This window comes from Paroedura picta, chromosome 9 (genome assembly GCF_049243985.1).
Source record: "Paroedura picta isolate Pp20150507F chromosome 9, Ppicta_v3.0, whole genome shotgun sequence".
Lineage (NCBI taxonomy): Eukaryota > Metazoa > Chordata > Lepidosauria > Squamata > Gekkonidae > Paroedura > Paroedura picta.
In genome coordinates, this window is record NC_135377.1 from 71,453,809 (window position 1) to 71,597,987 (window position 144,179).

General features: G+C 45.8%; 2 protein-coding genes and 2 long non-coding RNA genes across 6 annotated transcripts; 1 reads left to right on the forward strand and 3 right to left on the reverse strand.

Moving 5' to 3' along the window:
• Positions 1 to 16,478: 16,478 nt before the first annotated feature.
• LOC143845168 (leukocyte elastase inhibitor-like) lies at positions 16,479 to 37,608 on the reverse strand. The gene is made up of 6 exons (XM_077353316.1): positions 37,438 to 37,608; positions 32,716 to 32,853; positions 32,037 to 32,154; positions 23,313 to 23,455; positions 20,339 to 20,491; positions 16,479 to 16,883 (listed from the first exon to the last, which is right to left on the reverse strand). The coding sequence occupies exons 1-6, from the start codon at positions 37,606 to 37,608 to the stop codon at positions 16,479 to 16,481; spliced, it is 1,128 nt and encodes a 375-aa protein (XP_077209431.1).
• Positions 26,359 to 26,925, forward strand: LOC143845169 (uncharacterized). The gene is made up of 3 exons (XR_013234299.1): positions 26,359 to 26,447; positions 26,567 to 26,686; positions 26,818 to 26,925. It is a non-coding gene; the product is annotated as an uncharacterized LOC143845169 (long non-coding RNA).
• A 1,671-nt stretch (positions 37,609 to 39,279) lies between the features above and the next one.
• LOC143845166 (leukocyte elastase inhibitor-like) lies at positions 39,280 to 62,705 on the reverse strand. 3 transcript variants are annotated; one of them, XM_077353313.1, is made up of 8 exons: positions 62,073 to 62,705; positions 61,361 to 61,430; positions 60,829 to 61,005; positions 57,123 to 57,260; positions 55,102 to 55,219; positions 44,949 to 45,091; positions 42,642 to 42,809; positions 39,280 to 40,586 (listed from the first exon to the last, which is right to left on the reverse strand). In XM_077353313.1, the coding sequence occupies exons 3-8, from the start codon at positions 60,994 to 60,996 to the stop codon at positions 40,182 to 40,184; spliced, it is 1,140 nt and encodes a 379-aa protein (XP_077209428.1). In that variant the 5' UTR covers positions 60,997 to 61,005; positions 61,361 to 61,430; positions 62,073 to 62,705; the 3' UTR covers positions 39,280 to 40,181. The 3 variants fall into 3 exon arrangements, with proteins under 3 accessions (XP_077209428.1, XP_077209429.1, XP_077209430.1); XM_077353314.1 differs by having other exon boundaries at positions 61,361 to 61,598; XM_077353315.1 differs by lacking the exon at positions 61,361 to 61,430.
• A 2,162-nt stretch (positions 62,706 to 64,867) lies between these two features.
• Positions 64,868 to 105,032, reverse strand: LOC143845170 (uncharacterized). The gene is made up of 3 exons (XR_013234300.1): positions 104,772 to 105,032; positions 67,280 to 67,429; positions 64,868 to 65,380 (listed from the first exon to the last, which is right to left on the reverse strand). It is a non-coding gene; the product is annotated as an uncharacterized LOC143845170 (long non-coding RNA).
• Between the last annotated feature and the right edge of the window lie 39,147 nt (positions 105,033 to 144,179).

Here is a 144,179-nt window from a genome sequence, read left to right on the forward strand (position 1 = left end):
TGTGGTTATTATTTCTACAACGGCTCTTTTTTTTTAAAAAAAAAATTTCAACACCCCTCTACAAGTTATTTTTGGAGCTATAGCTGATTCTGGAAGGACATATCTTTCTATCCCCCCTTATCCCCCCCCCTCTTTCTTCCTATGCTTTTTTTGTTGTTTTGTTCTGTTATCTGCAGGATCTAAAGAGAGAGTCAGCCCCACCAACCAGGTTGGAAGAAATCAATGATCTAGGCCCATTATATTGGCATAAAAAATAAGTATTGCACAGATAATAGATTAACAGAGTGTGTGAATGTTCAGGCTGTCATTCTGTTAGAGTATTGGTTCAATGATTATTGTAAGGTTATAAAGCAAGCACCTAAAATTGAAGAAGTAATAGCAACATATATTAATCTATAACTCTGTATTTAAAACTCTAATTACTGTACTGGCATTGTGAAAGCGGTCATAAAGTCAAACTATAGTGTTGGTTTTGAGCAAAACAAAAAAAAAAATTTTTTTTTGATGACAGACAGATTAAGACCTCGCCCAAAGCAAATCAGATCCCCTAAATCAGAAGTCACTATAACCAATTTTTGGAAGAGGAAAAAGGAGATGGCTGAAGCAAGAAAGGAGGCAGAAGCAGGGAAAAAAAAGAAACAGATCGGGGGAACAGAAGCAGAAGAGAAGGAAAGTAATATTGAAAACCTAACCAATGCACAGATGTATCGCCTATTATGTAAGGCTAATTCAGAGATCCCCCTTCAAGGATCGCTGCCTTGTTGTGGCAAGGGGGCTTGCGTAGTTCAGTGAAGCTATGAGCTATACCGTGCAGGGTCACCCAAGACGGACAGGTCATAGCTGAGAGCTCTGACAAAAGGTGATCCACTGGAGAAGGAAATGGCAAACCACTCCAGTATCTTTGCCATGAAAACTCTATGGACGGTTCCAATAGGCATAACGATATGACGCCGGAAGATGAGCCCCTCAGGTCGGAAGGTGTCCAATATGCTACTGGGGATGAGCAGACGGCTAGTACGAGTAGCGCCAGAATGAATGAAGCGACTGGGCCAAAGCCGAAAGGACGCTCAGTTGTGGAAGTAACTGGTGGCGAAAAGACAGTCCGATGCTGTAAAGATTTTTATTCCATAGGAACCTGGAACGTGAGATCCATGAATCAAGGCAAGCTGGACGTGGTCAAACAAGAAATGACAAGACTGAACATCGACATTTTAGGAATCAGTGAACTAAAATGGACAGGAATGGGTGAATTTAATTCAGATGACCATCAGGTATACTACTGTGGACAAGAATCTCGCAGAAGAAATGGAGTAGCCTTCATAATCAATAAGAGAGTAGGAAAAGCAGTCTTGGGATACAATCCCCAAAATGACAGAATGATCTCAGTTCGAATCCAAGGCAAACCATTCAACATCACAGTGATCCAGGTCTATGCCCCAACCACTGCTGCTGAAGAGGATGAAGTTGATCAGTTCTATGAAGCCCTACAACACCTTCTAGAAGCAACGCCAAAAAATGATGTGCTTATCATCATGGGGGATTGGAATGCTAAAGTAGGAAGCCAAAAGATAACCGGGATAACAGGCAAGTTTGGCCTTGGAGTACAAAATGAAGAAGGGCACAGGCTGGTAGAATTTTGTCAAGAGAATACAATGGTCATAGCAAACACTCTTTTCCAACAACCCAAGAGACGACTCTACACATGGACATCACCAGACGGTCAACACAGAAATCAGATTGACTATGTGCTCTGCAGCCAAAGATGGAAAAGTTCTATCCAGTCAATAAAAACAAGACCAGGAGCTGATTGTGGTTCAGATCATGAGCTTCTTGTTGCAAAATTTAGGCTTAAATTGAAGAAAGTAGGGAAAAGCACTAGGCCACTCAGGTATGAACTAAATCATATCCCCGACGAATACACAGTAGAGGTGACAAATAGATTTAAGGAATTAGATCTGATAGACAGAGTGCCTGAAGAACTATGGATGGAGGTTCGCAACATTGTACAAGAGGTAGCAACTAAAACAATCCCAAAGAAAAAGAAATGCAAGAAATCAAAATGGCTGTCTGAGGAAGCTTTACAAATAGCTAAGGAGAGAAGGGAAGTGAAAGGCAAGAGAGAAAGAGAAAGATACACCCAATTGAATGCAGAGTTCCAGAGAAAAGCTAGAAGAGATAAGAATGCCTTTTTAAATGAACAGTGCAAACAAATAGAAGAAAACAATAGAATGGGGAGGACCAGAGATCTTTTCAAGAAAATTGGAGATATGAAGAGAACGTTTCATGCAAAGTTGGGTATGATAAGGGACCAAAATGGTAGGGACCTCACAGAAGCAGAAGAGATTAAACAAAGGTGGCAAAATTATACAGAACAACTATACAAGAGCGAGCTTAACATCCCTGATGACCACACTGGGATAGTTACTGACCTGGAGCCAGACATCCTGGAATGTGAAGTCAAATGGGCCTTAGGAAGTCTGAGCAACAATAAAGCTAGTGGTGGTGACAGCATTCCAGTTGAACTATTCAAAATCTTAAAGGACGATGCAGTAAAAGTGCTACACTCAATATGCCAGCAAATTTGGAAAACTCAACAATGGCCACAGGATTGGAAAAGGTCAGTTTACATTCCAATCCCAAAGAAGGGCAATGCCAAAGAATGTTCAAACTACCGCACCATTGCACTAATTTCTCATGCTAGCAAAGTTATGCTCAAAATCCTACAAGCTAGGCTCCAGCAATATGTGGACCGAGAACTTCCAGAAGTACAGGCAGGATTTCGAAGAGGCAGAGGAACTAGAGATCAAATTGCCAACATACGCTGGATCATGGAGAAAGCTAGGGAGTACCAGAAGAACGTCTACTTCTGCTTCATTGACTATGCTAAAGCCTTTGATTGTGTGGAGCACAACAAATTGTGGCAAGTTCTTAAAGAGATGGGAATACCAGAGCATCTTATTTGTCTCTTGAGAAATTTATATGCAGGTCAAGAAGCAACAGTGAGAACTGAACATGGAATCACTGACTGGTTCAAAATTGAGAAAGGAGTTCGGCAAGGCTGTATACTGTCGCCTTGCCTATTTAACTTGTATGCAGAGCACATCATGAGAAATGCGGGATTAGAGGAGTCACAAATTGGGATCAAGATTGCAGGGAGAAATATCAACAACCTCAGATATGCAGATGATACCACTCTAATGGCAGAAAGTGAAGAGGAACTAAAGAGCCTGTTGATGTGGGTGAAGGAGGAGAGTGCAAAGGTTGGTTTGAAACTCAACATCAAGAAAACAAAGATCATGGCATCCGGCCCTCTCAATTCCTGGCAAATAGATGGGGAAGAAATGGAGATAGTGACAGATTTTATTTTCCTGGGCTCCAAGATCACTACAGATGGGGACTGCAGCAAAGAAATTAAAAGACGCTTGCTCCTGGGGAGGAAAGCTATGGCAAATCTAGACAGCATCCTAAAAAGCAGAGACATCACCCTGCCAACAAAAGTGCGTTTAGTCAAGGCTATGGTCTTCCCAGTTGCAATGTATGGCTGCGAAAGTTGGACCATAAGGAAGGCCGAGCGTCAAAGAATTGAGGCTTTTGAACTCTGGTGCTGGAGAAGACTCTTGCGAGTCCCTTGGACTGCAAGGCGAACAAACCGGTCAGTCCTAGAGGAGATCAACCCTGACTGCTCTTTAGAAGGCCAGATCCTGAAGACGAAACTCAAATACTTTGGCCACCTCATGAGAAGGAAGGACTCCCTGGAGAAGAGCCTAATGCTGGGAGCGATCGAGGGCAAAAGAAGAAGGGGACGACAGAGAATGAGGTGGCTGGATGGAGTCACTGAAGCAGTAGGTGCAAACTTAAATGGACTCCGGGGAATGGTAGAGGACAGGAAGACCTGGAGGATCATTGTCCATGGGGTCGCGATGGGTCGGACACAACTTCGCACATAACAACAACAACAAAATTCAGAGATACTAGAAGCAGTTAAAAAGGTTGATAAGGAGGTGCAAGACATTAAGAAAGAACTTTCAGACAGAATTGATGGTCTGGAGAAAGTAGTTGGCAAAAACATAAATCAGCTGGCAACACACCAAACGAGAATCCAACGTGTGGAAGATAATCAGCAGGAGCGGGAAAAAGTGGCAGAAGACAAGTTTGAAGTCCTGGAAGTAGAATCTAAAGCCAGGAACGTAAAAATTAAAGGCGTATCGGAAGAATTTGGGAAAACAGACCTGAGGAAGGAAATTACCGAAAGCTTGAAGAGTACCTGGAGGAGGAAGAAATCCGGATTGACAAAGTATATAGAGTATACTCAAAGGCTGCCGTATGCAAGAAACAACCAAGAGATATTCTTGTAAGTTTTGATAGCAAAGTAGTAAGAAATAACTTGTTCCAAAAGCATCGGGAGACGCCACTGAAATTGGCAGGCCAAGAAATACAAATCTTTCAAGATCTGCCAGAAGACACACTACGGAAAAGAGCACAATTTCATTTTTTGAGACAGATCCTAATTGCCAAAGAGATAAGATACTTTTGGAGAATCCCATTCGCCCTGGAAGTGATATTACCATCGGGAAGAAAAACTATCCGAACGCTCCAACAGGCTCAAGAGCTTGCTGACAACTTATCTCAAGGCACTTCAGGGGCAGGATCACCTAGGACCTCCCCAACAAGAGCGGAAACTACGCGTCGATTAGTTCAACTCTGCGACGATAGATCATCCTACCTAACACAAGCAACGGGAACACAAGCCACCCCTTCTCAAGCAGAACAAGGAGCAACTGCCCCAACACGGAAAAATGGAGAAGCTAAAGGTGCTATCCTTAAATGCTAATGGCTTGAATTCACCGGCCAAACGCACCAAATTTTTCAATCAACTGAAAAAATTGAGAGCAGATATTTACTGTATACAGGAAACACATGTGAGAAAAAAAAATCTAAATATATTGTCAACAAGAAAACTAGGAAGAGAATTTGCAGCCTCTGCCACAGTGAAAAAAAGAGGGGTGATTACTTACATTGCGAACCCCAACATTAAGGTTGAGCAGAAAATCCAAGATAATGACGGCCAATTTTTGACACTTGAAATACAACTACCAGATGGTCAGAAATATACATTGACAAACATATATGCTCCCAACAATGCGAAGGACAAGTTTTTTGAAGAATTCTTTCAGAAGCACACAGAAACTATTATTGAACAGTGGATCATAATCGGAGACTTTAATGCAGTAATGAACCCATCGCTGGACAAATCACATAACCGACAGGGAGCACATTTTCCGAAATCGGCCAAATGCAATATCCATCTCAATTCATTAATAGATCTCTGGAGAGAACTCCACCCCAAAAGCAAACAGTATACCTTCTATTCTTCTCGACACTCCTCATACTCCAGAATAGACCAATGCTGGTGCTCAAAATCGTTATTACCAAAAGTGACAAATATGGAAATTCTCCCCAACACCTTTGCAGATCACAACCCAATATGGGCAGAATTTTCCTTCTGCAGAGCTGGTATGCGAAGATGGAGAATGAATGAATACATCCTAGAAGACAAAGAGAATTTGAATCTGTGCGAAGCTGACTTAAAAGAATTTTTCAAACTTAACTGCACAAAAGAGATTCCATTATCTACGGTCTGGGATGCGAGTAAAGCGTATATAAGAGGAAGATTGATAAGCCTGAACACCGCCAAAAGGAAAAAGAAAGAAAAAGAGCTGAACGAAATTGTCTGGTCAATCAGACAATTAGAAATCCAGCACCAAGCCCATCTGTCTAAGAAGACAGCCAAACAAATAACGCTCTTAAGACTAAAAAGAGATGCATTGGAAACCGAAGATATGAGGAAAAAACTGGATTGGATAAAACAAAAGAATTTTGAACATGCTGACAAACCTGGAAGATGGCTGGCATATAAATTAAAAAGAAATCATAACATCCAGCCTTAAATATGGAGACAACCACTTCCGTACAGATCAGGAAATACAACAATGTCTCTCAAACTTTTTCCAAAATTTATACCAAACAGACGAAGAAACTGTACCTGACAGCATGGAATATCTTGGAGGTACCCCATCCTTAACCTTCACAGACGAGCAACGAAAGATATTAAATCAGAGATTCTTAGCTCAGGAATTGGCCGAAGCGGTAACAGCTATGAAATTAAATAAGGCCCCAGGCCCAGATGGCCTCTCCGCAACTTATTATAAGAAATTAAATCATACATTACTACCAGTCCTGACACAGATGGTGAATGAGGTAGTGGACAATTCTGGAAAATCACTCCCCAAATCGTGGCAGCAAGCGTCGATAACACTCATACATAAAGAAGGTATGGACTCACTATCGCCAAATGCTTATAGACCAATATCACTACTTAATGTGGATTATAAAATTTTTGCAAAGGCTTTAGCAGAAAGACTGAAGAAATGCCTTAATGAAATCATCCATCCAGATCAAACAGGATTCATGCCCAAAAGGTACATGAAAAACAACATCAGATTTGTCCTTAATGCAATGGAGGTGGTCCGCACTAAAGGAATCCAAGCGGCTTTTGTGTTTTTGGACGCTGAAAAAGCTTTCGACAAGGTGCAATGGAAGTTCCTATTGGCCACGCTTACCCAACTAAAATGTGGGGACAATTTTTGGAACCTAATCAAGCATGTATACTCAAAGCAAGAGGCAAGAATCTTGGTTAATGGAATGTTAACTAAAGACCCTATTCAAATTGGGAAGGGAACTAGACAAGGATGTCCGCTATCCCCTCTACTATTTAACCTGGTATTGGAGTCACTAGCTCGTAAAATTCGAGCAAACGCAAAGCTCTCGGGACTTACGATTGCGGGAGAAGAATTTAAACTTAAAAGCTATGCTGATGATGTTGTTTGTGTATTAACTAATCCAAGCACCACTTTAGAATTGTTGTTTGAAGAGATAAACACTTTTGGGAAACACTCTGGATACAAGATAAATCTCTCTAAAACCAAGGTTATGCTATTTGGCATGTCAGACTTGAGTATAGAGATAACCAAAAGGGCACTAAGGTGTGAGATCAACCCTAAAAAGGTCAAATATCTAGGAGTCCAAATTGGAAATCGCTCTGATGCCTTGCTTGCTAACAACTACGGGGAGCTCTGGTCACAAATCCAACAGGACATTAAGAAGTGGAACAGCTTGAACCTGTCATGGTCAGCAAGAATGGCCACAGTAAAAATGTCAATATTACCAAAATTTAACTTCCTCTTTCAAACTCTGCCAATAGATATTAATGACTCTGTGGTAAATAAATGGCAGTCTGAAATAAATAAGTTCATTTGGAACTATAAGAGGCCAAGAATTGCCTTTAGAATTCTACAAGATGACAAGAAGAGAGGGGGACAGGGCGTCCCAAATCTAAAATTATACCTACATGCGGCAACACTGACAGCAGTGGCAGACTGGATAATTGATCCAATGACAAGAGATTTGGTGTTCGAAAAGGTAGATAGTAAGCAAAGCTTCCATGAAATGCTCTGGCCCTCTTTGAAAACAAAAGGAAACGAAAAACCTAAGGTCAACTTTTGGACAAGATCCCTTCTAAAGATCTGGAATAAATACAAAACAAGACTTTGGTCCTCATCATATTTATTGAAATCGCCAATAGAGGCGTATTTTTCCAGACAGCAGCAAAGAAGAATAACATGCCCAATGTACAAGGACTTGTTAACGAGAACAGGTGAGCTCAAGAGTCTGCAAGAATTAAACAAAGAAGGATATGAGCTACGATGGATGGAGTATAACCAACTGAAAGCCAGACTAAAAACAGACTTTGAGATTCGAGTGGACAAAAACTCACCTCTTAGTGATTTTGAAAACATGTTATTGCTCAAAAACCACACCTACAGGGCCAGATCTATAAACTTCTTTTGAAATACGAGACTGAGTCAGAACAAGTAAAGAATTGTATGATTAAATGGATGCAAAACCTGGGCTCCATAATTGGTATGGAGGAATGGGAACGAGTTTGGATCAAAATTCCTAAACAAACCAACAGCCAAATTTTAAGGGAAAACTGGTACAAGATGTTTTATAGATGGTATATTACTCCAAAGGTCATTGCAAAAATCTCAGATAGGTTTGATAATAAATGTTGGAAATGTCATAAAGCAGTAGGTTCTTTTTATCACATGTGGTGGAATTGTGAGAAAGCAAAAAAGTATTGGGTTAAAATACATATGGTGTTACAGGAAATATTTAAAATGCGATACCCAATGAAGCCTGAATCTATGCTGCTAAGCTTCCACCCAAGTGCTTTACCTACTTCTAGAATCCTCTTCTTCCATGCAACTACGGCGGCACGGTTGGTGTGGGCGAAGCACTGGAAGGCGACTGAGACTCCAACTATTTCTACATGGCTTGATAAATTAGCGGACTTAGCAAAAATGGCAAGACTCACCAACATGGTTAAGAAGAGATCTCCGGAAGAATATGATGAACAGTGGAGTGATTATTTGGACTTTCTTAAGAAAGACAGCAGTAACTGTTAGATTAGGACCAATATGTAATGGGAACTGACTATATATCTCTTGAGATAATATCAGACTACATCAAGTATGATATACGTGTATTGACAACACTTATCAGCTGGTCGCTTCTTTGTTTTTTGTTTTTCTGTAAATGATTTTTATAAGAACAAATAACAATAAAAACTGAATAAATTAAAAAAACAAAAAAAAAAAAACAAAAAACAAATCCCAGATCCAGGCCACTAAAAACCACACGGGTATCAACCAGAACACCAAGGGTTGGGGTGACAGCCAGATGACACAGCGTCTTGTTGAAGCAATTCTTAGCTCTTTCAGAGGGTCCTACTAGATTCAAATGAAGCTAAACTTAAAACCTGACTATCATGAATACATCCAACATCAAGTTTGGAGTCCATTTTTTACTTGCCGCCTGGGAGGACAGTTGATGAAAATGGGTTATCAACCTACCTCAGCTGAGAAACCCCAGAAGTGGTGCCACCATGCAGAATATGCTTGGGAAACATAGATGTGGACACGCCCACAGAGGACCTCTCCCCTTCCCACCCCCTCCAGCACAATGACTGGTCATTTGGGGAGGGGGAAGAGGTTGACATAAACATATATGGTTATATCATCCATGAAATGTTTATCAAATGTTAGAACCTGACCCAGAACTAAACTGGAGCCATTGCAGCTCCTGGAGGGCAGGTTGATTATGGGCCCTCCACGGAGTCCTCGTAAGGACCTGAGGAGCCACATCCTGCTCCAGCTGTAATTTCCAGAGCAGCATCAGGGGAAGACCCACGTACAGCCATCCAGCCTGGAGGTGACTGTCATGCGGATCACTGGGGACAGGTGCTCCAGGGCCCCATAGGGTGCTAGTAGCCTTGCTTGGTGTAGGTGGGAAATTGCCTGCTGTGCTACTCTAGTGAGCTGAGTCTCCATCGTAATGGAGGAGCTGAGGATCATCCCCAAATTCCTGACAGCAGGTGCAACTATCATCTGCACCCCGTCCAGGGTGGCTAGTCACGCTTCCTTCCAAGGGACCTCCCTCTCCGTGGGATTCAGTTCCAGACAACTCTGATGGAGCCATTCCGTCACGGCTCCTGAAGCTCAAGGGTTCACGTGGGGTATTCAGCCGGTCACTCATGGACAGATGGTTGTCATCTGTGCCCCATGGCCAGGTCAGAAGCTGGACTCGAATGGATCTGGGGTTGAAGTTTCTTCTAGGTTTGCTTTCAGTTGATCAGCAGCTGCCCTTTCAACCCAGACACAAGGAGGACTCACTCTGTTAGCTATATTGCCATTTTGATGCAAGAATACGCAAGGCCCTCCCTCTGAAGCCATGTCCCGAACTTCAGTACTATGAATACCTTCTGGCACGTAGACCATTTCTGTATAACATCTAAGCCTTTTGAGGGAGGAGCGGCTCCCTTATTATTATTATTATTTCAATTTATTTTCCACCACTCCCAAATGGCTTGTGGCAGGTTACAGTGTCTTAAAACCTCATTAAAATGCCCATTAAAAGACTTAAAACCATCACAACATGACGGTGCAATAATAACATCCCCTTCCTACCCCCCTCCCTAAAAGGTGGGGGTGGAGGAGAAGGAGGTCAACGCTGTACAAGAAGAAGCCCGGAGGAGAGCAGTCGATGTACCACAGCAGCCCCAGCCTCAACCATAGACCGGGCAGAAGAGCTCCATCTTGCAGGCCCTGCGGAATGTTGAAAGGTCCCGCAGGGCCCGCAGCTCTCCCGGGAGCTCGTTCCACCAGGTGGGGGCCAGGACCGAAAAGGCCCTGGCCCTGGTTGAGGCTAGGCATGCTTCCCTAGGGCCGGGAATGACCAGAAGATTCTCACTCGCAGAGCGCAGAGCCCTGCAGGGGGGCATAGGGTGTTAGGTGGTCCCTCAGGCAGGTCCGTGTAAAGCCTTAATGGTTAGAACCAAAACCTTGAACTGGATCCGGACGGCAATTGGTAACCAGTGCAGCCGCCTCAGCACAGGCTGGATGTGGGCCCTCCAAGGTGTGCCGGTGAGGACCCTGGCAGCTGCATTTTGCACTAGCTGGAGTTTACAGATTAAGGACAAGGGTAGGCCTGCGTAGAGTGAGTTACAGAAATCTAATCTGGAGGTGGATCACAGCGGCCAGGTGTTCGGGGGACAGGTAGGGTGCGAGTAGCCGGGCTTTGCGAAGATGGAAAAACGCCTGGCCTGCCGGTAGAGATAATGTTCCCCTTCAAGTGGGCTTCCCTGAACTTTTGGTAGAGATCAAGAGGAAAATGTGCATTCACACTTGCCAGGGGCTCCATGTTGCCAACCTGCAAGTGGGAAACAAAGGAGAATTTGCTGGAAGAGCTGTCCTGGGACTCTGGGGAAGGGCCACCTGTGCTGCTGGGAAGGCAGGAACCTGCTCTGACAATAGACCAAGAGTCCCTGTGCTAAAGACAGAGCCCTGCCTAATCAATCCAGGAACACTCAGCAAAATATCTATGACAAAAATATTACATTGAAATTTCTTTTAAAATGGATCATTCCTAAGCATCTAGATATGGTCTACACAGAATTCGATTCACATTTTGATTTTGGGCACATTACATATTCCCTCTGCAACAAGCATGATTAATTTGTGATGACTCTACCTTTCCCCTGCAATATCCTGGAGTGGATATAAGCCTTGATATTTCAAAAACCAAATTAACTCCGCCTCTGCCTCCAAAGCTGTAGCAAATCAGTCTTCCTTGATTGGCCAGGGCGTCAGCTCAAAGTCTTCCCGGTTCCTGGTTGCAAGGCTTGTCTTTAAATGACGACGCTCCAGAAGCCCTAACTTCTCTCAGCAGAGTTTTGCCTTTTGGTTCCCCGTCCCCCCTGCTCTGTTGTCTCCACCACCACCCCCCATTCAAGAAAAGAAAGAGGCGGCTGCTGCGTTTGTCTCCCCTCCATTCTGAGCTTCCAAAATCCAGTGCAGAATACTTTCTGTTTCAATGGGGGGGGGGGGATAAAGGAAGACTCAAGTTCAAATCAATCTGAATTCAGTAGGATCCACAATGGAATAAACAAAGTAAGCACAGAATCCACCCTGTTCTATTGCAACCCTCCTGGTCTACTGCAGGAATTTGCTTTATGCAGAATGAGGCCAGTCTGCAGATGAAGCCAGTGCCGGAGGAAGATTGGATGGGGCTCCCCTTAGGAAGACATGATGTCATGCTGATGTGGCTAGCTGTCGTACTCTCTCACCATCCTAGTTGGTATATGGAAGGCTTATATCTATTTTCCCGCCAAGTTGAACTGTATTTTTCTGGAAAGTTGTTGGGATTTTAAGTGGGGTTTTAATTGTGTTTTATTGTATTTGGATTGTCATGGAACACACCACGAGCCAGCATGCCGCGAGTGGTGGGTAACAAATTGAATAAATGAAATCAAAATCAAGATGCACACCAAAGATTTCAGGCGCCTGCACAGGATTTTTAAGGAAGTTTACTTTTCATTCCAGAACCTTCGTGCAAGTTCATCATTCGTTGTCTTTCACTTTTCCTTGAATTTTCAAACTCTTTTTCTCTCTCATATCATTGTCAATAGGTTGATTCAATATGTAGTTTTTTGTTTTTTCTTTTATTTAATCTTTTTTGAGGGGCTAAATTCCTCCCAAATCCCCTTTGGACACACCCTTGCTACATTTGCATCCACTGACCACACCCAGGAATGGAACAGGACCCCATTTGCGGCAAGGACCCCCCACCCCACCCTCGGGCATACACTTTGCAGTTCTATCCTAGTTCTCCCCCCTCCCCTGGTCAAAGGCAAGGATGGCCCTGATGTGACCATTCACTCCCCTTGATGCGGTCGTCCAGGTGTGCCCCACGCCCAGGACAGCAAAGTAGGGAGACCCTTCCGTGGGATTTCCAGGGGTGCCACAGAATGTATCAACAGAGAGTTTATATAAGACTAGAAATAAAGCCCATTTTATATCTAAATAAAATGGTTGCTAGGCCCCCATCCCCGGGGAAGCCTTCGCAGGGGGAAGGCTTCCCGGGGGGGGACGGCGCAGGTAGTGGTGGGTGACCTGGGGTGTCCTGGCACCATCCCAGGACATTCTCTTGTCCCTGGGAGCAGCCTCGTCGCAGGGAGGCTGGTTCCAGAGGCAGGAGAAGGGCTGCGGCCGGGCACCCACCCACCCTGAAGGCTTCTGAAGCCTTCTCTGCGCCCCGGGAGCAGGCTCACCGCGGCTACTCTTGGAGCCCTGTCTACTCTTGGAGCCCTGCTAAAGTGAGCTCGTTCTCCAGCTACAATTAGGGACAGAGAGAACCAGAAAATCACTACACCAGTGGGTAAAAAGCCCTGTGCAGACTACACCCGGGACCCCCTGAGTAAGAGAGCTGTATATAATCCAGCCATACACATTCAGCAACCTTTTTAGGACAATCTTCAATTTGTAAAGGATTTTTAGTCACCAGACACATCTGGTGCACTTCGTTTCGTCAGACTTCTGCTTCTTCACTGGATTCAAGAAATCAAATAAAAATAAAAACAAAGTCTGAATGGTGCCCAAAGAAAGAATCTCGTAACTTAAGTGTCCTAGAAGAATTCTTCATATTTTTTCAGATACTCCTGGTTCATTTTAGACATGGCACACAAAGAAAGAGATTAGACAGTCCTAACCTCCATGTTATCTTTGTATTAAGGCATAACTCTTTTCATCTTTAGACTCAAGTTAAAAGAATATAGGAAATCCTATTCTATGTAGATAAAAGAGAGTAATTATATGAATCCACTTAAATATATTATTCCCAAAGCAAGCAGGTCGCAATCAGGGAGTCCCTTGGAAGAAGAAGCAGCTCACAGTCCATTCAGACTTCCATATTTAGAGGTCTTCCAAACTTCTTTTCAGCAGCAGCCAGCTGTCCCTCTTGGCAAGGCTCATGATTAGGTTACAAAGTTCAAACACCTTACAGAGGCCTCTGTACACCTGTACCTTCTCATCCGTAAACCACACTATGGGAGCGGAAAGAATAAAGGAATAAGGGCATTGTGGGAGGAGAAAGGGGCGGGGCAAGTCTGGTATAAAACGTCAAAGGGGCCAATTGTCAGTCCGAGTGTCAGTTCAGGGCCAAATGTCAGTCCAGGACGCGGGTCCCGATTGGCCCCTTGGCCTGTCCCAGACATCACCGGGCCAACAGGGTGAGCGGGCCGAGCAGGTGAGGCTTTGGGGCAGGGAAAGGTGCTATGAAGTATTTGTAAAAATATGAAGAATTCTTCCAGGAGACTTAAGTTATGAGGTTCTTTCTTTGGGCACCATTCAGACCTTGTTTTTATTTTTATTTGGTTTCTTGAATCCAGTGAAGAAGCAGAAGTCTGGCAAAATGAAGTGTACCAGACCTCCATGTGCACTCCAGGGTGACATTTAAGATATTTATGTGTCCTTTACAAATTGAAGATTGAAGGTCCCAGGTATAGTGTGCACAGGGCTTTTTACCTACTGCTAGCTCGAATAAATCCCTGCCGTCCACACAGGATTCGATTCACATTTTGATTTTGGGCACATTACATATTCCCTCTGCAACAAGCATGATTAATTTGTAATGACTCTACCTTTCCCCTGCAATATCCTGGAGTGGATATAAGCCTCGATATTTCAAAAACCAAATTAACTCATGGTTAACTGATTGTGACCTGCTTGCTTTGGGAATAATATTTTTAAGTGGATTCATGTAATTACTCTCTTTTATCTACATAGAATAGGATTTCCTATATTCTTTTAACTTGAGTCTAAAGATGAAAACAGTTATGCCTTAAGAAAAAGATAATATGGAGGTAACGACTGATTAATCTCTTTCTTTGTGTGCCATGTCTAAAATGAACCAGGAGTAGTTTTGCCATGTACCTTTTCCCAGGAACTTAATGATACAGGAAAATTAAATAGACCCCTAAAGCTTCTCCAATGCCTGCTTGTACCTGAATCAGACCAGACCAGAGTCATTGAGACAAATGGAAAAGCTTTATTGTATTAATTGATTGTGAAAATCAAAGTCCTGTTGATATCAAAGAAAGAAGTAATGTTGCCCTATTCAAAGATGGTAGCCTCCCACCTTCCTAGCACTCAATGGTGAAATGTGTCCTAAGATGCTTCTACCCTTCCATAGGTATTTTTTTTAGGCATAAATGGTTACATTATTCATTCTTGTCTTTCAAAATGACTCTGAAGAGCTTTCTATACTTCATGTTTCTCTACTTTAAGGAATATCATAGCAGCTACCAATCATCTTTCCCTTCCTCTTCCCACAACAGCCATCTTATGAGGTATGTGGGGCTTAGAGAGCTCTGAGAGAAATGTGACTGGCTCAAGGTCACCCAGCAGGCTTCATGTTGACGAGTCGTGAATCAAACCCAGTTCTCCGGATTAAAGGCTGCTGGCTCCTTGAAGAGTCTAGCAGCACCAGTTTTCAGGTTTAACGGTACTGAATTATAGGATCAAAAATAGCTGATCCTGATAAATACTCAGGCCCATTCCGCACAAGTTAAATGTAGAATCATAGAATCATAGAATCATAGAATTGGAAGGGTCCATACAGGCCATCTAGTCCAACCCCCTGCTCAATGCAGGATCAGCCATAACCATCCTAAAACATCCAAGAAAAGTGTGTATCCAGCCTTTGCTTGAAGACTGCCAGTGAGGGGGAGTTCACCACCTCCTTAGGCAGCCTATTCCACTGCTGAGTGTGGCAAATTGAGCAGGAGTGTGGCAAATTGTAAATGCTACTAATTTGCAGTTACGCACGATGTCGCACACAATCTGCCACACTCCTGAAACCGATCAGCAAAAAGTGATTCGTTGTAGCGCTTAAAGGGAAATCCAGAAAAGTGGATTCACCCTCCGAAAAGTGCTACACTCTTGCAAACAATCTGCAACAGTAGCAAAAAAGACCTGTGCGTTAACATTGTTGCAGTTCCAGCCAAGAACTTCCGGCGAAGCGATCACCATTTTTTTTTCTCGGAGCAAGCAGAAAGCAACGAACTGGCGAGGCTTCATTCAGCCAGCGAGGCTTCTCCGGCTACAGTCCCTCTACAGAGCTGCTTTAAAGCTCCCCTCAAGTCACCAAGCACAACACAGCCCCTTTTGCAATTTCCCTTTATTTTCGGCCAAAAATCGCGCACGTGCACGGGGAGGGGGGGTTTCCACTTGGGGGAGCGTGGTAACGATGAATCGGCAGCTCACACGCCAGCTGCCAGCTGCCAGCTAGATGGGTCTCTACGTTAGGAGAAATCAAGGAATCAAGGCATATTCGTTGCAACTTGTGTTTTTCTTTTTTTTAAAAAACTGTGTTTAAAGGGGAAGGGGCTTTTCGGGAGCATGATAATGGCCGCCCATTGGCTGTTCGTTTGATTGACAGCCATGGGCGGGAAAAAGCACAGAAAAAATTGCTTCCTTTCTAGCGATTTTTGCGAGAATGGAAACCTGTGGGAAACGATTGAAACGCTACTGGATTCCACTACAAATGCAGGTATGCATAGGGCCGAATAGCACTTTTAAAAATAGCATTTCCGCTTTCAGGAACCAATTGGCAACATTGGTCCTTGTGCAGAATGGGCCTCACAATAAGCTTTAGGGAAAGACCACTAATGGAACAACTGCTCCAAAAATTGTTCGTGTCCACCTTTGGGGCAACATCCCTTCATTTCAAGCAATGAATGCCTCACTCCATATTCCAGGAAGCATTCAGTGCAGAAGTGGTGGGACACAGTGTTAAAACATCCATGCAGAATCAGCAAAACAAGCACAAGGGAAGCCAAGCGGCATTGAAATGAAGCCAAGGCAGGCTTCCTTCCACCTAGGCCACCGAAAGCAGTAGGAATTAAACTTGGCCTAGCTGCACAGGATTGTACAGCGAGTAAAAGATCTTCATTCTCTCTCAAGCAGGGTAAGGATAACTAATTGGGGAGTTCTCCCCTATGGTTCTGCCTTTTGTTTCACGTTTCATGGAGAAGCAACACTTCCGAGGATAAGTATATTATCTGAATCTATGTTACGGAGCAAAATCATAAAGGGACGGTTAATATTGAAAATTATTTCCCTACACAGACTGGAAAACATTGGTATTCTAGCAGTTGCTGCTGTAGCTTCTGTATCTCTTTCGTTCACTTCTATAAATGATGTGTGAACAATTTTGGACAAGTGGAGCTCAGGATATATCGACATCCCTGACAAGTCGGCCTTGGAGCTGTCAAAGACATCCAGCAGTCCTAACCCTGATAAATATGACTTCAGATCGAAGGTCTCTCCGAGCTTAAATTTCGGAATGTACACACGAACATCACTGACGGACATCTTTCTTGGGTCTGTCCACTCTTGGACCTCTTCTCCGGTGAGCCTCTTCTCCATCTACAATTAGAGACAGACACAGAGAGTACCAGGAAATCATTCCTAATTATTGTCACGAGACAAACATTTAGCAAAAAGGATAAAGCCTAATGTGCCTCTGAAAAGAGCTTATGGAGGAGAGCTTATGGGGCTCTACTGGGGTTGCCATAAGACAGGATAGCTTAGTGAAAAGGGGCCTTGAGAAGCAGAATTCGGAGAGTCCTCTCTGAGAACTCCAGAAGCCATCAGAGTACACTGCATATCTAAGAAACCTCCTGTCCCAATATATCCCCAGACCAACTCTAAGATCTCCAGATGTGAATGTGCTGGTGGTCCCTGCCCTCTCAAAGTGCAACTGGCCTCATCCAGGTCCTTTTTGGCCCTGGGCCCAGCCTGGTAAAATTCCCCGCCCACAGAGAAATATGCCCTGACAGAGCTATCAAAGTTCAGCAGGACCTGCATGCCAGAGCTCTTCTGAGGAAGCATTTGGATGAGAGTAGGTCGCAGTGACCAATCCTTCCCCACAAGAATACCCATACCACCCAGCTATATTGAGGCAGAGCATGGGGACTGAATTTTAATTATTTATTATTTATTATATTGTTTTTATTCTGATTTTAACTTTGTTGGAAACATGTTATACACCACCCTCAGCAAGGATACAGAGAGGGGAAGTGAATGAATGAATGGGATGAATGAATGGAATGGAATGGAATACTGGGCCAGATGAAGCAATGTTCCGAACCAGTGAACACTCCCCTTATTCCTGCCTACATTTCTGAATTAAAAACAAAATACTGTATTGACTGCTTCTCTGTTGCTGTATTTGTCCATGTCTCTGATATATCACTATTTAGGATGCCGAATATTTTATACTAGGGGCAAAGCCTGTTGTATCCCGGAATACGTGTGCTAGTGCTTGGGAAGAGGAAGGGGAGGAACTGTCCAGTCTGTAAGGGCACGGGGTTGAATGTGTGTGTTGTGTGGGAGGTTGTGGTGGCATGGTGACAAATGAGGGCACAGGTGTGGAGAGATGGGTGTCAAGAACCTGTGGTTTGGAATGTTAGTTGAGTGTGGGAGAGGACTGACATTTGGGAATTGTGGCATAGTGGTTACAGATGAGCTTTCCAGAGCCATGTCTTCAGATATGTGAAGGGAAAATCAGACTGGAGACTCTTCTTAGGGGGTGATTACATGGCAACCAATTCCTCCCCGTTCTACGTTCAATGTCATTTCCCTTCTTGTGTGAATAGGCCACAGACACCGAAATGTCCCCCTGCTCTAATACACATGGGGTAGTCACAGTACACAGGTATCCACCCTGCTCCTTCTGTCTCCATTTTTTACCGTTGATAGAACCTACATGGTTCTTTCATGGTTGCTACTTAGAAGAGCTGTATTTTCGTACTCTGCTGTTTACTATCCAAAGGAGTCTCACAGTGGTTCACAATTACCTTTCCCCTTCATCTCCCTACAATAGACAACCTGTGAGGGATGTGGGGCTGTGAGAGGTCTGAGAGAACTGGTCCCCAGTCACTCAACAGGCCTCAGGTGTCTTAAAGCAGTTTCCAATCGCCTTCTTTTCCTCTCCCTATAGCAGACTCCCCATGAGGGAGGTGGAGTAGAGAGACTCACTTGGAAGATGGCAAACCTAAGAGGGGGCCACTCTGTGCATAGCAGTCTTGACCTTAATCAGGTTTATGTACACCTAGGTTGTGTGGAATTCCAGAACATGAACCTACACCAATCTGGCATCCGTACCTCCTCTCTGCCATGTTTTCTTGACCTGAAATAGGTCAGGGAGTGCTAGGTGGCTGAGGGGGCATTACACAGTTATGAGGCCCCACTTCCAGACTTCAAAGAATATGTTCAGACCAGGGACCGCCAACCTCCAGGTGGGGCCTGAAGATCTCCTGGAATTGTGGCTCATCTCCAGACTATAAAAATCAGCTTCCCAGGCAAAAATGGCTGCTTTGGAGGGGTGACTGTGTAGCATTGTATCCCATTGAGGTTTAGGGATGCCAGCCTCCTTCACTGGAAGTATAGCTCATCTCCAGACAGTTAGGCTGAAGGGAAAACTCTCTCCCCTTGCATGCATCCCTTCAAAAGTAATGCACATAGCCACAGACACCCCTTGGCTAGTACAGTCTGTTTCTTGGCTGGTGACATCTGCCCTTCTGAAGCACGAGGCCTACTGCTGGCAACTGAAGTCCCTGTCATTGCCTAATAAAAGTGGATCACCTAGTTTCCCCCAAAATGTCACTGTCTACTTTCCTGTATAGCTAACTCCACTTGAAATTCTGGGCCACTTATGTCTTTGATTTCATGGGATCTTCCTGGCAAATACTGTTTTTATTTACCAGGCCAAGCTTGAAAAAAGGCACTTTAGTTCCCATGTTTCTCCAGACATTTACTTGTTCACTATTTACACTTTCAGACTGTAAATATTCTTTATTTAGATCTTCCTGCACTTTCCAGACTCACAGGACTGATGCTGGTATGTCTGTCTGGGCCCCAAAATACAAATATTTGCTGGTAAGATCTGGCCAAAGCCAACAGGCCAGGAGGATCACACCTGCACCACTCCACCCCAAACACAGTCTGCAAGCCTCTACCATTGTCTCTAGATTGCTGTTCATCTCTAGATTATAATGACCAGCTCTGCAGAAAAAAATGGCTAATTTGGAGGATGGATTCTGAGGCATGGTATGATTTTGAAGTCCCACCTCCAAACCTCCAAGAATATTTCCAACCCAGTAGTAGCCAATTTCCAGGTGGGGCCTGGAGAGTTCATGGAATTACAGCTCATTTGCAGATTATGAAGATCAGAGAAAAAGAAATACACATGACTTGGCTGTTTCTGCCATCCAGCAGCAAGGCTGGTCGGAGCAATACTTTGAGAAGGGGGTTTTCTGTGGCCTCCCTTTCAGAACCTCAAAAGGAAAGCACAAGTATGCCCACAGACTCCTCTGAGTTGCTCTTTAAAACACCTCCCCCCCCCTCAGTCAAGGGCTGTCAGAGGTTCCTTCACAGAAGGCCTGAAGGGAAGCGGGGGGGGGGGGGGAGGAAGTGCACTCACCGACCAACCACCAGCTGTGTCAGTGACCTGAGTCAAAGTGCGGGAAGTTGTTGGATATGACAGTTAAGATGGTCCTGGAGCGAAAAGGGCTGTCTAAGGGTCTGTTTTCCCCACCACCCTGGCAGTACCACTAGCCTCTCCTGACAGCGGCCAAGGGCACCCTGGTGACAATTGCCCCCCACCATCTGGGCAGCCCATGTGCATCTGTCTCTGTCAGTGGCCAGGGGCAAACTGGCTGCCATGTTGCTAGACTGCCCTTGGATGAGCTGGGGGGGGCAAGGCCTGTCCAGACTGCAGGCCGATCGGGACGTGTGCCCAATCTCCGCCCACCTACCCCTTACACTTTTATTTATACAGTGCAAGCTGTTACAGATTTTTTGGGGGGTGGGGAGATCACCTCTTCCAGGCCAATGTCATCAGGCAGCAGGACAGTCATACTAAGTCTTTTCCCCTTGTACGGCAGTTCCAGGACACTCAATTTGCGTTCAGGTATGTACCGAAAGGGAAGCTTCTTGGACATGTGCATCATCTTCACGGTCTTCTTTTCTTTCTGGATGGGGGAATGAAAAAAATGGGTCAGGGAGATTGTAAGTGTACCATTGATGAGTGGACATAGACAGGAACAATTTTGCTCAAAATATGTTAAAACAAGTTATGCTTTGTAGCTTCCAATGGCCATTAACTCCTCCTCTAGCTACTAAAGTTACAGAGCTACTGAAGTTACAGAAGGTTCCTCCAGCCTAAGACGAGACAAAACCCAAGAATACTCAGGGTTCCTGTACAGCCCCCTAGTGGGCCACCTCCAAACCTCAGGGAGCAGTCATAATTTGGGAGACAAATGGACATATCTGGAATTTTAACCACTTCCGCCTTCCCACTTGCAGTGGCCTTTGGTCAGCAACCAAAGTTTTATACTTCTCCCACCACTCTGAGGATAAAATCCCAGATTCATGCTTAAAAAAAATCCCCACCCATTTGGGAAACCCTTCTAGGGCTGTTCACAAAACCCTGCTTGAGAAAGCTGGGGATAAAAGTTAAGTAACACTGATTTAGAGCTTATAGGCATAATTGATAGCATATGTGAAGCTGCATTTGTTATCTTAGTAGTAAAAGCAATTTTGATTTAACCTTTTCACTTTATTCTCTTGCATGCATTCTGTGTGGATTATCAGAAATCGAGGGCAGCATAACATTTTTCACCTACCTAAATATTGGTTTGTCGATTAATAATGTAAAAAGAATAAGGTTTTCACAGTTTCAAGCTAAATACAATAGAAAATAGTATGTCGGGATCTAAATAAACTTATAACTATTAATACAAAAACAATTTGGGTTATGGATTTATAGCCTGAAGTATCAAAAAATGGAACTCTTGCTGTTTAACAGGATAGACGTTTCGGCTGCCAGCCTGCATCGGCATGAATACATTCATTGGCTCCATCAAAATTCATTCAGCTTTGGGTCAAAAAGCATTTAAACTGAACTCTGACTCCAAAGAACCTAATGCAGGAATAATCAGTGTTATATTTAGATGGTTTTAACATTTTTATAGCCATATACAGTATTATGTTTTGCATTTTGGTTAAAAATATAAGCAGATTGAAAATGGCAGGCGGGGTCCTTATTTGGTGAGCAACATAAAATACCAAAATCGTGGCCTCAGTCTAGCCCAAGAGATCTGTGTATAAAAGGAGGCTTCCATTCACAAATATCTTTTTCTATTTATTCATTTGACTCTCTAGGCTGCCCTCTCTACTGAAGTGGACTCAGGGTGGTGAACAACATGTAGAAAAACAATACTCTTGAAATCACAATTCAGCATTATTAAATCATTTCTAAAGCACAAAGTACACCCAGAGATGTAATCCCCAAACCCAGGGTGGGCGTGTGTGTACAGGAGGGAGGCCAGTATGATGTTGTTAGTGGTGGTTTTACTTGCCTCAACCACAGGCCTGGTTGAAGAGCTCTGTTTTGCAGGCCCTGCAAAATTTAAGGGTTTTCTGCACACTTAAAAAATAGTGAAATACTTACCTTTCATTGTCGTTATACTCTGCCCCCTCCATATGACATCACCAACATGTAGCATCTGAGCAGTAAACAGCCAGCGACATCTTCCATTTTAAAGCGCTAGTTGATGACTCCTCCAAAGTGGATTCACCAACATTAGTAGTGCTATTAACCAGAGAGCAACAAGAAGGCCACCAACAAAAAAAATGTATGGAGGTGAAGAAGCACTATCTCGACCAACAAAGCCCCATCCTTGCACACACATCCCTTTCCCTGCTCTGGGGACAGGAGTTGTTGTTTTTTTTATTTTATTTTAAGAACAGCGTGGAGCAACAAATAGGCGTTCAATAGTGCAGGCAAAGGCAAAATAAAATTTCCCCCAAAGTTGTAGTTCAAAGCATGCTTCTTTCAGCTTCCCCCTATCAGTAATGATATTTATTTTTAAAAGAAGCAAGACTCGTGATTCCATAAGCAGTGGCAATAAGGATGCACCATACATCTATGATTAGATGCATAGGTGTTTCAATGGAGAGCTATTGATTTTTAAAAAATTAGCGGGCATCACAGGCCTTTTAAAGCATGGAGAAAGGGTATTTGCTAACTGGCATGATTGACAGGCAGAAGAGAGTCACATATAAAATGTGTTGCTCTCTTTTGCCATTTCCAGCAGCTGTTGTGGAGGGAGAGAAGCATGAAATAGCAGCAGAGAAGAGTGAGACAGCAAAAAAGGTGAGGAGAGGCCAGGAGGCATGATTATATGTAGCGCTACTCCACTCAGCTGGTGTAATGCTATTTTTAACCATGTTTGGAGATGCCCTTATTGAGCTCTGACAGGGCCCTGGTGTTTTCTGGGAGCTCATTCCACCAGGCACCAGCCAAGGCCAAGGAAGGTCTGTTGAAGGTTGACCAGATTTGTTTGTGGCCAGGGACTACTAGCCTGTTTGTACCTGCTGAGCGCAAGGCACTCCCGGGGACTAGGCCCAGACTGCGTATGGCCTTAAAAATTAGATTTCCACACTGTCAAGACAGGGGAGGAGCACTTCTTTGTCCGGCCTCTTCCTCCCCAGCCACCAGAACTCCACCTTTGAAGGGTTCAGTTTCAGGGGGCCTTGCCTGAGCCATTTTGTCAGTCTCTAGACCCTGAGTCAACGACACGGGGGGAGGGGGGGAACGACTCAGCTGGCCATTCATTGACAGAAAGTGGTGCCATCTGCATACTGATGTGCTGTGGGTAGAACAGGATGGGGACTTATGTGGTTTAGGATTCCCAACAAAATTCACAAAATCTCCAGTTATCAGCACCTTAAAACACATCTTGTACAGACGGGTGAAAGAGGGAAGGTGGAACTAAGCACTGTGGTTACCTTATTGAGTTGGAACGGCATCTCCTCGGTCATCCCCACTTCAAATGGCTCTTCCCAGCTGCCATTGAAGTAGATAGCATTCACCAGAATTAGTCTGGTCATCTCGCTGACTGTGCCTTCAGGTAACAAGTCAAGGATTTTACCTGGAATGAAACGGCAGAAGAAATAATAGACTAAGGGCCATTTCGCACAGAGCTCAAAGTTGCTATTTGGTTGCTGTTAGCGAAATCGCTACTTCAACTAGCGAAATGTAATGTGCCCGTAACGCACAGCTGCGGTTTTTGCGGAATTTAGCACTTTCACTTCTCGTCACTTTCGTAACCCACAGGCTTCCGGTTCTCCGTCCTTTCGCTACAAAGGAGGTCCCTTTTTAGCGCTTCTGGCCTCCCGTGCCCGTCAATCAAACTGCAGGCACACCTTTGACCTCGACCCTAAAGCCGGACTTGTCGGGGTTCCCTTTTTTTTTAAAAAACCCAGGAAACCCCGTAGCAACGCGTTATCGTCCAATCATTGGCGCCCTAGGAACGTGTTTTCTACTGTTTTCTATGATCCAGAGGTTGATGCATTGATATGTTTGATTGGTTAATCCCCGCCCACAGTACACGCCCACAGGTTACCTGCTCATATGCACCTGGGCAGACACGCGGTCGGCCTCACTCTTTGTTTGCGTAGCCTACTGCCCGCAGCACAGGTTAACGTTGCAATGGAGAGGATTATTTTTCAATTGTTGTCTCAGATGCTTGCAGTGGTCCAGCGTATCCACACCACCGTGCGGCATAGGAGGGCTGCTATTGAGGACTACCGAGAACGTATTGCCAGAGCGATGACCAGCAGTACAAGACGTTCTCTACGGGCAACCATGGCAGCAAAGAGGCACTGGCAAGCTCTGGCAGAGGTCCGGTTCCCCCCCCGGTTCTGGGTGGACGAAAGATCCTCTGACTGATGGGAAAATTTTGTGTGGGCTCGCTGGGATGATGACCACTGGATTGCCAACTTTAGAATGTCTAGGGGAACATTTTTTGAACTCGTGGAGGCTCTACGTGGACGCATGGAGAGGCAAGTCACTGGCATGCGGCGCCCCGTGCCAGTGGAAAAAAGGGTGGCAGCCACATTGTGGTACTTGGCCACCCCTCAGTACTTCCGGACAGTAGCCCAGCAATTCGGACTCGGAGTCACAACGGTTGGCGATATCCTTAAGGAGTTCTGCTTCGCCATGGAGGCGGAATTGTTCAGCAAAGTCGTGTGCCTCGGAGACCGGCTTGGAGCGGTGAGTGTCATTCTATCCCCTTTGCCCTTTAAATTTTTTTTCTTGTTTGACAGGTCAGCAACGAAGACGCGATGCACCCCACGCTGACATGCCATGGCTTATATTCTTATCTTTCCCTTATTCCAGAGTATGGACGGGTTTGCCAGGCTTGGATTCCCGCATTGTTTTGCGGCCGTCGATGGAAGCCACATCCCTATCCGTGCCCCCGGGGGAAGCATAAAGGAGTACGGGAACAGGAAGGACTTTTGTTCTGTTCTCCTGCAAGGAACTGTGGACTTCTCCGGACGGTTTATCGATGCCGAGGTGGGGTGGAGTGGCAGGAGGCATGATGCCCTTGTTTTCAGGGAATCTAACCTCAGGAAAGCCATGGACGAAGGGGTCTTTGTTCCAGGAAACCCCACCGCCACCATTGAGGGCGTGCGTGTGCTGGCATTGGTGCTCGGGGACGGAGCCTACCCATTACGCCGCTGGCTCATGACTCCCTATAAGCGGCCAAGGACAGACGTGCAGAGCCACTACAACCTCACTCACTCCCGGGCAAGGAATGTAGTGGAGCGTGCCTTTGGACGTTTGAAGTCCTGGTTCCGATGCTTGATGTCACGACTCCATGTGCATATAGACAATGTGACTCCGCTGATCATCGCGTGTGTCATTTTGCACAACATCTGCGAGGACAAGGGACATAACATCCCCTTCCCTGTGGATGAACCTGATCCTGTAGTCCTTGAGGACACACAAGACATCCCTGAAGCAAGGAAAAAAAGGATCTATGCGGAGGGGTGCAAGGTTCGGGACGCTATAGCCACCCACATCTACAGAAACAGGAAGCGTGTTTGATTGTTTTTTCTACTCTGGTGTTGAATAAAGTTTTCTGTTCTTTGTTTAACCTTGTCTTGTGCGGTTTGTCTACTTAGCCACCAAAAAAACGGGGATTCTCTGGTCCAAAAGGACTTTGACAGCCCTAAATGCTAACTCCCCGCTGACATTGACAAACACAATACGGAAGCGCTGAACGGGGAAAGTTTGGGGAGGCGGGTAGCCAGGAAGTATTGGCGACCCCTGTCAAACCGGAGGATCAATCCACTTATGTTCCAAGGAATAATTTTATTGGTGGGCAGCTTTGATACATTTAAAATAGGGGTGGTCGATCGGAGCAACGCATGTTCGTTCCCTAACCGTCATTCCGAAGATGCCGAAGCCACGGAAGGGCTCCTTCTGGCAGCGCGCCGAGGCTGAGGCACTTCTGGAGCTTGTTCTCCAATCAAAAAGTGTTGGCCGCCTTATGGCCAGCACCCACTGCCACACCAAGGGTGCTTACCTGGTGTTGGCATCAAAGCTGAGGGAGAGGGGCTACGTCCGGACCTGGGAGCAGGTCCGGACAAAATTTAAGAGGGTGAAGCTGGACTTCCTCAACAGTCTAGAACAGTGGCGGGGGGGTCCCGCAGCCAAGTGGGAGAACGGTCTTCCACGACCAGATGGTCAAGATATGGGAGAAGGCTGGGAAGCCCCCCCTGGAAATGAGGAGGCATATGGGTGAGTGCTGCCCTCGTTGTGTTTTACCCTTAAACATGCATGGAATGACTAGCTGCCTCTTTCCCCTACTGTCCCCAATGAAATTTGAGAAAGTATTAAGATGCTGTCAACCCCCTCTGACTTAGCCCGCCAGTACTGTAGAACCACTTTGGTTACGCGCTTTGAGTATGATTGTGGTGTGGCCATCAGCTGTGTTTCATCTCTGGTTTGTTTGCTCTTACTTATGATTTGTCTTTTTCTTTGCCCAGCTACACAATCACCATCCAAGCTGGCAAAAGCACCTGAGCGTGAGGAAGGGGAGGAAGAGGGACCTTCCACCTCAGGACAGGCTGCAGGTGAGAGTTTTATGTCTTTGAGGGAGACCCATGTGTGTGTACCCCCATGGAGCCATATGGGAGCCTGCTGTGATGCTTCCATTTGAAGTGTGATTAAATTCTTTATTTGATTTCTATAGCAGAAACTATGGAGGCAAGGCTGCGTGCCATGGAGGCCAGGGTGACTTCCTTAGAGGCTGAAGTGGCAGACCTAAAAGGGGAGATGGAGCGGCAAAGGCAGCAGAGGGAGGCGGAAGAACGTAGGTTATGTTCCCCACTGCCCAACTCTTCTCACACTGTGGCTAAGGCCACTAAAAAGTGTATCCATGTAAACTCCAGGTTGGAAAATATGTTTGGCACTAATGTGTACTTTTTCTCCCTCCCCATACAGTTAAGAAGAAGGAGGACGAAGACCTCTTCCGCCGCAAAGTCAGGGGGACCATGGGACGGTTGTGCAGGAGAGTGAGGGAGATGGAAGGGGCTGGGGAGGGGAGCAGTGGGACCTGAGTTTTGTTTTCTGTTTGTGTTTTGGGGTGGGGGGTGTTGGGGGGGTTCCTAGTTACATTGCCCATTTTTCTATCCCTGTTAAACTGTTTATTAAAATAAAATGTTGTTGCAAATTTCCTGAAAAAGACTCCAGTGTGACTCCTTACACTCGCACACCTTTCACCCCAAACTCCTAAAACACCTTTAACCTTTAAAACACCCTCCAACCTCCAACCCACACAACGGTACCAGAATAGGCACAATCACTAGAGAGGGTACACAGAGACAGAGTCAAAAATATAAACTTTATTTAACAGACAACAGCAAACACAAATAACGTTAAATAGACAAACTGGCCCAAACTAGGAGGGGGAGAACTTGTCCGCGGGTTTAACTATTCTCTTCCCGAGAACAGTCCTCCTTCTCGTTTGGGTCGAGGCATTCTGAGACGGGGTGGGTGGGGTGGGTGCTGGAGGTGGTGGGGTAGGTGTGGGTGGGGGGGGGGACGTGCACGGTAATCTGAGGAGGGTTGGCCGTCTCCATAACCGCGACCGCCCTCTCCATCAGCCTCCTTATCAGTCTCACCTCCTCCACGCTTTCGCGTAGGGATTGGTTCGACTCCCTAAGGATTGCACGAAATTTTTTTCCCTCCTGGGCCACGAGGGAGAGCATCGCCTGGTCTGCGGCAGCGGCACGCCTGGAGAAAGAGGATCCTTTCTCCCACACTAGTTAAGACGGAGACGCGCCGCAGCCTGCCGCGTTCCCTCGCCAGCCTCTCCTCTGCTTGGAGAGCACCTCTAGGTGGTGAGCCGGCTGGCTCATTGTCTTCTGAAAGGACCTCTGTTGGCAAAAAATGAGAAACAGAACTGTTAGTACCATCGAGACAGTCAAAACCCACCCTGGTGCACATGGTGGCCTTTCTTGGTTACATATTGTTAAACCAAGACTCAAAACTATGCCAGGGGAGCACATAGTTATTGTTTGTTTGCCCATGGTGGCCTTTCTTGGTTACATATTGTTAAACCAAGACTCAAAACTATGCCAGGGGAGCACATAATTATTGTTTGTTTGCCCATGGTGGCCTTTCTTGGTTACATATTGTTAAACCAAGACTCAAAACTATGCCAGGGGAGCACATGGTTATTGTTTGTTTGCCCATGGTGGCCTTTCTTGGTTACATATTGTTAAACCAAGACTCTAAACAATGCCCGGGGAGCACATGGTTAGTGTTTTTTTGCCCATGGTGGCCTTTCTTGGTTACATATAGTTAAACCAAGACTCAGAACAATGCCAGGGGAGCACAAAAATGAAAAGGAAGCACACGGTTAGTGGCTTGCGACATTGTCCTGCAGCCATGGCTCGAAAGGAACAGTTCATGCACGCTCACCATCTTGTATCTGTATCCGCCTGCGCAGGGCAGGAGGTCCAGCCACCCCACGCTCCTCCTCCTCCTGCGTCCCGGGTATGAAATCTGAAAAAAGGAAAAAAAGAACATGATTTAGGACCAAAGTGTGGCAAAGCAAGCTTCAAACCCTAAAGCAGCAACGTTGAGGGACTCTCTTCTGTCTCTTAGCAGTGCTGCTGCCCTGCACAAACAGAAAAGCACAAAGCAGTTAACCCCCCCCCCCTTATTGCAACTGATACTTACCAACATTTGTTGACGCCCCAGAATCACTGTCCTCTGCCACCGCTGCTGGGGACTCGAGGACCACCGTCCCAGGCATCTGTGTCTCTGTGGACAAGAGCAGAAAACAGTGAAAAAGGAGCAAGCATACAACCTGAACCACACAGCAAGCTCCCAAAGTAGTGGCTAAAGCACTGCAGAAGGCCTATGGCTGAGGCCTGCAGCAAAACTTTTTGGGTTGTTGGTTAAACAGTACCGTTTTAAAAAGCCACCATAGCAAGCAATCCACAAACAGGCTGGCATATTATGCTTTGCAACGAACACAAGGCATACAATAGTGAAAAAGGAGCAAGCATACAACCTGAACCACACAGCAAGCTCCCAAAGTAGTGGCTAAAGCACTGCAGAAGGCCTATGGCTGAGGCATGCTGCAAAACTGTTTGGGTTGTTGGTTAAACAGTACCGTTTTAAAAAGCCACCATAGCAAGCAATCCACAAACATCCTAGCATATTATGCGTTGCAACGAACACACGAGAAAAAGATTCCCAAACGTCAGAACACACATTTGCTCAAAATGAAATATAAAATTAAACTAAAATTACTTACCGGAGGCAAGGGGCGTTTGCTGAGGAACCTCCTCTGGCTCCCCAGGAGCGATGGCCATTAGGTCCAGCGTGACCATGTCCGCGGCTCGTTGCTGGACGGGGGGTGGAGGCCGAAAGGTGGACGAGGTGCCCTCGCCGGGATCCTCCTCAGCGGGTGGTTCCTCGACCGGGGCAGCCGGCTTCTGAACCACCTTAAGGCTCCTCCCGACGCGCTTCGGCCTGCCGGCTCCTTCCCCGTCGCCGTACAGCGGACGCTGCTCCTCAAAGTAGGGGCAGGTCACCTTCTCGTTGCCGGAACCCTTATTATGGTTCACGGCATGCATATACTCCGCCCGCATTGTTTTAGTTTTTGACCGGCATTCAAGGCCGGTCCTGTTGTGGCCCAGGGCACGCATCTTGATGGCCACTTGTTCAAAGACCTCCCGATTCCTGTGCGAGGACTGGAAGGCGTCCTGGATTTTCTCTTCCGAGAAAATCGCGATCAGGTCCCTGATCTCCGCGTCCCTCCATGTTGGGCCACGGCCGGTTGCAGGGACGGATGACGCTTGCGAAGAAGATTCCATGGTGCCTTCGCGAGTAGCTGAGCAAAATGGAGGTGCTAGGTGCAGGGTGCAACGGATCATATACCTTCCCGCACACAAAGACAAAGGGACTAGCCGGCTCCTGATTGGTGGAGGGCAGTAGGGGACACGCACATTGGCCACATGAGGTCACATGTCACATTCAAAACTCCTCGCGCGGGAACAGGATCTGCTCCTAATGGCCAGATTAGCGCCCTTGTTGTTTGACTTCTCGCATGCGCTGATTCGTCCACACGCGAGAAGAGCAGTTTGAACATGCAGCGGGAGCCATTTTACTGAAATGTCCGCCATTACAAAAACGCATGCCGGTCTAAAACCGAGAGCAAGTGCGGCGGTACGCGACAGTTCCCCAATAATATTCACCAACCAAAGCATAAATCAATGACATTTTACTGGCGAACGTTCGTTGGCACGCTCAGCGGAAAGTTTTTTAAAATGAACGGCGGACAGCGACTCCGCTTGCCGAAGGTCTAGCCGCCGATGGAAGGGGTTGTCCGCACCCAAGCACAACCACGTACCCGGAACCACACAAAGACCCACTACACATAAACCGCCCCTCATGGTATCACCTCGAATCATATCTATAGAACCCCACTAATCTAAACAGGAGACTGCGAGCGGCGAACGTTCGTTGGCACGCTCAGCGGAAAGTTTTTTAAAATGAACGGCGGACGGCGACTCCGCTTGCCGGAGGTCTAGCCGCCGATGGAAGGGGTTGTCCGCACCCAAGCACAATCACGTACCCGGAACCACACAAAGACCCACTACACACAAACCGCCCCTCATGGTATCACCTCGAATCATATCTATTGAACCCCACTAATCTAAACAGGAGACTGCGAGCGGCGAACGTTCGTTGGCACGCTCAGAGGAAAGTTTTTTAAAATGCTCCCTGTACGTTGACTCCGCTAGTACTGGCCGAAGGTAGACGGGGTTTTAAGCTTTGGGCAAATGTTTGGAACGTGACGGTGTGTGCCACTGTGCTTTTGAAATACTCTTGTGGTGTCTGGGCAGAATTTCCGAAAGTGATCGTGCTAGAAAGCCAGTCGCTGTCTCGTTGCCTCGTAGATCCCCGCTCGCTCGGAGAAAAAAAATGGCGGACAGTTCGCCGGAAGTTTGGAGGAAAGGCTCGGGAGGAGGGACTTTGAAGAACCCGCAACAATGGTAACGCACAAGTCTTTGGCGCTATTGTCGCAGATTGGTTGCAGGAGTGTAGCGCTTTCCGGAGGGTGAATCCACTTTTCTGGATTCCCCTGAAAGCGCTACAACGAAGCGCTTTTTGCGGGTCGGTTGCAGGACTGTTGCAGATTGTCTACGACGTCGTGGGTTATGGCAAATTAGTAGCGTTTCCAATTGGCAACCATCCTGCTACTTTGAAGCCGTGCGAAATGGCCCTAATTTTCTGCCCAACACTTAAGGCATCTGGAACATTGATTTGTTTGGCCATTCATAATCCATGTTTCCTGCAAAGGAGGCCCAAGGCAGCTTACAAGGAAACCAGTGACAAAACAGGTAAAATGAAAATCCGTGCATAAGAGTTGAGTGTGGGCTGGTGGCTTAATGCAAGGCAGAACTGGCTATTGTCACTGTGTTCAGCCCAACTTGCTGCCATATGCAAGATCTACAGTGGGCATTATAGGTCAGAATCCAGTTTCCTACAGGGGACGCTGGAGGGACACAGAAATACCATTGATCCAATAAGTTTTCAAATTATCTCCTCCAGTGCTCTGATTGGCTGAACAGGACACTTCCTACTTGAGCACACTCCCCCCGCTTGCCTTCAGAACTAACGTTGGACAGTAGAAGAATGACTACAGACAACAGCTAGCTAGTCAGTTAGGTACGTAGTTATTTGTCTTGCTGCTGCTAACTCCCAGTTTGTCACTAGGAAACCTCATCCCTCCCCTAAGAACTGCTCCGCAATCTTTTATAACAATTATCTAAGCAAGAGGCCCACAAACATTCATGCAGTCTGCTCTCTCTGTCCCAAAGCAAACAGCCTGCCTGAAGCATGGCAAAGGGCCAACAACTGCGAGCCTAGCCATGTGACGAATCCTGTGAAAGACACAACTATCACTTAAATCTAGGGGGAAAGGGAAGAATTACGCCATGTCCATGGGAAGGGGAACTTGATTTTAATCTAATGGCTCTGCCATAGCAAGTAATTGTCATGGGAGAGGTTGGGTTCTGCCTCTCCCTAAGAATGATGAAGGACAGCAAACAGAATGGCACATGATGCTAACCAGGAACAGACTCACCTGAGATCCCTCAGAAAGACAAGAGGTTAGGACAGAAAGTCTTTGACCGTCTCACCTCCAGTTTGCTCTTCAACCCACTGGTTAATCTGCTTGCGGGCTTCAGATGCAGCATTTTGAAAATCCACGGTAGATAACTCAGCGCCATATAGTTTCTCAAGGTTCGTCAAAAAGTCCTGGAGAAATCATGTAGGATTTCTTTCTATATATTGTATTAGTCACCCTCACACCTAGGAACTACTGACTGAATTAATCACGTATCTGGATGGCAGCAGGAATTGCATTTCTTTGAAATAATCCTCATTGACCAAAATAACTCTCATCGCAGGGAACTTCTCATCGGGGATAATAAGCACTGAAAAATCAGCAGAAACTCTATCACTATTTCACAGCATGTGACACCCCCACCCCCCAAGACCCTCCATAAAGGACAATTTCTCTCCCCTCACTAAGATCTCTGTGACTGCAAACCTTTTGGCATCATCTGATTGGCAACTGGCACCAAAATCCCAACTTCCTAAAAGACCCTGGGTCCTTAACACCAAAACCCCAACATCCTCCAAAGCATTCTTAACTATCTGCATTGCCTGTTTACTTTTCTTTCCTCGAACAGCAGAGCTTGATTTGGGATCAGACAACTTTCAATCCCAGATTCTCACTGCAAAGAACTATCCCAGAATGCTGCTTGTGGGCCAGTCAAAACGCAAAGTGCTTTTAAGCCCTCAGCATCAACTTACCTGCAGAAAGGTGCAGCTCTTCTCCCCATAAAGCCGATTAGCAACCGTCAATATAAAGGGGGCGTCACTTTTGTTCAACTGAGCATTGAGCTTTTGGAATTGTGAATGAAGGTCCTCAAGACCATCAAAATGAAGCATCTGCCAGGGGGAAGGAAGGAAGAAAAGTGGGTTTTTCTCATTGTCTTCCCTTTCTCTGTCCCACATAATTTTCCTACATAACTTTCTTCTTATGCTTGCCACAGGGCAATATGCTCTGCAGGTATGAATCTGTTGGAGGTCCTGGGTCCAAGGGAGGTTCTGCTGGCATCGACAAGGTCCAGGGCCTTTTTGGTCCTGGCTCCGACCTGGTGGAATGAGCTCCCGAGAGAGTTGAGGGCCCTGATGGAACTATCAGGAACTTCTTCCTGATGTTTAGACAGAATTTCTTTTGAATTAATTTCATGCCAATGGTTCTGGTCCATCCCTCCAGTGCAAGAGAGAAAAACTCTGCTCCATCCTTTATATGGCAACCTTTTAAATACTTGAAGATGGTTATCAGATCTCCTCTCAGTTGTCTCCTCCCCAGGCTAAACAAACCAAGCTCCCCCAACCTTTCTTCATACGTCTTGCTCTCCAAACCCCTCACCATCTTGGTTGCCCTCCTTTGGACACGTTCCAGTTTTTCTACATCCCTCTTCAACTGGGGTGCCCAAAACTGAACACAGTACTCCAAGTGAGGCCAAACCAGAGCAGCAGCCCAAAATCCCATTTGCCTTTTTAGCCACCGAGTCACACTGCTGACTTATGTTCAATGTATGGTCTACTAAGACTCTTAGATCCTTTTCACACATGCTACTGCCAAGACAAGTCTCCCTCATCCTATATTGGTGTATTTGGTTTTTCCTACTTAAATGCAGACCTTTACATTTGTCTGTATTGAACTTCATTTTATTCAGTTTAGCCCACTTCTCGAGCCTATCAAGATCATCCTGTATTCTGAATCTGTCTTCTGTTGTATTTGCCACCCTTCCTAGTTTAGTATCATCTGCAAATTTAATAAGTATCCCCTCTAATCCCTCATCCAGATCTTTTATAAATATGTTGAAAAACACAGACCCCAGGACAGATCCCTGGGGTACACCACTAGTCACTGTTTTCCAAGAGGATGCTGAATCAATACCCTCTGGGTACGATTTGTCAACCAATTATTGATCCACCTGACAGAATTAGGATCCTTACTGCATTTTACTAACTTGTCAAGAAGAATATCATGCGGAACCTTATCAAAACGTTTACTGAAATCCAGATAAACTACGTCCATGGCATACTCTTGATAGAGCAAGGTAGTCACTTCCTCGAAAAAAAAGATAAGGTTTGTCTGACATGACTTGTTCTTGCGAAACCTATGCTGAGTCTTAGATATCACAGCTTTCAGTTCCAGCTGTTCATGGACTGAGCGTTTATTTGTTCCAAAATTTTGTCAGCTACAGATGTCAGGCTGACGGGTTGATAGTTACCCGGATCCTCCCTTTTCCCTTTCTTGAAGATGGGGACAACATTTGCCCACCTTCAATCACTTGGCACCTCACCTGTTCTCCCAGAACTGTCAAAAATAATGGACAGAGGTTCAAATATTACATCTGCAAGTTCATTTAGTACCCTTGGATGCAGCATCTGGCGCAGAAGACTTTGTTTCATTTAAAGAAACTAGGTGTTTGTGGACTGCTCCAACAGTGATCCTAGGCCACCATTCCTGTCCCTTGTGTTGTGTTACATTTTTGCCACATTGATCACTGTTTCCCTCACAAGAGAAGACTGAGGAGAAATAGGAGTTAAGCAGTTCAGTTTAAAGCATCCCCACAGGCTACGGAAGATCTTACTTAGGGTGAGCAGGGGGTGCCAAGTAACAAAAAAGCGAGATACCAGCAGAAGATACCACCAGAAATAAGGGAGGGGGGAGGGATTGCTGACCTTGGCAAATTGTGCAGCAGTGTTCCCTCTGGCCCCTGAGGAGAGCATGGTCAAGGAGTTGTAGATGCTGTCCGGGGAAATAATGATGTTGTCTGTTGGGTTATCTTCCCGGATTATTTTGAACAGTTGGATGGCGAAAGACACATACCTATTTCTATTCATGTTGCCAACCTGCAAGCGGGAAACAGAGAATGGTCAGTGTGTGGGTCTCCAACACACAATCCGAAATACCTCTGCCCATTCTAAGGGATCACATAGGAGGACTTTCGAGGGGAAGGACTTGGCTGAGATGGACCCTCTTGGAGGACACGTCTCCCTTTGTGGCTGTTGACAAAGGCCCCCGTGGTGGAGTCGGTGCCCGCTAACAAAAGGAAACGAAAAATGGCAAAAGGAGAGGAGGAGGAGGACAGTTACCAGATTCAGAAGCACAGCTGGCACTTCTTATGGCGTCTCTTGCTTTGGGGGTGTTTTTACGGATGACACACTGGAAAGAAAGGAAGACAGTGGGACCGATGAGGCTGTCCTCAGAGCAATGCCTTCACCTCAGAAAAGCTAGCAAATTTCATGGTATGCGGATGAAAGAGATGGAAAAACAGCCACCCCGCCCCAAAAGAATATATGCCAAGGTACGTTACAGAGCCTTCCTGAAACTCCGGAGTCCCTTGAGACAGGCAAGAAAGAAAGAAAGAAAGAAAGAAAGAAAGAAAGAAAGGAAGGAAGGAAGGAAGGAAGGAAGGAAGGAAGGAAGGAAGGAAGGAAGGAAGGAAGAAAGAAAGAAAGAAAGAAAGAAAGAAAGAAAGAAAGAAAGAAAGAAAGAAAGAAAGAAAGAAAGAAAGATTAGTTTTTTCTCACTTTTCCTTGAATGGTCAAACACTTTTTGCATTATTTTTTCTATCTCGCACCATTGTGAATCGGTTTCCAGCGATTCAACTAGCAACTTTTTTTATTGCTTCTTTTATTAATCTATTTTTGGGGGAGGGGTGAGGGGAGTTTTAAGCCCACCCCAAACCGCCCCTAACATGTGCCCGGCCTTGCTACGTCTCCATTGACTGACTGCACCCCCCACCCCCGCCCCACAAAGCCCTCTCCCTCTCGGGTCCTCCCCCACCCCCTAAGTCGAGAACGTCCCCGCCAGTCCCCAGGGGAGGACCGTGCCTAGAAGGTGCCTCCAGGGCTTGGCTCCGCTAAGCATCCCCTCTCCAAGTCGAGGTGCCAACTCTGGGTTGGGAGTTAAATACCAACCTGGGAGTTAAATACCAAAGTCCTGTTGATACCAAAGAAAGCAGAATTGCTGCCTTATCCAAAGGGGGCCGCCTCCCACCTTCCCAGCACGGAATGGGGAAGTGTATCCAAAGGTGCTTCTACCCTTTCATAGGTATTTCCTTCTGCACAAGTAGTTATACTTTCCTGAAGAGCTTTTTCTGCTTCACATTTCTCTACTTTAAGGAGCATCCAAGCGGCTTACAATCACCTCTCCTTTCCTCCCCGCACAACAGGCATGTTGTCAGGTAGATAAGGCTGTGCGAGCTCTTAGAGAACTGTGAACATCTAAAGGTCGCCCAGCAGGCTTTCTGAGAAGGAGTTGGGAATCAAACCTGGAACTCCAGAGAAAAGGCTGCTGGCTCTCACCACTGGAAGAACTGCTCCAAACTCGTTTGATGTATACCTTGGTGCAACATTGTTTCAAGCAATCTACATCTGGCTCCATTCCACAGGAAATATTTGGCACAGAAGTGGTGGGACACAGTGTGAAAACATCGGAGCAGAATCAGCAAACAAGCACAAGAGATGCCAAGCTGCATTGAGAGCAAGGCAGGCAGACTTGCTTCCTCCTAAGCCACTGAAAGCAGTAGGACTTAGGCCGGCAAAACTTTGCATAGGATTGCACAGCGAGTAAAAAAAAATCATTCTCTCTTAATCCAGGTAAGGGTACCTAGTTTGGGGAATTCTACTCTATGGTTCTGACCTTTGTTTATCTTTCTGGAGAAACAACAGCACACGACTCCAAGCTTGGATGCATAGAGGGGCAGTTAATAAATTGAATGAATGAGTGAATGAATGAGTGAATGAGTGAATGAATGAATGACACACAATTCAGCCAGATGAAGCATTCTTCTGACTCACTGAAAAATCCTCTACTTGCTCCCTATATTTCTGAAATAACTTTGCATAGGATTGCACAGTGAGTAAAAGATTTTCATTCTCTCTCAGTCCAGGTAAGGGTACCTAGTTTGGGGAGGTCTACTCTACGGTTCTGACATTTGTTTTATGTTTCATGGAGAAACAACTCTTACAAAGAAAAGTATTGTTTTTGTCAGGTTGTGATGGGTGAAAAACAGAAAGGGATGATCATCATTGAAATCTTCTTCCATCAGCAAACTGAAACTGCAAGATGTAATTATTCCACCAGTGGCTGCTGCACGCTCTGTTCCTTCTTCATTCACATCTATAAATGTCTTGTGAATAATTTTGGACACATAATGGTATGGGATCCTCACATCCCAGACAAGTCGGCCTTGCAGCTGTCAAAGGTTTCCAAGTAGACTGAAAGCTGAAAGATGGCAGTAAGAAGATGGCAGTATGAAAAGGAATTCCCATGAAAATCCAGATTCCCAGCTAAATCCCAAAGAAAGCCTCCCTTGTTGGTGTTGCAGCTTATATCTAAAGCATCCTCACAGGCTACAGAAGATTTTATTTATGGCTGACAGCGGATGCCCAGTAACAAAATCTCCAAATACCAGCAGAAGAAGAGTGGGAGGGGAGCAGGGTTGCTGACCTTTTGAGTTGTGTGGTTGAGTTCTCTCCAGCCCCTAGGAATACCATGGCCATGGCGGTAGAGATGCTGACTGGGGAGTAAAACATGTTGCCTGTCGGGTGGAATACCCTGAAGTTTTGGTAGAGACCAAGAGTGAAAGGCCCATCTGCACTTGCCAGGGGCTCCATGTCGGCAACCTGCAAGCGGGAAACAAAGGGGAACTTGCCGGAAGAGCACTCCCAGGACTGCGGGGAAGAGCCACCTGTGCTGCTGGGAAGGCAGGAACCTGCTTTGACAATAGACCAGGAGTCCTTGTGCTAGAAACAGAGCCCTGCCTAACTAATCCAGGAACACTCAGCAAAATATCTTTTAAAAATATTACACTCAAATTTCTTTAAAAAACAGATCGTTCCTATACATCTAGGAGGAGAGATGATCTCTTGAGCTACAAAGTATTTCAACAAATATGAAGAATTCTTCTAGGACACTTACGGTATGAGGTCCTCTCTTTGGGAACCATTCAGACCTTGTTTTCATTTGGTTTCTTGAATCCAGTGAAGAAGCAGAAGTCTGGAGAAGTGTACCAGATCTCTGTGTGCATTACAGGGTGACATTTAAGATATTTATAACAACTTTTAGGTGCCTGGTGACTAAAACTTCTTTAAAAATTGAATATCATTAAAAAGTTGCTGAATGTGTATGGATGGATTATATACAGCTCTCTGGCACAGGGAGTCCTGGTCTATTGCCATCCTCCTCGTCTACTGCAGAAATGCTTTATGCATGATGAAGCCAGTCAACAGATGAGGCCAGGGCTGGAGGAAGATCGGATATGATCCCACGCTGGCTTGGGATTCTCTTGCCGCCCCTGCTGGTATTTGTTCTGTTATAGGGAGGCCTTATATCTATTTTACCACCAAGGTGAACTGTATTTTTCTGTAAGGTTGTTGGGCTTTTTAAGTGGGGTTTTAATTGTGGGTTTTATTGTATCTGGATTGTCATGGAACACACCACGAGCCGGCATGCTGAGAGTGACGGGTAACAAATCAAATAGATGAAATAGAAATCAAGCTGCACAGCAGAGATTTCAGGCACCTGCACAGGATATTTAAGGAGAGAGGTTTACTATTCATTCCAGAACCTTCATGCAAGTTCATCCTTCGTTGTCTTTCACTTTTCCTTGAATTTTCAAACTCTCTTTCTCCCTTATATTATAGTAAGTAGGTTAAAATGTGTTTTTTTCTGTGTTTTTCTTTTATTTAATCTTTTTTGAAGGGTTAAACTCTCCCCAAATGCCCTTTGGACACACCCTTGCTACATCTGCATCCACTGACCGGACCCAGGAATGGAATAGGGCCCCATTTGCTGTTAGGGTCCCCCACCCCACCCTGGGGCATACACTCCACAGTTCTCTCCCAGTCCCCCCTCCCTCCCTGGTCAAAGGCAAGGATGGCCCTGATGTAGCCATTTGCTCCCCTTGATGTGGTCCTCCAGGTGTACCCCATGCCCGTGCCTGAGCTGCTTCTTCCAAGGGGCTTCCTGATTGTGCCCTACTTGCTTATGGATAATATATTTAAGTGGATTCCTGTAATAGCTGTCCTTTACCTACGGAGATTGGGATTTCCTATAGTCTTTTAAGTCAGTTGAGGTTAAAGATGAAAATAGGTATCTTTAATAAAAAGATAATATGGAGGTTAGGACTTTCTAATCTCTTTCTTTGTGTGTCATATCTAAAATGAACCAGGAGTAGTTTTGCCGTGTACCTCTACCCAGGAACTTAATGATACAGGATAACTAAATAGACCCCCAAGGATTCTCCGACGCCTGCTTGTACCTGAATGGGACCAGACCAAAGTCAATGTGACAAATGGAAAAGCTTTATTAGATTAGTTCATTGTGAAAATATGATGTTAAATATCAAAGTCCTATTGATATCAAAGAAAGAAGTACTGCTGCCCTATTCAAAGATGGTAGCCTCCTGCCTACCCAGCACTGAATGGTGACATGTGTCCTAAAATGCCAAAAGCTCTAGGTATTTTCTTAGGCACAAATGGTTACATTATTCATACTTGTCTTTCAAAATGACTCTGGAGAGTATTCTATAGTTTACATTTCTCTACTTTAAGCAGTATCATGGCAGCTACCAATCATCTTTCCTTTCCTCTTCCCGCAACAGGCATCTTGTAGGATATGTGGGGCTTAGAGAGCTCTGAGAGAAACGTGACTGGCTCAAGGTCACCCAGCAGGCTTCATGTGGACAAATCGTGAATCAAACCCAGTTTTCCGGATTAGAGGCCACTGAAGAGCTTAGCAGCACCAGTTTTCCGGTTTAATGGTACTGAATTATGGGAGCAAAAGCAGCTGATCCTGAGAAATACTCACAATCAGCCTTAAGGGAAAACACCAATGGAACAACTGCTCCTAAATATGTTCATGTCCACCTCTGGGGCAACATCCCTTCATTTCAAGCAACGAATGCCTCACTCCATATTCCAGGAAGCATTCAGTGCAGAAGTGGTGGGACACAGTGTTAAAACATCCGTGCAGAATCAGCAAAACAAGCACAAGGGAAGCCAAGCGGCATTGAAATCAAGCCAAGGCAGGCTTCCTTCCACCTAAGCCACCGAAAGCAGTAGGAATTAAACTTGGGCTAACTGCATAGGATTGTACAGTGAGTAAAAGATCTTCATCCTCTCTCAAACAGGGTAAGGATAACTAATTGGGGAGTTCTGTTCTATGGTTCTGCCTTTTGTTTCACGTTTCATGGAGAAGCAACTCTTGCGATGGAAAGTATGTTTTCTGTTTTCATATCATAGAGAAAAAGCAGAAAGGCTTGCTCAAATGTCAAAACTGTTTCCCTAGGCAGACTGGAAAGCATTGGTATTCTAGCAGTTGCTGCTGCAGCTTCTGTACCTCCTTCGTTCACTTCTATAAATGATGTGTGAACAATTTTGGACAAGTGGAGCTCAGGATATCTTGACATCCCTGACAAGTCGGCCTTGGAGCTGTCAAAGACATCCAGCACTCCTAAGGCTGGTAAATATGACTTCAGATCGTAAGTCCCTTGGAGCTTAAGTTTCGGAAAGTACACGTGAACATCACAGACGGACATCTTTCTTGGGTCTGTCCACTCTTGGAGGTTTTCTGCAGTGAGCTCCTTCTCCAGCTACAATTAGAGACAGACACAGGGAAAACCAGGAAATCATTCCAAAGTATTGCCATGAGACATACATTTACACTCAGTTAGCAAAAAACCTAAGTCCTAATGTGCACCTGAAAAGAGCTTATGGTGAAGAGCTCATGGGGTCCTACTGGGGTGGCTGTCACAGATGCTACAGCTCTGTGGCCAACCATATTCCTTCAGACAGGACAGGTTAGTGAAAAGGAGCCTTGAGCAGAAGAATTTGGAGAGTCCTCTCTGAGTCCTCCATAAGCCATCAGAGTACACAGCATATCTAAGGGACTGTCTCTTGCAATATACCCCCAGACAAGATCTCCAGATGTGAATGTGCTGGTGGTCCCTGCCCTCTCAAAGTGCAACTGGACTCAACCAGGTCCTTTTTGGCCCTGCCCCAGCTTGGTGGAATTCCTTGCCTGCAGAGACACAAGCCCTGAATGAGCTATCAAAGTTCAGTAAGGCCTGCATGCCAGAGCTCTTCTGAGCAGGTATTTGGCTGAGAGTAGGTCACAGAGATGAATCCCCCCCCCCCCCCGCAAGAATACCCATATCACCCAGCTATATTGAGGCAGAACATCGGGACCGAATTTTAATCATTTATTGCATAGTTTTGTATTCTGATTTTAACTTTGTTGTAAAACATGTTATACACCGCCCTCAGCCAGGATACAGAGAGGGGCAATGAATGAATGAATGGAATGGAATACTGGGCCAGATGAAGTAATATTTTGAACCATTGAAGGCTCCCCTCCTTCCTGCCTAAATTTCTAAATTAAAATCAAAATATTGTATTGCCTGCTTCTCTGTTTCTGCATGTTTCCATACCTGTGATATATCACTATTTAAGCAAAATATTTTATACTAGGGGCAAAGCCCGTTGTATCCAAGAATACTATGGATGCTAGAGCTTAGAAGTGCCTTCTTGTGTGAATTAGGCCACAGACACCGAAATGCCCCTCTGCCTTAATACACATGAGGTAGTCACAGTACAGAGGCATCCACTCTGTTCCTTCTTCTCCATTTTTTCACTGTTGATAAAATGTTACGTGCAGACATGCTTCTTTCATGGTTGCTCCTTAGAAGAAGAATGGATTTTTGTACCCTGCTGTTTACTACCCAAAGGAGTCTCAAAGCGGTTTTCAAACACCTTTTCCCTTCGTCTCCCCACAATAATCAACCTGTGAGGTATGTGGGGTTGTGAGAGTTCTGAGAGAACTGGGAATGGGCCACAGTGACCCAGCAGGCCTCAGGTGTCTCAAAGCGTTTTCCAATCGTCTTCCCTTCTTCTCCCCATAGCAGACTCCCCATGAGGGAGGTGGAGTAGAAAGCCTCACATTGAAGCTGGCAACCCTAATAGGAAGACTCTCTGTGCACAGCAGTCTTGACCTTAGTAAGGTTTTTTTATACTGATTTTTAAAATTTGCCAGGCCAGTTCCCATGTCTGTCCACCCCCCCCCCAAAAAAAAGGAAGGTCCTCAGGCTCCCCTGTGTTGCTCTCTCAAGGAAAATACCTCCCTCCCCTCAGTCAGGGGCTGTCAGAGGCTCCTTCCCAGCAGGCCTGAAGGGAGGGGGAGGGAGAGCACTCTGCAGCCTCCTGCCAGCTCTGTCAGGGTTCTGAGGCAATTCACAGTTGGACATGATAGTAAGGACAGCCCTGGGGCAAAAAGGGCTGGTGCAGCTTGTCCAAACCTCCGTTCTCATCCCCCTTGGCAGCCCTATTTACCTCTGCTCCCTGTGGTGGTCAGGGGCAGACTGGCAGCCCTTTCTCCAGATTGACCCTGGCTGGGCTGTGTGAGCGGGCCCTGTCAGAACTTTGGCCCTCTCAGAACTTTGGCTTTGCACCTCCCAACTGGCTGGAACTGTAGTCTGTCCTGGTGAGGGCCCAATTAGAAGGCGCGAAGCGCCTTCTGAGTGGCCCCTCCGCTTGTCAGTCCGGGGCCAAGGGGCCAATCCAGGAGTTTTGATCACGGACACAGCCCACCGCAATGCTCCTTACTGATTTATTAAGAGGGACAGATTTTTTTTTGGTGGGTGGGAGATCACCTGTTCCAGGCCAGTGGAGTTATCTTCAATGTCGTCTGGCAGCAGGACAATCATACTAAGTTCTTTCCCCTTGTACGGCATTTCCAGGACGCTCAATTTGCATTCAGGGATGTACCGAAAAGGAAGCTTCTTGGACATGTACATCATCTTCACGGTCTTCTTTTCCTTCTGGATGGGGGAATGAAGAAAAATGGGTCAGGGAGATTGCATATGCACCACTGATGAATGGACATAGATAGGAACAATATTGCCCAAAATATGTTCAAACAAGTTATGCTTTGTAGTTTCCAGTGGCCATTAATTCCTCCTCTAGTCACAGAGCCACTTAAATTAGAGAAAGTTCCTCCAGCCTAAGATGAGACACAGCCCAGGGATACTCAGGGTTCCTGTACAGCCCCCCTAGAGGGCCAGCTCCAAACTTCAGGGAACATTCATAATTTGGGGAACAAATGGGCATATCTGGAATTTTAACCAGTTCCACCTTTCCACTTGCAATGGCCTCTGGTCAGCAACCAAAGTTTTTTTTCCTTCTCGCACAGTATAAAAATCCCAGATCCAGGCCTTTAAAAGCATACGGGAATCAACTGTAACACCAAGGGTTGGGGTGACTGCCTGAAGACACAGCGTCTCATTGAACCAATTCTTAAGCTCTTTCAGAGATCCTGCTAGAGTCAAATGAAGCTAAACTTCAAAACTGACAATCATGTATAAATCTCACATCAAGCCTGGAGCTCTGCTTTTGAGTCCTGATTTTTCTCTTGCAGCCTGGGAGGGGGGGGGGGGAGTGGATGAAAGTGGATTAGCAACCTGTCTCAATTTTTTCACCATTCAGAATCCCCTGAAACTTTCTTCAGACTTTGAGAAACCCCAGAAGTGGGGCAGAATACGGTTGGGAAGCAGAGCTGTGGACAACCCCTCCATGCCATCACTGGCCATTTGGGGAGGAGGTTGACAAGAAATGTTTAACACATTCTAAACATATATTTTAAAAATAAATAACTCCCACCCATTTGGGAAACCCTTCCATGGCTGTTGAGAAACCCCAAAGTTTCACGAACCCTGGTTGGGAAAGCCTGGGATAAAAGGTAAATAACACTGATTTAGAGCATATAGGCATAGTTGATAGGCTATGTGAAGCTGCATTTTGTTATCTGAGTAGCAAAAGCAATTCTGATTTAACCTTTTCACTTTATTCTCTTGCATGCACTCTGTGTGGACTAACTGAAATCTAGGGCAGCATAATATTTTTCAGCCACCAAAATATTGGTTTGGTTGATTAAAAATATAAAAGGAACAAGGTCTACAGAGTTTGAAGCTAAATACAATAGAAAATGTGTTGGGTATAAATAAACTCATCATTATTAATACAAAAGCAATTTGGGTTGTGGATTTATTACTTGAAGAATCAAAAAATGGAACTCTCGGTGTTTAACCTTTCGGCTGCCTGCCTTCATCGGCATGAATACATTCATTGGCTCCATCAAAATTCATCCATCCTTTGGGTCAAAAAGCATTTAGATTGAACTCTGGCTCCAAAGAACCTAATGCAGGAATATTCAGTGTTATATTTAGATAGTTTTAACATTTTAATAACCATATACAGTATTATGCTGTGCATTTTGAAAATGGCAGGAGGGGTCCTTATTTAGTGTTACTCTTGATGTGATGGGAAATTAGCCAAATCATAAATGTCTTTTTATGTTTATTTCTTTGACTTTCTAGACTGCCCTCTCTGCTGAAGTGGACTCAGGGCGCTGAACAACATGTAGAAAAACAGTATTTTTGTCATCACAATTCAACATTTTAAAATCATTTCTAAAGCACAAAGTCCACCCAGAGATGTAATCCCCGAACCGAGGGTGGGCGTGTGGGTACAGAAGGGAGGCCGCCAGTACGATGTTGTTAGTGGTGGTTTTACTTGCCCCAACCACAGGCCTGGTGGAAGAGCTCTGTTTTGCAGGCTCTGCAAAATGTACTGTGCTCTGATAGGGCCCTGATGCTTTCTGGGAGCTCATTCCTCCAGGCACCAGCCAAGGCCAAGAAGGTCTGGTCAAGACCAGCCAGATTTCTTTGTGGCCAGGAATTACTAGCCTGTTTGTACTGGCTGAGCGAAAGGCTCTTCCGAGGACATATTTGGAGAGGTACACTGGGCCCAGACTGCATATGGCATTAAAGGTTAAAAACAACACCCTAAACCTGACCTGGAATGTAATCGCAAGCTGGTGCACCTGTTGGAGGATGCCACCTTAAAATGCACCTTGTACAGATGGGTGAAAGAGCAAAGGTGATACTAAGTGCTGCAGTTACCTTATTGAGTTGGAACGGCATTTCCTTGGTCATCCCCACTTCAAATGGCTCCTCCCAGCTGCCGTTGAAGTAGACGGCATTCACCAGAACAAGTCTGCTCATCTCACTGACCGTGCCTTCAGGTAACAAGTCAAGGATTTTACCTTGAAGGAAAGGGCAGAAGGAATAATGGAGTAATTTTCTACCCAACACTTAAGGCATACAGAGCATTGGTTTGTTTGGCTATTTCTAATCCACATTTCCTGCAAAGGAGGCCCAAGGTAGCTTACAAGGAAACCAATGACGAAACAAGTAAAATGAAAATCAGTGCATGAGAGTTGAGTGTGGGCTGGTGGCTTAATGGCAGGGCTGGCTATCGTCACTGTGCTGTACAGTTGGATTACTGTGTTCAGCCCAACCTGCTGACCTAAGCAAGATCTGTATGATTGGTCAGAATCCAAGGTCCTGCAGAGGGTGATGGAGGAATGCATATTTAGCATAGATTGGATGGGAACTTCCTGGTGGTTTTCAAATTATCTCCTCCAGTGCCCTGATTGGCTCAACAGCAGAGTTCCTGCTTCTTGAGCACACTTCCTTCTCCCCCTCCCCCCCGGTTTTGCCTTCAGAACTACAGTTGGAGAGAACTCTTCACTGGCAACTATGAAAGACTATGGAAGATTATACAACTGGATATCAAAAGATGAAATGAGTTGAAACTGTCCTGGTCAGCTCGAATGGCCATGGTCAAGATGAACTTGTTGCCTAAATTTAACTTTTTGTTCCAAATGTTACCAATAGAGATCCAGGAGAAAACGCTGAGAAAATGGCAATCAGTGACCAATAAATTTATCTGGAGTGGAAGAAGGCCAAGAGTTGCTTTTAAAATACTTCAAGATGTGAAGGAGAGAGGAGGTCAAGGTGTTCCTAATCTAAAACTATACAAAGACGCAGCAGCACTTACATATATAGTGGACTGGATACGGGAACCGCATTCAAGAGAACTCGTATTTGAAAGAAAAACCATGAAAGACTATGGCCAGCAGGAAAACAAAAACAAAAAGTAGTAGCAAACATCTGGATTAGTGGACTTTTGAACGTATGGTCAAGATACAATAAAAGACTATCTCCAGCACCATCAATATTGAAATCGCCAATTGAGGCATATTTTGGTAAATCTCAACATAAAAGGCTGACTTGTCTCCAGTACAAAGACTTAATATCAAAGACCGGCAAGTTTAAGGATATGCAAACAATAAAGAAAGGAGTAAAAATCCCAACTGTATGTTATCCCAACATAAGAAGAATGAATACAGACAACAGCTAGCTAAGACAGTTAGGTATACTTGTCTTGCTGCTGCTAACTCCCAGGAAACCTTGTCCCTTCCCAGAGAACTGTTATGCAATTTTTTAACTATGAGGTTTTTTTTTAAAAAAAACTTTTAAACGAATGAAGTAAACAGAAGCCTCACAAATATTCATGCAGTCTGCTCTCTATCCCAAAGCTTGCCTGAAGCATGGTAATGGGGCCAACAACTGCGAGCCTAGCCAAGTGAAAGACACAACCATCAATTATTATTATTATTTTTAGATTTATTTCCTGCCTCTCCCGACAGGCTCGAGGTGGGTCACAACAACTAACAACTAACCCCAGAGGCCAGAGGGCGCATAAAGATGTTAAACAATGTGGGGGAGAGGACTGCACCCTGAGGGACCCCGCACCCTGGCCTTGAGAGAACTGGCCCCAGCAGGTTACTCCGTTCTTCACCAATCCCGGACCCATAAGAGAGGAGGGGGGGCGGCAATCTTGGTCCGGGAGGCTCTCTCCTACAGGGCTCTCCCGGGGCCAGAAATCAGTGGGGTGGAGTGTGTCGGTATTGAGTTGGGCTTGGTCGAGAGCTTGGCTATCTGGCTGGTATATCGCCCGCCCAATGCCCCGCCAGATGCCCTGCCCCGCCTGCTGGAGGTGGCGGCCGCCTGGGCATTGCAGTTCCCCAGGCTTCTAATCCTGGGTGACTTCAACGTCCACGCGGACGCGCCCTCTTCAGAACTTGGCGGGGACCTGTTGTCATCCATGGCGACACTGGGGCTCTCGCAATTTGTTGCTGGGCCCACCCATTACGCTGGCCACACGCTCGACTTGATTTTTGGTGCCGGGATAGAGGCAGATCTGGATACAGCTTTGGCTGTGCCGTGGTCAGACCACTATGCCCTGCGGGCCTGGCTTGAGATACCACCCCCTCCCCAGTTGGGTAGCGGGCGTATTTTTGCCCGCCCGCGGAGACTCATGGATCCGCTCAGTTTCCAGAATGCAAGGTAGTGGAGAGGGCTGCAGCGGACCAGCTCCTGGCATTCTTGGAGGAAACCTCAGCACTCGATCCATATCAGTCTGGCTTCCGCCCTGGCCACGGGGTGGAGACGGTTTTGGTCGCCCTGCTGGATGACCTCCGTTGCCAGCTGGATAGAGGCGGGTCACCTGTGTTGGTCCTTTTAGACCTATCGGCGGCCTTTGACATCGTGGACCACGAACTGTTGGTCCATCGCCTGGCCGGTACGGGGATATGGGGCACAGCCTTGTGCCGGATATGCTCCTCCCTCCAAAACCGGTCCCAGAGGGTTGCTGTGGGGGAAGAGCACTCGCGGCCCTATAGACTCCCTTGTGGGGTCACTCAGGGTGCGGTCCTCTCCCCCACATTGCTTAACATCTTTATGCGCCCTCTGGCCCAGCTGGTACGGAGCTTTGGGCTGGGTTTCCATCAGTACGCTGATGACACCCAGCTCTATCTCCTAATGGACGGTCACCCGAACTCCCCCCCGGAACCATTTGCCAGATGTTTGGAAGCAGTGTCTGAATTGTTCGAGCAGAGTTGCCTGAAACTCAATCCCTCCAAGACGGAGGTGCTGTGGCTGGGGGGAAGGGGGCGGGAACAGGCAGCGCGTTTACCCACCCTAGCAGGGGTGCAACTTACCATCGTGCCCCAAGCTAGGAATTTGGGTGTGACCATTGATGCCTCCCTGACTATGGAGGCTCAGGTCAAGAGACTAGTGGGCCAGGCATTTTTCTATCTTCGCCAGGTCTGGCTACTAGCGCCCTACCTGTCCTCTGACCACTTGACCACAGTGATCCATGCGACAGTCACCTCCAGAATAGATTTCTGTAACTTGCTCTACACAGGCCTACCCTTGTCCCTGACCCGGAAACTACAGCTAGTGCAAAATGCAGCTGCCAGGGTCCTCACTGGAACATCTTGGAGGGCCCACATCCAGCCGGTGCAGAGGCAGCTGCATTGGCTGCCAATTGCTGCCTGGATCTGGTTCAAGGTTTTGGTTTTAACCTTCAAGGCCATACGCGGGTTGGGACCCACATACCTGAGGGACCGCCTACTGCTCTATGCCCCCTGCAGGGCCTTACGCTCTGTGGGTGAGAACCTGTTGGTCGTCCTCGGCCCGAAGGAAGCACGCCTAACCTCGACCAGGGCCAGGGCCTTTTCAGTCCTGGCCCCCACCTGGTGGAATGAGCTCCCGGGTGATCTGCGGGACCTGCGGGATTTGTCAGCTTTCCACAGGGCTTGTAAAACGGAGCTCTTCCACCAGGTCTATGGTTGAGGCTGGGGTCAGGGAATCAGGGACATCGCTCTCTCCCCCAGGAGTTGGAGTGTACGCTACTCCCCTATCCTTTCCTCTTCACCTCTTTTATAATTGGGAGAGGGATGAGATTTTTAGTCATCATGTTAGTAGATTGATGTTTTAATGGGAATTTTAATGGGATTAGTTGTTGTGACCCACCTCGAGCCTGTCGGGAGAGGCGGGAAATAAATATAATAATAATAGTAATAGTAATAGTAATAGTAATAGTAATAGTAATAGTAATAGTAATAGTAATAGTAATAGTAATAGTAATAGTAATAGTAATAGTAATAGTAATAGTAATAGTAATAGTAATAGTAATAGTAATAAAAAGAAGTCTATAGGGCTGTGAGAACTCTTCCCCCACAGCAACCCTCTGGGACCGGTTCTGGAGGAAGGAGTGTATCCAGCACAAGTATCCCCGTACCGGCCAGGCGATGGACCAAAGGCCACCGATAGGTCTAAAAGGACCAACACAGGGGGTGTGGCTAAAGATGTCGTCCTGAGAGGGTGGCAGGGCATCTGCTCTGCTATCTCTGAAGCCTGACAGGGGTCAATTGTGCAAGCAATTGGCAGAAAAGAGGAGGGGTACGCAAACCCCACCTCACCTTTCTACCCAGGAAGTTCTTGGGGCCGTTTCCAATCCTTTAGGGAGTATATCTCCCTGGATTATAGGCTGTCAGCGTTCCAGGTCCAGAGGACGACTGCCATTTTCTACCTCGGACTTTCTTTTCTTTCTTTAATCTTAAAGTATCTGCTTCAACCCTACATGATGATTTACCACAAATGAACGCTTTGAACTGAGGGGAGGACATCGGCTGAGTTCCAAAACATCATTTACTGCAAGTATCTCTCGCTTTTTTTTTTCTCCGTCTCTCTTCCTGCATCAAAGCCCTTTGTTTCCCCCCTCCTCTTACTCTGCTCTGCCTGAAGCCACCTCGTTAAGAGGCAGGCTAATTCTCCTAACTAAGCAGAAGAAGGACTCAAATCAACTCGAATTAATTGGCAAAAGCTCTTATTGTAATTGTTTTGGTTTTCGAAGATAAGAAGATAAGAGCTGTGAATGGGAAAATCTCACGAGAACTCTGTGCCAGTACGAGAATCTCTGCCTTAACTGAGTTCAATACGTCACATGCCTGTGCCGGAACATTAGAGGATAAAACAGAGGACCTCTACTGGCCACTTGTAAAATTGTTTGAGGCCGGTTTTTTTTAAAGTCAAAATCATGTCTATGTTAAAAAGATTGGCTCATCTAATAGAGATACAAACCCAAGATTACAAAGTATTCTTTGATGGATTGATCAAAAATATCTCCAAGGAGATCCAAGATGGCAAGGAAGAAGTCTTCAATAGGAATGATGGATTAATAACAGTGACTGATGACAGCTTTAAACAAGGTGGAAAACCAACAGCAGAAGAGAAATCTGAAATTCATATCTTCAAGGAGATCCAAGATGCCAAGGAAGACGTCTTTAACAGGAATAATGGATCAATAACAGTGGCTGATGACAGCTCTAAACAAGGTGGAAAACCAACAGTAGAAGAGAAATCTGAAATTCTGGAGACGGAAAATGGGATGCCGGAGTTCTGCAGCCCAGATAAGGACACCCTTTTTAAAAAGACATACAGCCATCTCAAAGCAACAGTGTACAAAAATCAATCAAAAGAAATATGGATCTGCAGTGAAAGTAACCGATTTAAAGGATCTCTCTGGGGAAAAAATTGTATTGATACTGGAGTCCAGGAGGTGCAACGGCCTCAAGATTTATCGATGCATATTCTGCGGGAAAGAGTACAACTGCACTTTCTACGTCAAAGGCCAATGGGACAGAATATAATTTTACGGGAACGACAAGATGTAGCAAGCCTCGAGATGAGACCCCCTTAAGAAGACCGAAAGCTCATATTGTTTTATGTTTAATGTTATACTGTATTCTATATTTCCATTTTTATGAAAAAGGGGAAGCAGTGTCTCTTTCTCTCTTGTTTTTTTTTGTCTCTTTTCTTTTGTAGGCATATAGGTAATATAATCATTAGTGCTGAAAATGTAAAATGGGGTTCTCCCCCCTTATTTTTTCTTTCTTCTATTAGTGTATTGTCCTAGGACTAAAGCCTACACTGACTTGTAGAAAATGTTTAATGTTAAGCTTTCAACTTAAATCTGAAAATATATCTGTTAGGATGGTCCTTAGAATGGGTCAAGCATAAATTGTTTTGTAGATGTATCAGAACCAAGGATAAGGAGAAGCTATAGAAGACTGAAAGCTTATATTGTTTTATGTTTAATGTTAAGCATTTAATCTAAACCTGGAAATCTTATTATTCTCTGTATTAACAACATATACTGTATTCTACATTGCTATTTTTATGAAAAAGGGGAAGCAGTGCCTTTTTTCTCTCTTGTTTCTTTTTCTTAGTAGGCATATAGGTAATATAATCGTTAGCGTTGGAAATATAAAATGGGGCTTTCCCCCCTTATTATTTTTTTATTGGTGTATTGTTATAGGGCCAAAGCCCATATTGATCTGTAGAAAATGCAAAGCTCTCAACTTATACCTGTCAGGATGGCTCTTAGAATGGGTCAAGTATAAATGGTTTGTAGATGTATCTGTATTAAGGATAAGGAGAAATTATGAAATCCTTTTGTAATTTTTTTTTCTTTGTACATCTTTAAGGCAAAGCCCTACTTTCCTCTCCCTTCATCAGGGTATTGATACAGGGCCAAAACTCATATTGTGCTATGTTGTTGTTGTTATGTGCGAAGTCGTGTCCGACCCATCGCGACCCCATGGACAATGATCCTCCAGGCCTTCCTGTCCTCTACCATTCCCCGGAGTCCATTTAAGTTTGCACCGACTGCTTCAGTGACTCCATCCATCCACCTCATTCTCTGTCGTCCCCTTCTTCTTTTGCCCTCGATCTCTCCCAGCATTAGGCTCTTCTCCAGGGAGTCCTTCCTTCTCATGAGGTGGCCAAAATATTTGAGTTTCATCTTCAGGATCTGGCCTTCTAAAGAGCAGTCAGGGCTGATCTCCTCTAGGACTGACTGGTTTGTTCGCCTTGCAGTCCAAGGGACTCGCAAGAGTCTTCTCCAGCACCAGAGTTCAAAAGCCTCAATTCTTTGACGCTCGGCCTTCCTTATGGTCCAACTTTCGCAGCCATACATTGCAACTGGGAAGACCATAGCCTTGACTAAACGCACTTTTGTTGGCAGGGTGATGTCTCTGCTTTTTAGGATGCTGTCTAGATTTGCCATAGCTTTCCTCCCCAGGAGCAGGCGTCTTTTAATTTCTTTGCTGCAGTCCCCATCTGCAGTGATCTTGGAGCCCAGGAAAATAAAATCTGTCACTATCTCCATTTCTTCCCCTTCTATTTGCCAGGAATTGAGAGGGCCGGATGCCATGATCTTTGTTTTCTTGATGTTGAGTTTCAAGCCAACTTTGGCACTCTCCTCCTTCACCCGCATCAACAGGCTCTTTAGTTCCTCTTCACTTTCTGCCATTAGAGTGGTATCATCTGCATATCTGAGGTTGTTGATATTTCTCCCTGCAATCTTGATCCCAATTTGTGACTCCTCTAATCCCGCATTTCTCATGATGTGCTCTGCATACAAGTTAAATAGGCAAGGCGACAGTATACAGCCTTGCCGAACTCCTTTCTCAATTTTGAACCAGTCAGTGATTCCATGTTCAGTTCTCACTGTTGCTTCTTGACCTGCATATAAATTTCTCAAGAGACAAATAAGATGCTCTGGTATTCCCATCTCTTTAAGAACTTGCCACAATTTGTTGTGCTCCACACAATCAAAGGCTTTAGCATAGTCAATGAAGCAGAAGTAGACGTTCTTCTGGTACTCCCTAGCTTTCTTCATGATCCAGCGTATGTTGGCAATTTGATCTCTAGTTCCTCTGCCTCTTCGAAATCCTGCCTGTACTTCTGGAAGTTCTCGGTCCACATATTGCTGGAGCCTAGCTTGTAGGATTTTGAGCATAACTTTGCTAGCATGAGAAATTAGTGCGATGGTGCGGTAGTTTGAACATTCTTTGGCATTGCCCTTCTTTGGGATTGGAATGTAAACTGACCTTTTCCAATCCTGTGGCCATTGCTGAGTTTTCCAAATTTGCTGGCATATTGAGTGTAGCACTTTTACTGCATCGTCCTTTAAGATTTTGAATAGTTCAACTGGAATGCTGTCACTACCACTAGCTTTATTGTTGCTCAGACTTCCTAAGGCCCATTTGACTTCACATTCCAGGATGTCTGGCTCCAGGTCAGTAACTACCCCCTTGTGGTCATCAGGGATGTTAAGCTCGCTCTTGTATAGTTCTTCTGTATAATTTTGCCACCTTTGTTTGATCTCTTCTGCTTCTGTGAGGTCCCTACCATTTTGGTCCCTTATCATACCCATCTTTGCATGAAACGTTCTCTTCATATCTCCAATTTTCTTGAAAAGATCTCTGGTCCTCCCCATTCTATTGTTTTCTTCTATTTGTTTGCACTGTTCATTTAAGAAGGCATTCTTATCTCTTCTAGCTTTTCTCTGGAATTCTGCATTCAATTGGGTGTATCTTTCTCTTTCTCCCTTGCCTTTCACTTCCCTTCTCTCCTTAGCTATTTGTAAAGCTTCCTCAGACAGCCATTTTGATTTCTTGCATTTCTTTTTCTTTGGGATGGTTTTAGTTGCTACCTCTTGTACAATGTTGCGAACCTCCGTCCATAGTTCTTCAGGCATTCTGTCTATCAGATCTAATTCCTTAATTCTATTTATCACCCAACTGTGTATTCGTCAGGGATATGATTTAGTTCATACCTGAGTGGCCTAGTGCTTTTCCCTACTTTCTTCAATTTAAGCCTAAATTTTGCAACAAGAAGCTCATGATCTGAACCACAATCAGCTCCTGGTCTTGTTTTTATTGACTGGATAGAACTTTTCCATCTTTGGCTGCAGAGCACATAGTCAATCTGATTTCTGTGTTGACCGTCTGGTGATGTCCATGTGTAGAGTCGTCTCTTGGGTTGCTGGAAAAGAGTGTTTGCTATGACCATTGTATTCTCTTGACAAAATTCTACCAGCCTGTGCCCTGCTTCATTTTGTACTCCAAGGCCAAACTTGCCTGTTATCCCGGTTATCTTTTGGCTTCCTACTTTAGCATTCCAATCCCCCATGATGATAAGCACATCATTTTTGGGCGTTGCTTCTAGAAGGTGTTGTAGGGCTTCATAGAACTGATCAACTTCATCCTCTTCAGCAGCAGTGGTTGGGGCGTAGACCTGGATCACTGTGATGTTGAATGGTTTGCCTTGGATTCGAACTGAGATCATTCTGTCATTTTGGGGATTGTATCCCAAGACTGCTTTTCCTACTCTCTTATTGATTATGAATGCTACTCCATTTCTTCTGTGAGATTCTTGTCCACAGTAGTATACCTGATGGTCATCTGAATTAAATTCACCCATTCCTGTCCATTTTAGTTCACTGATTCCTAAAATGTCGATGTTCAGTCTTCTCATTTCTTGTTTAACCACGTCCAGCTTGTGCTATAAGAAATGTTTAATGTTAAGCATCTAACACAAACCTAGAAATATCTGCTAGGATAGCTCTTAGATTGTATCAAGAAGTTAATGTGAGGTCTACGATCTCTCAAGTAAGTTGACTAATAATAACTTTTCTTTTGTATATCTAAACAGGCCTTTTTTTTTTTTTTTAAATGTAGTGGAAATGTGGACGGCTCTTAGACTCATGGCTCTTAGAGTTTGGGGCAAAAGTTTATATCACTGTGGAGTCAATGTGGGGTCGTATATTCTCAAATGATGATTATATTTCTATCTTTATGAAAATAAAAAAATCATTATAAATAAAAATAAAATAAAAGGACCAACACAGGTGACCCGCCTCTATCCAGCTGGCAACGGAGGTCATCCAGCAGGGCGACCAAAACCGTCTCCACCCCGTGGCCAGGGCGGAAGCCAGACTGATATGGATCGAGTGCTGAAGTTTCCTCCAAGAATGCCAGGAGCTGGTCCGCTGCAGCCCTCTCCACCACCTTGCCCAGGAACGGTAAATGTGACACTGGACGGTAGTTAGCAGGGTCCAGCGGGTCCAGCGATGGTTTCTTCAGGAGAGGGCAGACCACCGCCTCCTTGAGCCGCTCAGGAAACTCTCCCGTACTCAGGGAGGAGTTGATGATGTCTCTGAGCTGGCCTCCTATCTTCTGGCCACCTCCCTTGAGGAGCCAAGAAGGACAGGGGTCGAGGGGGCAGGTGGTCGCCCTGACCGAACCTAGCAACTTGTCCACTTCAGAAGAAGAGGGCCTTTCAATCTTGGGGGAATGGAAAGAATTGTGCCATGTCCTTGGGAAGGGGAACTTGGTTCTTATCTAATGGTTCGGCCATAGCAAGTAATTGTCATGGGAGAGGTTGGGTTCTGCCTCTCCCTAAGAACGATGAAGGACAGCAAACAGAATGGCACATGATGCTAACCAGGAACAGACTCACCTGAGATCCCTCAGAAAGACAAGAGGTTAGGACAGAAAGTCTATGACCATCTCACCATCAGTTTGCTTTTCAACCCACTGGTTAATCTGCTTGCGGGCTTCAGATGCAGCATTTTGAAAATCCACGACAGATAACTCAGCTCCATATAGTTTCTCAAGATTCATCAAAAAGTCCTGGAGAAATCATTGTAACAGAGAATAACAGAGTTGGAAGGTACCTCGTGGGGGTCATCTAGTCCAACCCCCTGAACTATGCAGGACACTCACAACCCTATCCCTCATCTACAGTAACCTGCCACCCCCTTCACATAACCAGCCTCTCTGTCAGATAGCTATCCAGCCTCTGCTTAAAATTTCCAAAGATGGAGAACCCACCACCTCCCGAGGAAGCCTGTTCCACTGAGAAACCGCTCTAATTGTCAGGAACTTCTTCCTAATGTTTAGACGGAATTTCTTTTGAATTAATTTCATCTCAGTGGTTCTGGTCCATCCCTCTGGGGCAAGAGAGAATAACTCTGCTCCATCCTCTATACGGCAGCCTTTTAAACACTTGAAGATGGTTATCAAATCCCCTCTCAGTCCCTATCAAGATCATCCTGTATTCTGATTCTGTCATCAGTTGTGTTTGCTACCCCTTCCAGTTTAGTATTGTCTGCAAATTTAATAAGTATCCCCTCTAAACCCTCATCCAATATTTATAAATATGTTGAACAGCACAGGCCCCAGGACAAATATCTGGCGAACTCCACTTGTCACTCTTCTCCAAGAGAATGCTGAACCATTAACAAGTACCCTCTGGGTCTGATCTGTAAACCAGTTATTGATCCACCTGACAGAATTAGGATCCATACTGCGTTTTACCAACTTGTCAACAAGAATATCATGTGGGACCTTATCAAATGCTTTACTGAAATCTAGATAAACTATGTCCACAGCAGTCCCCTGATCCAGCAATATAGTCACTTTCTTGAAAACAGAGATAAGGCTGGTCTGACATGATTTGTTCTTGTGAGTCTTAGATATCACAGCTCTCTGTTCCAGCTACTCAAGGACTGACTGTTTGATTATTTGTTCCAAACTTTTGCCAGCTACAGATATCAAGTTGACAGGTCGATAGTTACCCGGATCCTCCTTTTTCCCTTTCTTGAAGATGGGGACAACATTTGCCCACCTCCAATCATCTGGCACCTCACCTGTTCTCCAAGAAGTGTCAAAAATAATAGAGGTTCAGAGATTACATATGCAAGTTCATTTAATACCCTTGGATGCAGCATCTGGCCAAGAAGACTTTGATCTTTTAAAGAAACTAGGTGTTTGTGGACTGCTCCAACAGTGATTCTAGGCCACCATTCCCATCCCCCCTGTTGTGTTATGTTTTTGCCACATTGATCACTATTTTCCTCACTAGAGAAGACTGAGGAGAAATAGGAGTTAAGCAGTTCAGTTTGAAGCATCCCCACAGGCTATGGAAGATCTTACTTAGGGTGAGCAGGGGGTGCCAAGTAACAAAAAAGCCAGATACCAGCAGAAGATACCACCAGAAATATACAGTGTCAGTCCCCCTCGCACCTAGGAACTACAGACTCAATTAATAACATTTCTGGATGGCAGCAGGAACTGCATTCCTTTGCATTAATCCTCAATGGCCGAAATAACTCTCATTGCAGGGAAATTCTCAGTGGGGATAATAAGCACTGAAATATCAGCAGAAACAATATCAGTATTTCACAGGATGTGACCCCCCCCCCCCACCAAGACTCTCCATAAAGGACAATTTCTCTCCCTTCACTAAGATCTGTGGGACTGCAAACCTTTGGCCATCATTTGATTGGCAACAGGTACCAAAATCCCAACTTCCTAAAAGACACTGCCTCCTTAACAGCAAAACCCCAATATCTCCCAAAGCATTCTTAACAATCTGCATTGCCTGTTTACTTCTCTTTGCTCGAACAGCAGAGCTTGGTTTGGGATCAAACAACTTTCAATCCCAGATTCTCACTGCAAAGAACTATCCCAGGATGTAGCTTGCAGGCCTATCAAAAGCCAAAGTTCTTTTATGCCCTCAACATCAACTTACCTGCAGAAAGGTGCAGCTCTTCTCCCCGTAGAGCCGATTAGCAACCTTCAATATATTGGGGGTGTCACTTTTGTTCAACTCAGCATTGAGCTTTTGGGACTGTGAATGAAGGTCCTCAAGATCATCTAAATGAAGCGTCTGCCAGGGAGGAGGAAGAAAAGTGGGTTTTTATCATCGCCTTCCCTTTTTCTTCCCACAACAGACCACCTTCTGAGGTAGGTTGAGCTCAGAGCTCTGGCAGAACTGCTATGTGAGATCAGCTCTGACACGACTGTGATTGGCCCAAGGTCATCCACCTGGCTGCATATGGAGGAGTGGGGAATCATACCCATTTCTCTAGATTAGGCACTGTTAGGCAATTTGCAGGACACTCACAATCTTATTGCTCATCCACTGTAATCTGCAACTCCCCAGGGGGAGGTGGGACTTTCAGCTGCCTAGGGTGTGGTTTATATGGATTTTATTATTATTTTAGAGTCTTGACCTTAGTAAGGTTTTTTATACTGTTTTTTTTATTTGACAGGCCAAGCTTTAAATGTCACTTCAGTCCCCATGTCTCTCCAGCCATTTACTTGTTCACTATTTACAGTTTCAGGTTGTAAATATTTATTTAGATCTTCCTGCACTTTCCAGACTCACAGGACTGATGCTGGTCTGTCTGCCTGCGCCCCAGAATACAAACAGTTGCTGGTAAAGTCTGCTAAACCAAAAAAGGAACAAAACGCAACCTTAACAGTTAGGAACTCAAAAGTTGAGCTGAACAATAAAAATAATGTTAAACTTATTAATTATTTATTATAGTGCACAGTACACAGTTAAAAACAGAATAAAAACTTCTTAAAAACTATACCGAACTAACAACACATAGAAACTATAATAAATAGCACTATAATAAATAATTAATACGTTTTACATTATTTTTATTGTTCAGCTCAACTTTTGAGTTCCTGCTGGTAAAGGCTGGCCATATCCCTTAGCCCAGGAGGGACACAACCACACCACTCCCTCCCAACTGCAGTCTGCAAGCGTCTACCATAGTATCTAGATCGCTGCTCATCTCTGGGTTATAATGATCAGCTGTGCAGGCAAAAATGTCTCTTTGAAGGCCAGACTATGATTTTGAAGTCCCGCCTCCAAACCAGGGGTAGCCAACCTCCAGGTGGAGCCTGGAGAGGTCCTGGAATTATAGCTCACTTGCAGAGTATAAAGATCAGCTCCCCAGGTAAAAAGGGCTACTTTGGACAAGGTTGTGGTGCAGAAGAAATATTTAAGGCCTCCCACACAGGTTGTTGTTGTTGAATGGAAAGACTTGGGTCCTACTGCACAGGATTGTTGTGCAGATGAAACAGGAGACAAAAGAACCTCTGCAACAGCATCCAGTTTCATCTGCAGAATAACGCTGCGCAGTAGGCCTCAAATCTGCAGAGAGTTGCAAAGAAAAATTACACATGGCTTGGCTTGTCTAACCCCCGGCCAGAGTAGTATTTTAAGTGAGAATGGGCTTTTCTGTGGCTTCCCTGTCAGCCAACTGTTTAGCAGAAGGGGAAAGCTCCCCCCCCTCAAAAGGAATGCCCCCACCCAAGCCCTGCATTGCTCTCGGAAATGCATCCCTCCCCTCAATTAGGGGCTGTCAGAAGGTTCTTCACAGGAGGCCTGAAGGGAGGGAGTAGGGAGTGCACTCACCTGCCAGTTCGGTCAGCGTTGTGAGGCAAAGTGAGGGAAGTTGTTGGAAGCGGCAGTTATGACAGCCCTGAAGTATAAAGGGCTGGCACAGCCTGTCCAAGCCTCTGTTCTCATCCCCCCTCAGCAGCCCTACCAACCTCCTCTCCCTGCAGTTGCCAGAGGCAAACTGGCAGCGATGTCGCCAGATTGTCCTTGGCTGGGCTAGGTGGGTGGGCCCTGTCAGAACTCTGGCCCAATAATTGGGCTAAAGTCTTGAGTGGGCCTGACCTATCTGAGTCAGGGCCCAATTAGGATGCACAAAGCCCAATCGGGACAGGCCATATTCACTCTCCGCCCACTTAGCCCTTAGCCAATTATTATACAACAGCAAGTCCACTGTTACAGATGTTATGATTGTTATATTTGTTGTGATGTTCCATGTAATTACCTTATGATGTTTTATGTAAACTGGCCAGAGCCATATGGAAGGGTGGTATAAAAATATAAATAAATAAATAAACAAATTAGATAAAACAAATAAATGAAAATAAAAAAGAAGAGAAGCTAACTCTTTAGGAATGAAGAGGGAAATGTGAATAAACCACAGGGCAGCCATGTCTGTGAAGGCCAAATAGAGAACTGAAGGAAATGTTGGACCTAGGCCCATTCCACACTTTTTATGCACTTGAGAAGCAGATTTCCCTGTTTCGCAGACGACACTCCAGCTGCAAAAAACACTGAAAAGCCCATTCCATATGTGTTTTTAGTGGACTCTCCAGAATTCTGCATTTCTTGCATCATAGCAAAACTAATCTTTACCGCATATCCTGTTTCTTTAACATCACAGCCAATGCTTGTAGACTGAGATAAACAAGGTAGCAGTAATGTTAAAAGGATGTTAAAATAGCTTTTCCATTTGCTCCATCTGATGCAGTTTTGAGGAGGCCTGCCTGGACTGGCTATGTGTTGACTGCAGTCTTTTGATGCAACCTTTGCTATAAGGACCCAGGAAGAACAAAGCAACAGAGTTTGCATCTGGAACTTTTGCAGAGACAGAGACATCCCTTGATCATGAGCACTTAATGACTGAAGAACTTGCTTCTACTGGTTAGTTGCTTGCTTAGCTGGACCTCTTTGGCTGAACCTTGTGAAAATGTAACTTCCCCACTAGGGGGCAGCAAGAATGCGGGCTAGACAGGATAGTAAGGTCAGCATCTGCTTTCCTGATAAGTGCCATTCCGGGGCTGGCATCCCTAGCTGAGAGCTACCTACACCTGGACCCAGTGCAAGGGAAGCTTCTCTTGTGGATGTGACAGTTCAAAGCATCCCCACAGGCCATGGAAGGTTTTGCTTAGGGCCAAGTAACAAAACAGCCAGATAGTAGATGCAACCTTTTGATGCAACCTTTGTTATAAGGACCCAAGAAGAACAAAGCCACAGTGTTTGCATTTGGAACTTTTGCAGGGATAGATGCATCCCTTAATCATGAGCACTTAATCAAGAGCTAACTAATTAACTTCTACTGGTTAGTTCCTTGCTTAGCTGGATCTCTTTGGCTGAACCCTGCCCAAGAAGATGAAGCAAGCTTTGTGAGTCACGCCTCTGTGAGTTGTGGGACAAGAATCCCAGTTGAGAATGTGTGTGTGTGAGAGTGTGGAGGGAGGGGCTGCCAAATCCAGGTTGAGAAACTCCTGGATCCTTGGGGATGGCTTTGGGAGCTTAGGGGTACAATGCCGAGCTGTCTACCCCCCAGAACAGCCCTTTTCTCCCAGAAACTGATCTCTGTAGTCTGGAGAGGAGGTACACTCCCAGGGGATCCCCAAGTCCCACTTGGAGGCTGGCATCCCTAGCTGAGAGCTACCTTTGCCCAGACCCAGTGCAAGGAAAGCTTCTCATGTTGACATGACGGTTTAAAGCATCCTCACAGGATAGGGGTGGTTTTACTTAGGGCAAGCAGCCGGTGCCCAGTAACAAAACAACCAGATAGCACCCAAAGAAGATGCCACCAGAAATACGGAAGGGAGAGGAGGGGAAGGTTGCTGACCTTGGCAAGTTGTGCAGCTGTGTTTCCTCTGGCCCCTAGGGTGAGCATGGAAAAGGCGGCAGAGATGCTGGCCGGGGAAATAATGATGTTGCCTGTTGGGTTGGCTTCCACGAACCTGCGGAACAGATTGATGGCAAAACGCCCACTTCTCTTTGCCAGCTCTTCCATGTTGCCAACCTGCAAGCGGGAAACAGAGAATGCTCCGTCTGTGGGTCTCCAACACACAATCCGAAATACCTCTGCCCATTCTAAGGGATCACATAGGAGGAAGTCAGAGGGGAAGGACTTGGCTGAGATGGGTTACCCCTTTAGCTACACAGCATTGCAAAGGTTCTCTTCCGCCAAGTGAGGGCCTGCCTTGGGTGGCCAGTTTTCACTGGAAGAAGAATGGACCCTGTTGGAGGACACCTCTCCCTTTGAGGCTCTTGGCAAAAAGAAGCCCCCCCTCCCCCCGCACCTGTGGTGGAGTCCCTACCCTGCCAAGAAAAGGAAATGGAAAATAGCAAGAGGAGGAGGAGGAGAACAGAGTTACCGGATCCACAAGCACAGCTGGCTCTTCTTATGGCGTCTCTTGCTTTGGGGGTGATTTTGCAGATGACACACTGGAAAGAAAGGAAGATGGTGGGACCGGTGAGGCTGTCCTCAGAGCAAGTTTGATGGGATGCAGATGAAAGAGATGGAAAAACAGCCAACCCCCCCAAAAGAATACATGCCAAGGTACATTACAGAGCCTTCCTGAAACTCCGGAGTCCCTTGAGACAGGCAGGGTGCTGGAGCAAGGAAGGAAAGAAGGAAAGAAGGAAGGAAAGAAAGAAAGAAAGACGATTCCTTTTTTCTCACTTTTCCTTGAATGTTTAAACGCTTTTTGCATTGTTTTTTCTATCTCGCACCATTGTGAATCGGTTTCCAACGATTCAACAAGCAGGTTTTTGTATTGCTACTTTTATTTAACCTTTTATGTTTTGGGGCGGGGGGGGGGGTTAAAGCTCGCCCCAAATCCCCCCCCCCCTTGTGCCCGGCCTAGCTAGGTCTCCATCGACCACCCCGCCCCCAAAGCCCTTTCGCTCCCGGGTCCTCCCCCCCCCCCCCGCTGCCAAGGCGAGAGCGCCCCCGACGTGCCGCTCCGCCCTCCTCGCTGCGGCCACCCAGGTGAGCCCCACGCCAGGCCAGGCCAGGCCAGGCGGGCGCGAAGCAGGGAGCCCCTCGGCGGGACTGCAGGGCGCAGCAGCAGGCGACGGACTTACCTGTCCGGATGGCGGCGCCGGTGTGCGGGCTCCGAGCAGTTGCAGCGAGGTCAAGGCGGAGGCGCCTCCCCGCACAGCGCGTCTCGGGGCCGGGCAGCCGCAGGCGGGAAGGACAAAACCCAGCGAAAGCACCACCCTCCTCGCTCAGGTTCGGCCAGGGGGGCAGTCCGTGCCCAGAGGCGCCTCCGGTTTGACTCCAGGAGGAATTCCCTCTCCAAGTCGAGGTGCCAACTCTGGGATAGGAAAGACCTGGGAGTTAAATACCAAAGTTCTGTTGATACCAAAGAAAGAAGAATTGCTGCCCTTTCCAAAGAAGGTCGCCTCCCACCTTCCCAGCACGGAATGGGGAAGTGTGTCCAAAGGTTAGGTTCAAGACTAAGAACTAAATCTGAGGAAGAGTGCTTGCGCACGAAAGCTCACACCTGGAATAAATGTTTGTTGGTCTTAAAGGTGCTACTGGACTCTGATTTTGCTTTGTTCTGTCCAAAGGTGCTTCTAACCCTTTCACAGGTATTCCCTCCTGCATGTGACTCTTACCTGTCTTTTGAGATGACTCTGAAACGAAGGTTTCTATACTTCATATTTCTCTACTGTGAGCAGCATCCAAGCGGCTTACTATCACCTCTCCCTTCCTCTCCCCACAACAGGCATCTTGTCAGGTAGGTGAGGCTGAGAGAGCTCTGAGAGAACTGTGAACATCCAAAGGTCACCCAACATGCTTCCTGTGGAGGAGTTGGGAATCAAACCCAAAACGCAAGAGAAAAGGTTGCTGGCTCCCAGAAGACCCCAGAACAGCCCTTTTCAGCCCTTTGACCATGGTGGAGCCCCTGGTTTCAAGGAGCCTTGGAATGGATGTCAACTGGCCACAGCTCCCTGCCAAGCACCCATAAATCACATGTCACTGGAATTGACATCAAGGCCTGTGTTTACAGAAAGTCTCAAGGAGGGAGTGGGGAGGGCATAGGGTAGGTATAAGGTGGGAATACGTGTGCAGGCTCCGCCCCCTCCCTGGCACAGAAAGAAAACTCACTCAGTGTTCAGGTCTCTTGTTTGTGGCCGTGCATTAAGACAGGAGGTGAAATGTCCCAGCTCCCGCAGACCCCTGGTTGGGAATCCCTGCCCTCCCAGCATGAATTTTCAAGTTTAACGTTACTGAATTACAGGGGCAGAACCAGCTGATCCTGAGCAATAATAATCAGGTTTAAGGAAAGACCAGCACTGGAAGAACTGCTCCAAACTTCTTTGATGTAATCCTTTGGTGCATCATTGCTCCTTTGCAGGAAGAGTGGATTATAAATGGCCAAACAAATAAATGTTCCCTGTGCGTAGAATTGGGTAGAAAATTAGTCTAGTGTTTCTTCTGCCTTTTCATTGAAGGTAAATTCCTTGACTTGTTCCCTGAAGGTTCACTCAGGCAGATGACCAGATGCGTAGTGGTGACTGCCGTCTACAGCTGAGAAGGCAGCTGTGAAGAGTACTTTGAAGTGGGGCTGAGCCCCCCTTCCCTCTTTCAAACATCTGTACAAGATGCATTTTAAAGTGGTGATAACTGGAGAGTTTGTGATTTTTCTGGGGAATCGTAAACCACATGAGTCCCCATCCTGTTCTACCCACACCACATCAGTATGCAGATGACACTATGCCCTTTCTGTCGATGGGTGGTGAAATGTGTCCAAAGCTGCTTCTACCCTTTCATAGATAATCCCTTCTGCACAAATAGTTATAGTATTCTGACTTTTGAAACAACTCTGAAGAGCTTTTTCTGCTTCATATTTCTATACTTTAAGGAGCATCTAAGCGGCTTACAATCACCTAGGTGAGGTAGGTGAGGCTAAGAGAGCTCTGAGAGAACTGGGAACATGCAGGCTTCCTGTGGAGGAGTTAAGAATCAAACCTGGAACTCCAGAGAAAAGGCTGCTGGCTCTCACCACTGGAAGAACTGCTCCAAAATTATTGATGTATACCTTGGCGCCACTTAGCTTCATTTACATCAATGAATCCCTGGCTGCGTTTTACAGGGAACATTCAGCACAGAAGTGGTGTGACACATCCCAGCAGAATCAGCAAAACAAGCACAAGAGAAGCCAAGCGGCATCAAAATCAAGGGTTTTGCTAGGCAACCCGAGGCAGGCTTCCTTCCACCTAAGGCACTGAAAGCAGTAGGACTTAAACTTGGACTAACTTTATATTTTGAAACTGCAAGATGTAATTATTCCAGGAGTTGCAGCTGTACATTCTGTTCCTTCTTCATTCACATCTATAAATGTCTTGTGAATAATTGTGGACACTTAATGGTATGGGATCCCGACATACCCAGACAAAGGCTTCCAGTAGACCCAAAGCTGAAAAATTGGACTGTAGATTGTAGATCTCTTCCTGCTTAAATTTCGGGAAATACAAATGAACATCAATGAAGTAAGAAATCTTTTTTGGCTTTGTCTATTCTTGGAGCCCTGCTAAAGTGAGCTCATTCTCCAGGTACAATGAGTGAGAGAGAGAGAGAGAGAGAGAGAGAGGGAGGGAGGGAGGAAATCGCTACACTAGTTTGGTGTACTGGTTAGGAGTGCGGAATTCTAATCTGGCAATCCGGGTTTGATTCCGCGGTCCCCCACATGCAGCCAGCTGACCAAGCAGTGATATCAGGGCTCTCTCAGCCTCACCCACCTCACAGGATGTCTGTTGTGGGGAGAGGAAAGGGAAGGCGACCGTAAGCCGCTTTGAGACCCCTTCGGGTAGAGAAACACGGCATATAAGAGCCAACTCTTCTTCTTCATTACCAAGTACTTGTCATGTTCTGCCCCCCCCCCATCTGTTCAGCTAAGTAGGTTTTTAGGCCATTAGCCTAACTCACCGTCCTTCCTCTGGAATTCCTGGTTTCCTTTTTATTCTGCGGTTACATTTGACCATCTGGTAGTGAGAACTCTGCGGGCCGTTCCGCATTCGTCCAAAACAGCACAATGGTTACTAATTGAAATTGCTACAGTTTTGCCGTTATGCACAACGTCGTTGACAATCTGCAACACTCCTGAAACCGATCCGCAAAAAGCGCTTCGTTGTAGCGCTTTCAGGGAAATCCCAAAAAGTGCATTCGCCCTCCGGAAAGCGCTACACTCCTGCAACCAATCTGCAACACTAGCGGGAAAGTTCTGTGCATTACCATTGTTGCGGTTTCTGCAAAGTCCCTCCCTCTGACTCTCTCCTCTGATCTTCCAGCGAAGCGATCACCATTTTTTTTCTCCGAGCGAGCAGAGATCAACGCACCGGCGAGCCTTCGTTTACCCAGGGAGGCTTCCCTGGCTGCAGTCCCTCTGTTTAAAGTCACCAAGCACAAGCATCATAGAGGCCCGTTTGCTGGTTTATTATCACTTTATTTTTCACACTGTTTTCGGCCGAAAATCACGCCCGTGAGGGGGGGGATTTTTTTTTCACTCGGGGGGAGCATGGCAACGATGAAACGGCAGCTCAAACATCACCTGCTAGCTGGATGGGTCTCTCCGTTGCAACGAATTGCTACATGGATCCCGGTGCGGAAAGCACACTTATCTCCTAGTGTCCTTGGTTCACAAGAGAGCGGCTAGAGGCCACCTGCAGGCAATTCAGCGCTTGGGAAGTGGGACATGATGTCTCATGTGTTTCAAGGCTAAAGATCAAAGGCCTCTAGATGTGAACTGGTATTCCCACTTAAACCCCTAACCTGTAAAATGTCAGGGAGATCACTCTTCATCTCTTTCAATGATTCCGGTTCCTATCATTCTATGTTCTGTTATGCTTAGTGGATCTTATCAATAAAGACTGTTAACCTTTTCTACTCTATGGATTTTCATCTGCTAGAGGATCTCACTCACGCAAGAACCCTGGTACTTAACAGTCCTGTCATGAAAGAAACAATCACATTCAGTTAGCAAGGTCCCCTAATGTGCGTGGGAAATCATTTTGGAGAATAGCTTTTGGGGTCCTACTGCAGAAAGGGGCTGCTGTCACAGAAACTACAGCTCAGTGGCTGACCATATTTGTTCAGAAACAAGAACTCAGTGAAAAGGGGCCGTGAGCAGCAGAATTCAGAAATCTGGGTCCTCCACAAGCCATCAGAGTACACTGCATATCTAAGAAACCTCCTGTCCCAATACATCCCCAGACCAACTCTAAGATCTACAGATGAGCATATGCTGGTGGCCCCTGCCCTCTCAAATTGCAACTGACCAGGTAATTTTGGCCCTGGCCCCAGCATGGTGAAATTCCTCACTTGCAGAGACACAGGCCCTGACGGAGCTGTTAAGTTCAGCAGGGCCTGCAAACTGGAGCAAGCATTTGGCTGAGGGTGGGTTGCAGAGACGAATCACCCCCCCCCCCCAAAGAATACTGATAACACTCCAATATACTGAAGCAGAGCATCCGGACTGAGTTTTAATTGTTTATTGTAGAGTTTTCATATTCTGATTTTAAATTTGTTGTGAAATGTGCTATAAACCAGTGGTCCCCAACCTTTTTATCACTGGGGACCAGTCAACACTTGACAATTTTACTGAGGCCCGGGGGGGGGGTAGACTTTTGCCAAGGGACATCGCTGGCACCTGAGCCCCTGCTCCACTTGCTTTCCTGCCGGCACCCCTGACTTCCCACCGCCCACTGGGGCGCGCTGCCAGCAGCAACTGTGCAGTGCCACGCCAAGGGGGAGCCCCAGCCATGGCAGCCACCGGAGAGCACCAAAGGTGAGCTGGTAGCAGAGTGGCAGGGCAGCCTCTGAGGCAGCAGCCGGGGAGGAGGAGCCACGGTCTGGTACTGACCGATCCATGGACCAGTCCCAGTCTCCAGACCGGGGATTGGGGACAACTGCTGTAAACCACTCTGAGCTTGGACACATAGAGGGGCGGTTAATGAGCTGAATGAATGAATGAATGAATGAATGAATGAATGAATGAAGGAAGGAAGGAAGGAAGGAAGGAAGGAAGGAAGGAAGGAAGGAAGGAAGGAAGGAAGGAAGGAAGGAAGGACGGACGGACGGACGGACGGACGGACGGACAGAGTATTGGGCCAGATGAAGCATTCTTCTGATTCACAGAAGAGTCCTCTACTTTCTACCTACATTTCTGAATTAAAAAAAGAAAAAAAACTATTGCCCCACTTCTCTGTTTCTGCATTTTCCCATATCTCTGATATATCACTATTTAGGCAGAATATTTTATATTTGGGGGGTGGGGGGAGATCACCTGGTCCAGGCCAATGATCTTCAATGTTGTCAGGAAACAGGATGATCATTCTTTTCCCTCGTATGGCAGTTCCAGGATGTGTCATTTGCGTTCAGGGATGTACAGAAAAGGAATCTTCTTGGACATGCACATCATGGTCTTCTGTTCCTTCTGGGTGGAGGAACAAAAAATGGGGGATGGGGATTGTATGTCCACCATTGGCTGAACATTGATGATTGCGCACAGGCAGGAACTATATTGTCTGAATTACATTAAAACAAGTTATGCTTCGTAGTTCCAGTGGCCATTAACTCCTGCTCTAGAGGCAGAGCCACTTAAATGAGAGAAATTCCTCCAGCCTAAGATGAGACACAGCCAGGGATACTCAGGGTTCTTGTACAGACCCCTATTGGGCCACCTCCAAACCTCATGGAACACTCATACTTTGGGGGACAAATGGGCATATCTGGAATTTTAACCAGTTCCCCCTTCTCATTTGCAGAGGCCTTTGGTCAGCAACCTAAGTTTTATCCTTCTCACACAGTATAAAAATCCCAGATCGAGGCCACTAAAAAGCACACGGGTATCAACCAGAACACCAAGGGTTGGGGTGACAGCCAGATGACACAGCGTCTTGTTAAAACAATTCTTAAGCTCTTTCAGAGGGTGCCACTAGATTCAAATGAAGCTAAACTTAAAACCTGACTATCATGAATACATCCGACATCAAGTTTGGAGTCCATTTTTTACTTGCCGCCTGGGAGGACAGTTGATGAAAATGGGTTATCAACCTACCTCAGCTGAGAAACCCCAGAAGTGGTTCCACCATGCAGAATATGGTTGGGAAACATAGATGTGGACACGCCCACAGGGGGCCTCTCCCCTTCCCACCCCCTCCAGGACAATGACTGGTAATTTGGGGAGGGGGAGGAGGTTGATATAAACATATATGGTTATATCATCTTAACACTGCCCGTGGCGCCACGGGCGCCACGGACTAAATAAAAGGCTAAGGGGTTCTAGGGCGGGATGTGTCTGTGATAAGGAAGGGTCCGGATTGGACCTTTCCTCCGGACAGACAATCAGAGGGACTAATCCCTCTGGTCCCTCCGATTACCAGCCCCAGCAACTGCGATCCCTCCTGCTCTTAAACGCGCTCTTCAGTTAATGGCAGACAGTCAAGAGTGCATCTTTTCAAGAAATTTCCTTTGCTCATTTCTATACCGCTCTCCCCCAAGGCAGCCCCCGGCAGTCGCGCGGAGTGCGGCTGCCGGGGGCTCCCTGCCTGGCCGCCTGACGCGGCGAGAGGCACGAAGCGCCTCTCGCCGCCTCAGCCCACCGCCCAAGGAAGCCCCCGGCAGCCGTGCTCCGCGCGACTGACGGGGGCTGCCTGCCCTAGCGCCCGCTGCTTTAGTTGCAGTGGGCTTGATTACTAGTCCATGAAATGTTTATCAAATTTTAGAACCTGACCGAGAACTAAACTGGAGCCATTGCAGATCCTGGAGGGCAGGTTGATTATGGGCCCTCCACGGGGTCCTCGTAAGGACCTGAGGAGCCACATCCAGCTCCAGCTGTAATTTCCAGAGCAGCATCAGGGGAAGACCCACGTACAGCCATCCAGCCTGGAGGTGACTGTCATGCGGATCACTGGGGACAGGTGATCCAGGGCCCCATAGGGTGCTAGTAGCCTTGCTTGGTGTAGGTGGGAAAATGCCTGCCGTGCTACTCCAGTGAGCTGAGTCTCCATCGTAATGGAGGAGCTGAGGATCATCCCCAAATTCCCGACAGCAGGTGCAACTATCATCTGCACTCCGTCCAGGGTGGCTAGTCACGCTTCCTTCCAGGGGACCTCCCTCTCCGTGGGATTCAGTTCCAGACAACTCTGCTGGAGCCATTCCGTCACGGCTCCTGAAGCTCAAGGGTTCACGTGGGGTATTTAGTTGGTCCCTCACTGATAGACAGAGCTGGGTGTCATCTGTGGCCCATGGTCAGGTCAGAAGCTGACTGGAACTGATCCGGGGTTGAAGTTTCTTCTAGGTTTGCTTTCAGTTGATCAGCAGCTGCCCTTTCAACCCAGAAAGTAGGAGGACTCACTCTATTCACTAGTGTATTGCCATTTTGATGCATGAGTACAAAAGGCGCTCCCTCTGAAGCCAGGTCCAGAACTTCAGCACTATGAATGCCTTCTAGCACATAGACCATTTCTGTATAAAATCTAAGCCTTTTGAGGGAGGAGCGGCTCCCTTATTATTATTATTATTTCAATTTATTTCCCACCACTCCCAAATGGCTCGTGGCAGGTTAAAGGTAAAGGTATCCCCTGTGCAAGCACCGAGTCATGTCTGACCCTTGGGGTGACGCCCTCTAGTGTTTTCATGGCAGACTCAATACGGGGTGGTTTGCCAGTGCCTTCCCCAGTCATTACCGTTTACCCCCCAGCAGCAAGCTGGGTACTCATTTTACCGACCTCGGAAGGATGGAAGGCTGAGTCAACCTTGAGCCAGCTGCTGGGATTGAACTCCCAGCCTCATGGGCAAAGCTTTCAGACGGCTGCCTTACCACTCTGCGCCACAAGAGGCTCTTCGTGGCAGGTTACAGTGTCTTAAAAGCTCATTAAAACTCCAATTAAAAGACTTAAAACCATCACAACATGGCGGTGCAATAATAAGATCCCCTTCCTACCCCCCTACCTAAAAGGTGGGGGTGGAGAAGGAGGTCAACACTGTTCAAGAAGAAGCCCAGAGGACAGCAGTTGATGTACCACTGCAGCCCCAACCTCAACCGTAGACCTGGCGGAAGAGCTCCGTCTTGCAGGCCCTGCGGAATGTTGAATGGTCCCGCAGGGCCTGCAGCTCTCCCGGGAGCTCGTTCCACCAGGTGGGGGCCAGGACCGAAAAGGCCGTGGCCCTGGTTGAGGCTAGGCGTGCTTCCCTAGAGCCGGGAACGACCAGAAAATTCTCACAGAGCCCTGCGGGGGGCATAGGGCGTTAGGCGGTCCCTCAGGCAGACCCGCGTAAAGCCTTAATGGTTAGAACCAAAACCGGGCTTGGCGAAGATGGAAAAACACCTGGCCTGCCGGTAGAGATAACGTTCCCCTTCAAGTGGGCTTCCCTGAACTTTTGGTAGCGATCAAGAGCAAAATGTGCATTCACACTAGCCAGGGGCTCCATGTTGCCAACCTGCAAGTGGAAAACAAAGGAGAACTTGCTGGAAGAGCTGTCCTGGGACTGTGGGGAAGGGCCACCTGTGCTGCTGGGTGTCAGGATTGTAGAATCTCTGTCATAAATTAGCCTGAGTTCTTCCATGACAGTTATATTGCTTGGTGCCTGGTTGCCACAGGTCCTATATTCTTGCTTATAATTAAAAGTTAAATATGTTGTTGTAACTCTTATCACTTGTTGAGGCCTCTCGGCTGGGCCTGGTTTCGCTATCACCCAGTCAAGGCCATGTGAATGTATCACTGTTTTAATGGCCTGTGCCTCTTCTCTCCTTCTCCCCTCCCTTGGGAACTTTCAAGTTTTGAGCGGGAGAATTGTATTGATAAGGAGAAGCAAATCTGTACTCAGGTCAGATTTGACTTCGCCAGTCTTGATGCGTGTAGTACTTTTCAATAAAGCTTTCTATTAATTAAGAAGCTAGTTGTGAGTTCTCTCGGCGCCTGACATTAAGTCAAATCTCACAACTCCTTTCGCCTGCCAACATGCAGGACGAAGGCAATATCTATACTGAACAGGAAGAAGGCCTGGATTGGGATCTCTCTCAGGGCGATTTGGCCGGCGCGGGCCCGTATAGCTCGGGCATGGTCAGAGCCTTGGGAGAGGCAACCCCGGGTCAGGCAGAATTCCTGGAAAGGCACATCACCGAACGCAGGCGTCTGTCGAGGTACGACCGCCTGACGGGTGATGAGCAGTGGCCTGAGCAACTGCCCCTGGGGGCGCCCAGTCAAGGGATGGCGTCCACCTTTGAGGTGCGCGAGTTGCAACAAAAACTGGAAAAGGTGACCAGCTGGCTGCAGGATGTGTCGGGACGGCTGGATCCCGAAGAGCAGCGTGAGGCGAGACGCTGGCTGCGCGAATTGCACGTAGACTTTCGCAAACCCAGTGGCCGGAGGCTGGGGGATCTTCCCACCCTGAGGGAGCGCGAGGAGGCGGCGATGACTGCCGCCGCCGAAGCCGAAGCTGCAGCCTTGGCGGCAGCGAGAGCAGCAGCGCAGTTGCAGGAGGAAGAAGACGCCGGCCTTGGTGGAGCCGATGCTGGGAGAGGAGCGGCGGCTGCCGACGGAGCCGGGGCAGCGGACGGCGCGGCGGCTGATGCTGGTGGAGCGGCTGAGGCGGCGGCGGCGGCGAAAGCAGCGGCGGCGGCGAGAGCGGCGGCAACGGCGAGAGCAGTGGCAGGAGTTGGTCAAGGCGTTGGTCGAGGAGCGCGGGCTCCGATGGATTGGGGTCCGGGACGCCTGCCTCCCCATCTCAGAGGGGTGGAGATGCGGAGCACCTACAAGTTTAAAGCCAAGTTCTCGGGGGATCCGTCAACTTTCCCGTCGTTCCTGGTGCACCTCCAAGCCTACATGATGGACATGGGGTTCACTTTTAACGATGATGCTGAGCGCATTCGTTTCGTGGGAGAGTGCCTGGAAGGGAAGGCGGCAAAGTGGTTCATGGACCTCTATCATTACAATCCGAGGGCTGTCCGTAACTACAATCACTTCCTGAGAACCATGTGGAGCCTTTCGAAAAGGAGACGGCGGAGAAGAAACTTAAGGCCCTGAAGCAAGGGAAAATGACGGTGGCCGAGTATGCCCGGGAATTCAAGGAACTTTCATCTGCGGTGCCGGATTGGACTGAGCCCCAGAGAGTGCATGCCTTCGTGGGGGGGCTCTCTGGAGATTTATTTATTTATTTATTTATTTATTTATATTTATATTTATATTTTTTTTATACCGCCCTTCCCTACGGCTCTGGGCAGTTTACATAAAACATTTTTCAACATTCACATAGAACACTATCAAAATCAATATCAAAATCAATATAACAATATAACAATATAACAATAACAACAACATATAAACTGAAACAATTAGAACGGAACTTCAACAATAACATAACAATCCCTCAGTAGGTTCGGTCCCTCAGTCTGGGGGGCACCTGTAGGTGTTGTGGCTCAGTTGGCCCCACCAAATGCCTGGTGGAAGAGCTCCTTTTTGCAGGCCCTGCGGAATTGTGGAAGTTCCAGCAGGGCCCTGATCTCTTCGGGGAGCTCATTCCACCAGGCATTTGGTGGGGCCGACTGAGCCACAAGACCTACAGGTGCCCCCCAGACTGAGGGACCGAACCGTTCACTGGGTTATTATCCGTACGAAAATCCCTATTGATTTACCATTTTTTACAACGAAATAAAATGTGAAAAAAATATTTCTACATCCCATGGCCTTTCCCATCCATTTGAATATTTCTCTTACAGGTCTAACGCTTCCGAAAAACCAAAACAATGCGCACCCGGAACAATATATATGGCTAAACGAACCGTTCACTGGGTACTTAGCCACGTTAGTTTTTCTCCGACAGGTCTAACACTTCCGAAAAACCAATACAACGCCCACCCGGAACAATATATAAAGCTAAACGAACCGTTCACTGGGTACTTATCCATACGAAAATCGCTATTGTTTTACATGTTTTTACAAGGAAATACAATGTGAAAAAAATATTTCTACATCCCATGGCCTTTCCCAGCCACTTCAGTTTTTCTCCCAGATGTCTAACACTTCCGAAAAACCAACAGAATGCCCAACGGGAACAATAAATGAAGCTAACCGAACCGTTCACTTTGTAATTATCCGTACGAAAATCCCAATCGATTTACCATTTTTTACAAGGAAATAAAATGTGAAAAAAATATTTCTACATCCCATGGCCTCTCCCAGCCACGTCAGTTTTTCTCCCACAGGTCTAATACTTCCGAAAAACCAATAGAACGCCCACCCGGAACCATATATGAAGGTTAACGAACCGTTCACTGGGTACTTATCCGTACGAAAATCCCTATTGATTTACCAGTTTTTACAAGGAAAAAAATGTGGAAAAAATATTTCTACATCCCATGGCCTTTCCCAACCATTTAAATTTTTTTCCCACAGGTCTAACACTTCTGAAAAATCAATACAACGCCCACCCGGATCAATATATAAAGCTAAACGAACCGTTCACTGGGTACTTATCCGTACGAAAATCCCTATTGATGTACCATTTTTTACAAGAAAATAAAATGTGAAAAAAATATTTCTACATCCCATGGCCTTTCCCAACCATTTAAATATTTCTCTTACAGGTCTAACACTTCTGAAAAACCAAAACAATGCACACCAGGAACAATATATATGGCTAAACGAACCGTTCACTGGGTACTTATCCGTACAAAAATCGCTATTGATTTACCAGTTTTTACAAGGAAATAAAATGTGAAAAAAATATTTCTACATCCTATGGCCTTTCCCAGCCACTTCAGTTTTTCTCCCAGAGGTCTAACACTTCTGAAAAACCAACAGAATGCCCAACGGGAACAATAAATGAAGCTAACCGAACTGTTCACTGGTTACTTAAACGTATGAAAATTCCTATTGATTTACCTGTTTTTACAAGGAAATAAAATGTGAAAAAAATGTTTCTACATCCCATCGCCTTTCCCAACCATTTAAATATTTCTCATACAGGTCTAACACTTTCGAAAAACCAAAACAATGCGCACCCGGAACAATATATATGGCTAAACGAACCGTTCACTGGGTACTTAGACGTACGAAAATCGCTATTGATTTACCTGTTTTTACAAAGGAAATAAAATGTGAAAAAAATATTTCTACATCCCATGGCCTTTCCCAACCATTTAAATTTTTTCCCCACAGGTCTAACTCTTCCGAAAAACCAATACAACACCCACCCGGATCAATATATAAAGCTAAACGAACCGTTCACTGGGTACTTATCCATACGAAAATCGCTATTGATTTACATGTTTTTACAAGGAAATAAAATGTGAAAAAAATATTTCTACATCCCATGGCCTTTCCCAGCCACTTCAGTTTTTCTCCCAGAGGTCTAACACTTCCGAAAAACCAACAGAATGCCCAACGGGAACAATAAATGAAGCTAACCGAACCGTTCACTGGTTACTTAGACGTACGAAAATTCCTATTGATTTACCTGTTTTTACAAGGAATTAAAATGTGAAAAAAATGTTTCTACATCTCATGGCCTTTCCCAACCATTTAGATTTTTCTCTTACAGGTCTAACACTTCCGAAAAACCAATACAACGCCATCCCGGAACAATATATAAAGCTAAACGAACCGTTCACTGGGTACTTAGACGTAAGAAAATCCCTATCGATTAACCTGTTTTTACAAGGAAATAAGATGTCAAAAAAATATTTCTACATCCAATGGCCTTTCCCAACCATTTAAATTTTTCTCTTACAGGTCTAACACTTCCGAAAAACCCATACAACGCCCTCCCGGAACAATATATAAAGCTAAACGAACCGTTCACTGGCTACTTAGACGTACGAAAATCCCTATTGATTAACCTGTTTTTACAAGGAAACAAAATGTGAAAAAAATATTTCTACATCCCATGGCCTTTGCCAGCCACTTCCGTTTTTCTCCCACAGGTCTAACACTTCCGAAAAACCAATACAACGCCCACCCGGAACAATATATAAAGCTAAACGAACCGTTCTCTGGGTACTTATCTGTATGAAAATTCCTATTGATTTACCAGTTTTTACAAGGAAATAAAATGTGAAAAAATATTTCTACATCCCATGGCCTTTGCCAGCCACTTCCGTTTTTCTCCCACAGGTCTAACACTTCCGAAAAACCAATACAACGCCCACCCGGAACAATATATAAAGCTAAACGAACCGTTCACTGGGTACTTATCCGTACGAAAATCCCTATTGATTTACCTGTTTTTACAAGGAAATAAAGAGCCTCTTGTGGCGCAGAGTGGTAAGGCAGCCGTCTGAAAGCTTTGCCCATGAGGCTGGGAGTTCAATCCCAGCAGCTGGCTCAAGGTTGACTCAGCCTTCCATCCTTCTGAGGTCGGTAAAATGAGTTCCCAGCTTCCTGCTGGGGGGTAAACGCTAATGACTGGGGAAGGCACTGGCAAACCACCCCGTATTGAGTCTGCCATGAAAATGCTGGAGGGCGTCACCCCAAGGGTCAGACATGACTCGGTGCTTGCACAGGGGATACCTTTACCTTTACCTTTACAAGGAAATAAAATGTGAAAAAAATATTTCTACATCCCATAGCCTTTCCCAGCCACTTCAGTTATTCTCCCACAGGTCTAACACTTCCGAAAAACCAATACAACGCCCACCCGGAACAATATATAAAGCTAAACGAACCGTTCAAAGAGTACTTATCCATACGAAAATCCCTATTGATTTACCTTTTTTACAAGAAAATAAAATGTGAAAAAAATATTTCTACATCCCATGGCCTTTCCCAACCATTTAAATTTTTCTCTTTCAGGTCTAACACTTCTGAAAAACCAATACAACGCCCACCCGGAACAATATAGAAAGCTAAACGAACCGTTCAAAGCGTACTTATCCGTACGAAAATCCCTATTGATTTACCTGTTTTACAAGGAAATAAAATGTGAAAAAAATATTTCTACATCCCATGGCCTTTCCCAACCATTTAAATTTATCTCTTTCAGGTCTAACACTTCCGAAAAACCAATACAACGCCCTCCCAGATCAATATATAAAGCTAAACGAACCGTTCTCTGGGTACTTATCTGTATGAAAATCCCTATTGATTTACCAGTTTTTACAAGGAAATAAAATGTGAAAAAATATTTCTACATCCCATGGCCTTTGCCAGCCACTTCCGTTTTTCTCCCACAGGTCTAACACTTCCGAAAAACCAATACAACGCCCACCCGGAACAATATATAAAGCTAAACGAACCGTTCACTGGGTACTTATCCGTACGAAAATCCCTATTGATTTACCTGTTTTTACAAGGAAATAAAGAGCCTCTTGTGGCGCAGAGTGGTAAGGCAGCCGTCTGAAAGCTTTGCCCATGAGGCTGGGAGTTCAATCCCAGCAGCTGGCTCAAGGTTGACTCAGCCTTCCATCCTTCTGAGGTCGGTAAAATGAGTTCCCAGCTTCCTGCTGGGGGGTAAACGCTAATGACTGGGGAAGGCACTGGCAAACCACCCCGTATTGAGTCTGCCATGAAAATGCTGGAGGGCGTCACCCCAAGGGTCAGACATGACTCGGTGCTTGCACAGGGGATACCTTTACCTTTACCTTTACAAGGAAATAAAATGTGAAAAAAATATTTCTACATCCCATAGCCTTTCCCAGCCACTTCAGTTATTCTCCCACAGGTCTAACACTTCCGAAAAACCAATACAACGCCCACCCGGAACAATATATAAAGCTAAACGAACCGTTCAAAGAGTACTTATCCATACGAAAATCCCTATTGATTTACCTTTTTTACAAGAAAATAAAATGTGAAAAAAATATTTCTACATCCCATGGCCTTTCCCAACCATTTAAATTTTTCTCTTTCAGGTCTAACACTTCTGAAAAACCAATACAACGCCCACCCGGAACAATATATAAAGCTAAACGAACCGTTGAAAGCGTACTTATCCGTACGAAAATCCCTATTGATTTACCTGTTTTACAAGGAAATAAAATGTGAAAAAAATATTTCTACATCCCATGGCCTTTCCCAACCATTTAAATTTTTCTCTTTCAGGTCTAACACTTCCGAAAAACCAATACAACGCCCTCCCAGATCAATATATAAAGCTAAACGAACCGTTCCCTGGCTACTTAGACGTAAGAAAATCCCTATTGATTAACCTGTTTTTATAACGGAATAAAATGTGAAAAAAATATTTCTACATCCCATGGCCTTTCCCAACCATTTAAATTTTTCTCTTACAGGTATAACACTTCCGAAAAACCAATAGAACGCCCACCCGGAACAATATATAAAGGTAAACGAACCGTTCACTTGGTAATTAACCGTACAAATATACCTATTGATTGACCAGTTTTTACAAGGAAAAAAATGTGGAAAAAATATTTCTACATCCCATGGCCTTTGCCAGCCACTTCCGTTTTTGTCCCACAGGTCTAACACTTCCGAAAAACCAATACAACGCCCACCCGGAACAATATATAAAGCTAAACGAACCGTTCTCTGGGTACTTATCTGTATGAAAATCCCTATTGATTTACCAGTTTTTACAAGGAAATAAAATGTGAAAAAATATTTCTACATCCCATGGCCTTTGCCAGCCACTACCGTTTTTCTCCCACAGGTCTAACACTTCCGAAAAACCAATACAACGCCCACCCGGAACAATATATAAAGCTAAACGAACCGTTCACTGGGTACTTATCCGTACGAAAATCCCTATTGATTTACCTGTTTTTACAAGGAAATAAAGAGCCTCTTGTGGCGCAGAGTGGTAAGGCAGCCGTCTGAAAGCTTTGCCCATGAGGCTGGGAGTTCAATCCCAGCAGCTGGCTCAAGGTTGACTCAGCCTTCCATCCTTCTGAGGTCGGTAAAATGAGTTCCCAGCTTCCTGCTGGGGGGTAAACGCTAATGACTGGGGAAGGCACTGGCAAACCACCCCGTATTGAGTCTGCCATGAAAATGCTGGAGGGCGTCACCCCAAGGGTCAGACATGACTCGGTGCTTGCACAGGGGATACCTTTACCTTTACCTTTACAAGGAAATAAAATGTGAAAAAAATATTTCTACATCCCATAGCCTTTCCCAGCCACTTCAGTTATTCTCCCACAGGTCTAACACTTCCGAAAAACCAATACAACGCCCACCCGGAACAATATATAAAGCTAAACGAACCGTTCAAAGAGTACTTATCCATACGAAAATCCCTATTGATTTACCTTTTTTACAAGAAAATAAAATGTGAAAAAAATATTTCTACATCCCATGGCCTTTCCCAACCATTTAAATTTTTCTCTTTCAGGTCTAACACTTCTGAAAAACCAATACAACGCCCACCCGGAACAATATATAAAGCTAAACGAACCGTTCAAAGCGTACTTATCCGTACGAAAATCCCTATTGATTTACCTGTTTTACAAGGAAATAAAATGTGAAAAAAATATTTCTACATCCCATGGCCTTTCCCAACCATTTAAATTTTTCTCTTTCAGGTCTAACACTTCCGAAAAACCAATACAACGCCCTCCCAGATCAATATATAAAGCTAAACGAACCGTTCCCTGGCTACTTAGACGTAAGAAAATCCCTATTGATTAACCTGTTTTTATAACGGAATAAAATGTGAAAAAAATATTTCTACATCCCATGGCCTTTCCCAACCATTTAAATTTTTCTCTTACAGGTATAACACTTCCGAAAAACCAATAGAACGCCCACCCGGAACAATATATAAAGGTAAACGAACCGTTCACTTGGTAATTAACCGTACAAATATACCTATTGATTGACCAGTTTTTACAAGGAAAAAAATGTGGAAAAAATATTTCTACATCCCATGGCCTTTGCCAGCCACTTCCGTTTTTGTCCCACAGGTCTAACACTTCCGAAAAACCAATACAACGCCCACCCGGAACAATATATAAAGCTAAACGAACCGTTCACTGGGTACTTATCCGTACGAAAATCCCTATTGATTTACCAGTTTTTACAAGGAAATAAAGAGCCTCTTGTGGCGCAGAGTGGTAAGGCAGCCGTCTGAAAGCTTTGCCCATGAGGCTGGGAGTTCAATTCCAGTAGCTGGCTCAAGGTTGACTCAGCCTTCCATCCTTCCGAGGTCGGTAAAATGAGTACCCATCTTCCTGCTGGGGGGTAAACGGTAATGACTGGGGAAGGCACTGGCAAACCACCCCGTATTGAGTCTGCCATGAAAACGCTGGAGGGCGTCACCCCAAGGGTCAGACATGACTCGGTGCTTGCACAGGGGATACCTTTAGCTTTACCTTTACAAGGAAATAAAATGTGAAAAAAAAATTTCTACATCCCATAGCCTTTCCCAGCCACTTCAGTTTTTCTCCCACAGGTCTAACACTTCCGAAAAACCAATACAACGCCCACCCGGAACAATATATAAAGCTAAACGAACCGTTCAAAGCGTACTTATCCGTACGAAAATCCCTATTGATTTACCTGTTTTACAAGGAAATAAAATGTGAAAAAAATATTTCTACATCCCATGGCCTTTCCCAACCATTTAAATTTTTCTCTTTCAGGTCTAACACTTCTGAAAAACCAATACAACTCCCACCCGGAACAATATATAAAGCTAAACGAACCATTCACTGGGTACTTATCCGTACGAAAATCCCTATTGGTTTACCTGTTTTTATAAGGGAATAAAATGTGAAAAAAATATTTCTACATCCCATGGCCTTTCCCAGCCACTTCCGTTTTTCTCCCACAGGTCTAACACTTCCGAAAAACCAATACAACGCCCACCCGGAACAATATATAAAGCTAAACGAACCGTTCAAAGCGTACTTATCCGTACGAAAATCCCTATTGATTTACCTGTTTTACAAGGAAATAAAATGTGAAAAAAATATTTCTACATCCCATGGCCTTTCCCAACCATTTAAATTTTTCTCTTTCAGGTCTAACACTTCCGAAAAACCAATACAACGCCCACCCGGAACAATATATAAAGCTAAACGAACCGTTCACTGGGTACTTATCCGTACGAAAATCCCTATTGATTTACCTGTTTTTACAAGGAAATAAAGAGCCTCTTGTGGCGCAGAGTGGTAAGGCAGCCGTCTGAAAGCTTTGCCCATGAGGCTGGGAGTTCAATCCCAGCAGCTGGCTCAAGGTTGACTCAGCCTTCCATCCTTCTGAGGTCGGTAAAATGAGTTCCCAGCTTCCTGCTGGGGGGTAAACGCTAATGACTGGGGAAGGCACTGGCAAACCACCCCGTATTGAGTCTGCCATGAAAATGCTGGAGGGCGTCACCCCAAGGGTCAGACATGACTCGGTGCTTGCACAGGGGATACCTTTACCTTTACCTTTACAAGGAAATAAAATGTGAAAAAAATATTTCTACATCCCATAGCCTTTCCCAGCCACTTCAGTTATTCTCCCACAGGTCTAACACTTCCGAAAAACCAATACAACGCCCACCCGGAACAATATATAAAGCTAAACGAACCGTTCAAAGAGTACTTATCCATACGAAAATCCCTATTGATTTACCTTTTTTACAAGAAAATAAAATGTGAAAAAAATATTTCTACATCCCATGGCCTTTCCCAACCATTTAAATTTTTCTCTTTCAGGTCTAACACTTCTGAAAAACCAATACAACGCCCACCCGGAACAATATATAAAGCTAAACGAACCGTTCAAAGCGTACTTATCCGTACGAAAATCCCTATTGATTTACCTGTTTTACAAGGAAATAAAATGTGAAAAAAATATTTCTACATCCCATGGCCTTTCCCAACCATTTAAATTTTTCTCTTTCAGGTCTAACACTTCCGAAAAACCAATACAACGCCCTCCCAGATCAATATATAAAGCTAAACGAACCGTTCCCTGGCTACTTAGACGTAAGAAAATCCCTATTGATTAACCTGTTTTTATAACGGAATAAAATGTGAAAAAAATATTTCTACATCCCATGGCCTTTCCCAACCATTTAAATTTTTCTCTTACAGGTATAACACTTCCGAAAAACCAATAGAACGCCCACCCGGAACAATATATAAAGGTAAACGAACCGTTCACTTGGTAATTAACCGTACAAATATACCTATTGATTGACCAGTTTTTACAAGGAAAAAAATGTGGAAAAAATATTTCTACATCCCATGGCCTTTGCCAGCCACTTCCGTTTTTGTCCCACAGGTCTAACACTTCCGAAAAACCAATACAACGCCCACCCGGAACAATATATAAAGCTAAACGAACCGTTCACTGGGTACTTATCCGTACGAAAATCCCTATTGATTTACCAGTTTTTACAAGGAAATAAAGAGCCTCTTGTGGCGCAGAGTGGTAAGGCAGCCGTCTGAAAGCTTTGCCCATGAGGCTGGGAGTTCAATTCCAGTAGCTGGCTCAAGGTTGACTCAGCCTTCCATCCTTCCGAGGTCGGTAAAATGAGTACCCATCTTCCTGCTGGGGGGTAAACGGTAATGACTGGGGAAGGCACTGGCAAACCACCCCGTATTGAGTCTGCCATGAAAACGCTGGAGGGCGTCACCCCAAGGGTCAGACATGACTCGGTGCTTGCACAGGGGATACCTTTAGCTTTACCTTTACAAGGAAATAAAATGTGAAAAAAAAATTTCTACATCCCATAGCCTTTCCCAGCCACTTCAGTTTTTCTCCCACAGGTCTAACACTTCCGAAAAACCAATACAACGCCCACCCGGAACAATATATAAAGCTAAACGAACCGTTCAAAGCGTACTTATCCGTACGAAAATCCCTATTGATTTACCTGTTTTACAAGGAAATAAAATGTGAAAAAAATATTTCTACATCCCATGGCCTTTCCCAACCATTTAAATTTTTCTCTTTCAGGTCTAACACTTCCGAAAAACCAATACAACGCCCACCCGGAACAATATATAAAGCTAAACGAACCGTTCAAAGCGTACTTATCCGTACGAAAATCCCTATTGATTTACCTGTTTTACAAGGAAATAAAATGTGAAAAAAATATTTCTACATCCCATGGCCTTTCCCAACCATTTAAATTTTTCTCTTTCAGGTCTAACACTTCCGAAAAACCAATACAACGCCCTCCCAGAACAATATATAAAGTTAAAGGAACCGTTCACTGGCTACTTAGACGTAAGAAAATCCCTATTGATTAACCTGTTTTTACAAGGAAATAAAATGTGAAAAAAATATTTCTACATCCCATGGCCTTTCCCAACCATTTAAATTTTTCTCCCACAGGTCTAAAACTTCCGAAAAACCAATACAACGCCCACCCGGAACAATATATCAAGCTAAACGAACCGTTCAAAGCGTACTTATCCGTACGAAAATACCTATTGATTTACCTGTTTTACAAGGAAATAAAATGTGAAAAAAATATTTCTACATCCCATGGCCTTTCCCAACCATTTAAATTTTTCTCTTTCAGGTCTAACACTTCCGAAAAACCAATACAACGCCCTCCCAGAACAATATATAAAGCTAAACGAACCGTTCACTGGCTACATAGACGTAAGAAAAACCCTATTGATTAACCTGTTTTTATAACGGAATAAAATGTGAAAAAAATATTTCTACATCCCATGGCCTTTCCCAGCCACTTCCCAGCCAAGAGTTAGACCTAAGCTTTGCCCATGAGGCTGGGAGTTCAATCCCAGCAGCTGGCTCAAGGTTGACTCAGCCTTCCATCCTTCCGAGGTCGGTAAAATGAGTAACCAGCTTTCTGCTGGGGGGTAAACGGTAATGACTGGGGAAGGCACTGGCAAACCACCCCGTATTGAGTCTGCCATGAAAACGCTGGAAGGCGTCACCCAAGGGTCAGACATGACTTGGTGCTTGCACAGGGGATACCTTTACCTTTACCTTTACAAGGAAATAAAATGTGAAAAAAATATTTCTACATCCCATGGCCTTTCTCAGCCACTTCAGTTTTTCTCCCACAGGTCTAACACTTCCGAAAAACAAATACAACGCCCACCCGGAACAATATATAAAGCTAAACGAACCGTTCAAAGCGTACTTATCCGTACGAAAATCCCTATTGATTTACCTGTTTTACAAGGAAATAAAATGTGAAAAAAATATTTCTACATCCCATGGCCTTTCCCAACCATTTAAATTTTTCTCTTTCAGGTCTAACACGTCAGAAAAACCAATACAACGCCCACCCGGAACAATATATAAAGCTAAACGAACCGTTCACTGGGTACTTATCGGTACGAAAATCCCTATTGATTTACCTGTTTTTACAAGGAAATAAAGAGCCTCTTGTGGCGCAGAGTGGTAAGGCAGCCGTCTGAAAGCTTTGCCCATGAGGCTGGGAGTTCAATCCCAGCAGCTGGCTCAAGGTTGACTCAGCCTTCCATCCTTCCGAGGTCGGTAAAATGAGTACCCAGCTTCCTGCTGGGGGGTAAACGCTAATGACTGGGGAAGGCACTGGCAAACCACCCCGTATTGAGTCTGCCATGAAAACGCTGGAGGGCGTCACCCCAAGGGTCAGACATGACTCGGTGCTTGCACAGGGGATACCTTTACCTTTACCTTTACAAGGAAATAAAATGTGAAAAAAATATTTCTACATCCCATAGCCTTTCCCAGCCACTTCAGTTATTCTCCCACAGGTCTAACACTTCCGAAAAACCAATACAACGCCCACCCGGAACAATATATAAAGCTAAACGAACCGTTCAAAGAGTACTTATCCGTACGAAAATCCCTATTGATTTACCTGTTTTACAAGAAAATAAAATGTGAAAAAAATATTTCTACATCCCATGACCTTTCCCAACCATTTAAATTTTTCTCTTTCAGGTCTAACACTTCTGAAAAACCAATACAACGCACACCCGGAACAATATATAAAGCTAAACGAACCGTTCAAAGCGTACTTATCCGTACGAAAATCCCTATTGATTTACCTGTTTTACAAGGAAATAAAATGTGAAAAAAATATTTCTACATCCCATGGCCTTTCCCAACCATTTAAATTTTTCTCTTTCAGGTCTAACACTTCTGAAAAACCAATACAACGTCCACCCGGAACAATATATAAAGCTAAACGAACCATTCACTGGGTACTTATCCGTACGAAAATCCCTATTGATTTACCTGTTTTTATAAGGGAATAAAATGTGAAAAAAATATTTCTACATCCCATGGCCCTTCCCAGCCACTTCCGTTTTTCTCCCACAGGTCTAACACTTCCGAAAAACCAATACAACGCCCACCCGGAACAATATATAAAGCTAAACGAACCGTTCAAAGCGTACTTATCCGTACGAAAATCCCTATTGATTTACCTGTTTTACAAGGAAATAAAATGTGAAAAAAATATTTCTACATCCCATGGCCTTTCCCAACCATTTAAATTTTTCTCTTTCAGGTCTAACACTTCCGAAAAACCAATACAACGCCCTCCCAGAACAATATATAAAGTTAAAGGAACCGTTCACTGGCTACTTAGACGTAAGAAAATCCCTATTGATTAACCTGTTTTTACAAGGAAATAAAATGTGAAAAAAATATTTCTACATCCCATGGCCTTTCCCAACCATTTAAATTTTTCGCCCACAGGTCTAAAACTTCCGAAAAACCAATACAACGCCCACCCGGAACAATATATCAAGCTAAATGAACCGTTCAAAGCGTACTTATCCGTACGAAAATACCTATTGATTTACCTGTTTTACAAGGAAATAAAATTTGAAAAAAATATTTCTACATCCCATGGCCTTTCCCAACCATTTAAATTTTTCTCTTTCAGGTCTAACACTTCCGAAAAACCAATACAACGCCCTCCCAGAACAATATATAAAGCTAAACGAACCGTTCACTGGCTACTTAGACGTAAGAAAATCCCTATTGATTAACCTGTTTTTATAACGGAATAAAATGTGAAAAAAATATTTCTACATCCCATGGCCTTTCCCAGCCACTTCCGTTTTTCTCCCACAGGTCTAACACTTCCGAAAAACCAATACAACGCCCACCCGGAACAATATATAAAGCTAAACGAACCGTTCACTGGGTACTTATCCGTACGAAAATCCCTATTGATTTACCTGTTTTTACAAGGAAATAAAGAGCCTCTTGTGGCGCAGAGTGGTAAGGCAGCCGTCTGAAAGCTTTGCCCATGAGGCTGGGAGTTCAATCCCAGCAGCTGGCTCAAGGTTGACTCAGCCTTCCATCCTTCCGAGGTCGGTAAAATGAGTACCCAGCTTCCTGCTGGGGGGTAAACGCTAATGACTGGGGAAGGCACTGGCAAACCACCCCGTATTGAGTCTGCCATGAAAACGCTGGAGGGCGTCACCCCAAGGGTCAGACATGACTCGGTGCTTGCACAGGGGATACCTTTACCTTTACCTTTACAAGGAAATAAAATGTGAAAAAAATATTTCTACATCCCATAGCCTTTCCCAGCCACTTCAGTTATTCTCCCACAGGTCTAACACTTCCGAAAAACCAATACAACGCCCACCCGGAACAATATATAAAGCTAAACGAACCGTTCAAAGAGTACTTATCCGTACGAAAATCCCTATTGATTTACCTGTTTTACAAGAAAATAAAATGTGAAAAAAATATTTCTACATCCCATGACCTTTCCCAACCATTTAAATTTTTCTCTTTCAGGTCTAACACTTCTGAAAAACCAATACAACGCCCACCCGGAACAATATATAAAGCTAAACGAACCGTTCAAAGCGTACTTATCCGTACGAAAATCCCTATTGATTTACCTGTTTTACAAGGAAATAAAATGTGAAAAAAATATTTCTACATCCCATGGCCTTTCCCAACCATTTAAATTTTTCTCTTACAGGTATAACACTTCCGAAAAACCAATAGAACGCCCACCCGGAACAATATATAAAGGTAAACGAACCGTTCACTTGGTAATTAACCGTACAAATATACCTATTGATTGACCAGTTTTTACAAGGAAAAAAATGTGGAAAAAATATTTCTACATCCCATGGCCTTTGCCAGCCACTTCCGTTTGTGTCCCACAGGTCTAACACTTCCGAAAAACCAATACAACGCCCACCCGGAACAATATATAAAGCTAAACGAACCGTTCACTGGGTACTTATCCGTACGAAAATCCCTATTGATTTACCAGTTTTTACAAGGAAATAAAGAGCCTCTTGTGGCGCAGAGTGGTAAGGCAGCCGTCTGAAAGCTTTGCCCATGAGGCTGGGAGTTCAATTCCAGTAGCTGGCTCAAGGTTGACTCAGCCTTCCATCCTTCCGAGGTCGGTAAAATGAGTACCCAGCTTCCTGCTGGGGGGTAAACGGTAATGACTGGGGAAGGCACTGGCAAACCACCCCGTATTGAGTCTGCCATGAAAACGCTGGAGGGCGTCACCCCAAGGGTCAGACATGACTCGGTGCTTGCACAGGGGATACCTTTACCTTTACCTTTACAAGGAAATAAAATGTGAAAAAAATATTTCTACATCCCATAGCCTTTCCCAGCCACTTCAGTTTTTCTCCCACAGGTCTAACACTTCCGAAAAACCAATACAACGCCCACCCGGAACAATATATAAAGCTAAACGAACCGTTCAAAGCGTACTTATCCGTACGAAAATCCCTATTGATTTACCTGTTTTACAAGGAAATAAAATGTGAAAAAAATATTTCTACATCCCATGGCCTTTCCCAACCATTTAAATTTTTCTCTTTCAGGTCTAACACTTCTGAAAAACCAATACAACTCCCACCCGGAACAATATATAAAGCTAAACGAACCATTCACTGGGTACTTATCCGTACGAAAATCCCTATTGGTTTACCTGTTTTTATAAGGGAATAAAATGTGAAAAAAATATTTCTACATCCCATGGCCTTTCCCAGCCACTTCCGTTTTTCTCCCACAGGTCTAACACTTCCGAAAAACCAATACAACGCCCACCCGGAACAATATATAAAGCTAAACGAACCGTTCAAAGCGTACTTATCCGTACGAAAATCCCTATTGATTTACCTGTTTTACAAGGAAATAAAATGTGAAAAAAATATTTCTACATCCCATGGCCTTTCCCAACCATTTAAATTTTTCTCTTTCAGGTCTAACACTTCCGAAAAACCAATACAACGCCCTCCCAGAACAATATATAAAGTTAAAGGAACCGTTCACTGGCTACTTAGACGTAAGAAAATCCCTATTGATTAACCAGTTTTTACAAGGAAATAAAATGTGAAAAAAATATTTCTACATCCCATGGCCTTTCCCAACCATTTAAATTTTTCTCCCACAGGTCTAAAACTTCCGAAAAACCAATACAACGCCCACCCGGAACAATATATCAAGCTAAACGAACCGTTCAAAGCGTACTTATCCGTACGAAAATACCTATTGATTTACCTGTTTTACAAGGAAATAAAATGTGAAAAAAATATTTCTACATCCCTTGGCCTTTCCCAACCATTTAAATTTTTCTCTTTCAGGTCTAACACTTCCGAAAAACCAATACAACGCCCTCCCAGAACAATATATAAAGCTAAACGAACCGTTCACTGGCTACATAGACGTAAGAAAATCCCTATTGATTAACCTGTTTTTATAACGGAATAAAATGTGAAAAAAATATTTCTACATCCCATGGCCTTTCCCAGCCACTTCCCAGCCAAGAGTTAGACCTAAGCTTTGCCCATGAGGCTGGGAGTTCAATCCCAGCAGCTGGCTCAAGGTTGACTCAGCCTTCCATCCTTCCGAGGTCGGTAAAATGAGTAACCAGCTTCCTGCTGGGGGGTAAACGGTAATGACTGGGGAAGGCACTGGCAAACCACCCCGTATTGAGTCTGCCATGAAAACGCTGGAAGGCGTCACCCCAAGGGTCAGACATGACTCGGTGCTTGCACAGGGGATACCTTTACCTTTACCTTTACAAGGAAATAAAATGTGAAAAAAATATTTCTACATCCCATGGCCTTCCCAGCCACTTCCGTTTTTCTCCCACAGGTCTAACACTTCCGAAAAACCAATACAACGCCCACCCGGAACAATATATAAAGCTAAACGAACCGTTCAAAGCGTACTTATCCGTACGAAAATCCCTATTGATTTACCTGTTTTACAAGGAAATAAAATGTGAAAAAAATATTTCTACATCCCATGGCCTTTCCCAACCATTTAAATTTTTCTCTTTCAGGTCTAACACTTCCGAAAAACCAATACAACGCCCTCCCAGAACAATATATAAAGTTAAAGGAACCGTTCACTGGCTACTTAGACGTAAGAAAATCCCTATTGATTAACCTGTTTTTACAAGGAAATAAAATGTGAAAAAAATATTTCTACATCCCATGGCCTTTCCCAACCATTTAAATTTTTCTCCCACAGGTCTAAAACTTCCGAAAAACCAATACAACCCCCACCCAGAACAATATATCAAGCTAAACGGACCGTTCAAAGCGTACTTATCCGTACGAAAATACCTATTGATTTACCTGTTTTACAAGGAAATAAAATGTGAAAAAAATATTTCTACATCCCATGGCCTTTCCCAACCATTTAAATTTTTCTCTTTCAGGTCTAACACTTCCGAAAAACCAATACAACGCCCTCCCAGAACAATATATAAAGCTAAACGAACCGTTCACTGGCTACATAGACGTAAGAAAATCCCTATTGATTAACCTGTTTTTATAACGGAATAAAATGTGAAAAAAATATTTCTACATCCCATGGCCTTTCCCAGCCACTTCCCAGCCAAGAGTTAGACCTAAGCTTTGCCCATGAGGCTGGGAGTTCAATCCCAGCAGCTGGCTCAAGGTTGACTCAGCCTTCCATCCTTCCGAGGTCGGTAAAATGAGTAACCAGCTTCCTGCTGGGGGGTAAACGGTAATGACTGGGGAAGGCACTGGCAAACCACCCCGTATTGAGTCTGCCATGAAAACGCTGGAAGGCGTCACCCCAAGGGTCAGACATGACTCGGTGCTTGCACAGGGGATACCTTTACCTTTACCTTTACAAGGAAATAAAATGTGAAAAAAATATTTCTACATCCCATGGCCTTTCCCAGCCACTTCAGTTTTTCTCCCACAGGTCTAACACTTCCGAAAAACAAATACAACGCCCACCCGGAACAATATATAAAGCTAAACGAACCGTTCAAAGCGTACTTATCCGTACGAAAATCCCTATTGATTTACCTGTTTTACAAGGAAATAAAATGTGAAAAAAATATTTCTACATCCCATGGCCTTTCCCAACCATTTAAATTTTTCTCTTTCAGGTCTAACACTTCCGAAAAACCAATACAACGCCCTCCCAGAACAATATATAAAGTTAAAGGAACCGTTCACTGGCTACTTAGACGTAAGAAAATCCCTATTGATTAACCTGTTTTTACAAGGAAATAAAATGTGAAAAAAATATTTCTACATCCCATGGCCTTTCCCAACCGTTTAAATTTTTCTCCCACAGGTCTAAAACTTCCGAAAAACCAATACAACGCCCACCCAGAACAATATATCAAGCTAAACGGACCGTTCAAAGCGTACTTATCCGTACGAAAATACCTATTGATTTACCTGTTTTACAAGGAAATAAAATGTGAAAAAAATATTTCTACATCCCTTGGCCTTTCCCAACCATTTAAATTTTTCTCTTTCAGGTCTAACACTTCCGAAAAACCAATACAACGCCCTCCCAGAACAATATATAAAGCTAAACGAACCGTTCACTGGCTACATAGACGTAAGAAAATCCCTATTGATTAACCTGTTTTTATAACGGAATAAAATGTGAAAAAAATATTTCTACATCCCATGGCCTTTCCCAGCCACTTCCCAGCCAAGAGTTAGACCTAAGCTTTGCCCATGAGGCTGGGAGTTCAATCCCAGCAGCTGGCTCAAGGTTGACTCAGCCTTCCATCCTTCCGAGGTCGGTAAAATGAGTAACCAGCTTCCTGCTGGGGGGTAAACGGTAATGACTGGGGAAGGCACTGGCAAACCACCCCGTATTGAGTCTGCCATGAAAACGCTGGAAGGCGTCACCCCAAGGGTCAGACATGACTCGGTGCTTGCACAGGGGATACCTTTACCTTTACCTTTACAAGGAAATAAAATGTGAAAAAAATATTTCTACATCCCATGGCCTTTCCCAGCCACTTCCGTTTTTCTCCCACAGGTCTAACACTTCCGAAAAACCAATACAACGCCCACCCGGAACAATATATAAAGCTAAACGAACCGTTCAAAGCGTACTTATCCGTACGAAAATCCCTATTGATTTACCTGTTTTACAAGGAAATAAAATGTGAAAAAAATATTTCTACATCCCATGGCCTTTCCCAACCATTTAAATTTTTCTCTTTCAGGTCTAACACTTCCGAAAAACCAATACAACGCCCTCCCAGAACAATATATAAAGTTAAAGGAACCGTTCACTGGCTACTTAGACGTAAGAAAATCCCTATTGATTAACCTGTTTTTACAAGGAAATAAAATGTGAAAAAAATATTTCTACATCCCATGGCCTTTCCCAACCATTTAAATTTTTCTCCCACAGGTCTAAAACTTCCGAAAAACCAATACAACGCCCACCCAGAACAATATATCAAGCTAAACGGACCGTTCAAAGCGTACTTATCCGTACGAAAATACCTATTGATTTACCTGTTTTACAAGGAAATAAAATGTGAAAAAAATATTTCTACATCCCATGGCCTTTCCCAACCATTTAAATTTTTCTCTTTCAGGTCTAACACTTCCGAAAAACCAATACAACGCCCTCCCAGAACAATATATAAAGCTAAACGAACCGTTCACTGGCTACATAGACGTAAGAAAATCCCTATTGATTAACCTGTTTTTATAACGGAATAAAATGTGAAAAAAATATTTCTACATCCCATGGCCTTTCCCAGCCACTTCCCAGCCAAGAGTTAGACCTAAGCTTTGCCCATGAGGCTGGGAGTTCAATCCCAGCAGCTGGCTCAAGGTTGACTCAGCCTTCCATCCTTCCGAGGTCGGTAAAATGAGTAACCAGCTTCCTGCTGGGGGGTAAACGGTAATGACTGGGGAAGGCACTGGCAAACCACCCCGTATTGAGTCTGCCATGAAAACGCTGGAAGGCGTCACCCAAGGGTCAGACATGACTTGGTGCTTGCACAGGGGATACCTTTACCTTTACCTTTACAAGGAAATAAAATGTGAAAAAAATATTTCTACATCCCATGGCCTTTCCCAGCCACTTCAGTTTTTCTCCCACAGGTCTAACACTTCCGAAAAACAAATACAACGCCCACCCGGAACAATATATAAAGCTAAACGAACCGTTCAAAGCGTACTTATCCGTACGAAAATCCCTATTGATTTACCTGTTTTACAAGGAAATAAAATGTGAAAAAAATATTTCTACATCCCATGGCCTTTCCCAACCATTTAAATTTTTCTCTTTCAGGTCTAACACTTCCGAAAAACCAATACAACGCCCTCCCAGAACAATATATAAAGTTAAAGGAACCGTTCACTGGCTACTTAGACGTAAGAAAATCCCTATTGATTAACCTGTTTTTACAAGGAAATAAAATGTGAAAAAAATATTTCTACATCCCATGGCCTTTCCCAACCGTTTAAATTTTTCTCCCACAGGTCTAAAACTTCCGAAAAACCAATACAACGCCCACCCAGAACAATATATCAAGCTAAACGGACCGTTCAAAGCGTACTTATCCGTACGAAAATACCTATTGATTTACCTGTTTTACAAGGAAATAAAATGTGAAAAAAAAATTTCTACATCCCATGGCCTTTCCCAACCATTTAAATTTTTCTCTTTCAGGTCTAACACTTCCGAAAAACCAATACAACGCCCTCCCAGAACAATATATAAAGCTAAACGAACCGTTCACTGGCTACTTAGACGTAAGAAAATCCCTATTGATTAACCTGTTTTTACAAGGAAATAAAATGTGAAAAAAATATTTCTACATCCCATGGCCTTTCCCAACCATTTAAATTTTTCTCCCACAGGTCTAAAACTTCCGAAAAACCAATACAACGCCCACCCGGAACAATATATCAAGCTAAATGAACCGTTCAAAGCGTACTTATCCGTACGAAAATACCTATTGATTTACCTGTTTTACAAGGAAATAAAATGTGAAAAAAATATTTCTACATCCCATGGCCTTTCCCAACCATTTAAATTTTTCTCTTTCAGGTCTAACACTTCCGAAAAACCAATACAACGCCCTCCCAGAACAATATATAAAGCTAAACGAACCGTTCACTGGCTACTTAGACGTAAGAAAATCCCTATTGATTAACCTGTTTTTATAACGGAATAAAATGTGAAAAAAATATTTCTACATCCCATGGCCTTTCCCAGCCACTTCCGTTTTTCTCCCACAGGTCTAACACTTCCGAAAAACCAATACAACGCCCACCCGGAACAATATATAAAGCTAAACGAACCGTTCAAAGCGTACTTATCCGTACGAAAATCCCTATTGATTTACCGGTTTTACAAGGAAATAAAATGTGAAAAAAATATTTCTACATCCCATGCCCTTTCCCAACCATTTAAATTTTTCTCTTTCAGGTCTAACACTTCCGAAAAACCAAGACAACGACCTCCCAGAACAATATATAAAGCTAAACGAACCGTTCACTGGCTACTTAGACGTAAGAAAATCCCTATTGATTAACCTGGTTTACAAGGAAATAAAATGTGAAAAAAATATTTCTACATCCCATGGCCTTTCCAAACCATTTAAATTTTTCTCTTAAAGGTCTAACACTTCCAAAAAACCAATACAACGCCCTCCCGGAACAATATATAAAACTAATCGAACCATTCACTGGGTACTTATCCGTACGAAAATACCTATTGATTTACCTGTTTTACAAGGAAATAAAATGTGAAAAAAAAATTTCTACATCCCATGGCCTTTCCCAACCATTTAAATTTTTCTCTTTCAGGTCTAACACTTCCGAAAAACCAATACAACGCCCACCCAGAACAATATATCAAGCTGAACGGACCGTTCAAAGCGTACTTATCCGTACGAAAATACCTATTGATTTACCTGTTTTACAAGGAAATAAAATGTGAAAAAAAAATTTCTACATCCCATGGCCTTTCCCAACCATTTAAATTTTTCTCTTTCAGGTCTAACACTTCCGAAAAACCAATACAACGCCCTCCCAGAACAATATATAAAGCTAAACGAACCGTTCACTGGCTACATAGACGTAAGAAAATCCCTATTGATTAACCTGTTTTTATAACGGAATAAAATGTGAAAAAAATATTTCTACATCCCATGGCCTTTCCCAGCCACTTCCCAGCCAAGAGTTAGACCTAAGTTTTAACCATGAGGCTGGGAGTTCAATCCCAGCAGCTGGCTCAAGGTTGACTCAGCCTTCCATCCTTCCGAGGTCGGTAAAATGAGTAACCAGCTTCCTGCTGGGGGGTAAACGGTAATGACTGGGGAAGGCACTGGCAAACCACCCCGTATTGAGTCTGCCATGAAAACGCTGGAAGGCGTCACCCAAGGGTCAGACATGACTTGGTGCTTGCACGGGGGATACCTTTACCTTTACCTTTACAAGGAAATAAAATGTGAAAAAAATATTTCTACATCCCATGGCCTTTCCCAGCCACTTCAGTTTTTCTCCCACAGGTCTAACACTTCCGAAAAACAAATACAACGCCCACCCGGAACAATATATAAAGCTAAACGAACCGTTCAAAGCGTTCTTATCCGTACGAAAATCCCTATTGATTTACCTGTTTTACAAGGAAATAAAATGTGAAAAAAATATTTCTACATCCCATGGCCTTTCCCAACCATTTAAATTTTTCTCTTTCAGGTCTAACACTTCTGAAAAACCAATACAAGGTCCACCCGGAACAATATATAAAGCTAAACGAACCATTCACTGGGTACTTATCCGTACGAAAATCCCTATTGATTTACCTGTTTTTATAAGGGAATAAAATGTGAAAAAAATATTTCTACATCCCATGGCCTTTCCCAGCCACTTCCGTTTTTCTCCCACAGGTCTAACACTTCCGAAAAACCAATACAACGCCCACCCGGAACAATATATAAAGCTAAACGAACCGTTCAAAGCGTACTTATCCGTACGAAAATCCCTATTGATTTACCTGTTTTACAAGGAAATAAAATGTGAAAAAAATATTTCTACATCCCATGGCCTTTCCCAACCATTTAAATTTTTCTCTTTCAGGTCTAACACTTCCGAAAAACCAATACAACGCCCTCCCAGAACAATATATAAAGTTAAAGGAACCGTTCACTGGCTACTTAGACGTAAGAAAATCCCTATTGATTAACCTGTTTTTACAAGGAAATAAAATGTGAAAAAAATATTTCTACATCCCATGGCCTTTCCCAACCATTTAAATTTTTCTCCCACAGGTCTAAAACTTCCGAAAAACCAATACAACGCCCACCCGGAACAATATATCAAGCTAAATGAACCGTTCAAAGCGTACTTATCCGTACGAAAATACCTATTGATTTACCTGTTTTACAAGGAAATAAAATGTGAAAAAAATATTTCTACATCCCATGGCCTTTCCCAACCATTTAAATTTTTCTCTTTCAGGTCTAACACTTCCGAAAAACCAATACAACGCCCTCCCAGAACAATATATAAAGCTAAACGAACCGTTCACTGGCTACTTAGACGTAAGAAAATCCCTATTGATTAACCTGTTTTTATAACGGAATAAAATGTGAAAAAAATATTTCTACATCCCATGGCCTTTCCCAGCCACTTCCGTTTTTCTCCCACAGGTCTAACACTTCCGAAAAACCTATACAACGCCCACCCGGAACAATATATAAAGCTAAACGAACCGTTCAAAGCGTACTTATCCGTACGAAAATCCCTATTGATTTACCGGTTTTACAAGGAAATAAAATGTGAAAAAAATATTTCTACATCCCATGCCCTTTCCCAACCATTTAAATTTTTCTCTTTCAGGTCTAACACTTCCGAAAAACCAAGACAACGACCTCCCAGAACAATATATAAAGCTAAACGAACCGTTCACTGGCTACTTAGACGTAAGAAAATCCCTATTGATTAACCTGGTTTACAAGGAAATAAAATGTGAAAAAAATATTTCTACATCCCATGGCCTTTCCAAACCATTTAAATTTTTCTCTTAAAGGTCTAACACTTCCAAAAACCAATACAACGCCCTCCCGGAACAATATATAAAGCTAAACGAACCGTTTACTTGGTAATTAACCGTACAAATATACCTATTGATTGACCAGTTTTTACAAGGAAAAAAATGTGGAAAAAATATTTCTACATCCCATGGCCTTTCCCAACCATTTAAATTTTTTCCCCACAGGTCTAACTCTTCCGAAAAACCAATACAACACCAACCCGGATCAATATATAAAGCTAAACGAACCTTTCACTGGGTACTTATCCATACGAAAATCGCTATTGATTTACATGTTTTTACAAGGAAATAAAATGTGAAAAAAATATTTCTACATCCCATGGCCTTTCCCAGCCACTTCAGTTTTTCTCTCAGAGGTCTAACACTTCCGAAAAACCAACAGAAGGCCCAACGGGAACAATAAATGAAGCTAACCGAACCGTTCACTGGCTACTGGAGAGCCAGTTTGGTGTAGTGGTTTGGTGTAGTGGTTAGGAGTGCGGACTTCTAATCTGGCGAGCCGGGTTCGATTCTGCGCTCCCCCACATGCATCCAGCTGGGTGACCTTGGGCTCGCCACGGCACTGATAAAATTGTTCTGACCGAGCAGTGATATCAGGGCTCTCTCAGCCTCACCCACCCCACAGGGTGTCTGTTGTGGGGAGAGGAATGTGAAGGCGACTGTAAGCCACTTTGAGCCTCCTTCGGGTAGGGAAAAGCGGCATATAAGAACCAACTCTTCTTCTTCTTCTTCTTCTTCTACTTAGACGTACGAAAATTCCTATTGATTTACCTGTTCTTATAAGGAAATAAAATGTGAAAAAAATGTTTCTACATCCCATGGCCTTTCCCAACCGTTTAAATTTTTCTCCCACAGGTCTAACACTTCAGAAAAACCTATATAACGCCCTCCCGGAACAATATATAAAAATAAACGAACCATTCACTGGGTACTTATCCGTACATAAAATCCCTATTGATTTACCTGTTTTTACAAGGAAATAAAATGTGAAAAAAATATTTCTACATCCCATGGCCTTTGCCAGCCACTTCCGTTTTTCTCCCACAGGTCTAACACTTCCGAAAAACCAATACAACGCCCACCCGGAACAATATATAAAGCTAAACGAACCTTTCACTGGGTACTTATCCGTACGAAAATCCCTATTGATTTACCTGTTTTTACAAGGAAATAAAGAGCCTCTTGTGGCGCAGAGTGGTAAGGCAGCCGTCTGAAAGCTTTGCCCATGAGGCTGGGAGTTCAATCCCAGCAGCTAGCTCAAGGTTGACTCAGCCTTCCATCCTTCCGAGGTCGGTAAAATGAGTAACCAGCTTCCTGCTGGGGGGTAAACGGTAATGACTGGGGAAGGCACTGGCAAACCACCCCGTATTGAGTCTGCCATGAAAACGCTGGAAGGCGTCACCCCAAGGGTCAGACATGACTCGGTGCTTGCACAGGGGATAACTTTACCTTTACCTTTACAAGGAAATAAAATGTGAAAAAATATTTCGACATCCCATAGCCTTTCCCAGCCACTTCAGTTTTTCTCCCACAGGTCTAACACTTCCGAAAAACAAATACAACGCCCACCCGGAACAATATATAAAGCTAAACGAACCGTTCAAAGCGTACTTATCCGTACGAAAATCCGTATTGATTTACCTGTTTTACAAGGAAATAAAATGTGAAAAAAATATTTCTACATCCCATGGCCTTTCCCAACCATTCAAATTTTTCCTTTCAGGTCTAACACTTCTGAAAAACCAATACAACACCCACCCGGAACAATATATAAAGCTAAACGAACCGTTCACTGGGTACTTATCCGTACGAAAATCCCTATTGATTTACCTGTTTTTACAAGGAAATAAAGAGCCTCTTGTGGCGCAGAGTGGTAAGGCAGCCGTCTGAAAGCTTTGCCCATGAGGCTGGGAGTTCAATCCCAGCAGCTGGCTCAAGGTTGACTCAGCCTTCCATCCTTCCGAGGTCGGTAAAATGAGTAACCAGCTTCCTGCTGGGGGGTAAACGGTAATGACTGGGGAAGGCACTGGCAAACCACCCCGTATTGAGTCTGCCATGAAAACGCTGGAAGGCATCACCCCAAGGGTCAGACATGACTCGGTGCTTGCACAGGGAATACCTTTACCTTTACAAGGAAATAAAATGTGAAAAAAATATTTCAACATCCCATAGCCTTTCCCAGCCACTTCAGTTTTTCTCCCACAGGTCTAACACTTCCGAAAAACAAATACAACGCCCACCCGGAACAATATATAAAGCTAAACGAACCGTTCAAAACGTACTTATCCGTACGAAAATCCCTATTGATTTACCTGTTTTACAAGGAAATAAAATGTGAAAAAAATATTTCTACATCCCATGGCCTTTCCCAACCATTTAAATTTTTCTCTTTCAGGTCTAACACTTCCGAAAAACCAATACAATGCCCTCCCAGAACAATATATAAAGCTAAGCGAACCGTTCACTGGCTACTTTGACGTAAGAAAATCCCTATTGATTAACCTGTTTTTACAAGGAAATAAAATGTGAAAAAAATATTTCTACATCCCATGGCCTTTCCCAACCATTTATATTTTTCTCCCACAGGTCTAAAACTTCCGAAAAACCGATACAACGCCTACCCGGAACAATATATCAAGCTAAACGAACCGTTCAAAACGTACTTATCCGTACGAAAATACCTATTGATTTTCCTGTTTTACAAGGAAATAAAATGTGAAAAAAATATTTCTACATCCCATGGCCTTTCCCAACCATTTAAATTTTTCTCTTTCAGGTCTAACACTTCCGAAAAACCAATACAACGCCCTCCCAGAACAATATATAAAGCTAAACGAACCGTTCACTGGCTACTTAGACGTAAGAAAATCCCTATTGATTAACCTGTTTTTATAACGGAATAAAATGTGAAAAAAATATTTCTACATCCCATGGCCTTTCCCAACCATTTAAATTTTGTCCCCACAGGTCTAACTCTTCCGAAAAACCAATACAACACCCACCCGGATCAATACATAAAGCTAAACGAACCGTTCAATGGGTACTTATCCATACGAAAATCGCTATTGATTTACATGTTTTTACAAGGAAATAAAATGTGAAAAAAATATTTCTACATCCCATGGCCTTTCCCAGCCACTTCAGTTTTTCTCCCAGAGGTCTAACACTTCCGAAAAACCAACAGAAAGCCCAACGGGAACAATAAATGAAGCTAACCGAACCGTTCACTGGTTACTTAGACGTACGAAAATTCCTATTGATTTACCTGTTTTTACAAGGAAATAAAACGTGAAAAAAATGTTTCTACATCCCATGGCCTTTCCCAACCATTTAAATTTTTCTCCCACAGGTCTAACACTTCCGAAAAACCAATACAACGCCCTCCCGGAACAATATATAAAGCTAAACGAACCGTTCACTGGCTACTTAGACGTAAGAAAATCCCTGTTGATTTACCTGTTTTTACAAGGAAATAAAATGTGAAAAAAATATTTCTACATCCCATGGCCTTTCCCAGCCACTTCCGTTTTTCTCCCACAGGTCTAACGCTTCCGAAAAACCAATACAACGCCCACCCAGAACAATATATAAAGCTAAACGAACCGTTCACTGGGTACTTATCCGTACCAAAATCCCTTTTGATTTACCTGTTTTTACAAGGAAATAAAATGTGAAAAAAATATTTCTATATCCCATGGCCTTTCCCAACCATTTAAATTTTTCTCTTACAGGTCTAATACTTCAGAAAAACCAATACAACGCCTACCCGGAACAATATATAAAGCTAAACGAACCGTTCACTGGGTACTTATCCGTACCAAAATCCCTTTTGATTTACCTGTTTTTACAAGGAAATAAAATGTGAAAAAAATATTTCTATATCCCATGGCCTTTCCCAACCATTTAAATTTTTCTCTTACAGGTCTAACACTTTCGAAAAACCAATACAACACCCACCCAGAACAATATATTAAGCTAAACGAACCGTTCACTGGGTACTTATCCGTACGATAAATACCTATTGATTTACCTGTTTTTAAAAGTAAATAAAATGTGAAAAAAATATTTCTACATCCCATGGCCTTTCTCAACCATTTAAATTTTTCTCTTACAGGTCTAAAACTTCTGAAAAACCAATACAACGCCCACCCGGAACAATATATAATGCTAAACGAACCATTCACTGGGTACTTATCCGTACGAAAATCCCTATTGATTTACCTGTTTTTATAAGGGAATAAAATGTGAAAAAAATATTTCTACATCCCATGGGCTTTCCTAGCCACTTCTGTTTTTCTCCCACAGGTCTAACACTTCCGAAAAACCAATACAATGTCCACCCGGAACAATATATAAAGCTAAACGAACCGTTCACTGGGTAATTATCCGTAACAAAATTCCTATTGATTTACCTTTTTTTTACAAGGATATAAAATGTGAAAAATATATTTGTACATCCAATTGCCTTTCCCAGCCACTTCCGTTTTTCTCCCACAGGTCTAACACTTCCAAAAAACTAATACAACGCCCACCCGGAACAATATATAAAGCTAAACGAACCGTTCACTGGGTACTTATCCGTACGAAAATCTCTATTGATTTACCTGTTTTTACAAGGAAATAAAATGTCAAAAAAATTTTCTACATCCCAAGGCCTTTGCCAGCCACTTCCGTTTTTCTCCCACAGGTCTAACACGTCAGAAAAACCAATACAACGCCCACCCGGAACAATATATAAAGCTAAACGAACCGTTCACTGGGTACTTATCCGTACGAAAATCCCTATTGATTTACCTGTTTTTACAAGGAAATAAAATGTGAAAAAAATATTTCTACATCCCATATCCTTTCCCAGCCACTTCAGTTTTTCTCCCACAGGTCTAACACTTCCGAAAAACCAATACAATGCCCACCCGGAACAATATATAAAGCTAAACGAACCGTTCCATGCGTACTTATCCGTACGAAAATCCCTATTGATTTACCTGTTTTACAAGGAAATAAAATGTGAAAAAAATATTTCTACATCCCATGGCCGTTCCCAGCCATTTAAATTTCTCTTTCAGGTCTAACTCTTCCGAAAAACCAATACAACGCCCTCCCGGAATAATATATAAAGCTAAACGAACAGTTCACTGGCTACTTATCCGTACGAAAATCCCTATTGATTTACATGTTTTTACAAGGAAATAAAATGTGAAAAAAATATTTCTACATCCCATAGCCTTTCCCAGCCACTTAAGTTTTTCTCCCAAAGGTCTAACTCTTCCGAAAAACCAATACAACGCCCTCTCGGAACAATATATAAAGCTAAACGAACCGTTTACTGGGTACTTATCCGTACGAAAATCCCTATTGATTTACCTGTTTTTACAAGGAAATAAAATGTGAAAAAAATATTTCTACATCCCATGGCCTTTCCCAGCCACTTCCGTTTTTCTCCCACAGGTCTAACGCTTCCGAAAAACCAATACAACGCCCTCCCGGAACAATATATAAAGCTAAACGAACCGTTCACTGGGTACTTAGGCGTTAGAAAATCCCTATTGATTAACCTGTTTTTACAAGGAAATAAAATGTGAAAAAAATATTTCTACATCCCATGGCCTTTCCCAACGATTTAAATTTTCCTCTTAAAGGTCTAACACTTCCAAAAAACCAATACAACGCCCTCCCGTAACAATATATAAAACTAAACGAACCATTCACTGGGTACTTATCCTTACATTAAATCCCTATTGATTTACCTGTTTTTACAAGGAAATAAAATGTGAAAAAAATATTTCTAAATCCCATGGCCTTTCCCAACGATTTAAAGTTTTCTCTTACAGGTCTAACACTTACGAAAAACCAATACAACGCCCACCCGGAACAATATATAAAGCTAAACGAACCGTTCAAAGCGTACTTATCCGTACGAAAATCCCTATTGATTTACCTGTTTTACAAGGAAATAAAATGTGAAAAAAATATTCCTACATCCCATGGCCTTTCCCAACCATTTAAATTTTTCTCTTTCAGGTCTAACACTTCCGAAAAACCAAGACAACGCCCTCCCAGAACAATATATAAAGCTACACGAACCATTCACTGGGTACTTAGACGTTAGAAAATCCCTATTGATTAACCTGTTTTTACAAGGAAATAAAATGTGAAAAAAATATTTCTACATCCCATGGCCTTTCCCAACGATTTAAATTTTTCTCTTAAAGGTCTAACACTTACAAAAAACCAATACAACGCCCTCCCGTAACAATATATAAAACTAAACGAACCATTCACTGGGTACTTATCCGTACATTAAATCCCTATTGATTTACCTGTTTTTACAAGGAAATAAAATGTGAAAAAAATATTTCTACATCCCATGGCCTTTCCCAACGATTTAAATTTTTCTCTTACAGGTCTAACACTTACAAAAAACCAATACAACGCCCACCCAGAACAATATATAAAGCTAAACAAACCGTTCACTGGGTACTTATCCGTACCAAAATCCCTTTTGATTTACCTGGTTTTACAAGGAAATAAAATGTGAAAAAAATATTTCTATATCCCATGGCCTTTCCCAACCATTTAAATTTTTCTCTTACAGGTCTAACACTTTCGAAAAACCAATACAACGCCCACCCGGAACAATATATTAAGCTAAACGAACCGTTCACTGGGTACTTATCCGTACGATAAATACCTATTGATTTACCTGTTTTTAAAAGTAAATAAAATGTGAAAAAAATATTTCTACATCCCATGGGCTTTCCCAACCATTTAAATTTTTCTCTTACAGGTCTAAAACTTCTGAAAAACCAATACAACGCCCACCCGGAACAATATATAAAGCTAAACGAACCATTCTCTGGGTACTTATCCGTACGAAAATCCCTATTGATTTACCTGTTTTTTACAAGGATATAAAATGTGAAAAATATATTTGTACATCCAATTGCCTTTCCCAGCCACTTCCGTTTTTCTCCCACAGGTCTAACACTTCCAAAAAACCAATACAACGCCCACCCGGAACAATATATAAAGCTAAACGAACCGTTCACTGGGTACTTATCCGTACGAAAATCCCTATTGATTTACCTGTTTTTACAAGGAAATAAAATGTCAAAAAATTTTTCTACATCCCAAGGCCTTTGCCAGCCACTTCCGTTTTTCTCCCACAGGTCTAACACTTCAGAAAAACCAATACAACGCCCACCCGGAACAATATATAAAGCTAAACGAACCGTTCACTGGGTACTTATCCGTACGAAAATCCCTATTGATTTACCTGTTTTTACAAGGAAATAAAATGTGAAAAAAATATTTCTACATCCCATAGCCTTTCCCAGCCACTTCAGTTTTTCTCCCACAGGTCTAACACTTCCGAAAAACCAATACAATGCCCACCCGGAACAATATATAAAGCTAAACGAACCGTTCAAAGCGTACTTATCCGTACGAAAATGCCTATTGATTTACCTGTTTTACAAGGAAATAAAATGTGAAAAAAATATTTCTACATCCCATGGCCGTTCCCAACCATTTAAATTTCTCTTTCAGGTCTAACACTTCCGAAAAACCAATACAACGCCCTCCCGGAATAATATATAAAGCTAAACGAACAGTTCACTGGCTACTTAGACGTAAGAAAATCCCTATTGATTTACCTGTTTTTACAAGGAAATAAAATGTGAAAAAAATATTTCTACATCCCATGGCCTTTCCCAACCATTTAAATTTTTCTGTTACAGGTCTAACACTTCCGAAAAACCAATACAACGCCCACCCGGAACAATATAAAAAGCTAAACGAACCGTTCACTGGGTACTTATCCGTACGAAAATCCCTATTGTTTTACCTGTTTTTACAAGGAAATAAAATGTGAAAAAAATATTTCTACATCCCATAGCCTTTCCCAGCCACTTAAGTTTTTCTCCCAAAGGTCTAACTCTTCCGAAAAACCAATACAACGCCCTCTCGGGACAATATATAAAGCTAAACGAACCGTTTACTGGGTACTTATCCGTACGAAAATCCCTATTGATTTACCTGTTTTTACAAGGAAATAAAATGTGAAAAAAATATTTCTACATCCCATGGCCTTTCCCAGCCACTTCCCTTTTTCTCCCACAGGTCTAACGCTTCCGAAAAACCAATACAACGCCCTCCCGGAACAATATATAAAGCTAAACGAGCCGTTCACTGGGTACTTATCCGTACGAAAATCCCTATTGATTTACCTGTTTTTACAAGGAAATAAAATGTGAAAAAAATATTTCTACATCCCATAGCCTTTCCCAGCCACTTCAGTTTTTCTCCCACAGGTCTAACACTTCCGAAAAACCAATACAATGCCCACCCGGAACAATATATAAAGCTAAACGAACCGTTCAAAGCGTACTTATCCGTACGAAAATCCCTATTGATTTACCTGTTTTACAAGGAAATAAAATGTGAAAAAAATATTTCTACATCCCATGGCCGTTCCCAACCATTTAAATTTCTCTTTCAGGTCTAACACTTCCGAAAAACCAATACAACGCCCTCCCGGAATAATATATAAAGCTAAACGAACAGTTCACTGGCTACTTAGACGTAAGAAAATCCCTATTGATTTACCTGTTTTTACAAGGAAATAAAATGTGAAAAAAATATTTCTACATCCCATGGCCTTTCCCAACCATTTAAATTTTTCTGTTACAGGTCTAACACTTCCGAAAAACCAATACAACGCCCACCCGGAACAATATAAAAAGCTAAACGAACCGTTCACTGGGTACTTATCCGTACGAAAATCCCTATTGTTTTACCTGTTTTTACAAGGAAATAAAATGTGAAAAAAATATTTCTACATCCCATAGCCTTTCCCAGCCACTTAAGTTTTTCTCCCAAAGGTCTAACTCTTCCGAAAAACCAATACAACGCCCTCTCGGGACAATATATAAAGCTAAACGAACCGTTTACTGGGTACTTATCCGTACGAAAATCCCTATTGATTTACCTGTTTTTACAAGGAAATAAAATGTGAAAAAAATATTTCTACATCCCATGGCCTTTCCCAGCCACTTCCCTTTTTCTCCCACAGGTCTAACGCTTCCGAAAAACCAATACAACGCCCTCCCGGAACAATATATAAAGCTAAACGAACCGTTCACTGGGTATCAATATTTATTCACGGTCATTCAGACCAAAACCCACTGGCTACTTAGACGTAAGAAAATTCCTATTGATTAACCTGTTTTTACAAGGAAATAAAATGTGAAAAAAATATTTCTACATCCCATGGCCTTTCCCAACCATTTAAATTTTTCTCTTACAGGTCTAACACTTCCGAAAAACCAATACAACGCCCACCCGGAACAATATATAAAGCTTAACGAACCGTTCACTGGGTACTCATCCGTACGAAAATCCGTATTGATTTACCTGTTTTTACAAGGAAATAAAATGTGAAAAAAATATTTCTACATCCCATAGCCTTTCCCAGCCACTTCAGTTTTTCTCCCACAGGTCTACCATTTCTGAAAAAACGATCCCTTGATGGATAAAGTGCATCATTCAAACCAGTTTTCTGTTGACCGTTCCAATGGAAAAAACCCGGCTGAGACTTACCTCGGCTGAACATTGACGTGGCGGAGGGCTTGCTGGGAGGGAGAGGCGACCTCTCAGGGGCTTTTAGCGTGCACGCTGACAACAGCGCGCACAGCGTAAAGGGCGGGACCCGTGGAGAGTATTTAAGTCTCCACGTGCGCAGGTCTCGCCCTCTTCGCCAAGAACGCCGCGGGAGCTGCTTGCTCCCTACGGCGTTCAGGAGCTGCACGAGGCGAGCCGAAAGGGCCGGGGGGCCCAGGGCGGCTTTCACAACGCCAGCCTTATTTTGGGTGGGTGTTGGTGAGAGGCTGGTTGGGCCTTACGGACCTGGGGCTTGCGGGCGCACCCCCCCCCCCTGCTTAGCAAACTCGTCGGGCTCTGCACGAAGAGGCTGTATGCTCCCCCTGGCAGGTCAGGCCCTGAAGACAGAAGCGGCTCGCTAGGCTTGTGGCCGCCTGCCTCAAAGCACTCCAGGCTCTTTCCGCTGCTCGCGCAGCGGGCTGGGGACTGAGAGGCTGCCCGTTTTCACGGGGCGAGCTGCGGGGATCACGTGGCTCTGCGCAGCTCCCTCGGCAGCAGCCTGATCGAGGACAGGTGCTGAGAACGGCTGTGGGCCCTGCAGATCGGGGCTTGTGCGCTCACAGCTGCTCCTGCCTGTGGGGCGGGGCTTTTCGAGCTCCGAGAAGATGGGCAGGCACTTGTCCGTCTGGTAAGTCAGGCACTTTGGGCCAGGACCGGCTTGCTGGGCACAGCAGCCGCCCGCCTAGCAGCGATCCAGCCCCTTTGCACTCAGCAGGGGGCTGGGGCCGGAATCGCGAGGATCCACCCCTCTTCCACCCATAAGGTATGAGGATCTGGGAATTATTATACCAGGTAGCGGCAGAGGTGGAGAGAACGGCCCAGGTATACACGGGTCGCATCCCCCTCAGACTTCCCGATGGCAGGGCGAGAGACTTCATGGGCAGCATTGCAGCTGCTATGTTAGCCGCCCTCTCCCTCATGTGGACCTCCCACATGCACTTTTCACAGCGTACAGCAGCCAGCTCAAAAAGGGGTGAATCCCTCAAAACTGTTCGGCTTGGGGGAGGGTCAGACTTTGTGCCCTGTATTGGCGCATTGGGACTGCCCCCATTGCCTCTGCAACATAATCCCAGGAACAGAGTGGGTCGCGATATAGGGGTCATCTAGTCCAACCCTCTGCACCATGCAGGAGCTCACAATTACCTGTCCACTCATGGTGACCCAATTGCATGCCCACATGATCTCTCCACCTAAATTCTCCAGAATCCAGCCTGGTTTGGATGCGGGAAAGGGGCTTTGGCTCAGTGTCAGAGTTTCTGCAATCATGTGGCAAATTCCATCCCCAGCATCTCCCATTTCAATGGAATTGGCAAGGGGAGAGCTGCTGTCAGCTTAGACTTTTGATATCATTTGCATTCGGATAGAGGCAGAAGCAATTAAAATGGTTTCTCACATTCACGCTCGTTCTCCAAGGAGGGATGCTTCGAGCCTGAATGGACCCAGGGCAGACAATCATAAGACCCTGAGTACCCGTTGTTTCACATGCGGGGCAAAATGATTAAGTAATCAATAATCGGTAATCATAATGGTGGGATGGCCCCTTGGCAACTCGAAGTATGATCAGCAGGCCATCAGGCAGTCACCATTTAGTGAGAGTCCCTGCAACCACCCCCCCCCCTCCAGCATAAACAAAAGGGACAGGGGAAGGGACGCTCCCGCCCTCCAACCTACATCCGTGATCTGGATGGCCTAGCCAAGCTTGATTTCAACAGATCTTGGAAGCTAAGCAGGATCTCCTTAAGTTAGTATTTGGATGGGAGACCACCAAGAAAGGCTGGTGGTGCAATGCAATCAATGGCAAACCACCTCTAAATATCTCCTGCTTTGAAAACTGCACCAGGGTTCCCCGTAAATTGTGATGGCAGTTTTTCTCTCCTCCTTCCAGGCACCTGGGGCAGGTCAGCCTGCTACACAAGATTCCAGATACAAGCCGGCTTGGCACAGCGCCGGCCACCTTGGGGCTGTGGCACAGGCATTGATGCCAATCTGGTTGGCTTGGTTTTATTCCCACTGCGATGCATGCAACCAGCTGGGGACTCTCATCATAGCACTGCACAGATCTTCTGACCGAGCAGAAAGATCAGGGCCTTATCAGTTAATTCTACACCAAGACACAGCTTGGTTTAGTACTTAAGAGTGCAGACTTCTAATCTGGTTAGCCGGGTTCGATTTCCCGCTTCCCCTTATGCAGCCATCTGGGTGACCTTGGGCTTGCCACAGCACTGAGAAAGCTGCTCTGACAGAGCAGGAACATCAGGGCTTTCTCAGCCTCACCTCCCTCACAGGAAGTGTCCACGTGGGGAAAGGGAGGGAGATTGTAAGCCGCTGAAAGATTTCTTCTGTTAGAGAAAAGTGGTATATAATAGCCAACTCTTCTCCTCTCTCAGCCTCCCCTCCCTTACAGGCCGTCCGTTGTGGGGAGAGGAAAGGGAAGGGGCTGATGAGCTGCTTTGAGACTTTGATAAGGGTAAAGCAGCATATAAGACCCAACTCTTGCCCCCAGAGTCTATTTTTTCAGACATGGGGAAGGTAACTGAAGCCATGGGGAACAGGGCTTGCTTCATGCCCCAGAGAAAAGGACCAGGTGCAAGCATAGAGCCTCTGCCTCAACCCCTGGAGGGCTATGGCCAACTGGAGCCACAAGGTCGGCTTTTAGAGCCGAGGATATCCTACCGGGGCAACACATCATGGGGATCCTGGTGAAGTGAAAGTGTCAAGCTATGTGAGGAACGGGGGGAAAAGGTGGCAACTGGGCCCCGGGCCTCTGCACTAGGCACGTTGTTCATCAGTATCCATGCAGGTACATTCGTTAACAGGATCCAGGACAGCTGTCCTCTTTGTATACAGGTAGTTTCCTATAGGACCATGGCAACCTTCAAAGCAAGGCTTCTCAATTCGTGCCAGTTTGGAGCCTGGGAGAGGGGACCCCAAATGGTGAGCCGTAAGTACTGGGAGGCAACATGGTGCCTCATCATCAGGTAGGTCCTCTTGAGATAACGGGAAGGACACAAGCACGGCATGGCAGCATTGGCATGCTGGCAAGTCAGCCCCCCCCCCAATAATAATAATAATAATAATACAAAGCGTCCTGGAAATACAAACAGCTGGCTCGGTGACTCCAGGATTGACATACAGTTCTGCAGAGTGGCATGCCTAGGGAGGGGGCGGCTCAGCAGCCAGTGTCAGGCTTCATGCCATGGCCGGCTGAGATGGGCATTATTACTTATCACATCTGAGCTGGTTGGTCTTTTATCCAGTGGTGGTTGGCTCAATCGTGGCCAACAGGTTTCTTCACCCCTCCCCTCTTCTTTGCCACCAGTCGCAGCATTGCCAAGCACGGTGCCCCATCCTTGCTTTCATCCAAGGGCGGGTGAGTCTCCCTGGGTTGAGCCGAGACCTGAAAGGGCCAGAAAACTTGAGGTCTGAGGACAGGTTAATACAACAGAGGCCACGTGGTATTGGGGCACCACTACCTGCCCGGCCATGTGCAGCCTGCAACGGGTTGGGCTTAGTGCAGGCTGAGACCACTTGTCACCTTGTCTGATGGATAGCAACAATCATCAGGGGTGCCAGCTCAACAACAGGACAATAACAGTTCGCCCAAGGCCTCGACAGGGATGCAGGGCAGCTCGACCAGTCTTGGCATACTCGAGCATTCCTTTCCCGGCCCACGGAGCTGGCACGGGGCCATGGTGAGGGCGGAACCCAGCACGCAGGTCTCTGGGGGGCATAGGGCATCATGACTACCCACAAGCCTGTGGCACAGTCTTGAATCACATGCCTCAGTTTGCAAGCATGTGCTTGAGTTAAGGTGTTTTTTTTCACTTTGACAGTTTTGAGGATATTTCGGGCTCAGTGACGGTTCTGCCCCCTGTCCGGATGGAAAGAGGGGTTTCACTGCACCTGGGCAGATGGAGTGCTGCTTGATTTTCTTCCTTGTTCCCCAACCTCATTGGCAGATGGCATTCATGGGAACTCGGGTCATAGGATTACTGTTTTTCCCCCACATCCCCTAGCAGTTCAGCGGGCCAGGGGATGGCCTTTGCTCAGTATGAAGCTTGTATGCAGGTTTAATCCCTGTGTCTACCTTCTGAACTGTTCCAGGTCAGAGGAAGTCAGCACCGGATGCGCAGGCAGGGTGTCATATTCTGGACGAGCTGTAGATGCTGCAGGCTCAGGCTGTATGCCTCCCCAACGGGATGTTGGAGATCGCCTTTGCGTCACCTGGTCAGACACCATGGCAAAGCACAGCTCGCATTCAAGGACACCATTAGGAGGAAGGCTTCCCATGACAGTGCCTTGTTGATGATTGAATTTACATGGCTGCAGTTGTTCCCTGATGGACCTGATGACCATGGCAGGGCCTCCTGAAACACAGACAGTTGGGCCAAGCTGTTGAGCATTATGTACAGGAGAGTGCATGTCATCCAGGACAATGCTGCATGCAACCAGTGCTGACCATGCAGCAGGATAGAAAGAGTTTATGCACCTGGGTCTTCAAACCAGCATCTAGACACTTGGCCAGGATATCGTGACATGAGGTGGCCAGACTCTGGCACATTGGAGGCCCAACGCCTGGTCACCTTGGGTTATCTCAGTTCATCTGAGGCTAAGTTTTCCTGGAACAATGGGAGCATAGGAGTCTGATCATCAAAGTGTGCTGTGATCCAAGGGTAGTGGTATTTTGCCTGCCATGCAGTCTCCTCGTTCTCCCCAAGCAATGGGGTCTGATTGCTGGACCTGGGAGCATCCAAGGAATGCAGGGGAAGTTTAGTGCCCTGCTGTTACGAAAGTGGCTCGGGGAGGGTTGGCGGGAACGGGGCCTGTTTGGCCTCGTTCTGTGGCGGGTTTGCATGGGATGGAGCCTGTTGGCAGGGAGTCCGGTGTGCGATCGGACTCCCTGGGGTTTGGGGCCTCTCCTGAGGCGGTGCGTATACGAGCGCGGCTTACCCAGCTGGGAGGCCAGGGGCTCGTTTGCCAGGTGGCCTGGGGGCAGTCAAAGCTGGTTGACGCCAGGTGGCTCCCCCGCATAGGTCGCTTCCCTTAGTGGCGGACTTCAGTAGGCAAGGGGATCTGCTCTCCCGGCTGGGAACGGTGCGGGTCCCCAGGGCGCCTCTGGACTCCGCGGGTTGTTGGTGCAGTCTGCTGACTGCTACGTCAGGCTCCCTCTCCCATGCTGTGCCAACCCTCCCGTGGGGAGGTAAATAAAGCTGTGGCCTTGTTTAGCCCAACATTGGTGTCGCATCTTATTCCAGCACATAATGCCCTCCTGCAAGTCAATGGCCTAGCCTTTCAAGACAGGAACATCGGTTCTAAATATAAATATGTTGAAAGTGATATTGAAACTCGTGAGCTCTGAAGTTACTGTAAGTAACAGCTACCGTAATTACTCCAGTTACAAACAATCCAGCACTGGAGGCTGCAGCTGTAATTTCTTGCACTAAAGGACAATAGAATCAGAGTCCAGTAGCACCTTTAAGACCCACAAAGATTTATTCAGGGTGTGAGCTTTCGAGTGCAAGCACCAAAATAGCCATTATCATTGGCTGTATTTGGATGTGTGACACAGTTTACTAATGTAACAGAATTAATTTTTGCTATATATTCCCACGGTCATGTTAGGAGTTCTTAGTCTGACGAAGAGTGCATGCACTCGAAAGCTCATGCCCTGAATGAATTTTTGTTGGTCTTAAAGGTGCTACTGGACTCTGGTTCTGTTGTGCTACTTCAGACCAACACGGCTACCCATTTGAATCTTGAACTAAAGGAATAAGCTTAATGCCACATTACAGGTCACAATGAATGATGGGCCATTCTCTTCAGGGAATTATGGGTCACTTCTGGGGTTTCTTGTACTCTGAAGATGTTTTAGGGGTTTTTCAATGGTAAAAATGTTGAGAAAGGCTGGTCTATAATGTACAATGATATTTACTTTTTATGGGGTACATTTATATTAATCATTTTACATTTCTAACTTCATGACCATCTGTTTTTACCGACATTATTAGTTTCATACCTGCTATTGCTTTTAACAAATAAGTAAAAATAGCAAGGATACAGAAGTCTCATAACTTATTATAAGAATTTTTCAAGATATTTCTTCCCTAAGTCCACTTCCTTGAATACATTCAGTATGTTACACATAAAAATGATTCACATTGTGTTTCTGTCTTATCATATATTTGCATAAAATATTTTAAATTGCTTCTTATTCTAAATATCTCTCTTGCTTACCTAGTACAGATTCCATCTCTCTTCAAATTTTGTAATTTTGTAATTCATGTTTCTCAAACAAGTTGTTAATTTTGTCATTACTGTATATTCAACAAGTTCTTCTAAGCCTTGACAGACATCTAGTTTCCATTTTGCTGCATGGATAACTCTAACCACTGTCAATATATATTTTAAAATGTATTCCAAAAATTTAGAAATATACCTAATAGCATATTCTTGACATGGGGAATTTGAATAAAATCTGCATTTTCCCATGTATTTCTTTCCAATATTTGTTTACACATCCACCACATATAAAAGAATGGTCTGCTCTGGTTTGGCCTCACTTTGAAGTACTGTGTTCAGTTTTGGTCACCCCAGTTGAAGAGGGATGATGACAAACTGGAACATGTCCAGAGGAGGGCAACAAAGATGGTGAGGGGTTTGGAGGCCAACACGTATGAAGAATGGTTGGGGGAGCTTGATCTGTTTAGATTAGAGAGGAGACGACTGAGAAGGGATCTCATGACCATCTTCAAGTATATGGAGGATGGAGCAGAATAGTTCTCTCTTGCCCCAGAGGGATTGACCAGAACAAATGGGATGAAATGAATTCAAAAGAAATTCCATCTAAACATCTGGAAGAAGTTCCTGACAGTTAGAGCGGTTTCTCAGTGGAACAGGCTTCCTCGGGAGGTGGTGGGTTCTCCTTCTTTGGAAATTTTTAAACAGAGGCTAGATAGCCATCTGACGGAGAGGCTGATTCTGTGAAGGCAAAAGGGTGGCAGGTTACAGTAGATGAGCAATTGGGATGTGAGTGTCTTGCATAGTGCAGGGGGTTGGACTAGATGTCCCATGAGATCCCTTCCAACTCTATTATTCTATGATTCTATTCTATGATCTATGTCTTGAACTTTCTAGCATTTTTCTTGGTAGTTTTTCTTTGCTTTCTCTACATCCTTTGCAGTTATATACCATCAGAAAACATTTTATACTAATTTTCTCTTAACCCCTAGCTGGCTGTAAACTTGACATCTTTTCCCCATAACTATTCTCATTGATGCACATGGATATCTGTTCTTTAACGTTTTCCCTCCATTTTATCATCCTTTTTTTACTTCTCCTGTTTGTAGTTGGACTAATATTTTATATATCCATTGTAGTAAATACTCTTTTTGTTTTATAATCAGCTATTTGAATTCAGTCTTAAATCTCTTAAAGCAGGGGTAGTCAACCTGTGGTCCTCCCGATGTCCATGGACTACAATTCCCATTAGCCCCTACAACGCCCATTAGCCATGAGCATTTGGTGGCAGAGGCTCATGGGAATTGTAGTCCATGGACATCTGGAGGACCACAAGTTGACTACCCCTGTCGTAGAGCACCACCTTCAGTGTTGATTATTTTCTTTCATTGTGAAGCAGATTAAACTATGGACTGTTTATACCTTTGTTTCTAATATTGTGCCATGACTTGATTTTCCCCTGAGTATTTATCATCAGGATGATGTTAGCCATTCAGTCATGTCTGACTCTTGGCAATCCTTTGGCTCAGCTGTTGCCACGTCTTTCAGTCTTGCACTGCTTCTTTTAGTTGTATAATGATCTGGCCACTGGCCACTTTTGATCATATCTAGCCAACTGATTATCATAGCATACATTAAAGAATCATTTTTATTTTTTGCTGTTTTGGGTTTCTGTTGGGGACATGAGTTGAGAATTTGGAGAGCTCCATAAATCCCCGTGAGTAAACCTTATTCTTAGAAATCTATCAGATGATATGACTTCTTTCTTGTGTTATAATCATTTTAATTGATTTCTTAATCCACAGATAATAGTAGACTTTCACCTAGGTCTACTTTTCTTTGTCTTGGTTTCTATTTATTTCTCTCTGCCCGTTTCAGTATTCTTTATACTATGTGTATAGGTAACATTCGCAATAGAAAGTTAAGTTTTGGCAGTACATTCATTCTGATGATGTTGTTCCCTGCCACAAAATGTTAAATTTTTTTTTCATCTCGATAAATCTGCTTATATCAATTTTCAAATATTTTGGATATTGTTTATGAAAAGATTACAGTTTTATCCAATCACATGTTAAAAATTTTGTTGTAATTTTTGGCTTCTTTCTGTTAATTGTATAGCCTGAAAAGGATCCATATACTTTGGTATGTTCCATTACATACTGTAATGATTTGGGGGGGATTCAAGAACTTTAGAACCATTAGTCTTCAGGAAAATATTGTCTTAATTGCCCGTAAGGGAATGACTGAGCCAGTTTAGAGCAGTGGTTAGGAGTACAGACTTCTAATCTGTTATGCCAGGTTCGATTCTGTACTTCCCCACATGCAGCCAGCTGGGTGACCTTGAGCTTGCCAGGGTGCTGATAAAACTGTTCTGACTTGTAGTGATATCAGGGCTCTCTCAGCCTCACCCACCTCACAGGGCGTCTGTTGTGGGGAGAGGAAAGGGAAGGCGACTGTAAGCTGCTTTGAGACTCCTTCGGGTAGAGAAAAGCAGCCTATAAGAACCAACTCTTATTATTATTATTCTGAGTTTGTATGATACCTACTCCTTCCCATATGCCCTTTGCAATGTCAGACGCTCTCTTTGCATATGGCCCTTATTCATTCATTCATTCATTCATTCATTCATTCATTCATTCATTCATTCATTTATTTGATTTATATCCCGCTACTCCCCAAGGGCTCATGGTGGTTTACAATTCATTAAAACCCCAATAAAATCCCGTAACAATAAAATAATCTCGCATAAAACCAGCAGTCAGTAAGAGAATACGGCGGAAAACCTCGGCCCAATTTAGTCCACCTAATACTATCTCAAGAGGGGAGGGAAAAAGAAGAGGAGAAGGAAGGGAGAGGGCGCTGATGGAATACACTACCACCACTTCTATGGGGGGGGGCACCGGTCTACCTGGCCACCCAGCCTCACCCATAGACCTGGTGGAAGAGCTCCGTTTTGCAGGCCCTGCGGAAAGCCGAAAGCTCCTTTCGTCATAAGAATGGGCATTTCACTTTTTTTAAAGATTCAGCACACGGTGTTTCATCTGTGAAATTTATGCTACAGATCTTAAGACATCTGTGTCACGCTTGACTGAGAAGGAGCGCATAAAAGAGCAAGATCATTGAAATGCCTCTGGGCTAAGCATGTTAGCATCTTATGTCAGTATGGCTTGTTCATCAATATCTACGTCTAGACGGTAATGACTGTCAGCGTGGGCCTTGCCTCAGATAGAAGAGACTCACCAAACTATTCGTCAAAAGCCTCTGATTATATGGCACATCATGTCATAAGCTCACAAGGAACAGCCCCCATATACTTATCAGCCCGCCAAAGATTATGTTTAGAATTCAATGTGATGCCAAGCTTCAAAAGGCAGAGAATGGCCCATCATTCACTGTGACCTGTAACGTGGCATTAAGCTTATTCCTTTAGTGCAAGAAATTACAGCTGCAGCCTCCAGTGCTGGATTGTTTGTAACTGGAGTAATTACGGTAGCTGTCACTTACAGTAACTTCAGAGCTGGCCGGTTTCAGCATCACTTTCAACATATTTATATTTAGAACCGATGTTCGTGTCTTGAAAGGCTGTACCATTTCCATTGGAACGGTCTACAGGAAACTGGTTTGAATGATGCACTTTATCCATCAAAAGGATCAATGTTTCACATTATGTAAACTGCTTAAATTGACCACTAGGTTGTGTTCTTCTCATTTCTTCTCCATGTGTCCTGAGAAATGAAAACTGAGATGACCTAGGGTTTCCAGCCACAGATATTTTGGCATCATGCACTGATATAATAATAGTATCTTCTCCAACCCCATTTTTAAAAACATTTTCTTCCTTCAGCCTTTGAAACACCAACAGGGGAGAAGAAGAAGAAGAAGAAGAAGAAGAAGAAGAAGAAGAAGAAGAAGAAGAAGAAGAAGAAGAAGAAGAAGAAGAAGAAGAATTGGTTTTTATATGCCGCTTTTCTCTACCAGGAGTCTCAAAGCAGCTGAAATCGCCTTCCATTCCTTTCCCCACAACAGGAACCCTGTGAGGTAGATGGGGCTGAGGGAGCCCTGACATTACTGCTCTGAGAGGGCAGCAGTTTCAGGGCTGTGATGAGCCCAAGGTCACCCTGCTGGCTGCATGTGGAGGAGGAGCAAGAAATCAAACCCGGCTCACCAGATTAGAATCCTGCAGATTGATCAAGCCACACATTGGTCAATTACATTGCCTGCTTGGATCCTGCCTCGACCTCAAGCTGGGTCCTCAGTAGAACCACAAACACAGCCGTGGGAACCACATGTTAACCACACACTTCCTGCACTGGAAGGGTTGCCAGTGCTACATCACAGCCTGCCTAGGCAAGACAGTTGTGCTATGATGTCCTATAATTCCCTGAATGTCCCCAAAAGAGTTCTAGTGAGAAAAATTGGCTCCACATCCCCAGTCCCAAAGAGATCAGATGGGTCTCATCCAGGGCCAGGGCCTGAACAGTTCCACAGGGCCTGTAAAACAGAGCTGTTCGACCAGGCCTATGGTTGAGGCCTAAAACAACATCAGAATTATGCTGGACTCCCAGCCATGGCCCCAGTTTACATGTCCACTGGTACCCTCCCACTTCCTCTCTCTTCCTTTTCCAACAAGTTTAAGATCTGGGCAGCTGATGTCGAAACTGTGTTCTAGATTTTACTTGTATTTAACTGTATTTAAATTAGGGCTTTTTCATATTTTATCCATATATTATTATACTAGTAATCAAGCCCGCTGTACGTAAAATACAGCGGGCGCTAGGAATGGAAGCCCCCGGGAGTCGCGCAGAGCGCGACTCCCGGGGGCTCCCTTGGGCAGCGGCCTGACGCGGCAAGAGGTGCTTCGCGCCTCTCGCCACGTCAGGCCACGGGCAAAGGAGCAACTGCAAGCTGCGCTGTGCGCGGCTCGCAGTTGCTCCAGCAGGGACTCGAAGGGACCAATCGGCAGGCGCAATTGGTCCCTCCAGTAGTCTGTCCAGAGGAAGGGGCCAATCAACACCCTTCCTCATCACGGACACATCCCACCTCCCAAGCCCTTATCCTTTTATTTAGTCCGCGGCGCCCGCAGCGCCGCGGACTGTGTTAAGATTATAATATATATATGATATCCGCCCGGATATCGTTCGTTCATTCATTCATTCATTCATTCATTCATTCATTCAGACAGACAGACAGACAGACAGACAGACAGACAGACAGACAGACAGATTCTGGTGTGCTCTGGTCCCTTATCAGAGGTGCACAGGTTCTTTGTGGTCTATTTACACATGTACAGACTCTTTCATTTCATGCCCCAGTATTGAAAGGCTCTTTTCTAGAAAGTATAAACTAGAATCATAGAATAATAGAGTTGGAAGGGATCTCGTGGATCATCCAGTCCAACCCCCTGCACTATGCAGGACACTCACATTGCAATCGCTCATCTACTGTAACCTGCCACCCCTTTGCCTCTGGGGAAAGAGAGAACAACTCTGCTCCATTCCCTATATGGCACCCTTTTAAATACTTGAAGATGGTTATTAGATCCCCTCTCAGTCATCTCCTCTCTAGGCTAAACAAACCAAGCTCCCCCAGCCTTTCTTCATATGTCTTGGTCTTCAAACCCCTCATCATTTGTTGCCCTCCTCTGGACATGTTCCAGTTTGTCAACATCCCTCTTCAATTGGGGTGCCCAAAACTGAAAGCAGTGCTCCAAGTGAGGCTGAACCAGAGCAGAGTAAAGATCATCACCTCCCATGATCTGGACATGATACTCCGTTTGATTTGAAATTAATTTTAGATTAAACTATATAGTTAACATTTTCATCTCATTCTTTCCTCCAAGAAGCTCAGTGAAGTATCCATGGTACATTCCCTTCCATTTTATTATCCCAACATCCCTGTGAAGAAGAGAAGAAGAGCTGTTTTTTGGTACTCCACTTTTTACTACCCAAAGGAGTCTCAATGCAGCTTACAGTCACTTTCCCTTTCCTCTCCCCACAACAGACACCCTGTGAGGGAGGTGAGGCTGGGAGAACTGTAGTCACCTATCAGGCCTCATGTGTCTCAGTGGCTTACAATCACCTTCCCTTCCTTCCCCCTCAACAGACACCCTGTGAGCTAGGTGGAGCTGAGAGAGCTCTAAGAGAACTGTGACTAGCCCCAGGTCACCCAGCTAGCTGCATGTGGAGGAGAGAGGAATCAAACCAAGTTCTCCATCTTAGATGCTGCTGCTCCTCACCACTACACCAAGTTTAAGATGAGAAACAAAGAGAAACTACTTCAAGGTGGCTCAAATGTCAGCTTTGTGGAGGGGGGAGGGATCTGTTTGCATAATGACTAATATGTTTCTAATCCAACGCCATGACCACTACACAGCAATGTCTTTTTAATGGGCCAGTAAGGAAAGCTGGCTGCACTAACAGTCAGTGGGCAGCGGCTCCAAGATACCCTTTTCCTCCAAATAATCCTTCCCACCTCCATTTCAGTAACCTTCCCATTGGGACACAGGAACTTTATTTTTTAAAGAGAACTTACGATTCTCCAAAACTCTTTTAAGTTCATGTTAGGCTACCGCACAGCGGGAACAGAAGGTTCTCTCTCCTGCTGCAAAGAATAGTTAATCTTGTGCGAAGTGTAATTGCGTGGGTTTGTGTATCTTCTGTATTTACGTATTCCTGATGACTAACTTCATAGGTTGCCAGTCATAAGCAGAGATGCTGGCAGGTGGCATACAAAATTCTCTTATAATGAGACCTTCCTTGAACAATCATTCAAGTTCCGCTTCAGGAAAGAGGGTGAATATGTATAAATGGCCGTGCCCCAGTTCAGTTCTGTTATTTTCAGAACATGTTTCAGAACACGTTCCCCCACCATAACAATCATATAACCTCCCCAGTTAAAATCATTTTTTTAAAACCCAGTTACAACCAGCCCTTGGCGGTAACCTCTCCCTCCCACCCCCACCCGGCACAATGCTCCTACAAAAGATGAGTGAACTAAGGGATGTTGCACCCTTGGCAGTAGGAACAAATGGGTTACAGCCCTGCATCCGAGGTAGCTCAGTTTTTAATGGCCCTTCCTTGGACTCAAGAGGCAGTAGGATCCTAGACCGAGGGACTCTATTATTGTACACACAGGCACTGTCCACACTTCTCTGCTTTCCCCCATAAACCCCAATTTTACAACCAATTTTACAATTGGAACGGCCAATTGCAGACACATCAACAGACATTCATAGATTAGATAATTTGTTTTCCCAATTTTTTTTTTAAGCCTCAGAGATTCTGAGCAGCTGGTTATGTGTAATTTTTTTTACAAGCATTTCTTGCTAAACGGCACAGTACCTGGTTTCCTCATTATCAGGATTTAACTGCTAAAATGTCTGAAGTCAGTTGTCTTTTTTTTATTTGTTTGTTTGTTTGACTTGTATCCTGCCACTCTCCGTACATGTCCCTTGCCCTGTTTTCCTGATAAACCTTTGCCTATGTCATCAGGAATCTCAGACTTAGCCAAAGTTAACCCCAGTGACTTATAGAAGTGAATCTGAAATATCACTTCAATTAGGGATGGGCATAAACTGGTCCATGAACCAAAATTCAGGCTGAATTTGTGTCAATTCAGAGCTCAGGAACAGATCTTCCAAGAAGATTCCATCCCTGAACATTTTCCAGACTTTTGGCTACTTCTGTTCAGCTGTTCAGGGAGCCAAAAATTAAATCAAGACAAAATGGAACAAAGGGACGTTTCCTGCACTGCGTGCTCTCAGAATAATAAATCCTCAGGGCAGCCCACCCAAAAAAGGACTACTGTCTCCTCCTTCTTTTTGCAATCAGCCTTTTTGTGTTACCAAAGAAATTACTCCTAATGCAGACCCGTCAGGATTTTATACCTTCAGAGGAAGCTGGCTGTTTTTTCTCTTCTTGAAGAACTGCTCCAGGTTAATCTGCCACCCATCAGGAGGTACATCCAGCTCAGTGATTCAGGCAGAAACTCAAGTAGGTTATTCATGCTGTGTCAAGACTATGAAGGGGAACTGGGACAAGCTCCCCACTTCTAGGTAGCTGCACTTAACTGTGTAAGCAAAACAGCCCTGTTGGCCCAAACCTACGTCCCACCTGGTCCTGCATCCTGTTTTTGCCAGTGGCCAATCAGATGCCAATCAGATGCCCTAGAAGAACCTAGGCTTCCCAGTGATAATTAGGTTGCAAAATCTGGGTTGGAAAATTTCTGGAGATATGGGCACAGAACCAGGAAAAACTGTAGTGAAGGGAGTTCAGTGAGGATATGATACTATAGGATCTACAAAGCTGCCATCTCATCCAAAGGAATTGATCTCTTTAGTCTGGTATGATAAGTTTTTTGTGGTTTAATAGAACCTCCATAAGAGATCACATCAACTTTGGGGTGTTTAATATCACCATGACTCATATTTGAGGGTGTGAGTAATTTTGAGATTTCACTGAACCCAAATTACTGTGAATTGAAAAAAGATCCATTTCAGGTTGAAACATCTTCCTTTGTGAACTCTTCAGTTCTTTTCTGATTCCTTTGAGAATTCCTCTACAAGGAATAAATTTCCTTTTTGAACAAAATGTAAGACAGTTTTTGTCTGTAAATAATTTCTTATTGTAAGCATATCTACTAATTTTGTCCATTGCACAGCACATTTCCTAGGGAAGGGGAGGAGTCAGCTACAAAATGTCTGCCATGGTTAAACAGGAGTCAGCTATAAAATGGCTGCCATGAGAAGGGGAGGAGTCAGTTACAAAATGCCTGACAATGAAAGGGAGGAGTCAGCTACAAAATGGCTGCCCAATGAAGGGGAGGAGTCACCTGCAAAAAGGCTGCCTAGGGAAGGGGAGGAGTCAGCTACAAAATGGCTGCCATAGGAAAGGTAGGAGTCAGCTACAAAATGGCTGCCATGAGCAGGGGTGGAGTCTCATACAAAATGACTGCCATAGGAAGGGGAGGATTTAACTAAGTCAGCTACAAAATAGCTGCCATGGATCATCTGCAAAATGGCTGCTAGGAGAAGAGGAGGAGTCAGTTACAACATGGCTGCCATGAGAAGGGGACGAGTCAGCTACAAAATGACTGCCTAGGGAAGGGGAGAAGTCAGCTACAAAATGGCTGCCATGAGAAGGGGAGGAGTCAGCTACTAAATGACTGCCAAAGAAAGGGGAGGAGTCAACTAAGTCAGTTACAAAATGGCTGCCATGAGTCATCTGCAATATGGCTGCTATGAGAAGAAGACGAGTCAGCTACGAAATGGCTGCCATGAGAAGGGTAGGAGTCAGCTACAAAATGGCTGCCATAGGAAGGGGAGGAGTCAGTTCCAAAATGGCTGCCTAGGGAAGGGGAGGAGTCAAATAAGTCATCTAAAAATGGCTGCCATGAGAAAGGGAGGAGTTGTCAGGAATCAGGCTGAGCCCAGCCGGTGGAGTCCCAAGTGAAAGCGCATCAAGAATCCAACAGTCGGTTGCAAATTCCAAAGCAGAGCTTTATTAGGCAAAGTCCACAGTTAGCTAATCATGCCAAGATCTTCCTAAGCAAAGATCTTGATAATAACAAAGTACATGGGGGACAGGTGGGGCAGATATAGGGCCCACCAAATAAGGGAGGGGTACATCCAAGGTTTTGGCGGGAGAGCGAGTAAAAATGACAAAAGGGGTTCTGTTCCCAGGCTACCAGATGGCCAGGTGCCTTATCGGGGGGTTGGCACATTGTTGAGACTTAGCTGTCTCCGCAAGGACACTTACAGTGAGATTGATACAATTGTTGGGGCTCCTCGCCTGCTGGGAAAGGAAGGGAGGGAAGTTCTCAGAGGACAGGTTTATTGCTTTATGGCCTTGGGTTGCTCCGGCCGGGGAAAGCATGAGAGTGTGAGAATATGCAGGCATAGTGAAGAACAGGATGGCATGAACCAGGGGGGTCATGACACTCGCCTCCCCTTAAGGCTCCCCCCCACCCCTTTGCTCAGGCGCCCGCGGCCACAGGGGCTGGGCCCAGCTTGTCGGGGAAGCGGGAGTGGAACTTGCGGAGGAGAAGCGGGGCGGCCAGGTCCTCCGCGTCCACCCACTCGTTATCGGAGTCGGGGAAACCCTTCCAGGAGACCAAGTATTGCAACTGCTTGCGGAAGAAGCGGGAGTCGACGATGTTGGACAGTTCATAGTGTGTGTCTTCCCCCACCATGATGGGAGGGGGCGGATTGGACTGTGGGTGCCACTCGTCCGGTGGGGGAGCCTTTTTCACCAAGCTGACATGGAAAACGGGGTGAACCTTGCGGTAGGCTTTTGGAAGCTCCACCCGCACGGTGACTTCATTCAGCACTTGTACCACCTTAAAGGGACCCACGAATTGGTAGCTCAGTTTTTTGCACGGCCGCCTATTTTTGAGGTGTTTCGTGGAGATGTATACCTCGTCCGCCACCTTGTACTGGGGGGGGCATTGGCACTTGCGATCAGCCCATCGTTTGAGTCTGCTTTAGCCCTTTTCAGGGATTCCGTTACCTCCCCCCAGGCTTCCCGTACCTGGGCTGCCCACTCGTCCACCCCCGGCGGGGAGGCAGCGGGATCCCCCGGCGGCTTCACCAGGGTGGGGAAGGGGGGCGAGGCGTAGCCATGCACCACCTCGAAAGGTGGCTTTCCCGTGCTCGAGTGGGGGGCATTATTGTAGGCGTACTCCGCCAGGGGCAAAAGGGAAACCCAATCGTCCTGGTGGTAGTTTAGGAAGCAGCGAAGGTACTGCTCCAGTACTTGGTTCACTCTCTCCGTCTGCCCGTTCGTGGCGGGGTGATAAGCGGAGCTGAGCCCCCTAGATACCCCCGCCAGTGTCAGTAGGGCCCCCCAGAACTTGGCAACGAACTGGGCCCCCCGGTCGCTGATTATCTCGCGGGGGAACCCGTGGAGGCGTACCACGTGGGCGACGAACAGTTCAACCAGGCGCTGCGCGGTGGGCAGCCCAGGGCAGGGGACGAAGTGGGCCTGCTTTGAGAACTGGTCCACCACCACCCAAATCACCGTCTTCCCCTGGCTGGGGGGCAAGTCCGTGATAAAGTCCATGGAGATAATCTCCCAGGGGCGGTCCGGGACTTCCAGGGGCTTTAGGAGGCCCTGAGGTTTCCCCACCCCCCGTTTGTGCGCGAGGCACACAGGACAGCCCGCGACGTACTTCCCCACGTCGCGGCGGGCCCCCGGCCACCAGAATTGGCGGCGAAGCAGCCCCCACGTTTTCAGGAAACCAAAGTGCCCTGCAGCTTTGCTGTCGTGGCACAACTCAAGAATCATTTTGCGCATGGAGGCGGGGACGTACAAGCGATCCCCCTTATACCAGACCCCCTCGTGGGCCCGGAGCTGCGAACGGAGGTCGGCCAGTTGCGGGTCCGCCCCTAGGGCCGAGCGGAATTCCGACAGGGGCACCGGAGGGGGGGTCCCAGAGGGTACCGGTGGGGGGTCCCGGGCCGGGCGACCCGCTTTTGTCTGGCTGCGGGTTTGGGCCAGGAGACCTAATTGTTTGGGGGTGAACACCGTGTCAACCCTGGAGGGGCGGTGTTCGCCCGGGAACATGCGGGAAAGGGCGTCCGCCATGAAGTTCTTACGTCCCGGGATGTGGACCAGGGTGAAATCGAATCGGGAGAAAAAATCTGCCCAGCGAATTTGCTTTGCGTTGAGAGTGCGCGGCTTCCGCAGGGCCTCGAGGTTTTTGTGGTCGGTCCAGACCTCGAAAGGGACGGGGGACCCCTCCAGGAAGTGGCGCCAGGTGGACAGGGCGGTTTTGACCGCCGCCGCTTCTTTCTCCCAGATGGGCCAGTTCCACTCGGTCGGGGAGAATTTGCGGGAGAGGTAGGCACAAGGCCGGAGTCTCCCCCCTTCCCCCCTCTGTAGGAGGACCCCCCCCCACGGCCTCGTTGGAGGCGTCTACCTGCACCACGAAGGGCTTGTCGATCTCGGGGTGGGCTAGGATGGGCTCGGAGGTGAACAAGTGTTTGAGGTGTTCGAAGGCCTGCGTACCGTCCTGGGTCCACGGTAGTGGCGCCCCTGGACGGCCATCTCTGGCACCCTTTCCCTTGGTTTTCAGGAGGTCCGTGAGGGGGAGGGTTACCTTGGAGAACCCCGGGAGGAAGTCCCGATAGAAGTTGGCGAACCCGAGGAAGGATTGGAGTTGCCGGCGGGTTCGGGGGGTTTCCCAGTCTAGGACCACTTGGACCTTAGCGGGATCCATCCCAATTCCCTCCCCCGAAACCCTGTAGTCCAAGAAGTCAACCTGGGACTTGTGGAACTCACATTTCGGAAGTTTGGCGTACAGCTTGTGTTCGGCGAGGCGGCGTAAAACCTCCCGCACGAGAGCCGTGTGCTCCTCCTCCCCTTTGGAGTAAATCAACACATCATCAAGGTAAACCACCACCCCCCGGTACAGCAGGTCATGAAGCACCTCATTAATTACATTCATGAACACGCCCGGAGAGCCGCTTAACCCGAACGGCATGCGAGGTACTCAAATTGTCCCAGTGGGGTGTTAAAAGCCGTCTTCCACTCATCCCCTTTCGCGATGCGGACTCGGAAATAAGCGTCCCGCAGGTCCAGCTTGGTGAAGATGCGTCCCTCCCCCAGGCGACTGAGCAAGTCCTTGATGAGGGGTAGGGGGTAAGCGTTCACCCGCGAAACGGCGTTGATTGCCCGGTAGTCCGTGCAGAGTCTGAGGGTGCCATCTTTCTTCTTAGCGAACAAGACGGGGGCTGCCATGGAGGAGGTGGCGGGGCGGATGAAGCCCCGGGCCAGGTTCTTATCCACGAAGGCGCGTAGCTCCCGGAGTTCGGACGGGCTCATGTTGTAGAGCTTGGCCTTTGGGAGTTTTGCACCCGGAACCAACTCGATGGCGCAGTCCGTCGGGCGGTGTGGAGGGAGTTGGTTGCACTCTTCTTCCGAGAAGGCTTCGGCGAGGTCCCGGTAGCAGGCAGGGATGCCCTTGTCCGGTTCGGGGTAGAGGCCCATTGCCCTCAGCCATGGGTTGAGCGTGGCGGGACTCTCGGACCACGGGACCATGGTCCCCGCGATGGCCACGGGCCGTGCCTCGGGCTGATCGCGGTACCAGAAGTGTAGCTTGCAGTTTGGGTGGGAGAAGACGAGGCGCTTATCGTCACAGTCGATCTCGGGGCGGTGGAGGTCCATCCAGTCCATGCCGAGCAGGATGGAGAAGCCCGCGATGGGGGCGATGGTGAGCGAGATGCGTTCCCAGTGGGGGCCCAGGTTCAGGGCCAGGGCGTTGGTGGCGTGGCGGATGGCCTCTCCGCCCACCGGGGCGCCGTCCACTTGTCGCATGATGATCGGTTTGGCCAGGTCTTCTTGTCGCGCGGCGAGGGCTTGCGCAATTCCGGGGGTCACCAGGGAGGTAGAGCACCCGGAGTCCACGCAGACCTGGACCTCCACCCGGGTGTCGGCCTCCTCGTTGATTAGTACCGCCGGGAGGAGGATGGGGGGTAAGATTCGTCTTGGGGGCGCCGGAGTGCCAACAGGGAGGGTCCGCCGAGGGGCGCCCGGCATGACGGACCGTCCTCGTTTCCCGAGCTGTCCGATTGGGAGGACTTGGGGCTGGTTTGGGAAGAGAGCTCCACGTCCATGGAGGAGGTGACGGGGGCAAGAAGCGCCCTGGTCCCCCCTTGCTTCCCTGCAGGTTTATCGGGCGGGCGCTGGCGGTCGGAAGGCGGGCGGGGCTTGTTCCTCTCCGGCTGGGGGGAGGCTTTGGCTTTTGCTAGGCGCGTTGGGCAGACCGAGGCAAAGTGACCCCTCCCCCCGCACTCGTGGCAGAGTCCCTGCTGTTTGCGCTTCTCCCGGTCTGGCGCCGGTGTGGCGGCAGGCTGGGAGGCGATCGGCTTGGGGACGCTCGGGACCTTGTCTGTTCGCGACGTGCGCAGCAGGCGGGCCGCATCCAGGCGGCGCTGGTAGGCCCGGTAATTTGCGAGGTTCGTCTCGATCACCCCCGCGGCGTCGATCCACTGCTGGAGGTCCCCGTCCTCAGGCGGCCCTCGGTTGAAGATCCCGTCGGCCACGGGGCGATCCAAGCCGTCCAGGAAGGCGTTTATGATCTGGTTGTCATTCAGGGTGGTGATTCGGTCCGAGATGGCTCGAAAGTCGATGACATAGTCCATCAGGGGCCTGCCTCGCTGCTTCAGCTTGGCCAGCGCCTCCGTTGCTTTTCGCTCACGGAAAGGGTCCCTGAAAGCCGCGCGGAGGGCGGTTCTGAAGGATTCTAAGGAGGTAGCTGCCGCCGTTCCCCTCTCGTACCGGGTAATCCACCAGTCCATTGCCTTGCCCTCTAGGTTGCAGCCCAGCGTACGTACTAAATCGGCCTCGTCCGTGAAAGAATCTCCCCACTCTGCCAAGAAGCCATCCACCATAATCAAAAAGTAGGTGAGTCTCTCCGAAGTGCCATCGAACTTCACCTTGAATTTCCGGCCCCCCAAATGGTCGTGGCGCCCTCCGCGGGCGGCTCCGTCGTTCGGCCGACGAGGAGACGGTGGTGGGACCGGCGAGGGCGGTGGGGCGGCTGGCGGTTGAGGTTGGGGTTGGGGTGGCTGGGTGTCCACGGCAAGCGGGGCATAGGTCCCCCTCCTCGGGGCTATCGGGTGAATCCAATCCCCGGTCGGGCGATCTCCCCGGGGCGGCGGGTCCGGGTCCGGGGGCGTAGGGGTCCACGTCGGGGGATCCCCCCATGGGCCCGATAGAAACGTAGCGGGATCCTGGCCCCCCGGCCGGGAACGTAATGGTGAGGCTTCCCTCCTCAGGCGACGAGGTTCGTGGCGAGGGGGGATCTCGGTGAAGGCTGCGACCCGGTCGGGCCCCGGCCAGGGCTCGGGCTCGGTGTCGACATCGTCCTCCTCCAGCCAGGTCATCGTGCCGGTCGGGCGCGAGTAGGCCAGGTGCTTGGGGGGAGCGAACGTGGAGAGCAGACCCGTGGCCGCAGCCCCCCCCAGGGAATCGAGAGTCCCGTACCCCAGCGAGGGGGTGCTGTGGTGTTTGGGCTTGACAACGGGAGCCGCAGGGGGGCGCGTAGCAACTCGGGTAGCCGGGGCAGCTGGATCGCCTGGCAGAGATGCTGGTAGAGAGAGTCGGCCCTTCTTCCCCTTCTCGGAGGCGAGGGGGGCGCTCCAGGGTTCTCGGCGGGATTCGGCTTGGCGCAGGGCCCGGCGAAGGGCTTCGATTTCTCGTCGTTGGTCCCCCACGCGTAGCATTAGGCCCTCGAGTTCTTCGACAGGGACAAGGTGCTGGGGCCCTTCTCGGGTGAAATCGACCCCCACCTGGCGCCCCATTTCGACCAGCCGGCCCGCATCTCCTGGGTCTTCGGGAGGCTCCTCGTCCTCTTCCTCGAAGGAGGGTGGGGGCGACTTCCCCGTCGCACTCGCAGAATCCTTCGCGGGGCTCTGGCATGGCGGGGATCGGTGGTCCCCGGCATCGGGGGGAGCGTCGCTGGCTCCGGTGTCGGGAGGGGTGGTCAATGGTACCGTGGTGGCGCCGTCCTCCACCCGTTCTTCGATGGGGATGTGGATGATCAGGCGCTGATGGCCCCCGTCCGGGGACTGTTCCACGACGTCTAACCCTGAGTCCTCCGGGGCTGCCGCGGCCATGGGTAGCGAGGCGCACCAGCGGATGGATTAACAGGGAGAAGCAGTTATTATCAATTTGTCAGGAATCAGGCTGAGCCCAGCCGGTGGAGTCCCAAGTGAAAGCGCATCAAGAATCCAACAGTCGGTTGCAAATTCCAAAGCAGAGCTTTATTAGGCAAAGTCCACAGTTAGCTAAGCATGCCAAGATCTTCCTAAGCAAAGATCTTGATAATAACAAAGTACATGGGGGACAGGTGGGGCAGATATAGGGCCCACCAAATAAGGGAGGGGTACATCCAAGGTTTTGGCGGGAGAGCGAGTAAAAATGACAAAAGGGGTTCTGTTCCCAGGCTACCAGATGGCCAGGTGCCTTATCGGGGGGTTGGCACATTGTTGAGACTTAGCTGTCTCCGCAAGGACACTTACAGTGAGATTGATACAGTTGTTGGGGCTCCTCGCCTGCTGGGAAAGGAAGGGAGGGAAGTTCTCAGAGGACAGGTTTATTGCTTTATGGCCTTGGGTTGCTCCGTCCGGGGAAAGTATGAGAGTGTGAGAATATGCAGGCATAGTGAAGAACAGGATGGCATGAACCAGGGGGGTCATGACAGGAGTCAACTACAAAATGGCTGCCATACAAAGGGGAGGAGTCAGATACAAAATGCCTGCTATGAGAAGAGGAGGAGTCAGCTATGAAATGGCGACCATACAAAGGGGAGGAGTCAGCTACAAAATGGTTGCCTAATAAATGGGTGGAGTCAGCTACAAAATGGATGCCATGAGAAAGGGAGGAGTCAGTTACAACATGGCTGCCATGAGAAAGGGAGGAATCAACTACAAAATGGCTGCCTAGGGAAGGGGAGGAATCAGCTTCAAAAAGGCTGCCTAGGGGAAGGGGAGGAGTCAGCTACAAAATGGCTGCCATGAAAAGGGGAGGAGTCAGGTACAAAATGTCTGCCAATTTTAGGGTAGGAGTCAGCTACAAAATAGTTGCCATGTGTCAGCTACAAAATGTCTGCCATAGAAAGGGGAGGAATCAGCTACAAAATGGATGCCATGAGAAAAGGAGGAGTGAGTTACAAAATGGCTGCCATGAGAAGAGGAGGAGTCAGCTACAAATTGGCTGCCATGAGAATGGTAGGAGACAGCTCCAAAATGGCTGCCTAGGGTAGGGGAGGAGTCAGCTACAAAATGGCTGCCATGGGAAGGGTAGGAGTCAGCTACAAAATGGCTGCCATGAGAAGGGTAGGAGCCAGCTACATAATGGCTGCCATGAGAAAGGGAAGAGTCAACTACAAAATGGCTGCCATACAAAGGGGAGGAGTCAGCTACAAAATGGCTGCCATACAAAGGGGAGGAGTCAACTACAAAGTGGATGCCTAATGAATGGGAGGAGTCAGCTACAAAATGGCTGCCATGAGAAGGGGAGGAGTCAGCTACAAAATGGCTAACATACAAAGGGGAGGAGTCAGCTACAAAATGGTTGCCTAATGAATGGGAAGAGTCAGCTACAAAATGGATGCCATGAGAAAGGGAGGAGTCAGTTACAACATGGCTGCCATGAGAAGGGGAGGAGTCAGCTACAAAATGGCTGCCTAGGGAAGTGGAGGAGTCAGCTACAAAAAGGCTGCCTAGGGAAGGGGAGGAATCAGCTACAAAATGGCTGCCATGAGAAGGGGTGGATTCCCATACAAAATGGCTGCCATAGGAAGGGGAGGAATCAGGTACAAAATGTCTGCCAATTGTAGGGTAGGAGTCAGCTACAAAATAGTTGCCATGTGTCAGCTACAAAATATCTGCCATAGAAAGGGCAGGAGTCAGCTCCAAAATGGCTGCCTAGTGAAGGGGAGGAATCAGATACAAAATGGCTGCCATGAGAAGGGCAGGAGTCAGCTACAAAATGGCTGCCATGAGAAGAGGTGGATTCCCATACAAAATGGCTGCCATAGGAAGGGGAGGAATCAGGTACAAAATGTCTGCCAATTGTAGGGTAGGAGTCAGCTACAAAATAGTTGCCATGTGTCAGCTACAAAATATCTGCCATAGAAAGGGGAGGAGTAAGCTCCAAAATAGCTGCCTAGTGAAGGGGAGGAGTCAGCTACAAAATGGTTGCCATGAGAAAGGGAGGAGTGAGTTACAACATGGCTGCCATGAGAAGGGGAGGAGTCAGCTACAAAATGGCTGCCATGAGAAGGGGAGGGGTCAGCTACAAATTGGCTGCCATGAGAAGGGTAGGAGTCAGCTACAAAATGGCGGCCTACGATAGGGGAGGAGTCAGCTACAAAAAGGCTGCCTAGGGAAGGGGAGGAATCAGATACAAAATGGCTGCCATGAGAAGGGTAGGAGTCAGCTACAAAATGGCTGCCATGAGAAGGTTAGAGTCAGCTACAAAAAGGCTGCCTAGGGAAGGGGAGGAATCAGATACAAAATGGCTGCCATGAGAAGGGTAGGAGTCAGCTACAAAATGGCTGCCATGAGAAGGTTAGAGTCAGCTACAAAATGGTTGCCTAATGAATGGGAAGAGTCAGCTACAAAATGGCTGCCATGAGAAGGGGAGGATTCAGCTACAAAATGGTTGCCTAATGAATGGGAAGAGTCAGCTACAAAATGGATGCCATGAGAAAGGGAGGAGTCAGTTAGAATATGGCTGCCATGAGAAAGGGAGGAGTCAGTTAGAACATGGCTGCCATGAGAAGGGGAGGAGTCAGCTACAAAATGGCTGCCTAGGGAAGTGGAGGAGTCAGCTACAAAAAGGCTGCCTAGGGAAGGGGAGGAATCAGCTACAAAATGGCTGCCATGAGAAGGGGTGGATTCCCATACAAAATGGCTGCCATAGGAAGGCGAGGAATCAGGTACAAAATGTCTGCCAATTGTAGGGTAGGAGTCAGCTACAAAATAGTTGCCATGTGTCAGCTACAAAATATCTGCCATAGAAAGGGGAGGAGTCAGCTCCAAAATGGCTGCCTAGTGAAGGGGAGGAGTCAGCTACAAAATGGATGCCATGAGAAAGGGAGGAGTGAGTTACAACATGGCTGCCATGAGAAGGGGAGGAGTCAGCTACAAAATGGCTGCCAATTGTAGGGTAGGAGTCAGCTACAAAATAGTTGCCATGTGCCAGCTACAAAATATCTGCCATAGAAAGGGGAGGCGTCAGCTCCAAAATGGCTGCCTAGTGAAGGGGAGGAGTCAGCTACAAAATGGATGCCATGAGAAAGGGAGGAGTCAGCTACAAAATGGCTGCCATGAGAAGGGTAGGAGTCAGCTACAAAATGGCTGCCATAGGAAGGGGAGGAGTCAGCACCAAAATGGCTGACTAGGGAAAGGGAGGAGTCAACTAAGTCAGCTAAAAATGGCTGCCATGATAAAGGGAGGAGTCAACTACAAAATGGCTGCCATACCTAGGGGAGGAGTCTGATACAAAATGATTGCCTAATGAAGGGGAGGAGTCAGCTACAAAATAGATGCCATGAGAAAGGGAGGAGTCCGTTACAACATGCCTGCCATGAGAAGGGGAGGAATCAGCTACAAGATGGCTGCCTAGGGAAGGGGAGGAGTCAGCTACAAAATGGCTGCCATTAGAAGGGGAGGAGTCAGCTACAAAATGACTGCCATAGAAAGGGGAGGAGTCAGCTACAAAATGACTGCCGAAGAAAGGGGAGGAGTCAACTAAGTCAGCTACAAAATGGCTGCCATGAGTCATCTGCAATATGGCTGCTATGAGATATAGAGGAGTCAGCTACAAAATGGCTGCCATGAGAAGGGTAGGAGTCATCTACAAAATGGCTGCCATGAGAAGGGTAGGAGTCAGCTACAAAATGGCTGCCATGAGAAGGGTAGGAGTCAGTTACAAAATGTCTGCCATGAGAATGGGAGGAGTCAGATACAAAATGGCTGCCATGACAAGGGGAGGATTCAGCTCCAAAATGGCTGCCTAGGGAAGGTGAGGAGTGAACTAAGTCATCTAAAAATGGCTGCCATGAGAAAGGGAGGAGTCAACTACAAAATGGCTACCATACAAAGGGGAGGAGTCAGATACAAAATGCCTGCTATGAGAAGAGGAGGACTCAGCTACAAAATGGCTGCTATGGGAAGGGGAGGAGTCAGCTACAAAATGGCTGCCATACAAAGTTGAGGAGTCAGCTACAAAATGGTTGCCTAATGAATGGCAGGAGTCAGCTACAAAATTGATGCCATGAGAAGAGGAGGAGTCAGCTACAAAATGGCTGCCATAGGAATGGAAGCTGTCAGCTCCAAAATGGCTGCCTAGGGAAGGGGAAGAGTGAACTAAGTCATCTAAAAATGAGAAAGGGAGGAGTCAGATAAAAAATGCCTGCTATGAGAAGAGGAGGAGGTAGCTACGAAATGGCTGCCATGAGTAGGGGAGGAGTCAGCTACAAAATGGCTGCCTACGGAAGGGGAGGAGTCAGCTACAAAAAGGCTGCCATGAGAAGGGGACGCTTCAGCTACAAAATGGCTGCATAGGGAAAGGGAGGAGTCAGCTACAAAATGTCATGAGACAAATGTCATGAGACAATGGCTGCCATGAGAAGGGGAGGAGTCAGCTACAAAATGGCAGCCCAGGGAACGGGAGGAGTCAGCTAAAAATGGATGCCATGAGAAGGGGAGGAGTCAGCTACAAAATGGCTGCCATAGGAAGGGAAGAGTCAACTAAATCAGCTACAAAATGGCTGCCATGAGTCATCTGTAATATGGCTGCTATGCGAAGAAGAGGAGTCAGGTACAAAATGGCTGCCATGAGAAGGGGAGGAGTCAGCTCCAAAATGGCTGACTAGGGAAAGGGAGGAGTCAACTAAGTCAGCTAAAAATGGCTGCCATGATAAAGGGAGGAGTCAACTACAAAATGGCTGCCATACCTAGGGGAGGAGTCTGATACAAAATGATTGCCTAATGAAGGGGAGGAGTCAGCTACAAAATAGATGCCATGAGAAAGGGAGGAGTCCGTTACAACATGCCTGCCATGAGAAGGGGAGGAATCAGCTACAAGATGGCTGCCTAGGGAAGGGGAGGAGTCAGCTACAAAATGGCTGCCATTAGAAGGGGAGGAGTCAGCTACAAAATGACTGCCATAGAAAGGGGAGGAGTCAGCTACAAAATGACTGCCGAAGAAAGGGGAGGAGTCAACTAAGTCAGCTACAAAATGGCTGCCATGAGTCATCTGCAATATGGCTGCTATGAGATATAGAGGAGTCAGCTACAAAATGGCTGCCATGAGAAGGGTAGGAGTCATCTACAAAATGGCTGCCATGAGAAGGGTAGGAGTCAGCTACAAAATGGCTGCCATGAGAAGGGTAGGAGTCAGCTACAAAATGGCTGCCATGAGAAAGGTAGGAGTCAGATACAAAATAGCTGCCATGAGAAAGGTAGGAGTCAGCTACAAAATGGCTGCCATGAGAAAGGTAGGAGTCAGCTACAAAATGTATGCCATGAGAAAGGGAGGAGTCAAATACAAAATGGCTGCCATAGGAAGGGGAGGACTCAGTTCCAAAATGGCTGCCTAGGGAAGGGGAGGAGTCAACTAAGTCAGCTAAAAATGGCTGAGATACAAAGGGGAGGAGTCAGATACAAAATAACCTGCTATGAGAAGAGGAGGAGTCAGCTACAAAATGACTGCCATGAGAAGGGGAGGAGTCTGCTACAAAATGGTTGCCTAATGAATGGGAGGAGTCAGCTACAAAATGGATGCCATGAGAAAGGGGAGGAGTCAGCTATAAAATGGATGCCTAGGGAAGGGGAGGAGTAAGCTTCAAAAAGGCTGTCTAAGGAAGGGGAGGAGTCAGGTACAAGATATCTGCCAATTGTAGGGTAGGAGTCAGCTACAAAATGGCTGCCTAGGGAAGTGGAGGAGTCAGCTACAAAAAGGCTGCCTAGGGAAGGGGAGGAATCAGCTACAAAATGGCTGCCATGAGAAGGGGTGGATTCCCATACAAAATGGCTGCCATAGGAAGGGGAGGAATCAGGTACAAAATGTCTGCCAATTGTAGGGTAGGTGTCAGCTACAAAATAGTTGCCATGTGTCAGCTACAAAATATCTGCCATAGAAAGGGGAGGAGTCAGCTCCAAAAAGGCTGCCTAGTGAAGGGGAGGAGTCAGCTACAAAATGGATGCCATGAGAAAGGGAGGAGTGAGTTACAACATGGCTGCCATGAGAAGGGGAGGAATCAGCTACAAAATGGCTGCCTAGGGAAGGGGTGGAGTCAACTAAGTCATCTAAAAATGGCTGCCATGAGAAAGGGAGGAGTCAACTACAAAATGGCTGCCATACAAAGGGGTGGAATCAACTACAAAATGGCTGCCATACAAAGGGAAGGAGTCAGCTACAAAATAGCTGCCATACAAAGGGGAGGAGTCAACTACAAAATGGTTGCCTAATGAATGGAAAGAGTCAGCTACAAAATGGCTGCCATGAGAAGGGGAGGATTCAGCTACAAAATGGTTGCCTAATGAATGGGAAGAGTCAGCTACAAAATGGATGCCATGAGAAAGGGAGGAGTCAGTTAGAACATGGCTGCCATGAGAAGGGGAGGAGTCAGCTACAAAATGGCTGCCTAGGGAAGTGGAGGAGTCAGCTACAAAAAGGCTGCCTAGGGAAGGGGAGGAATCAGCTACAAAATGGCTGCCATGAGAAGGGGTGGATTCCCATACAAAATGGCTGCCATAGGAAGGGGAGGAATCAGGTACAAAATGTCTGCCAATTGTAGGGTAGGTGTCAGCTACAAAATAGTTGCCATGTGTCAGCTACAAAATATCTGCCATAGAAAGGGGAGGAGTCAGCTCCAAAAAGGCTGCCTAGTGAAGGGGAGGAGTCAACTACAAAATGGATGCCATGAGAAAGGGAGGAGTGAGTTACAACATGGCTGCCATGAGAAGGGGAGGAGTCAGCTACAAAATGGCTGCCAATTGTAGGGTAGGAGTCAGCTACAAAATAGTTGCCATGTGCCAGCTACAAAATATCTGCCATAGAAAGGGGAGGAGTCAGCTCCAAAATGGCTGACTAGGGAAAGGGAGGAGTCAACTAAGTCAGCTAAAAATGGCTGCCATGATAAAGGGAGGAGTCAACTACAAAATGGCTGCCATACCTAGGGGAGGAGTCTGATACAAAATGATTGCCTAATGAAGGGGAGGAGTCAGCTACAAAATAGATGCCATGAGAAAGGGAGGAGTCCGTTACAACATGCCTGCCATGAGAAGGGGAGGAATCAGCTACAAGATGGCTGCCTAGGGAAGGGGAGGAGTCAGCTACAAAATGGCTGCCATTAGAAGGGGAGGAGTCAGCTACAAAATGACTGCCATAGAAAGGGGAGGAGTCAGCTACAAAATGACTGCCGAAGAAAGGGGAGGAGTCAACTAAGTCAGCTACAAAATGGCTGCCATGAGTCATCTGCAATATGGCTGCTATGAGATATAGAGGAGTCAGCTACAAAATGGCTGCCATGAGAAGGGTAGGAGTCATCTACAAAATGGCTGCCATGAGAAGGGTAGGAGTCAGCTACAAAATGGCTGCCATGAGAAGGGTAGGAGTCAGCTACAAAATGGCTGCCATGAGAAGGGTAGGAGTCAGCTACAAAATGGCTGCCATGAGAAAGGTAGGAGTCAGCTACAAAATGGCTGCCATGAGAAAGGTAGGAGTCAGCTACAAAATGGCTGCCATGAGAAAGGGAGGAGTCAAATACAAAATGGCTGCCATGAGAAAAGGAGGAGTCAAATACAAAATGGCTGCCATAGGAAGGGGAGGACTCAGTTCCAAAATGGCTGCCTAGGGAAGGGGAGGAGTCAACTAAGTCAGCTAAAAATGGCTGAGATACAAAGGGGAGGAGTCAGATACAAAATAACCTGCTATGAGAAGAGGAGGAGTCAGCTACAAAATGACTGCCATGAGAAGGGGAGGAGTCTGCTACAAAATGGTTGCCTAATGAATGGGAGGAGTCAGCTACAAAATGGATGCCATGAGAAAGGGGAGGAGTCAGCTATAAAATGGATGCCTAGGGAAGGGGAGGAGTAAGCTTCAAAAAGGCTGCCTAAGGAAAGGGAGGAGTCAGCTACGAAATGACTGCCATGAGAAGGGGAGGTGTCAGCTACAAAATGGCTGCCATGAGAAGCGTAGGAGTCGGCTACAAAATGGCTGCCATGAGAAAGGTAGGAGTCAGCTACAAAATGGCAGCCTAGGGAATGGGAGGAGTCAGCTAAAAATAGCTGCCATGAGAAGGGGAGGAGTCAGCTACAAAATGGCTGCCTAGGGAAGGGGAGGAGTCAGCTACAAAAAGGCTGCCTAGGGAAGGGGAGGAATCAGCTACAAAATGGCTGCCATGAGAAAGGGTGGATTCCCATACAAAATGGCTGCCATAGGAAGGGGAGGAATCAGGTACAAAATGTTTGCCAATTGTAGGGTAGGATTCAGCTACAAAATAGTTGCCATGTGTCAGCTACGAAATATCTGCCATAGAAAGGGGAGGAGTCAGCTCCAAAAAGGCTGCCTAGTGAAGGGGAGGAGTCAGCTACAAAATGGATGCCATGAGAAAGGGAGGAGTGAGTTACAACATGGCTGCCATGAGAAGGGGAGGAGTCAGCTACAAAATGGCTGCCTAGGGAAGGGGAGGAGTGAACTAAGTCATCTAAAAATGGCTGCCATGAGAAAGGGAGGAGTCAACTACAAAATGGCTGCCATACAAAGGGGTGGAATCAACTACAAAATGGCTGCCATACAAAGGGGAGGAGTCAGCTACAAAATAGCTGCCATACAAAGGGGAGGAGTCAACTACAAAATGGTTGCCTAATGAATGGAAAGAGTCAGCTACAAAATGGCTGCCATGAGAAGGGGAGGATTCAGCTACAAAATGGTTGCCTAATGAATGGGAAGAGTCAGCTACAAAATGGATGCCATGAGAAAGGGAGGAGTCCGTTACAACATGCCTGCCATGAGAAGGGGAGGAATCAGCTACAAGATGGCTGCCTAGGGAAGGGGAGGAGTCAGCTACAAAATGGCTGCCATTAGAAGGGGAGGAGTCAGCTACAAAATGACTGCCATAGAAAGGGGAGGAGTCAGCTACAAAATGACTGCCGAAGAAAGGGGAGGAGTCAACTAAGTCAGCTACAAAATGGCTGCCATGAGTCATCTGCAATATGGCTGCTATGAGATATAGAGGAGTCATCTACAAAATGGCTGCCATGAGAAGGGTAGGAGTCAGCTACAAAATGGCTGCCATGAGAAGGGTAGGAGTCAGCTACAAAATGGCTGCCATGAGAAAGGTAGGAGTCAGCTACAAAATGGCTGCCATGAGAAAGGTAGGAGTCAGCTACAAAATGGCTGCCATGAGAAAGGGAGGAGTCAAATACAAAATGGCTGCCATGAGAAAAGGAGGAGTCAAATACAAAATGGCTGCCATAGGAAGGGGAGGACTCAGTTCCAAAATGGCTGCCTAGGGAAGGGGAGGAGTCAACTAAGTCAGCTAAAAATGGCTGAGATACAAAGGGGAGGAGTCAGATACAAAATAACCTGCTATGAGAAGAGGAGGAGTCAGCTACAAAATGACTGCCATAAGAAGGGGAGGAGTCTGCTACAAAATGGTTGCCTAATGAATGGGAGGAGTCAGCTACAAAATGGATGCCATGAGAAAGGGGAGGAGTCAGCTATAAAATGGATGCCTAGGGAAGGGGAGGAGTAAGCTTCAAAAAGGCTGCCTAAGGAAGGGGAGGAGTCAGCTACGAAATGACTGCCATGAGAAGGGTAGGAGTCAGCTACAAAATGGCAGCCTAGGGAATGGGAGGAGTCAGTTAGAACATGGCTGCCATGAGAAGGGGAGGAGTCAGCTACAAAATGGCTGCCTAGGGAAGTGGAGGAGTCAGCTACAAAAAGGCTGCCTAGGGAAGGGGAGGAATCAGCTACAAAATGGCTGCCATGAGAAAGGGTGGATTCCCATACAAAATGGCTGCCATAGGAAGGGGAGGAATCAGCTATAGGAGTCAGCTATAAAATGGCAGCCTAGGGAATGGGAGGAGTCAGTTAGAACATGGCTGCCATGAGAAGGGGAGGAGTCAGCTACAAAATGGCTGCCTAGGGAAGTGGAGGAGTCAGCTATAAAATGGATGCCTAGGGAAGGGGAGGAGTAAGCTTCAAAAAGGCTGCCTAAGGAAGGGGAGGAGTCAGCTACGAAATGACTGCCATGAGAAGGGGAGGTGTCAGCTACAAAATGGCTGCCATGAGAAGGGTAGGAGTTAGCTACAAAATGGCTGCCATGAGAAGCGTAGGAGTCGGCTACAAAATGGCTGCCATGAGAAAGGTAGGAGTCAGCTACAAAATGGCAGCCTAGGGAATGGGAGGAGTCAGCTAAAAATAGCTGCCATGAGAAGGGGAGGAGTCAGCTACAAAATGGCTGCCTAGGGAAGGGGAGGAGTCAGCTACAAAAAGGCTGCCTAGGGAAGGGGAGGGGTCAGCTACAAAATGGCTGCCATGAGAAAGGTGAGGAGTCAACTAAGTCAGCTACAAATTGGCTGCCATGAGTCATCTGCAATATGGCTGCTATGAGAAGAAGGGGAGTCAGCTACAAAATGGCTGCCATGACAAGGGTAGGATTTAGCTACAAAATGGCTGCCATGAGAAGGGTAGGAGTCGGCTACCAAATGTCTGCCATGAGAATGGGAGAATTCAGCTACAAAATGGCTGCCATGACAAGGGGAGGATTCAGCTCCAAAATGGCTGCCTAGGGAAGGGGAGGAGTGAACTAAGTCATCTAAAAATGGCTGCCATGAGAAAGGGAGGAGTCAACTACAAAATGGCTACCATACAAAGGGGAGGAGTCAGATACAAAATGCCTGCTATGAGAAGAGGAGGACTCAGCTACAAAATGGCTGCCATGGGAAGGGGAGGAGTCAGCTACAAAATGGTTGCCTAATGAATGGCAGGAGTCAGCTACAAAATTGATGACATGAGAAGGGGAGGAGTCAGCTACAAAATGGCTGCCATAGGAAGGGAAGCTGTCAGCTCCAAAATGGCTGCCTAGGGAAGGGGAAGAGTGAACTAAGTCATCTAAAAATGAGAAAGGGAGGAGTCAGATACAAAATGCCTGCTATGAGAAGAGGAGGAGGTAGCTACAAAATGGCTGCCATGAGAAGGGGAGGAGTCAGCTACAAAATGGCTGCCCAGGGAAGGGGAGGAGTCAGCTACAAAAAGGCTGCCATGAGAAGGGGACGCTTCCGCTACAAAATGGCTGCATAGGGAAGGGGAGGAGTCAGCTACAAAATGTCATGAGACAAATGTCATGAGACAATGGCTGCCATGAGAAGGGGAGCAGTCAGCTACAAAATGGCAGCCCAGGGAATGGGAGGAGTCAGCTAAAAATGGCTGCCATGAGAAGGGGAGGAGTCAGATACAAAATGGCTGCCATAGGAAGGGAAGGAGTCAACTAAGTCAGCTACAAAATGGCTGCCATGAGTCATCTGTAATATGGCTGCTATGCGAAGAAGAGGAGTCAGGTACAAAATGGCTGCCATGAGAAGGGGAGGAGTCAGCTACAAAATGACTGCCATAGAAAGGGGAGGAGTCAACTAAGTCAGCTACAAATTGGCTGCCATGAGTCATCTGCAATATGGCTGCTATGAGAAGAAGAGGTGTCAGCTACAAAATGGCTGCCATGAGAAGGGTAGGAGTTAGCTACAAAATGGCTGCCATGAGAAGCGTAGGAGTCGGCTACAAAATGGCTGCCATGAGAAAGGGAGGAATCAGTTACAACATGGCTGCCATGAGAAGGGGAGGAGTCAGCTACAAAATGGCAGCCTAGGGAATGGGAGGAGTCAGATAAAAATAGCTGCCATGAGAAGGGGAGGAGTCAGCTACAAAATGGCTGCCTAGGGAAGGGGAGAAGTCAGCTACAAAATGGCTGCCATGAGAAAGGGAAGAGTCAACTACAAAATGGCTGCCATACAAAGGGGAGGAGTCAACTACAAAGTGGATGCCTAATGAATGGGAGGAGTCAGCTACAAAATGGCTGCCATGAGAAGGGGTCAGCTACAAAATGGCTAACATACAAAGGGGAGGAGTCAGCTACAAAATGGTTGCCTAATGAATGGGAAGAGTCAGCTACAAAATGGATGCCATGAGAAAGGGAGGAGTCAGTTACAACATGGCTGCCATGAGAAGGGGAGGAGTCAGCTACAAAATGCCTGCTATGAGAAGAGGAGGACTCAGCTACAAAATGGCTGCCATGGGAAGGGGAGGAGTCAGCTACAAAATGGTTGCCTAATGAATGGCAGGAGTCAGCTACAAAATTGATGCCATGAGAAGGGGAGGAGTCAGCTACAAAATGGCTGCCATAGGAAGGGAAGCTGTCAGCTCCAAAATGGCTGCCTAGGGAAGGGGAAGAGTGAACTAAGTCATCTAAAAATGAGAAAGGGAGGAGTCAGATACAAAATGGCTGCCCAGGGAAGGGGAGGAGTCAGCTACAAAAAGGCTGCCATGAGAAGGGGACGCTTCCGCTACAAAATGGCTGCATAGGGAAGGGGAGGAGTCAGCTACAAAATGTCATGAGACAAATGTCATGAGACAATGGCTGCCATGAGAAGGGGAGGAGTCAGCTACAAAATGGCAGCCCAGGGAATGGGAGGAGTCAGCTAAAAAATGGCTGCCATGAGAAGGGGAGGAGTCAGATACAAAATGGCTGCCATAGGAAGGGAAGGAGTCAACTAAGTCAGCTACAAAATGGCTGCCATGAGTCATCTGTAATATGGCTGCTATGCGAAGAAGAGGAGTCAGGTACAAAATGGCTGCCATGAGAAGGGGAGGAGTCAGCTACAAAATGACTGCCATAGAAAGGGGAGGAGTCAACTAAGTCAGCTACAAATTGGCTGCCATGAGTCATCTGCAATATGGCTGCTATGAGAAGAAGAGGTGTCAGCTACAAAATGGCTGCCATGAGAAGGGTAGGAGTTAGCTACAAAATGGCTGCCATGAGAAGCGTAGGAGTCGGCTACAAAATGACTGCCATGAGAAAGGGAGGAATCAGTTACAACATGGCTGCCATGAGAAGTGGAGGAGTCAGCTACAAAATGGCAGCCTAGGGAATGGGAGGAGTCAGCTAAAAATAGCTGCCATGAGAAGGGGAGGAGTCAGCTACAAAATGGCTGCCTAGGGAAGGGGAGAAGTCAGCTACAAAATGGCTGCCATGAGAAAGGGAAGAGTCAACTACAAAATGGCTGCCATACAAAGGGGAGGAGTCAGCTACAAAATGGCTGCCATACAAAGGGGAGGAGTCAACTACAAACTGGATGCCTAATGAATGGGAGGAGTCAGCTACAAAATGGCTAACATACAAAGGGGAGGAGTCAGCTACAAAATGGCTAACATACAAAGGGGAGGAGTCAGCTACAAAATGGTTGCCATGAGAAAGGGAGGAGTGAGTTACAACATGGCTGCCATGAGAAGGGGAGGAGTCAGCTACAAAATGGCTGCCATGAGAAGGGGAGGGGTCAGCTACAAATTGGCTGCCATGAGAAGGGTAGGAGTCAGCTACAAAATGGCGGCCTACGGTAGGGGAGGAGTCAGCTACAAAAAGGCTGCCTAGGGAAGGGGAGGAATCAGATACAAAATGGCTGCCATGAGAAGGGTAGGAGTCAGCTTCAAAATGGCTGCCATGAGAAGGTTAGAGTCAGCTACAAAAAGGCTGCCTAGGGAAGGGGAGGAATCAGATACAAAATGGCTGCCATGAGAAGGTTAGAGTCAGCTACAAAATGGTTGCCTAATGAATGGGAAGAGTCAGCTACAAAATGGCTGCCATGAGAAGGGGAGGATTCAGCTACAAAATGGTTGCCTAATGAATGGGAAGAGTCAGCTACAAAATGGATGCCATGAGAAAGGGAGGAGTCAGTTAGAATATGGCTGCCATGAGAAAGGGAGGAGTCAGTTAGAACATGGCTGCCATGAGAAGGGGAGGAGTCAGCTACAAAATGGCTGCCTAGGGAAGTGGAGGAGTCAGCTACAAAAAGGCTGCCTAGGGAAGGGGAGGAATCAGCTACAAAATGGCTGCCATGAGAAGGGGTGGATTCCCATACAAAATGGCTGCCATAGGAAGGGGAGGAATCAGGTACAAAATGTCTGCCAATTGTAGGGTAGGAGTCAGCTACAAAATAGTTGCCATGTGTCAGCTACAAAATATCTGCCATAGAAAGGGGAGGAGTCAGCTCCAAAATGGCTGCCTAGTGAAGGGGAGGAGTCAGCTACAAAATGGATGCCATGAGAAAGGGAGGAGTGAGTTACAACATGGCTGCCATGAGAAGGGGAGGAGTCAGCTACAAAATGGCTGCCAATTGTAGGGTAGGAGTCAGCTACAAAATAGTTGCCATGTGCCAGCTACAAAATATCTGCCATAGAAAGGGGAGGAGTCAGCTCCAAAATGGCTGCCTAGTGAAGGGGAGGAGTCAGCTACAAAATGGATGCCATGAGAAAGGGAGGAGTCAGCCACAAAATGGCTGCCATGAGAAGGGTAGGAGTCAGCTACAAAATGGCTGCCATAGGAAGGGGAGGAGTCAGCTCCAAAATGGCTGACTAGGGAAAGGGAGGAATCAACTAAGTCAGCTAAAAATGGCTGCCATGATAAAGGGAGGAGTCAACTACAAAATGGCTGCCATACCTAGGGGAGGAGTCTGATTGCCTAATGAAGGGGAGGAGTCAGCTACAAAATAGATGCCATGAGAAAGGGAGGAGTCCGTTACAACATGCCTGCCATGAGAAGGGGAGGAATCAGCTACAAGATGGCTGCCTAGGGAAGGGGAGGAGTCAGCTACAAAATGGCTGCCATTAGAAGGGGAGGAGTCAGCTACAAAATGACTGCCATAGAAAGGGGAGGAGTCAGCTACAAAATGACTGCCGAAGAAAGGGGAGGAGTCAACTAAGTCAGCTACAAAATGGCTGCCATGAGTCATCTGCAATATGGCTGCTATGAGATATAGAGGAGTCAGCTACAAAATGGCTGCCATGAGAAGGGTAGGAGTCATCTACAAAATGGCTGCCATGAGAAGGGTAGGAGTCAGCTACAAAATGGCTGCCATGAGAAAGGTAGGAGTCAGCTACAAAATGGCTGCCATGAGAAAGGTAGGAGTCAGCTACAAATTGGCTGCCATGAGTCATCTGCAATATGGCTGCTATGAGAAGGGTAGGAGTTAGCTACAAAATGGCTGCCATGAGAAGGGTAGGAGTCATCTACAAAATGGCTGCCATGAGAAGGGTAGGAGTCAGCTACAAAATAGCTGCCATGAGAAAGGTAGGAGTCAGCTACAAAATGGCTGCCATGAGAAAGGTAGGAGTCAGCTACAAATTGTATGCCATGAGAAAGGGAGGAGTCAAATACAAAATGGCTGCCATAGGAAGGGGAGGACTCAGTTCCAAAATGGCTGCCTAGGGAAGGGGAGGAGTCAACTAAGTCAGCTAAAAATGGCTGAGATACAAAGGGGAGGAGTCAGATACAAAATAACCTGCTATGAGAAGAGGAGGAGTCAGCTACAAAATGACTGCCATGAGAAGGGGAGGAGTCTGCTACAAAATGGTTGCCTAATGAATGGGAGGAGTCAGCTACAAAATGGATGCCATGAGAAAGGGGAGGAGTCAGCTATAAAATGGATGCCTAGGGAAGGGGAGGAGTAAGCTTCAAAAAGGCTGTCTAAGGAAGGGGAGGAGTCAGGTACAAGATATCTGCCAATTGTAGGGTAGGAGTCAGCTACCAAATAGTTGAAAATGTGTCAGCTACAAAATGCCTGCTATGAGAAGAGGAGGAGGTAGCTACAAAATGGCTGCCATGAGAAGGGGAGGAGTCAGCTACAAAATGGCTGCCATGAGAAGGGGAGGCTTCAGCTACAAAATGGCTGCATAGGGAAGGGGAGGAGTCAGCTACAAAATGTCATGAGACAAATGTCATGAGACAATGGCTGCCATGAGAAGGGGAGGAGTCAACTACAAAATGGCAGCCATGAGAAGGGGAGGAGTCAGCTACAAAATGGCTTCCATAGGAAGGGAAGGAGTCAACTAAGTCAGCTACAAAATGGCTGCCTTGAGTCATCTGTAATATGGCTGCTATGCGAAGAAGAGGAGTCAGCTACAAAATGTCATGAGACAAATGTCATGAGACAATGGCTGCCATGAGAAGGGGAGTAGTCAGCTACAAAATGGCTGCCATGAGAAGGGGAGGAGTCAGCTACAAAATGACTGCCATAGAAAGGGGAGGAGTCAACTAAGTCAGCTACAAATAGGCTGCCATGAGTCATCTGCAATATGGCTGCTATGAGAAGGGTAGGAGTTAGCTACAAAATGGCTGCCATGAGAAGGGTAGGAGTCATCTACAAAATGGCTGCCATGAGAAGGGTAGGAGTCAGCTACAAAATGGCTGCCATGAGAAGGGTAGGAGTCAGCTACAAAATGGCTGCCATGAGAAAGGGAGGAGTCCGTTACAAAATGGCTGCCATGAGAAAGGTAGGAGTCAGCTACAAAATGGCTGCCATGAGAAGGGTAGGAGTCATCTACAAAATGGCTGCCATGAGAAGGGTAGGAGTCAGCTACAAAATGGCTGCCATGAGAAAGGGAGGAGTCCGTTACAACATGCCTGCCATGAGAAGGGGAGGAATCAGCTACAAGATGGCTGCCTAGGGAAGGGGAGGAGTCAGCTACAAAATGGCTGCCATTAGAAGGGGAGGAGTCAGCTACAAAATGACTGCCATAGAAAGGGGAGGAGTCAGCTACAAAATGACTGCCGAAGAAAGGGGAGGAGTCAACTAAGTCAGCTACAAAATGGCTGCCATGAGTCATCTGCAATATGGCTGCTATGAGATATAGAGGAGTCAGCTACAAAATGGCTGCCATGAGAAGGGTAGGAGTCATCTACAAAATGGCTGCCATGAGAAGGGTAGGAGTCAGCTACAAAATGGCTGCCATGAGAAGGGTAGGAGTCAGCTACAAAATGGCTGCCATGAGAAGGGTAGGAGTCAGCTACAAAATGGCTGCCATGAGAAAGGTAGGAGTCAGCTACAAAATGGCTGCCATGAGAAAGGTAGGAGTCAGCTACAAAATGGCTGCCATGAGAAAGGGAGGAGTCAAATACAAAATGGCTGCCATGAGAAAAGGAGGAGTCAAATACAAAATGGCTGCCATAGGAAGGGGAGGACTCAGTTCCAAAATGGCTGCCTAGGGAAGGGGAGGAGTCAACTAAGTCAGCTAAAAATGGCTGAGATACAAAGGGGAGGAGTCAGATAAAAAATAACCTGCTATGAGAAGAGGAGGAGTCAGCTACAAAATGACTGCCATGAGAAGGGGAGGAGTCTGCTACAAAATGGTTGCCTAATGAATGGGAGGAGTCAGCTACAAAATGGATGCCATGAGAAAGGGGAGGAGTCAGCTATAAAATGGATGCCTAGGGAAGGGGAGGAGTAAGCTTCAAAAAGGCTGCCTAAGGAAAGGGAGGAGTCAGCTACGAAATGACTGCCATGAGAAGGGGAGGTGTCAGCTACAAAATGGCTGCCATGAGAAG

Coding starts and splice junctions, on each gene's coding strand:
- LOC143845168 (XM_077353316.1), bottom strand. CDS start 37,608: ATGGAGCCCCTGGCAAGTGCAGATGGGCCTTTCACTCTTGGTCTCTAC. Junction 32,155..32,715: donor AGAGCTGCACCTTTCTGCAG/GTAAGTTGATGC, acceptor TGATTTCTCCAG/GACTTTTTGACGAACCTTGA. Junction 16,884..20,338: donor ATGACATTGGCCTGGAAGAG/GTGATCTCCCCA, acceptor CTCTAATTGTAG/ATGGAGAAGAGGCTCACCGG.
- LOC143845166 (XM_077353315.1), bottom strand. CDS start 60,996: ATGGAAGAGCTGGCAAAGAGAAGTGGGCGTTTTGCCATCAATCTGTTC. Junction 55,220..57,122: donor AGAGCTGCACCTTTCTGCAG/GTAAGTTGATGT, acceptor TGATTTCTCCAG/GACTTTTTGATGAATCTTGA. Junction 40,587..42,641: donor ACTCCACTGGCCTGGAACAG/GTGATCTCCCAC, acceptor CTCTAATTGTAG/CTGGAGAAGGAGCTCACTGC.